This window comes from Echiichthys vipera, assembly GCF_963691815.1.
Source record: "Echiichthys vipera genome assembly, chromosome: 21".
Lineage (NCBI taxonomy): Eukaryota > Metazoa > Chordata > Actinopteri > Perciformes > Trachinidae > Echiichthys > Echiichthys vipera.
Window position 1 is genome coordinate 2,035,278 of NC_139846.1, and position 144,179 is coordinate 2,179,456.

Below are 144,179 nucleotides of genomic sequence, written 5' to 3' on the forward strand. Positions count from 1 at the left end.
AAAATCAACTCGCTTGGCACAAATTTTTCTTCAAACCCAGGAACGTTAGAAACAACTGCACAACCTAATATATTCTTGGACTGCTTTTCTACAGTTGACCATAACAAATTAACCTCTACTATTTCACTATCAAAGCCTTCTACTTGTCTCCTAGACTCTTTTCGTACTAGGTTACTTAAAGAAGTGTTACCTTTAATTAGCACTCCTGTATTAAATATGATTAAAATGTCTTTATCAGCAGGTTATGTACTACAGTCTTTTAAAGTAGCTGTAATTAAACCTCTTCTTAAAAAGCCTAGTCTTGATCCTGAGGTACTAGCCAACTATAGACCTATATCTAACCTTCCTTTTCTCTCTAAGATCCTCAAGAAATTAGTCGCCAATCAGCTGTGTGACTTTTTACATAATAATGAGTTATTTGGGGACTTCCAGTCAGGATTTAGAGCGAATCATAGCACTGAGACAGCACTGGTAAAAATTACTAACGACCTTCTAATAGCTTCAGACAAAGGACTTGTCCCTGTACTTGTTTTACTAGATCTTAGTACAGCCTTCGACACTATTTTTGGACCTATATGAGTAGCTTATACACAGGTAACACAATTAAAAGCACATATTTTTGAAACTATGAATTGCAAGAAAAGTTGGGATTCTATTTAGCCTTATAAAATGCCAAGTCAAATACATTCAACTTGCTCAAAACAATCCATTTAATTAGTTTGTAATTATGGCCGGGGTATATTTCCACAGAACATACAAAAAGATGTTGTTTTGTGTTCGTTATTATCTGATTTTGTGTTGAGAAGAACATGAGTTATTTACACTTTAAAAGAGTTTAAAGACTGTAAGTGACCGATGTTCTCCTCTTCTATCTCCTTCATAAATAATTCAAATCGTAAAATGGTATTTTCCCCTGCTTTGTTTGCGAAAGGCGAATTGCTTCACTTCAGACACACACACTCAGTGGCCTGTGCGCGCGCGCTACCGCGAGGGGTGCATTTCGCGGCAGGGGTGCTGAATACGGCACAACAATCCCTTGTCTAGATTTCGTGCAACATCCCCCTGTAAGATTTTAAATAAATAAATAAATCCAATCAAAGGCAAAGTGGGGGCGGGATCTTCGCGCAAGGCACACTGGGTAAGCGCGTCCAGCCAGTCAGTTTGGTCCATGGATTTGGTGTCTTCCGAGACTCCCACTCCCAGAATGCCATTGTGAAAGTGTAGCAGGGAACCCTTGAGAGAACCGACCAGAAGCCAACCCAGACGGTCGTTGTGTCAGAAACATGGCGACTTTCAGTAAATATCTGACGGCGAAAAACTCGTCCATAGCAGGCGGTATTCTGCTTGTGTTATACCTGCTGAAACGCAGAAGACGGACGCTTAAACGCGACGGGTAAGTGGGCAGTGTAGCCTGTGGAGGTTTGCTCTCAGGTGAGTTTGTAACCGCTGTCAGGAGACTCTTTAGCAGTTGCTAGCTTCAAACTGACAGGTGACGGAGATCTGCCGACCTGCCACTTCCCCCTGGGCACAGAGCAGGCGGCTCCTGCAGTCTGCCCCCCGTTCAATGATCCGACCAGCTCTAATGTATCGTTACAAACACAAACTCCGACGAATCACTTCAATGCACTGCTGCATGCACACCAATGAATGGACCATCCGTATCACTTGTGATTACCTTTGTTGGTGACTTGATTATCACGTCGTTTCCTCTGATGTTTTCAAAGTTCTTCTTATCTCAGAAATAGTTCTTCAAAGTAATAGCCTCGGTTGAAACACGCCAAACCCCATTTAAAAAAAATGCTCGCTGAAGTGCATCTTTCTTATCAACAAAAGTTCAGGTACCGTAAAAACATCACTCATTTGTGCACAATTGTTATCATATTGAACTTAATATGTTTTTAATACATAACATATTACTTAATACATACAATAACATAAAAATACGTCTAAAATATGAACTCAGGAGAGAAAAGATAAGCTAGAAATGACGAAGATAAAGTCAGCTTCCGATCCGCCATTTAAGAGGAAAGTTAAGGGGAAGTTAACGAAGCGACTGCTCACCTGTTTTCTGCTCCTCCTGCCGTTATGAAAGCGTGTTAGACATTTAATTAATTGAAGACATTTCATTTAACATTATGTAAGGCATTGAAGCGATCTGAAACCTGATTTGACATTTGAGAAAGCTTTATTCTATCTAGGGACCACATTGCAATAGATAAGCTAACTTTTGTTTAAAACACAGTGTCAGATATGTGCAAGTTTTATTCTATTTGTGAAAAGAAATGAGATTTCACTGCTCTTTTCACATGTAGCCCACATGGGATCAGGTCCCGAATCAAAGCCACCATACCGAAACTTGTCTTATCTGGACTAGATTATCCCAGAGAGTGTACAGTTCATTTAAAGTAAAGTTTCAGATTTGTGAAAGTTTTGTTCTATTTATAAAATTGCAAAAACTAACAACTATCCATTGCTGAGGTGAGTAGGTGGTGGTGGGCACAGCAACAGTAATGGGTACTAATGACAACTACAGTATGATAACAACAATAATAATAATAATAATTAAACCAATATGACTAATTATAATTATATCAGTAAATTAAAATAGTATTAATTGTGGCAATGAAAAGATTCATAATTGCAGTAATGATAATACAAATATGAATAATAGTAATAGTAGCAGTGGGTGTCAAGCAGGACCATGGCAAGAGGCGTAACCACGCCAGACTTAGCCGTAGCAGTAGCAATAGAATAAAACTTTTGCAAATCTGAATGTTTGAAGAAACGCAAGCCTCTCTGGGACAATCTAGTCCAGATTAGACGATTTCAGGTAGTTTTGATTCTAGACCTGCTCCAATGTCGGTTACATGTGAAAAAAGCAGAATGCAAAATCTCTCCTTTGCATTTTTATGAATAGAATAAAGCTTTTACAAATGTCAAAACGTTTTCAGATCGCTTTACCTGAAATGTCTAACATGCTTACACAACAGTAAGAAAACCCAAGGGTTGCTCAACTATGTAACTTCAGTTTCCCTTAACTTTCCCCTTAACGAGCTATCACAGACTGACTTCAGCGTCGTCTTACAATGACACAGCTGTCCCTGACCCTGAAACCTGTTATCTAAATACTATTTGTAACTACTGACACTAGTCTTTCAAAAGCATGTGTATTATGTCCACAATATAAATACAATAAATGAATTGCAGTCATACATGGCTGAGGAAACTAGACAGAGGCACTGGGAACATTAGTCACATAAACTTTAAGAAATTAACATAGAAAAATGAACAATTTGTAGCCCTAAATATTCCATTTCTTGTAGTTTGTGTGCGCCTCTCCTAAATTGTATAATATACAATTATACTAACAGAAATGTTCTTCTGTTCACTATCTGTATTGTTAGCAAGTGCTGGAATATGTTTTTAACACTGACCATTAAGAGCGCCTTCTGGAGTTTTCTTTAAAACAACTAATATTCTGTTCAAATTTTAAAATAACCTAAATTACTGTTACTTTCACTGATTTGCAACATATGCCACTATACTCCAATACAACCAATGCTATTAAAGAGCTAGCTAGCAGATTCAGATGTTTTAATGTTATCCCTGAATGAATCCATCTATCTATGTTCAATATAATGTCTTCGATTCAGCAGTATAATCTGATTTGGATTGTTCTTTCTTTGTAGTAGAAAAGGAGGCTCAGATCTACTGCAGAACACTGAGGTTTGTTAAACTTATATCTGAGGCTCTGACGTTTTCATACAATTTGTCAAACAGTTAAATGTTGTCGTATCACAGCCCACCTTTTGTTATGTCTCTTCATTCAGAAAGACTGCAGAAAAGACCGTGCCGCAGTGGACAAGGTTTTCTTCCTCCGAATCTTCCAGATTGTGCGGATCATGGTACCTAGAGTTTTCTGCATGGAGGTATGACATTGATCTGCTGTTAGGCTGATAATGTGTTTACCCTGACTTTATTTCCAGCAGTAACTAAGTCGAGACAAAAACAAGCACTGCTCACCAGCCGGACAAACATTCTCATTTTGCAATGGCACACAAGTATGTTTCCTCAAAACACGTTATGGGAGAAAAAAGGCAACATAGGAACAGGAAGGAGGAATCTTGATTCATTTTTGATCAGCGCTGTCTAGTTTCACAGATTGATCAGAGTTCACAAGCAGTCATTAACACTGCATCAGAGACTGCTTGGCTCGCTTGCTTGTTATATGTTGGTTGCGGTGGAATGCCATAAGCAGCACCAGTTGGAAGCAGAGGTACATACAGTGGATAGGGAGAGTATTCAGACCTCCTTTGCAGCCATTAGCTATAATCATTTAAGTTGATTTTTTCCTCATTAATTAAGACACAACACCCCATTTTGACAGAAAAACTCAGAATTGTAGAAATGTTTGCAAATGTGTTAAAAAAACAAAAACTGAAATATCACATGGCTATAAGTATTCTGACCCTTTGCTGTGACACTCCTATCCTCAAGATGCTTCTACACTAGTGTTGTCACAATACCAAAATAATGACTTCAGTACGATACCTGCCTTAAATAGCTTGATTTCGGTACTGAAAAATTACCACAGCAGACAACTAAAACATCATCAAAAGTTATGGAAGGAACGAGGGTAGGAACGAAGATTGACCGGTAAATTGAGAGCTTTGCCTTCCTGCTCAGCTCTCTTTTCGTCACAACGGTGCGGTAGAGCGACTGCAACACCGCCCCCGCTGCTCCGATTCTCCGGCCAAACTCACGCTCCATTGTCCCGTAACTCGTGAACATGTTCCCAGGGTACTTGTACTCCTTCACTTGGGGTAGAGACTTCTTCCCTACCTAGAGTAAGCAATCCACTGGTTTCCTGCTGAGAGTCATGGCCTCAGATTTAGAGGTGTTGATCCTCATCCCGGCCGTTTCACACTCGGCTGCGAACCGATCCAAAATATATTTTTGTAAAAGCTGCTGAGCTTTATAACTACTACTATACCTACATGTTATAAAGTACAACACAAATGACCCAATAGATATTATAAATTATTGACAACAATGTACATGCTATGATTATATTACCAGTACTGATTGACTTAAAATAGATCATTTATAACTGGTGTTGGTGATCATACTTGTAAACACCAGCTCATGTTCTGGTAAAGTTAATGTCTCCAGCTCATGTTCTGGTAAAGTTAATGTCTCCAGTTCATGTTCTGGTAAAGTTAATGTCTCCAGCTCATGTTCTGGTAAAGATAATGTCTCCAGTTCATGTTCTGGTAAAGTTAGTGGCCCTCATTTATCAATCTTGTGTGAAAACGGGCGCAGATCTGAGCGCAGAATTGGTCGTATGACAGGACCCACGTGTGATTTATGAAACATTCGTATCTGACCAATCTCAGCGTACGAATGAGCGGGCCTTGATAAATGCGGTGGCTGAATTCGATCGTCATTAACATGTTACGCCCTTAAATATTCCTGGTTCGGAGGCCACGCCCACTGAGGTCAAACAGGACCGGTTGGCTCTCTTTAGTTTATTTCTATGCTGGCCTACGGCTGATATACTGAATGGCTTTTTTTTTTGGTTCTTTTAGTTATTCATATTGTGTAGATCGGACTACAGGACTATAATCGCCATATAAACAATGTTAATAATAATTACCAATATTCCAAATCGTAGACCATAGCTTTAAGTGGTAGCACTGGTGCTAGCAAGTTAAAAAAATGTAGTAGCACAAAAATAAAATTTGTCACACACATGGTCAAAAACTTGTTAATATATATATATATATATATATCAAAGCAACATTTGACAGCCATTTATCTTTCGAGCAGCACACTAAAAATCTTCTGCATTTATCAGTTAAGACACATTTCCAGGTTAGGCAAATGCTCAATTTTTTCTTCCTAACTCCAACTCAGTCTCTCAATGCAATTATTTCAAAAATCTGCTGCCAGATTATTAACAAAATCCAGAAGGTCACATCACTCCCATTTTAGCAGCACTGTACTGGTTACCCATTCATTTTAGAAATATAATTCCCCTGCGACCGTGACAAAGCGTCTTTGACAACATGCTCATGTTCCGAAAATGTAGTTTTTTTTAGTTGCGTTTGTATATACTTTGAGATACATTTCCCTTGATGCGTTGTTCCTCTATGTCTAGACTAGACACATACTCGTCCATAGCAACCTGTAGACTTATTTACTAATGTATTTATCTTCACAAATAATTATTTATCGCAAATGTGATCAAAACTGTCACACTATACAGCCCTGTAGTCACAATTGCACTATTGTTTAAGGTGTTAGGTTTAGAAAGTGACTAAAGATTTAATATCATAGTAAAAGAAAGATGATTAGTAGTAGAATTTATTAATTCAGAAAATCAGTTGACTCTTTTTTTGTTTGAAGCTTTTAGCAAAAACAGAAAGTAATTTGTAAATCTTGTTCATGCATAATAGCTTTTTGTGTTGACTGTCAGTCTTGTTTGTTACCGGACATTGTGTCGATTGTCTCAAAACGACACTATATACACTGGAATTTTAATTCCTATTTAAGTTTGAGCCAATTTGTTGCAGCATTTAAAATGTTTAAATTTAAAAGGTAATTCCTGTTGATGTTTTTTTACCAAGTTGCTGGTGCATGATTTAGGATTTTAATAATGAATAACAATACAGTAAATGTATGTATTTGTCACGTTTTGTTTCAGAAAGTAAGAGAAGAAATGTCTAAGTCAATCCTGGTGTTTCCATTAAATATAAAAGAATGATCCTAGTCACTTCGACACAGTAAGGCACACAGATGACCAATTGGGATTGGATTAATATCGGTATCAGGACTCAAAAAAAAAAGTTCTATCGGTGCAGTGGCCAGTAGGTCCACTTTGAAAGGCTACTTAAAAAGTCAGATTATAAAACATTTAAAAGTTTTATTAGAAAAACATTATTGTAATTTGGCAACTAGGTTGAACACCATTTCGAATGTCATTATGACTACTTCTACAGACAGCATTGCCCTTTTACACAGATGCATCAGCTCCATAAGCCAAGGTCACAGCCATATGGCTCCTCTGCTTCCATTCAGTCTTATCTGATCAGTTGAGTAGATATGAGCAGAGTCAAGGGCAGGATGATAAAGGACTTAATGATCTGCACTGATTTACAGGCTCTACTAACTATTTTCTGTGGGTGTTGTCTTCACTACAGACTGGCTACCTTGTTCTTATTGCTACCATGTTGGTGGCCAGGACCTACTGTGACGTATGGATGATCCAGAACGGCACCATGATTGAAAGGTCAGACACTGGCTTCATGCTTGGATTATTATTTAAAATTTAAAAAAAAGATTTTACAATTCATGACACTAAAAGTGTATTGGGGGTATTGTATTTTGTTGCACCATGTAGCAGCCATGACAACCTTATCAGTCCTTAAAGTTAAATACAGCCACAACTGACTAACAGGAGAACTGTTTGTCAGTTCTACCAAGAAACACAAACAAAACAAATCATGGCATGAAGCCATGCAAATACTTGATGCCTTTATGGCAAAGTTATTGATTTATTTTCATTCTTGAAAGTTGTGCCTCCACCACAATATAATGGAGGTGATTTAGAGATTGTTCCTGTGCTACACAAAACATAAAAAAAAAAAAAAACTTATAACAACAGTAATTATACCAGTAACTAGTTTTTGTCTGCTGCTGCCTGCATCTGAAAATGTTTGAAAACTTTGAATTTATATTGGAGAATATTCTGGACGGTATTGTTTCGGATTGTTGCATTAATAATAAATATACATTTGCATAAAGCAGCATATTTGTCCATTACCATGTTGATAAGAGTGTTAAAAACTTTAAAAATATCCCCATAAGGTACATTTAGAACAAATAAAAAATGGAGAATGTCAGTAAAAATTACACTGATTTTCACTTTCTGTAAAACGGCCTGGAAAAAATACCTTGTATAAAACTAGTCCCGTCTGAATACGACCCTCTGTAAAAGATACGTTGATATTCCGTCATATCCCGTCAATACGTAGTTTCCACATATTTTTTAGCATCGAGGCTCCAGAAGAAGCACTTTTATAACTTTTTTTAGTAATCGATTCTGTCCCTGAGTTTCGTGTTTAGTTAGTTTTGTGATATCAGGAAGATACGTAGCACCCACATGGCGACAGGGAGGTGATGTTGTGGGTAAATCAAGTTACCCCTCCCGATCCTGGTAGAATACAGGGATTTCTAAATACCTTAACAGTCGTCCTGAGGTAAGACCATTTTACCCCACGTCCCCACATTAAACTAATCCCGTCCAAATAGGGCTTTAGTGATATTAATGGTTGGGTCAAACAGGGGACGGGCAGAAAGTGGTGTCCAGTGCCCCATGGCAATGTTAATGACAACTAAAAATAATATTCATATTACCCCCTGAAAATTCACTCTAAAATGGAATTAATGGATTCTTGATTTGCCCATGCTACACCCTTCAAACAAGTGTCATGAGAATCAGGCCAGGAGTTTTTCTGTAATCCTGCTGACAAACAAACACGAAGCTTAAAACATGAATGGCCAGCACAAAACATTATATATATTTTTCAAAATAATCCAAATTAATAATTTCACATGGTTTATATTTCAGTGAACTCTCATGTAGAATAGGATACATGATCCACATTCAGATGAGGACTGTTGTACATGGGCCACAGTGTGAATATACAGAATGGCTTCATCTTTGTTCAATGAGCAATCAGCTACTTTTTAAAAAATTTTTCATGTAACAAATGTAGAGATGCATAATACTGAAATATATCTACAATCAACAACTCTTTTGCATGTTCAATTGGTAGACTTGGCATTAGATCCAAGTCCTGACTCCGTTTTGAGGTTTTTGCATTTGTAGGTGTAGATATGTTTTTACAGAGGGTCATTTTTGTCACACAAAATGAAAAAGAATAACAATCTAGGTCCGTGTTATCTTTTGGTCATTCAATTTTCAATTCACAGATCAATATTAAAAAACAAAAAATGGGGGCGGCCAGTGGCATAGTGGTTAGAGCAGTCGGCCCATATGAAGAGGCTGAAGATCCTTCAGGCAGTGGCCGCGCTGTTGCCCTTTGCTGCATGTCTCCCACTCTATCACCCCATTTCCTGTCTGGCCTATTTAATAAAAGGCTTGAAAACTGCTAAAAAACTAATTCTTAAAAAAAAAAAGAGTGCTTATATCATTTTCGTTTTAAAATACTAATATCAAAATTGAATTACAATGCATTTTATTTGATTTTCATTTCTAATTATGATTAAAAAAAACTATGCAAAGTCGTTTTTAAAGTAGCTGTAATTAAACCTCTGCTTAAAAAGCCCAGTCTTGATCCAGAGGTTCTAGCCAACTATAGACCTATATCCAACCTTCCTTTTCTCTCTTCCAGTCAGGATTTAGAGCGAATCATAGCACTGAGACAGCACTGGTAAAAATTACTAACGACCTTCTAATAGCTTCAGACAAAGGACTTGTCTCTGTACTTGTTTTACTAGATCTTAGTGCTGCCTTCGACACTATTGACCATTGCATCCTGCTACAGAGACTGGAGCATCTAATTGCCATTAAAGGAACCGCATTAAGCTGGTTTAAGTCTTATTTATCACATAGATCTCCGTTTGTACATGTTAATGACAAATCCTCCATGAGTTCCACAGGGTTCTGTCCTTGGACGGATTCTATTCACCTCATATATGCTTCCATTAGGAAATATTATAAGGGAACACTCTATAAACTTTCATTTTTATGCTGATGATAGCCAATTGTATTTATCGATCAAACCAGAAGAAACCGATCAGTTAGCTAAACTTCAAATGTGCATTAAGGAAATAAAAAGCTGGATGACCTGCAATTTTTTTGATCAGGATATGTCCTTTGATTCTCATATAAAACTAACAACAAGGACTGCATATTTTCACCTGCGTAATATTGCGAAAATTAGGAATATTGTGTCTTGGAAAGATGGAGAAAAACTATTCCATGCATGTGTTACTTCTAGGCTGGACTATTGCAACCTTATTATCAGGCTGCTCCAATAAGTCTGTTAAGAGTCTGCAGTTGGTCCAAAATGCTGCAGCTCGTGTACTAACTAAAACAAATCGAAGAGAACATATTTCTCCTGTATTAGCTTCTTTTCAGTGGCTACCTGTAAAATCTAGAATAGAATTTAAAGAGCTGGGTCTGTGCGACGTTCCTACCTGTTAAAGGGAAGGATTTCTTTGCCACTGTGTACTCAAGGGGGGAATTGTTGGGTGTGGTCTATACCTACTCTGTAGTGTCCTGAGATATCATTTGTTATGATTTGGCACTGTAATTAAAGTTGAATTGAAAATGAAAATCAAAAAAACGCCTTGTAATTCAATTTTGATTTTAGTATTTTAAAATGAAAATCAAATAGCCACTAATTTTTTGTTTTTTAATATCCATTTGTGAATTGAAAATCGAATGACCAAAAGATACACTGACCAATCTATATGACATTTCTGTTCACCCTTAATTGTTTTTTTGTAGTCAATATTAAAATGATTGTATACTTGTCTTTCTGCTTATGCGGGTTTTAAATTCATCCCAGTAACAAGCCTATTAAAAGACTTGTTCTCTTTTTCTTATGTACCATTGTAATGAAAATGGGTGGGGGATTCCATTATGCATTGCTGTTCTTTGCAGGAACTGATGACTTTGTTTTGATTCTCCACAGTGGCATTATAAGCAGAGACATCGGTCTATTCAAGAAGCACTTTTATTCCTACATATCTGTCATACCAGGGGTAACTCACCGAAGTGGAAAACAAAGCTACAACCCTAATACTGTGGTTTTAACATCTGGCTTTGTAATAGTGTTGTGTTGTGCATTTTCACATGGAATTCCATTCAATTTGTGTTTAAAATGTTACTAAAATGTATATTTACATAACCATAACATTTCTGTTAGTGAGCAATTATTGTGTCCAATTAGATGATGCACAGGAAAACATCTTTTATTAATGAAGTTTAGAAATGGGAGAAACCCTTGTCCATTACAAATCCATTCCTAGCAGAATAAAAAATGTTAATAGTAACTTTAATCAGCTTCAAAGCCAAAAAAGGGTGGTAGAGGTGTGTACATGCAAAGAAAACCTCTAGCACCATCACCACGGCTCTCTGCTAAAATCAACTGCACCTGTAAAGAAAATACTGAAAGTTAAAACTAGTGTTAAAATCTCATCTCGTTCTTGTGAACCCATTATTGTGTATTGTCTTGTCTCATGAGCTGAGGGTCTCTGACCCCTATCGAACATGCATGTGAACTTTACATGAAAGGATTTTTGAAGGCACACTCCTGTATGGCTCTATAGCTGTCGGATATTTATTCAAAAAGTCAGTGTGCAACATACAGTAAACACAACACAAATGCATAAATTGAATGATATTCCTGAGTCCATCTGTGTCAGGACTGCACTGTTAATGTTTTTGGCTGTTTATCAACCCTGCAATGGCTCCAAAGGAAAATGAAGTTTATCAAGCTTCAGTCTGTGTTCCCCTGATTCTCTTAGCAATGTTTGCTCATCTTTTTGCATGTTGTGGTTTGCAGTGCTATTATTGGTCGTTCGACAAAAGATTTCAAGACCTTCTTGTTCAGCTTCATCAAATTCATGCCTCTTGTAAGTGTGTTTTTTTTTTTGTTAACTTTGTTTGTTTTTTTGGTCACACTCTTAATGTGAGTGTGTGATCTTCATTGCGATACAGTATATGCCATCTATTGTGCTACATATGTAGTTCAGTGGCAGTTCTTACTTCCGCACATAGCTTGATTTTTCTGAAAAGTGTATAGAGGAGACCAGATATAAAATACACTGACATTTGTCATCTACTGTGTAATTACTAATATCCGGTGATGGTGAATTATGTTTATCGAATCATTTCATGCGCAAAAAAGCTACCATCTAGCATGGCCATCATTTGATCCCACATGAGCATGATATTCTAGCCTCATGAGACCATCCTGACATAGCAAGCTCCATTGTATTTTACTCGCAGATCAGTCTTGTAATTTGCAACGGAGAAGATTTGGAGTCGATTGCCAAGCAAACGGTTTTGAGGCGGGTTTAAGTGTGACACAACAAGAAACGACTGTTCAGTGTAAACAACATAGCGGTTTCAACAGATGAGATGAGCGCAGCTATCAAGCAAGTTTTATCAGATTTAGAGAGTATTCCTTCTTTGAAAGAAGAGAAAAAACAGCACTGACTTCTCGGAGGACAAATGCTTTAATTAGTGGTGGGACACGATTAAAAAAATGAATCTTATCAATTAATTAATTAATCGCGATTAATCACATATCAATATTTGACACAAGAAAAGTGGAAAAATAACATTTCAAAAGTATTAAGAATAATATCCTTGGCATAAAATAAACAGTTAAACATAGAGTGCTTTTTCTCCCATGTTTTCAAAAACACAGAAACAAAAGTTATCCATCAACTAATGACATTCCCTCGAGCGTTGTCTGTGCTAAAGTTAGCTGCAGCGTGTTCAGCATTGTCTGTGCTAACGTTAGCTGCAGCATGTTCGAAGGCTGTAGACACAACACACAACCGTGCTCCTGTCCATGTTTCCACTTGGTTCATTTTTTAGAACTCAAATGTCCGCCCACTGAACACTGCTTCTCATTGGTTTAATTTCTCTCATGTTGTGTCCTGTGCGTCAGTATTACGGGCCGTGCTGGAAATGAGCAACATTCCGCAGTGCAAAAATAAATTGCCATTAATTGTGTTATTTTTTTTATCCTGTTATTTTTTTCTGTAATTAATTAATTGTAATTAACGTGTTAAGGTCCCAGCCCTAGCTCAAATCCTTTACCGACATGTTGTTTACTTCTGAGCTTTGCCTCAACGCTCTGTTAGTACAGCATATGCTTTTTTAATCTGATTGGTTGATTTGGCCTGTCTATCACAAACATAGGTGGTGACAGATTGTTTTATCCAATCAGCAACCATTATTTTCACCCCTTACCAAAAGATCTCCAAATGAGAATTCCCAGATGGATATGCTGAGCAAATACGAATCAATCCATCTGGCGGAGTCAGGTTAATAATATTGTGCTTTTGTATGTTTTCTTTACTCCCTATTCTATGCTTTTAATGATTCTATGCTTTTAATTTAGTGGAGCAGCTAAGTGTTTATTTTCGTCAGAATCTTTCAGTTGTTGATGCAAGCTGAAAAATTGGTATGAACCGTCTGCATGGGTCACTTGACAAGAAAATTGTCTGTGACATTTTAAATTTCAAGATGGCGGCCAATTTTCTACATAGCCGACAACTTAGTGGAGCAGTTAAGTGATATAATGGTTTATTTTGTGATACAAGCATGAAAATTGGCATGAGCAGTCTCTGTGGGTCACTTGACAATAAGCCACCCACAGCTCCTTGAAATTTCAAGATGGCGGCCATTTTTCAAGATGGCCACCACCTCATTGGAGCAGTTTGGCTTAAGAAATCATTTAGTTGATGATACAAGCATGGGAATGGCAAAGAGCCATTTCAAAGGGTCATTTGACAATAAGCCACCCACAACTACTTGAAGATGCCTGCTATTTTTCAAGATTGCCTCCACCTCAATGGAGAAATTAAGCAATATAATTGTTTATTGCTGACACAAGCATGCAAATTGATCAGTCTCCAAGTGTTGCTTAACAAGATAGCACTTCCAGCCACAAATCTATATTTTCAAGATGGCTGGCCCCTGGAAAGTAAAAATATATTGGGGTTTCTTTCATTAAGGACGATTTGATGTCATTCATTTTATATTTTTTAGATTATGCTTAAGAACAACTTTTAATGCATCAAAATACAGTTGTGTTGATTTGTTGATCATAGATGGATTAGATGACAGTGAGTAGATCAGGGACGGATCTAGGATTATGGGAGATCCTAGGCTTAGCCCAGAGGGAGGAGAGACGTATGTGCAAAGTTCTGATCATAAGCATTATATTCAAATAAAAATGATCTTGCAGTGCATGTAATCCTGATTGACATCTAATAAACATACTGAGCTGATAAACAAACAAGAAGTTCATTTTATCCTCTTATATATACTCTTCTAAACTCCTTTTCATCTTGTGTCAAGTCATTTTTACTTCACTGCCCACCCCCCGCATTAGTTTGATATCTTCATTACAAGACTGTGCTCTAAACTCAGTTTCATCTCCTGTGTTATGTTTTCTCAGTTTCTCTTCAAGAGATGAAACTGAGTTCAGAGCAGAGTCTTGTATGCCTACTGAAGATATCAAACTAATGCTTGAAAGGAAAGGAGTGGACAGTGAAGCAAAAATGACTTCTGAACAAAAAAGATGAAACTTAGTTTAGAAGAGAGGAGTGAAGAACAAAGCACTAAAGACAGCAGAGGTGCCAGCCAGCATCAAATGGAAAATAATAAAATGAACTTCTTGTTTGTTTGTTTTTCAGCTTTGAAGTTTATCAGATGTCAATCAGGATTACATACACTGCAAGATCATTTTTATTTGAATATAATGCTTATGATCAGTTTGACACCTTTTTAGTTTCATATTTTCTTTTTTCAGCGGATTCAACACACTTAAAAAGTAAGAGAAAAAAACCCCAAAACTTTATCAGTCCGTAACTTGTCACACACAGAGTGTTAATCTAAAAATCCACAGACCTGTAACATCTGTTCCGGCATTGGCGTTGCTGATGAGTCGTTGTGCCGCTGCCGAGAAAAAAAATGTCTATTATGTGTAGCTATGTCCATCTGACAGATTGGACAGATCTCGATTTGAACTTGCGGAATCAACTCAGGAAACAGAATCAAAGAGGACACACTTCTTCTCGGCAGGGCAGGCCCTGAACACAGGTTATTTTCCGCTGCTGCCGCCTCTCTGTTGGACTCCGGTACTGCAGGAAGGCTACACTTAAGACTCTGGTGCGGTTAGGGGAGGGAGACTGACATAAACAGTGTTGAGCTTTTTTCCAACTACTGTAAACATTCAGGGCTTTGGCAAAAACATCCGGGGCTTGAGCCCAAGTAGCCTTGCCCTAACCCTGCCCCTGGAATAGATAAATAGATATACTTTATTCATCCGAAGCTGGGGAATTGTAGTGTAGCAGCAGCATCATATATGCACTACCAGGGCACACTGGTTATACTGTACATCACTGCTGTTAAACCCAGAGTGAGGTTTAATGTCAGCTCATTGATAGTTAGTATCCCAAATGCTGTCTAATTTACCCCCAAACTTTTGGTAGCCAGACATGAATTGACAGGTTGTGCCAGTGCATGAGAGCAGAGCCATGATTAATGGGGTTTTTGTTAACCGGATATAAGAGAAACAAGCCCACAACATAATGCTGCCACCATCATGCTTTACTGTAGGTATGGTGTGTTTTGGGCGTTGTGCCGTGTTTGGTTTCCAGCAAACATAGCAATTAGAGTTCAGCCCAAAAAACGGTCCGGGCTGGCATGGTGGTGTCCTCGCAGAATCTAATATAATCCGTAATAAAGTCTGTCATCTTATCAATGTCCTCCCCATGTGGCTCACAGAGTACATCCCAGACTGTTGACTCAAAGCAGTCCTGCAGTGCCTCAGCGATCGCCTGTGTCCACCTCCTCACTGTCCTGGTGTGCACAGGCTGCTTTCTCGCAAGGGGGACATACTTTGCGGTCATCATGACAAGGTTGTGGTCTGACCTGCCGAGAGGGGAAAGTGCTGTGGAATCATATCCGTTGAGATACTTTCTCTTTGTCATGGTTCAGTTATTATTTTAGAGCATTGTCCATTCAGTACCACAACTGTGTTAATTTATTAATTTTATTTATTGTTTTTCCAACCCTTAGTATTTATTTGACAAATGTAATGACTCCCCACCTTGAAAAATGGCTGCCATCTTGAAATTTCAAGTAGCTGTGGATGGCTTATTGTCAAGTGACCCACAGAGACTGCTCATGCCAATTTGGCTTGTATCACCAAATAAAATAAAATGGTTGCCATTTTGAAATTTCAAATGTCTCGGACAATTTTCTTGTCTGGTGACCTATGGAGACTGCGCATGCCAATTTTCACGCTTGTATCGCAAATCAAAAGATTGTAGCACTTATCTGCACAAATTAAGTAATACAACACGTGCATAATAAAACCAAAGTATGCATGAATATGGATTGTAAACTCCTGTAACTTGTAGAGCTGCACTGAAACAACAAGCTCATAGTGAGAGATTGACTATGTTTCTTATGTGTGGGTCATTTCAGATAGCCTTGGTGAACAACTTCCTGAAGTTGGGTCTTTACGAACTGAAGCTGAGGTTCCGTGAGAGGCTCACAAAGAACTTGTATGACCAGTACCTGCAGTAAGTACTAAAGCAATACTAAATAATCAATTTCCCATCAGATGGGTTTTTCTGATCTCCATGACCATAAAGTAAAACTTAGCAAATTTTAGTCATATCAGTAACTGTATCTCTCTGAATGCAGCCAAAAACGTAGGTAATGTCTGATGACATGTGTTGAGGAGATGTGTTCCAACTGAGTTTGGGCTGTTTTGGTAGCAGGTTTGTTTGTAAATCCACTCTAAAAGCTCTACACTAGAATGAAGTGTTATATTTCTGCATGAGTTAATGTACGGTCCGCAACATTTGTTTGATCATATTCACTGAACCCTACATCATGCTCCAATAGAACAACTTAAATCATCTGGTTTTAGGGGGAAAAAATTAGCCTCTAAGTGCACCTAGAGCCTGTTGAGTGTTTTGCAAAAATACGCCGTGCCAGTATCAACATGTCCACTCAACGCAAAGGCTGACTGTCAGATGCAGATCCCCCCCCCCCCCTGCGCATGTTACGATATCACAGGCCTAAAGCTAGGCATATATATATATATATATATGCCTAAAAACAAGTGAAATACAAATGAGGATCTTACCAAAAAATAAATCAGCAAACCCAAAAAGGGACCTGGAGATGCCGGCCAAACTCAGCAGAAATGGAGGGGGGACCAGGCCACCCCCTATAGGGACGTCGGAGCTGCCCCCCCTCCCTACCTAATAAAACCAAATTATAAACTAAAAACCAAACAAAGAAAGAAGGCTGCCGGCCATCTCCAGGCCAAAAATAAAACAACTACTGAATCAAAGATTTTAACAAATCATAATGTGGGACCAAAGGTGCTGGTGGGTCTGTGTCTCCCGAGGGAATGGTCTTGCTGGCTTTATATAGCAGGTTGGCAGGGAGTTGATCGGCTGCAGGTGTGTCAGCCTGATTGCCAGGTGTGTCAGCCTGATTGCCAGCCTAAAAAGGGAAAACAGGTTTAGGCACATGGCGGAGATCTTTCATGGCCACACGCAACACCATATATATATAGTAGAGATCACAGGGAGATGGAATCACCTGCTAGGCATTGCTGCTGGCCTCACCTCCTCTGGTGCCCACCGGTCAGCTGCAGGTCATCAGCCAGGAACCACCAATCACCAACGTTTCGCTCCTTTATTCCTGGAAAGTCTCCTGGTGGTGGAGCAGTGACAGGGACGTCTCCCTGCCACCCCCGGCAGCTGATAAGAGTTTTCCCCCCTGTGGCTGTTGTTGGGGTTAGTTGTTCGTTCCCCAGCACTTGTCTTTCCTCCTTAACCAGAACCAAAAGCTTCCTTTCCCAGCCTCCTCTGCCAGCTCTTTGGCTGCCTTCTTCAGGCTCCTCCTGTCACTCCTGCATCCCTCAGAAGGAGTGTGGTTGACTGCCCCACATAGTCTCGGCATCCAACTTCTACTGGATAGATGGTGGTCAGCAGCCAACTCTGAGTACTTGGCTTTTTTTCATTCGTAGGCAGCCTCCCCACCCCTGCTGGTACCATGAGCTCAATGAGGATAAGGGATAAGGAGGTGCCGATTTTGCCTTAGAGGACCAAGCCACTATATCCGGGCGGAGCAATGTAGCAGTGATCTCGACCGGGAAGCAAAGCTGTCTGTCGAGGTCGACTCTCATGTTCCACTCCTGGTTAGGGGAGAACGGCCTAGTTGTTTCTTTTGGCATGGTGTCTCTTCTACCCCCACCTTCTGTGACAAAGCTGATGAAGCTGGGGTTCTCTGCAGGTGGTACCACTCTGCTGCCCTGGCGATTGCCCTCCAACACCTCTGCTAGCTTCCTCTGGACCTGGTTATGGCTCCACCTGGGAGAGCTCGATCTTACAGCCTGACAGGATGTGCTGGAGGTTTGCATTAGGGGTGTTGCAGAGTGTGCAGCATTCCCTGCTCCCAAACCACTGGTGAAAGCTCCAAGGACAGGGAAGCGTGTCATATGTTGCACAAATAAGGAAGCTGAGCCTTGCCTGTGCGATCTTCCCAACATTCCCTGATTTTGCCAATTCACAACAAAAGATTAAAAAATAACAAAATAATGGGGGAATTTTATTGTGAATAATTTAAAGAAAACTAATATGTTTATTTGCGTTTCACCCAATCCTTCATAGTCTTATGAAAAGGGATAGTAGGTGCCATACCTTGGATCAATATAATAATAGGCTAATAACAAAAAGAATAAATATCACGAGAAAAAACTAAGACCAAAAAGCTTAACATTATGTAGTTCAACTTTAAATTTGCCTCAATAAAAAAAGCCTTTCTTTATTGTTGTTGACAGTCGTTTTTTTATTTTTATAGTAACGATATCTGCACTATTTCGGCACCGGCACCGTTTTAAAAATATCGTTTTTGCACCGGTATTGAAAAAAACAAAAAACAATACCCCACCCTACAAGCTGCACATATAGCAGCTCTTCACTCTCATTGAAAACAATTCCAAAAAGCTGCCCGGTGGATTGCTTACTTCAGGTAGAGAATGAGTTCTTACCCCAAGTGAAGGAGTTCAAGTACCTCGGGATCATGTTCTCGAATGAGGAGACGATGGGGCGTGAGTTTGGCTATAGAATCGGAGCAGCGGGGGCGGTATTGCAGTCGCTCTACCGCACTGTTGTGACGAAAAGAGAGCTGAACCGGAAGGCAAAGCTCTCGATCTACCAGTCAATCTTCGTTCCTACCCTCACCTATGGTCATGAAAGCTGGGTCATGACCGAAAGAACGAGGTTGCAGGTACAAGCGGCCGAAATGGGTTTTCTCAGGAGGGGAGCTTGAGTCTCGCTTAGACATAGGGTGAGAAGTTCAGCCATCTGTGAGGAACTCGGAGTAGAACCGCTGCTCCTTTTGCATTGAAAGGAGCCAGTTGAGGTGGTTCAGGCATCTAGTTAGGTTGCCCCCTGGGCGCCTCCATAGGGAGGTGTTCCAGGCACGTCCAGCTGGGAGGGGCCTCGGGGAAGACCCAGGACTAGGTGGAGAGATTATATCTCCACACTGGCCTGGGAACGCCTCGGAATCCCCCGGTTGGAGCTGGTTAATGTGGCCCGGTAAAGGGAAGTTTGGGGTCCCCTGCTAAAGCTGCTGCCCCCGCGACCCGACACCGGATAAGCGGTTGAAGATGAGAAGACAAGCTCTGTCTGATCAGTGCCTTAATTCGTGTGTGATAACATTTTAAACTTGGGAACAAAACCTGACTTTTAAATAGCCAAATTACATGTAAAAGCAATATGAAAAAATTACTTCTGAATGATATTATATGGGTGGGGAAATGAAGGAACAAGTAGTCCTTCTTAGAAACCTTACCCTGATGTTTTTGACTTATTTGGAACATGACACACACCTGGAGACTATGTCCATCTGTTTATACTGTTCCCCATCTGTTTATACTGTTCCCCATCTGTTTATACTGTTCCCCATCTGTTTATACCGTTCACATTATTATATTGTTTATACTATATTGTGTTTTTATTGCTTATATTATACTTTGCTTATTGTTTTATTATATATTCTTCTAAAATGTACCAAGGGGGAATAGCACTCCAATTTCGTTGTATGCAAATGCAATGACAATAAAGGCTATTCTATTCTATTCTATTGTTTTCTAGCTGTTCAGTGTTAAGTAGATAATGTGTTCTTGTTTGTTCTTTGATTCTTCGTTCTGTCAATCCAGAGGTTATACATACTACAAAATGGGAAACCTGGACAACCGGATAGCCAATGCAGACCAGCTGCTGACACAGGATGTGGAGAAATTCTGCAACAGTGTGGTGGACCTTTACTCCAACCTCAGCAAGGTACCAAATTTAGTTGGCTCTCAAATAAATAATAATAAAAAAATACATATATATTCTAGCATTCACAGTGAATAAGACATTTAAGATTAATAGATATGAGTGTTGTGTAAGTCTTAGTAATAGAATGAAATGGGCTTCAGTGGCATCGCTGGTCAGGCTCTATGTGTATTTATGAAATGCTCCTCCTGCATCATGTATGTCAGCCTCATATTTCAGCAGTGTACACTGCAGGCTAAATGTCGAGGGCCATTAGTGGTGTGGTTTATGAACGTCCCTTGTGTTAAACATGTTAGAATCCTCTTTTATACGTGTGTCCAGCAATCACAAACTCTCACAGGGTAGTAGAGGTGTATTATATCTGAAACCAGATTTCCCCAAATTATTTTAAAAAGCTGCCACTGTAGCCCAGTTGTTTTTGCTGGCCCAGGATCAGAACTAGTTTCGATTTATCAATTATATTATTATTATTATTATTATTATTATTTGTAAATCTGTCTGTCCTATGTCTGCCCTTCAGCCTCTGCTGGATATCGGCCTTTATATCTTCAAGCTGACAAGTGCCATCGGCGTTCAGGTAAGCAGGTTATCTCCTGAATGTTCAGTCTATGGAAATACAAAAAAAAGATTGAAGCTATAAGCAGCAATGAACAGTTCCTGGCTTGCTGGCAGACCCAACCATGCTGCAAATTATGGATTTAAATTTCTTTCAATGTCCACTGTGTGGCGCCAGAGAGCACACACTAACCATACACCATGTTGCTGTACTATATCAGATGTAGGCCACACCATCTCAATTTCATGTAAATCAGACGGCGTCTGTCACATAAGCTTTACTTCCTGTTTTGAGTAGGTGCTGTGACTCGGACTCAATATGGGTGTGTAGATGTCTTCAGGTCTGGTCTCTTATCCAAATTTAGGGCAGAATGGACAATGTAAAGTCAAGTTACAACAGTTTACTGTGTCATTGCAAAACATACAATTTGCCGACCTTACCACGGCAACGCTGTTCCAGTAAAACACAAATGCTTTACAATTTGGCATCGTAAAAGTCTTTTGATACCGCTGACCACATTTGAGATGGATCTGTTGAATTCTCTGAGAAGTTACGAAAAACACCATACCTGTAGTGCCTAAATTGTCAGGTTTTCACATGACTTATGACATCATCGTTTACGGTATCGACTATTCCTTCACAATTTTGTGTCACATTAGTGGGAAGATTATACCAACAGTGTCAGGTTTTCACATGACTCATGACATCTTCGTTTAAGGTATTGACTATACCTTCACAATTTTGCGTCAACTTAGTGGGAAGATTATACCAACAAAATATGAAATTAATCTGATAATCTCTCTGTGAGGAGTTTTTAAAAACATTGCATACATCTCATCTCATCTCATCTTCATCCGCTTATCCGGGGTCGGGTCGCGGGGGCAGCAGCTTTAGCAGGGGACCCCAAACTTCTCTTTCCCGGGCCACATTAACCAGCCCTAACTGGGGGATCCTAAGGCGTTCCCAGGTCAGTGTGGAGATATAATCTCTCCACCTAGTCCTGGGTCTTCCCCGAGGCCTCCTCCCAGCTGGACATGCCTGGAACACCTCCCTAGGGAGGCGCCCAGGGGACATCCTTACTAGATGCCCGAACCACCTCAACTGGCTCCTTTCAACGCAAAGGAGCAGCGACTTCTCACCCTATCTCTAAGGGAGACACCAGCCACCCTCCTGAGAAAACCCATTTCGGCCGCTTGTACCCGCGACCTCGTTCTTTCGGTCATGACCCAGCTTTCATGACCATAGGTGAGGGTAGAAACGAAGATTGACTGGTAGATCGAGAGCTTTGCCTTCCGGCTCAGCTCTCTTTTCGTCACAACGGTGCCGTAGAGCGACTGCAACACCGCCCCCGCTGCCGTAACACGTCACACGCATTGATCGCGTGTGTGTGGCTTTGTTTACAAATCTTTCCATAGACCTTTGAGTTTTTGTGCGTCTTGTCGACTGTTTTTGAATATTTTCATCCGACCAAATCTGCAGTAAACACTCCACCTCCGCATCACACCAACGTGAACCTTTCACCGCCATTGTTGTTGTTAAATGTCCGCGCATGGTCCCTCCTTCTATTTTCTATGTCCGAGGCCTCGTGCTCGTGCTTGTACACGTGTGCACGCTCGTGCTCGTACGTGTGCAAACGGGCTCGACAAAACGGCGGCCCGCTGGCCGCAGTTATGCGCGGAGCGGGTGCACTCACACTGCTTAAACGCTCTAGGATTTAGCTGAAAAACCGGTTTTGGCGGGAGGACAGTGTGAGTGCGCCCTAAGACATTTATATGCCACTATCAGCAGCCAACAGAGTTCATTTCCTGAGGCTATTCACATCATTGCTGGAGACTTTAATCATGTGGATTTAAAGACTCCACTCCCCAAACTCCATCAGCATGTTAAATGTGCTACCAGGGGAGACAACACACTAGATACGGTTTATTCTAACATTAAACAAGGCTTCAGGGCTAAACCACTTCCTCACCTCAGTCAGTCAGACCATATGACCCTGCATTTAATGCCAGCATACACCCCTCTTAGGAAACGTGCTTCTACCACAACCAGAACTGTTAAAACATGGCCTGAACAGCTTCAGGACTGTTTTGAGTCAACAGACTGGGACATCTTTAAACACCAAGATATGGAGCAGTACACAACATCTGTCTTGGACTATATAAAATACTGCACAGACAATGTAACTGTGGAAAAGCGCATCTTGGTCTACCCAAACAGGAAGCCGTGGATGACAAAAGAATGTCAGCGGGCTGCTCAGGGAGAGAAACATCGCTTTCAGGGCTGGTGATGCAGCGCTATACAGCACTGTCAGATCCAACCTGAAGAGAGGCATCAGGGAGGCCAAGGCTGACTACAAGAGGAAGATTGAGGACTGCTTTGAGAGCAACAACTCCAGGCAGGTGTAGCAGAGGGTTCAGCACAACACCAACTATAGACCGAACAACACCGCGTCTGATGCCAGTGACATCTCACTGGCAGAGGAGCTGAACCACTTCTTCGCCCGCATTGAGGTAACCTTACAGGAAACAGCCACACCACATCTTTCAGTCCACAGCAGTCACTTTCTCACAGTGGAGGAGCACCCGGTGGGACGCACGCTGAGGGCGGTGAAGCCGAGGAAAGCGACAGGGCTGAATGGCACCTGGTGCTCCAGGACTGTGCAGACCAGCTGGCTGGGGTTTTTACCACCATTCACCAGTCACTGTCCCAGGGGACCGTCCCTCACTGTCTCAAGTCCTCAACCATCATTCCAATCCCAAAAAAGACTTCCATCAGCAGCCTTAATGTATACCAGTAGCACTTACCCCAGTCATCATGAAGTGCTTTGAGAAACTGGTACGTACACACATCATTTCAAATCTTCCACCCAGGTTAGACCCTCACCAGTTTGCCTACAGAACCAACAGGTGCACAGAGGATGCTATCGCCACAGCTCTCCATGTTGCTTTGTCCCACCTGGAGCGGGAGGGTATTTAGCTCAGCATTTAACATCATACTCCCCAACAGACTAATGACCAAACTTTTAGAATTGGGAATATCAAACTCTGTCTGCCTTTGGATCAAGGACTTCCTGTCAGACCGCTCCCAGAGGGTGAAGGTAGGCCCCCACATCTCCACAGCCCTTAGCCTAACCATCGGCTCGCCTCAGGGCTGTGTGCTCAGTCCCCTACTCTACACCCTCTACATGCATGGCTGCACCCCCGCACACTCCAGCAACGCCATCATCAAGTTTGCTGATGATACCACAGTTGAGGGGCTCATCTCTGGGAGAGATGAGTCTGCTTAACGGGACGAAGTGGAGCAGCTGTCAATGTGGTGTTCAGACAATAACCTTGTCCTGAACACCTCCAAGACCAAGGAGCTGGTCATAGGCGTCAGGAGGAAAGCCAAAACAGACACTCAACCCCTATTCATCGGGTGGAAACGGGTGGAAAGGGTAACGGATTTCGGGTTTCTCGGAGTGCACATACAGTAGGACTTAACTTGGAACATTAACCCCACAACCACCATCAAGAAAGCACAACAGAGACTGTACTTCCTGAGAGTTCTCAGGAATAACAATCTGACTCAGAAACTTTTGGTGTCAATCTATCGTTGCTCCATAGAAGGCATCCTGACTTACTGCATGTGTGTGTGGTTTGCCAGCTGCACAGTGGCTGATCGGAAAGCCCTCCAAAGGATTGTTAACACAGCCCAAAAGATCATTGGTTGCTCACTCCTCACCCTGGGAGAAGTGTACAGCTCTCGCTATCTTAGTAGGGCTAAAAACATTCTAAGGAATTTGTGCGTGTGTGTGTGTGTGCGTGCGGTGTTTAAGCCTGTCATTTTAAATGTGTCTTTTAAAGGTCAAGCCTATTATTTTTTCATGCTTTTAATGTTAAATTATTTCTGCACTTTAAGGGATTGTACTGTAAATTTCATTGTACTGGTACTATGACAATATACAATTAAATCCAATATGGCCACAATGATTGAATTTTAAGTCTATATGAAAATCACATCACCTGCTAAACAGGAAGGGACTTTGTTGTGTCCACCTCCCTTTCCCTACCTAGGGCCCAGCCATCATGATGGCCTACCTACTGATCTCAGGACTGTTCCTGACCAGACTGAGAAGGCCCATAGGCAAGATGACTGTCACAGAGCAGCGCTACGAGGGAGAGTACCGCTACGTCAACTCTCGTCTCATCACCAACAGGTTAATACATCATCAACTGCTCAAATCCTATTATTGCTGTTTAAAACAAAACTTCATTGATATTTTTTTCTTTCTCTATAGTGAAGAGATTGCCTTCTACAATGGGAACATGAGGGAAAAACAGACCATTCACTCCACATTCAAGAAACTGGTGAGTAACAGTTAGTGTCTACAAATTAATCATTAATCATTTTCTTCATTCATTATTAACTACAGATGACTGGGATTCACTTTTTACTTGGGTACATCACCATGGTGACTTATGCTGCACACCTAGCCAGCTCCGAAGCAGGTTATCTTCCACATAACAGATTCAATTCATTTAAAAAATAAAAAAATAAAAATAAATAAATTGGGATTATGTTGTGAAAGATTAAAAATAGTGAGCAGGCCTGTGGAGACCTACTGGATACTATCAAACATCTATCTAAATTCACCAAAAACATTCCTTTATAAACATCGAAAACAAACATAGCCCTGGTTTAACACCACGTTATTGCAACTTCTTAAGGAAAGGGATGCAAAAAATCTCTAAAATGAGGACTAGATATTGATCGCTTGATATACAATAGTCTTAGAAACAAAACCACACGGCAATTTAGTAAGGCCAAAGCAAATTATTTCCTTGAAATCATAACACAAGCAAAAGGCAACTCTAGATTCAAGATTCAAGAAGCTTTATTTATCCCAAGGGAAATTATTGTGCAACAGTTTCAATACAAAGGTGGGAAAGGATCAGATTGACAATAAGCTAACATAATCAAATCAAAATAAAGCTAACGTAAAAAAAATCAGTGTGACAGAGTGCAACAGACATTGTGGTTAAGCGTAGGTATATACAACAATACGCACTGTGCAGTTTAGCAGCAGATTGAAATAAAATAAGTACAAACTAAATAAGTGATAAGTGATAACAGTGTTAAAAATGTAGCAGCATTTCCTACAGAACTAATGACAGTAAAGCACAGTGAAGTGTAGCAGCATTTCTTACAGAGATACGTTACAGTAAACCACAGTGAAATGTAGCAGCATTTCCCACAGAACTAAGTTACAGTAAAGCACAGTAAAGTGTAGCAGCAGTAAGTTACAGTAACACTAAATAAAGTGATGTAGTGGTGATATAAAGTGACAGTGTAAAGTGTAGCAGCATTTCTTACTGAAGTAAGTGACAGTACAACTGTATAAAGTGGTGCAGTGATGATATAAAGTGACATTTTCTCAAGATACACTGGGCCTCATTTATCAATCTTGCGTAAAAACGGGCGCAGATCTGAGCGCAGAATTAGTCGTATGACAGGACCCACGTGTGATTTATGAAACATTCGTATCTGACCAATCTCAGCGTACGAATGAGCGGGCCTTGATAAATGCGGCGGCTGAATTCGATCGTCATTAACATGTTACGCCCTTAAATATTCCTGGTTCGGAGGCCTCGCCCACTGAGGTCAAACATGCAGAGGAGAAACGCTGGTACGAAAAGAAACTTTTCCAACACACAAATCGGTATCCTGACATCCGAGATGGAGCAAAATAAAGATGTACTTTTTGGCAGTCTTAAGAGTGGAATAAAAGGGGCCCATAAAAACGCTGTATGGAAAAGAATAACGGAGGCAGTCAACCCGAAGGAGCGCTCCATGTGCATGTGTGCGCACTGGTGGACAACTACTCCTATAGGTGGAAACAACAGTCTTCTGATCCAGAATATCACCTATAATGCGAGGGGGTGCATTTCACGACAGGGGTGCTGAATACGGCACAACACCGGCGCTCTTGCTCTGAAGCGGGGTTTGCCAGCGGGGTTATTAGGTATACCGTTAGAGGATACCCTTTGTCACCGAGCTGTTTTGAAATATAAAAGAATCGTGTGCCCCCGAGTCAGATCAGTCAGATTTTGCTGTGGTGCAAATACACAGGCTCAAATTTGCGTGAACGATCTCAGACCAGACGTGAGATTTGATAGTAGCTCCCGCTCATGTCCAAATGGTCGTACGCACGTTATTCTGCTGTACGTTCGTTTGATAAATGAGGGCCAGTGTCTCCACTGTTCCTTACCTGACCTGTAGATGAATTATAGAGTTTGATGGCCACCGGAAGAAAATTCTTCCTCCGGCGTTCAGTATTACACCGGGGGAGTCATGAGTCTATGACAGCAGCTGGTGGAGAGGGTGAGAGTTGTTGTCCAGGATGCTGTGCAGTTTAGACTGCATCCTCCTCTCAGACACCGCCACCAAAGAGTCCTGTTTGACCCCCAGGACGCAGCCAGCCTACCTGATGATCTTACTGATTCTCTTGGCGTCTGCTGCCCTTAGTCTGCTGCCCCAGCACACAACAGAAAAGAAGAGGAGCTCCAGTGCTGCTGACCACAGTGTCAGACACTCCGTCCTGCAGTCTGACATACAGTGGTCGACCCGTCAAGTAATCCGTAATCCAGGAAACCAGGGGAGGATCCACCTGCATTGCCGTCAGCTTACGTCCCAGCAGAGCAGGCCGGATGGTATTGAACGCACTGGAGTCCATGAACAAGATTCTCACTGTGGTTCCCGGTCTGTCCAGGTAGGCGCAGGCACGGTGGAGCAGGAAGATGATAGCGTCCTCCACACCTAGTCTCGGCTGGTAGGCAAACTGTAGAGGGTCCAGTGATGAGCTGACCAGGGGCCGAAGAACTGAAAGGACCAGCCTCTCCAGAGACTTCATCAGGTGCGACGTCAGCGCCACCGGTCTGTAGTCTTCTTTGGTACTGGTACCAGGCAGGATGTCTTCCACAGCACAGGGACCTTTTCAAGACTCAGGCTGAGGTTGAAGATGTACTGCAGGACTCCACACAGCTGGGTCGCACATGCTTTGAGGACCCGTCAGGACCTGCTGCCTTGCCTGGGCGGAGTCTGCACAGCTCCTTCCTCACCTGGTCTGCAGTGAAGGTCTGTCTGCTGTGTGCGTTAGTCCAAAGAATGAGACAAATGGACAAAAAACATGTAAGAAAGTTAACGAACATAGTTGGCTAAGGTTAGCACCACGACTTACAGGAAAGAGCACTAATAAAAAAGACAGTAAATAAGATAAAATAGCTAAAAGGTGCGGAGAGGAGAGAGCGCAAATGTTGCTCGCTGCCGCTTTACACAGCGCCGGACTCCTAGACCATTATGGAAAGGCATAGATCAACTCTCTGAAAAAGTACAACAAAAGAGTGCACCTCTACAGCTCAGGATGATAACTAAATGATTGCCAATAGTTTTAATGATTATTTTGTTAATTCTGTATTAGAATTGGGCAGCAACTCATTGGATTCACAACTACCTAAGGCTGTAACCTTAACCTTATATAATAAATCCACCTTGCTGAATTTTATTTATATAGATGACTCGAATGTAAATAAAATTTTATCAACAGTATCCAACTCTAAAGCAAAGGATATTTGGGGTCTAGATACTTTTCTATTAAAGAAACTCGAGGATGTCTTACCCCTCCCATAACATACCTTTTAAACAAATCATTGGAGGAAAGTACTTTTGCGCTTAAAACAGATATATTAACTCCCATCTGTCTGGGAATGGACAGGAAGTCAACAATTACAGGCCGATTAGTTTATTGCATGCCATCTCCAAGATGGTTGAAAAAACAGTGGCAGAACAGATGAAAGCACATTTCAATGCAGAAAAACTAAATGCATCCCATGCAGCTTGGCTTTAGAGCTAAGTCTGTGAATGTTCTCATTTGTCCATGTCATCGTTATCCCCAAAGTAATTTCAGTCAAAAGCAACTGGACTTGGTTATTTGTCTATGAAGATGTTTCACCTCTCATCCAAGAGGCTTCATCAGTTCATGTACGCATCTGACCAGGCTGGGACTGGTCCAACTAACTGGTGTGGAGATCCAGGTATTTAACCTTTCACAAGGCCGATGATGTCACCGGAACCCATTGTGCTCCAAGTGCCAACGACCATCGTTGGAGTGACGGTCGTTGGTGGGAAGTAGGCTTTGACCTTGTTAGAGCTCTACTGGGTCTTAACGACAGTCGTTGGAGTCGCAGGAGGCCATTTGTGAACAGTTGTTCTTTGAGGTTAGATTGTTGAATCTCCTGGGAAGGGAAGAAAGGGCAGCATTGTAAATTGGAGATGAGTGGTGTCTCAGACCTCCTCCTCTGTATAGCGATGGTTTCTCTACTTTTGCGTAGATGGCTTATTTTACTCCTCTTTCAAACCATCTGTCCTCTCGGTCCAGGACGTGGACATTGTTGTCCTAAAAGGAGTGGGCTTTCTCCTTGAGATGTAAGTGAACAGTGGAGTCCAGGTCTGAGGAGTTAGCTCTCCTGTGTTGGGACATGCGTTTATGCAGTGGTTGTTTTGTTTCTCCAATGTAGAGATCTTTGCATTCCTTGTTGCATCGGACAGCATCAACCAGATTGCTTTTGTGGGTGTGTGGTCTTCTGTCCTTGGGATGTACTAGTCTCTGTCTGAGTGTGTTACTGGGTTTGAAATACACAGGGATGCAGTGTCTGTTGAAGATCCTCCTGAGTTTCTCTGATTATCTTGTTCCTCTCCTTGTTTTCTTTTTCTTTTTCAACCACTTTGGTTGTCTTTCTGCGAGCAGTGGCCGTTTTCACAAGGGTCCAGCTGGGGTAACCACAAGTTGTGAGGGCGCCTCTCAGATGCCTGCGTTCTTCCCCTTAGGACTGTGAGCTGGTGGTTATGTTATCAGCTCTGTGTTGCAGTGTTCTGATAACTCCAAGCTTGTTTTAATCCCCCATAATGTTATCTTCTGCAGTTATGTAACTTTTAGTGGTCCTTTCTTATTGATTTAAGTTCTTATTTATTTATTTATTTGGTTTATAGTTATTGTTAGGAAATCACATTGACACCATAAGTGGGGATACGTGTGCGGTAAGAGACCTCCCTTCGTTCCTGTGTTTTCTGGGCTGAGTATAATAAAGTGGCATGTCTCCTGGAGTCATGCGGTATATGGGGAACTGGAGCTGCAGATAAAACTAGAAGTAGTCTCTGTTTGAGCTTGCTGTAACATTGAACCCTAGATTACCACAATATATGTCTATATATCACTGGCGATTGCTCTAAGACTGCAAGGGAAGCTCAGCCCCTTTCACTGGAAAGCCTTCATCTTTTGTTCAGAATCAGCTACTTATCACAGGTAACCGGAGCAACTTCCTTCTCATTCATCCCAACACCACCACAGCACTTTACACAGTTGGACGCTCAGCTTCTACTGACTTCAATGGAGAAGGGTAGAGCGGGTTGTTCCACTGCAGCCAAACTAGACGGTCATTGGATAAATACTGGGCTTTGTCCCGTCCATGGGACACTCAGCGTTTCTGGGCGTCTATGGGACAGTAGGCTGGCCCAGACGCTCAGCTTCTGCATGATGATTGGATGAATCCTTTTTTGATTGACAAAAGTGGGTTTTGGGGATCTATCTAACTTTGACAGGGCATACAATAGGCATGAAAAAAGCAATGAACATGTGAGTGCATGTGCAAGGTTAAGTTGCCTGGGCAGAGGCAGGGTTTAACATGCAATAAATTAAGGCGCTCGCTTTCAAATAGCAAAACATAATGAAACAGTCAAACAAAACAGACTTTCCTAAACCGCCTCATCGATGTGACTTCCTTGCTTGGCCATCAGGAGCTCTCATTTAGGGGGCATTGTGAGAGTGGTGAATCATCCAGCAAGGTGAATTACAGGGAGTTTACAGTAACATTAGCACAATATGAGGAAGCTGGAGGCCAAACTCCAGCAGAACAATGTGAGGGATGTGTGGACTGGTATGAAGCAGATCACTGGGTATAAGGTGAGCGGCAGACAGTCATCAGGCAGCCTGGAGAGGGCAAACGAGCTGAAAAGATTCTTCAATAGGTTCAGCTCACAGCCTTCCGACTTCTCCATGACACCTCCAGACCCCCACACACTCTCACTGCCCAAAATGCTTCCTCCCCTCCCCCCTCAATCCCCTGCTGTGAGCTCTCCTGTGCAGCACCTCTCCTCCTCCTCCATCTCTTCCTCCTTCAACTCCTCCTCCTCTTCCTCCTCCACCTTCACCTCCTCCTCCACCTCCTCGTCCTCCACTGAAGACACCAGCAGCCTCCCCCGCATGACTGTGACTGCAGGCCAGGTTAGGAGACAGCTGGAGAGACTCCACCAGCATAAGGCTGCAGGCCCTGACGGTATCAGCCCCAGGATCCAGCTGTCTCCTGTCCTACAACACCTCTACAACCCGAGCCTTGGTCAGGAGAGAATACCAGTGCTTTGGAAGACTTCCTGCCTGATTTCTGTTCCAAAAAGTCAACACCATCAGACCTCAATGACTATCGACCAGTGGCCCTCACATATCACGTCATGAAGGTGCTGGAGAGACTGGTTTTGGTCAACCTGAGGCCGCAGGTGAGAGCCCTGCTAGACCCTCTGCAATTTGCTTACCAGCCCCACTTGCCAGTTGATGACGCTGCCATCTACCTGCTGCAACGACCCAATTTGCACCTGGATGGTGGAGGAGGTACTGTGAGAATCACATTCTTTGATTTCTCTAGTGCTTTTAAAACCATTCAGCCACTGCTACTGGGGGAGAAGCTGCAGGTGTGGGAGTAGATGACACAATGATCTCCTGGATTACTGATTACCTGACAGGCAGGCCACAGTTTGTCCGTATGGGCAGTGTTCTGTCTGATGTGGTTGTTAGTGATACAGGAGCTCCACAGGGGACTGTACTGTCTCCTTTCCTGTTCACCTTATACACCACTGACTTTCAGTACAAAACTGGGTGGTGTCACCTGCAAAAGTTTTCTGACTACTCTGCTGTTGTTGGGTGTATAAGTGAGGGACAGGAGGAGGAGTACAGGGCACTGGTAGACAACTTTGTGAAGTGGACTGGACAGAATCACCTGCAGCCGAACATCAGCAAGACGAGAGAGATGGTGATAGAGTTCAGGAAGAAGAGGATGACGGCTTTCCAACCTCTGTGCATTCTGGGAAAGGATGTGGAGGTGGTGGAGGATTACAAGTACCTGGGTGTTACTATCAACACCAGACTGGACTGGAGATCGAACACTGAAGCTGTTTACAAGAAGGGGATGAGCAGACTTTACTTCCTGAGGAAGCTGAGATCCTTCAATGTGTGCAGCAAGATGTTGGAGATCTTTAATCATTATGTCTGTGTTGGCCAGTGTACTTTTCTTTGCTGGGGTTTGTTGGGGAAACAGCATTGAGGCCAGCGACACCAACAGACTCAACAAAGTGATCAGGAAGGCTGGCTCTGTGATTGGCTGCAAACAGGACTCTCTGGAGGCAGTGGTGGAGAGGAGGACACTGAAAAAACTGTTATCCATCATGGATAATTCTCTCCACCCTCTCCAACTCACACTGGTCAGACAGCGGAGCACCTTCTCTCTTGTAAACATCAGCTCATGTTCTGGTAAAGTTAATGTCTCCAGCTCATGTTCTGGTAAAGTTAATGTCTCCAGTTCATGTTCTGGTAAAGTTAATGTCTCCAGCTCATGTTCTGGTAAAGATAATGTCTCCAGTTCATGTTCTGGTAAAGTTAGTGGCCCTCATTTATCAATCTTGCGTGAAAACGGGCGCAGATCTGAGCGCAGAATTGGTCGTATGACAGGACCCACGTGTGATTTATGAAACATTCGTATCTGACCAATCTCAGCGTACGAATGAGCGGGCCTTGATAAATGCGGCGGCTGAATTCGATCGTCATTAACATGTTACGCCCTTAAATATTCCTGGTTCGGCGGTCTCGCCCACTGAGGTCAAACATGGAGAGGAAGAACGCTGGTACAAAAAGAAACTTTTCCGACACACAGATCGGCATCCTGACATCCGAGATGGAGCAAAATAAAGATGTGCTTTGTGGCAGTCTTAAGAGTGGAATAAAAGGGGCCCATAAAAACGCTGTATGGAAAAGAAAAACGGAGGCAGTCAACTGTGACCCGTGTGCGTGTGTGCGCACTGCTGAACCTGCGCTCTTGCTCTGTAGCGGGGTTTGCCAGCGGGGTTATTAGGTATTCCTAAGGATAACCTTTGGCACCTAGAAGTACCATACCAAGATGTTAATCATCTGATGCCTTGTTTGATTTAATGCAATTTATCGAGGGTAGCCACTTGCCGAGGAGATTACTTTGTCTCTGCAGTGCACATTCCTGCAACCGCGCGCCAACACATTCATTAATGAATTCATCTTCAACCGCTTGTCCCTGTTGGGGTCGCGGGAGGCTGGAGCCGAGCTGTTTTGAAATATAAAAGAATCGTATGTGTCCCCCCCCACCTGGCCGCCACGTTTAAAAGCGATAGCTTGGCATCACAAATCACCTGTAAATTTATCGAGTGGTAGTTTTTGCGATTGATGAATGCGTAATCATTCATGGATGGTGCCTTCAGACGCACATGAGTACAATCAATTGCTCCAACCACAATTTCTTTTTTTATTTGTTTTAAGAATCCGTTTTGATCTGTTCTTAATATGTGACTGCTTATGCTTAATGCCAGCTGAGGTTTGTTAATTATTTTCAGCCAGATTTTGCTGTGCTGCACTGCAAATACACAGGCTGAAATTTGCGTACCTCCTGACACTTATTCTACCTGTACTAACACACTAACATCCTGACACTTACTCTTCTCTTACACTTTATTCTTGTGTTAGGTTAAAATGTTTTTGTATAGTTGCACTGTCGTTATTTGCTGCTCTGTGTGCCCTGAATTGCCCCCCGGGGACAAATAAAGTTTTTTGAATTGAATTGAATTGAATTGAACACGATCTCAGACCAGACGTAAGATTTGATCGTAGCTCCCGCTCACGGCCAAATTGATAAATGCCGAAGTTTGCCAGGAAATGGTCTTACGCACGTTTTTCTGCTGTACGTTTGTTTGATAAATGAGGGCCAGTGTGTTTTCAACCCTTTGTTGAACAGAGCGCTCCATCTAGTGGCCTCATGTGGACATCACTAACGTGTAAACAAGTGTAGGATTACCGAGAAAGTGAATGAAAGAAGGAGAATTGTGAGTGCTTTAGTAGTACTAGTGGGTGTTTAAATTTTAAGCTGAGTTGGCTGCTGTGGTGGATATTATATCAAAACCAGCTGAGTTTACCGGAGAAGCAAACGGTGAACTCAAACGGGGAACTGTAGCACGTCAAGACAGATCAACCTGTATAAATTACAGCCTACAAAAGATATCCTAGGTATCTTGAGCTGGCTTGGTAGTACTCTGCCTTTGAACCATTTACTGAAAGGCAGTCTCACACATGCAACAGTTAAATTTGATGCTTTTCTCAATTGTGAAACAGCTCAAAGCATTATGCTGAGGAGGAAAGAAAAAGCAGTGTGTTGTACAGAGACATCAGATATGTTTTTCCTAAAATTCATTCTACATAGAAGTAACTGTTGCAAGTCCTTATTACTGTGTTCTCCCAACTTCAGAATAAACATATTTATTTTGTTCTCCAGGTGGACCACTTGCACGACTTTATCTTCTTTCGCTTCTCCATGGGATTTGTGGACAGCATAATTGCGAAGTGTAAGTAGATATATCTCTCTTTGATAGATAATGTTTTGGCAATAGCCCTGATATATATTAATTTGTCTTGCTGTACCACATGTAAGTGGTAAGAAAAAACACACATCACTTCCCTTTATTCTGATACTTAATGTATCAGCACAAAATAGGGAGCAAACCAAAGCTCACATAAATATATAAATAAATAAAATACACAATAATAGTTTAATTTTGTTGTTCTGTGTTTTTTGTTTTTACACTATCTGCAAATGAAATAGGTTTAAATAGAGTCAACAGATTAAATACTTTGTGGAGGCCTCTTTTGCTAGACGGGGAAATATTATCCCCGTTCTTCCTGCAGAACTGTTCAAGTTCAGTCGGATTCTGTGGTGAGCGGTGATGGACTGAACTCTTCAAGTTTATCCACAGATGTTCTGTAGGATTCAGGTCCGGGCTCTGACTAGGCCACTCTAGGACATTCACCCTCCTGTCCTTTAGCCACTGTGTTGTTTTTATGGCGGTGTGTTTTGGGTCATTGTCGTGCTGGAAGGTGAACCACCTGCCCATTTTCAAGTGTCTAACAGAGGGCTGCAGGTTTTCCTCAAGAATTTGGGTGAACTTGGCAGCATCCATTTCCCTTCAAAAAAAGTTCAGTTTTGCTCTCATCTGACCATATAACCTTTTGCCACATGGCATCAGAATCTTGAATGAATGAATGAATGCTTTATTTCAAGTTTTCATGTAAAAAAAAATGTATTACACTTGAAGCACAATTCATTGAAACCCTTTGTATGTTTGAAAAGGAGTAGGAAGAAGCATTAGCTTATTAATTCCTACCCCTTCTCCACTTAGTACCTAGTACTAGGTTCTGACTTCATGTGTATCCCGTTTTGTTTTTTTAATTGAATACGCTCAACAAAAACAAACAATAACCAACAAACAACACAATAACCGCTTGTGTGAAAATAAATAAATGACAAGTATGGCAAAATGTGAGAACCATAGTGTTTGTCATACCCCTCTTCTTCCCTGTACCTTGTAAATACCATCTGTTTGTACCGCTGTTTACATTTGCTCCTAGTTGGACATTGTCTGAGCTCCTCTGCTAGTCTGTTCCACAGTTTCACTCCACATATTGAAATGCAAAAGGTTTTTAAAGTTAAGCGTGCATACGGATGTGTTAGATTCAGTTCCCCCCTCAGATTATAACCCCCTTCTCTCGGAAAAAAAATATGCTTGAATATTTACTGGTAATATGTTGTTTTTTGCTCTATACATATCTTTAATATGTTGTTTTTTTGCATACTTTAAACTAGGCCTTGGGAACCATGCTCCTGGAGGGCCACTGCCCTGCAAGTTTAAGGTTTTTCTCTGCTCTAACAAACCTGATTATAATGCTCTGCTTGTTATCATGTAGCTGAAGCTTGTCAGGGGTTTAACAATCGTTAGACTCAGTTGTGTTAGAGCAGGGAGAAACCTAAAACATGCAGAACAGTGATCCTCCAGGAGCATAGCGCCCCCCCCCCCCCCCCCCGCTATAAATGAGACTCAGTGTGACATTTTTTCAGAAGAGGCTTCTTTATCTCCACCCTGCCATACATGTCGAACTTGTGAAATTGTTGTCACATGCACAGATCGACCAACCTCTGCCGTTAAGACTTGTAACTTCTTCAAGGTCACCATGGGCCGCTTGGTAGCTTCCCTGATCAATCTTTTACTTGCTTGGTCATCCAGTTTGGGGGGACGGCCCGATCTAGGAAAGGTCTGGGTGGTGCCATATGCCTTCCACTTCTGGACAAAACACTGAACGGTACTCAGAGGGAGAGTTAAAGCCTTTGAAATTTTTATACCCTTCTCCTAACTTGTGCCTATCCACAGCCATGGTGAATTATTTTTGTTACCATGCACTACTAGGAGTGGAATCCTCAAAAATCAGCTGATTATATTCTGAGGTATTCAAAGCCGCCACAGTTGATGTCAGGTGGAGGTCAATTAACTTGGTATGTAATCTGGAAGGTGATTGGTTATACCTGAGAATGTTTACAATGGTTATTCTAAAGGGACTCTTCACTTTTCCAACCCTGCTATTCTAGTTTTTTATTTTTTATTAATTTTCAGAAATTTTGAAAATGAATGAAACAATTGAATGTTGTAAGGCAAACTGTGTATATCACACTGGGAAAAAAAATTATATATATATATATATATATTTTTTTTTTTTTTTTTTTTAATTTCAGGCTGTAAAACAAAAAAGCGACTATTTCAAAATGGTATGATGACTTTCTATAGGCACTGTAATATGCCAAACTTTTTTTCATGGCTTTTCAGCATCAATATAAAATGTGAGAAAAGGCCATAGTCTCTCTTTTTCCGCCTGCATCGATCAGAAAATGTGTGAGCAAGTCAGATTTGATGCTAGATTTGACATCCTATAGGGTTGTATGCCATACAGTGTCTGGGGAGATCACTGTGGATCTAGCTCAGCCTTCTCCAACTAGGTGACTGTACCTGCTGAATCTGCCTCGCAGGCATTGTGATTTTCTTGCTATCACGGACCTGGTTACACAGAACAAGCAAAAGCATGCTACTTCTTCTGTTTTTTGCTGAAAGAACTAGCAGGAAATCTTCCATGTACTCCCATAATCTGAGGATGTGAAGACCCAGTGGATTAACATAGTCTCTTTTTTCAATTATCATTCATTCATTCATTCATCTTCAACCGCTTATCCCGTGGTCGGGGTCGCGGGGGTGCTGGAGCCGATCCCAGCTGACATCGGGCGTGAGGCGGGGTACACCCTGGACAGGACGCCAGTCTATCACAGGGCACATAGAGACGTACAGAGACAGACAACCATTCACACACCTACGGGCAATTTAGAATCATCAATTAACCTAACACGTGCATGTCTTTGGATTGTGGGAGGAAACCGGAGTACCCGGAGGAAACCCACGCAGTCAGGGGGAGAACATGCAAACTCCGCACAGAAAGGCCCAGGATGCGAACCTGTAACCTTCTTGCTGTGAGGCGACAGTGCTAACCACTACACCACCGTGTAGCCCTTTTTTCAATTATTTCTTTATTATTTTCCTTATTGGAACCTCCTTCAGCAACATGCAATAACTTCACTGCCATTGTCTCCCAATCAGCCTGCAATTTTGACAGACATGACAATGCTCTCTCTGGCGCCAGAAAAGCACACTTACTATACACCATGTTGCTGTATATCAAATTTAGGCAACACCATATAAATGTCAGGTAAATTGGACGATGTCTGTTATATAAGCTTTACTTCCTGTTAGTAGGTGGTGCTGGTACTCAATATGGGTGTGTAGATGTTTTGATAATGAGAATGAGAAATTTGGGGCAGAATGGACAATGTAAAGTCAAGTTACAACAGTTTACTGTGTGATGGCGAAACATACAATTTGCCCACCTCGCCACGGCACCAGTAAACCACAAATGCTTTACAATTTTTTAATGTGAAGGTTTTGGAAATCTGCTGACCACATCTGAGATGGATCTGTTGAATTCTCTGGTAGAAGTTACGAAAAACACCATACCTGTAAAGTGCCAAAAATGGCGGGTTGTCACATTACTTATGACATCATCGTTCGAGGTATTGACTACCTTCACAATTTAGTATCACAGTAATGGGAGGATTATACCAACAAAATGTGTAGTTAAAAATGGCTGACTTCCTGTTGGGTGGAGCTTATGAAAGCTAATGGGAAATATGTCTGAAATGATTAAAGCTATGTGATATTTATGAATATCAGAGCAACTTTGTTTCAACTAAGGCCTTCCAGGCGTTAGGGGGCGCTATGGAGCCAGCTAAACATATATGGTCCAAATCACTGAATATTTTCACAATGTTTTAGGGTTTCATTGTGTCTGCCAAGTTTTGTGCGCTTTCGAGTATACAAGGGCGCTAAAAATGTGTTTAAGTGCTCAAAGTAATGGGGGGCTATAGACCGAACGTGCCACACCCAAAACAAATTATAACGTAAAATCGGTAACAAAACCAATACCTTAACTGTCAGAATTTTAGTCCCTTACACGCCCCAAAAATATGGATAATCAACCCTGTGTATGTTTAACAATGATGACATCTGGGTCATCATGAGTTAGAATACATTTTACTCAAGCGAAGCGGAGGAAGGTACATCCTGTGTATACATTTCCATTATACCTTAGCCCCACCACCCATTGAACGTGACTTCACTCTGAGCCGAACGTGATATCAGTCTGTGCCAACCGCCATCTTACTCCGAGCCGAGCTACTGACCAGAGCACACGCATATAAACAAACTGATGAACCAGGGTAGGTAACGTGATAAAAACCACGTAAATGAATGATTAATCCTTGGGCAGTATCTTGATAAATCTTTTGTTTATTAAGGGAAAGTCGTGTTAGTGTGCCAGAGAGGGAGAGAGAAGCCGGTTTTACCGTGTAAAGCCCATGTGAAAACTCCGACTGACGGTTCTCAGACGGAACGGTGCACAGTCTGGCCAACTGTGGGATCCACTCCAAGGAACTTCAGAAATCATATCACCTATCTCTGGATACAGATAAGAATATAACACAAAACCGTTCCCCATGTGAACAGAAATTAAACTAAACTCTGACCTGCAAAGAAGGAGGGACACTTTCTTTTGAACTTTTTTTATTTTATTTTATTATTTTTTCAACTTTTTGAAAGAGCTCTATTTTTTTATTTTTCTGTCTTTTATTTTCATACACGGCAAAATATTATTTACCTTGCAATAAACTGTCAACATCATGCTATTGTGTTTAAATAACTATTACCAGCTGTCCAAACCTAGAGAGATTGTAGGTGTCAGTGTGTTCTTCCGATCAGGCTAAAGGCGCTACATTTGTATTTCTGTCCAATTATTTTGTTACAGGACGATGAAACAAAAGCATTTTTACACATATCATCCCGTGATCATCATTGAGGTCAACTCCAGATCTTTCTGCCATACATTCATGTTAAGGAAGAACTATGTTGGTCAAGCAAAAGCCTTTTGTAAGCAAGGATTTTCCTCTTGAATATGGAAGGTCTGGGTTAGAGGAGAGGGGAGCCAACACTGAGAGTCTCATAGAATATCTGCAAAACCTCTTTGCATCATGTCATGTCCAAAGGGTGTTATAGACTACCGTAATTTCCGGACTATAAAGCGCACCTGACTATAAGCCTCACCAGCTAAATTTAGGGGAAAATACAGATTGCTCCATATAAAAGCCGCACCCGACTATAAACCGCAGGCGTTTTGATGTGTAATTACCGTAGTATATAGGGGTTCCTGCTACCACGGAGGGGATTGTCGGGACAGAGATGACTGTTTGGGAACGCAAAGCGTCCCATTTATTAACAATAAATCTTTCAATCATTCAATCAAACTTTCACATCTTTGACATGGCGAACAGCATTCGTGCAGAGTACAAATAATACAACGGTGCAAAGTAATACAAAGTGCTCGCCTGTAACACGGCAGTAAAAGTGCAGTCCCGCGGCCGTTTACGTTATCAAAATAACCAGCCATTCATTGATGTCAAGGGTACGTGCAGCAGCTCTATTTCCTTCTTTGACAGCCAGATGGATTGCCTTTAACTTAAAAGCAGCACCATATGCACTTCTCCGTTTGTTTTCCATGTTGAGGGTGTTTGCATGAACACTTCCTTCGCGCAAACTGTTGCTGACACTCTCCTACTCTTTGTTTTGCTCTCGTTACCTGGCGCCAGATGTCTGCCTCGGTCTCGCGCATCCTCTGTAGTGCGCGCCCCTGGTTACCGTAAGCCGTAGAAAAGCCGCACCGTTGTATAAGCCTCAGGGACCAGAACGAGGGAAAAAAGTAGCGGCTTATGTCCTAAGCTCTTTATTCATCCCTGGTTGGCAATTTAAAGGGCGCATTACAGTAGCTTTTTTTAAAAATGGGACACAATCAATAAACATAAGCAGCACACATACTGCACAATCAACCAACATGCCTTTCACAGACACACTGCACAATCACACAACACACACCAACATTGCGCATAGGTTAATAGTTTTCAAAGTGCTTTCTTAGTGATTCATTATAAAAGTGGATATAAATGGTTTCATTGGAGTCAGTGATCAGCATTACAAAGCTGGACAGCCCTGAGGATGTATGTAGCTTTCCTCCTCTGTGTTCAGCAACCCAGACCGCGGAATCTGCGTCCTGAGGGAAACCGCTCAAATTCGTCAAACAGGATGTGAGAGGGGTCCTGAAGAATTCTGCATATTAACTCAACAGTCTGTTGATTGCATAGGGCAGTGAGAGTTCAGAGTTTGCTGCTCAATGATTTTTGAGCAGACCTTGACCACATTCAACAGACGGTTTCTATTTTGCAGGGTGATGGGGTGGAACCTCCTAGTGAAAGAGAAGGTTATAACATTTTCAATGAATACGTTGTAGAATGTGGTGGGAATGTCTTTGTTAATCCCAAACTTCAGCTTCCTGAGTAGGTACTGTCTCTGATTTGCATACCTCCACTATCTCCACTCCCTCCTGCTGGATGATAGTGGACACCATCATGTCCTTGATTTTACTCATATTTAGCTCAAAACAAGACTATTCAAACCATACTATAAAGTCTTGCAGGGCTGAGCTGTGATGTTGTGTATGGCTGGAAAGCAGAGACAGGAGTGACTGTGTCATCAGCAAATTTTTCAAAGTGGCAGTTGGAGCTGCAGTTATCAGTGTAGAGAATGATGGGAAGTGGGAAGAGGACAGCCTTGTGGAGAGCCAATTGAGGTTAAGAGTGTGTCGGACAAGGTTTGGTTCACCAAGACCCTCTGTAATCAGTTGGTCAGGAAGTCTATCCACAGAGTGAGTTGGTGGTTTAGGTGGAAGCGTTTGATGAGCTTCTCAGCCAAGATATGTGGCTGCAGGATGTTAAATTCTGATGAGAAGTCTGCAAACAGAAGTCTGGCTGTGGTCTTGGTGATTTCCAGATGCGTATGGATAGTGTTTAAGATGAATATTTTTGCGTCATCGATACCCCAGCTATCCTGGTAAACAAACTGCAATGGATCCATCATCAAGCCAGTTGCCTTGGTGATATGCTCCTTGATGATGTTCACTATGGCCTTCATGATCAGGACCACCTGTCCAAGGTCGTTCAGGACCTTGGTGGTGCCCTTCTTTGGGATGGGAATCACTGTTGAGTCTGTTGAAAATATTTCTTATATGTTCTGTAGCAGTGGGTGCATTTGCTCTGGGGTGGATACAAACCAGAATGAAAAACAGTTCCCCCGGGAAGTTAGAAGGGATGCAGGGAGCCAGCCAAGAATTCTATGTCAGGGTTTTACAGTTCTTCTCTGACAACTGTTTTGCACCAGCGTGGATTGAGGTACAGGCAACACCTCCACCATGGTGCTTGCCAGTCAGTATCCCGGTTTAACCTTACAGGAAACCTGAAGCCATCTATGTGCATGCTTTTACTGTTGTCACTCCCAGTCAGCCATGTTTCAGTGAAAGCAAGAATCGAAGCAGTCCAGTATTCATACATGTGAAAAAAATTAGCTTGCAGTTTTCATACCCAGTCAATCATTCCCTTTTTCTGAGTGGCCCAGAGTTATAACTGAAGGTCTGGAAGTCCCAGTGCACCTTTTTTCTCTACATTTGGTAAAGTTTCTGAAGGCTATTCTAGGTTTGGAACTCGTGTGAATTTGTTTATTAAACAATTTTAAGAAGTTTGTAATGTCTTATAATTCTTGTGTATTAATGATATTACAGCTGTCTTCATAAAGTAGGGGAGGGAGGATTCCGGTCTCACATAAATCTGTCAGATTATGGCAAAGAAAAAGGGTTAAATTTAGGGCCAGAAGTTCTTATAAAGTTCTACAGAGAACCTGTCTAAGCTTGGTGATTAGCCGGAATGTAACGACATGATTGCTCGCAGCACCTCTTCTGAAGTACTCATCAGTCAGACCAGACTGGGCTTTGTGAGAAGGGGGGACTTAAGAAGAAAGGTGCTACCACTGATTGTTTCAGAGAGCATGTTAATAAAGGTTAATAAAGCACAGCCTGAAAAAATGTGTTTTTTGTACAAATCATGTAAACATGTTTTAGTGGAAACAAAACAATACAAATATGAATCTGACAATGAGTATATGCCCTGTATAATGTAGAATGTTTTTATATTGAACACAGATGGTAACTAACCTGACTCTCGCCAGATGAATTCGTTCCATCTTACCTTTGCCAGTACTACTCATCCATCTTGGATCGCTCCATAGGAGAGGGATTTGGGGAAGACTGAAAAATGGTAGAGCTAATCAGGACTGCGGACGGGATTTTTATTGATGTGATGTCGCTTCTCTGCAACATCACATCGATAAAAATCTATAAAAATTGAATTTAAATTTAATTGAATTGTTTTGATTCAGACAACAATGGCGGCTTGCATCGAGGGAGCAGGCGTTGAGATTGATGCTGCTATTTCATTCTCGCGTCTAGTGCAATTCCTTGTGTCGCTTTCACCAGCGTCAAGGGTTGGATACAATGTGAGTGGTTGAAGTAGCACATGAATAATGATGACAGACAAGTGGTTTATCCAATCATATGCAAGGTTTTCTGATAAACCCCATTCTTCTAAAACAACTCTCCTATGGAGCGATCTAAGATGGATGAGTGGAGCTAGGCGGAATGAAATTCATCTGGTGAGAGTAGGGTTAGACGGTACCAACACTGGAACAAAACTTTAATCAAGGTAGCAATAATGGTGAGAGACAACATCCTTATCTCATGTGATGGGAATTTTGTAGAATTTCTGCAACTAAGTAGTAGAATGTTTGTGAGAATCATTTAGAATTAGGCCCTCTCAAAAACATGATTGTTATCTGTCTTAATTCTCTGTTCCTTGTGTCCACATGCTGTTTCTCTGCAGACGTGGCCACTGTAGTAGGCTACCTGGTGGTTAGCCGGCCATTCCTAAACCTGTCACACCCTCGACACCTGCACAGTACACACTCGGAGCTGCTTGAGGTCAGAGAAAACACACAAACACACACACTTTCAGCCTCTAGTCCACCTAGGTAAGATCATGTAGATTCACATGCTTTGTGACATTGTTAACAGTGGCAAAATAAACCTTAAAAATAGATTCATATTTTGTGTAAAGCATTATAGTATACAACTGCATAAGCACACAGCAGTTAAGTACTTTTTGGCAATTGGTCTTATTCCAATGATGCAATTATAAGATGAAGAAATATCAGTGGTTCTCATGTAGAAACACTAATTAAACAGAACAGCTTGATTTCAAAATGCTTTGCAGTAATGTTTTGGGGCTCTGAGGTTTAACTGATGTCAATTGATCTGTGTGGATTGTAGGACTACTACCAGAGTGGAAGAATGCTCCTGAGGCTGTCCCAGGCCCTGGGCAGGATTGTACTGGCTGGCAGAGAGATGACCCGCCTCTCAGGGTGAGTCTTCCAGAATAGTATAAAATAGAAAATCATACAAAGTAAAGATTTATTTAAACTGGACTTACCGCCTTGTGGTTGTATTTCTCCAGTAAAGTTGCAGTATACAGTACATCCATGTTATATATGTTAGGTAGACTAGGGTTGTCAAGATACTAAATTTTAATGTCCATACCAATATAATTTTCGACCAGGAGAAAATTACAAAAAATTTACGCAGAATTTTTAATAAAGATTAGAACAAAGCCAACGTCAATAACACTTTTAAAAAGTTGTCTGACTTAGTGAAAATACGAAAGAAAACACATAACTGTAGGGTGAATATAAATATGACAAATGTTTGTTTCTTGTGTTGTAGAGCTCAGGGTTTTCTGTGGACATTAACTGATTCCATGAAGGAGGTTAAACCTTGGATACAGTTGGTGAATCAGTTGTGGTTAGTCAGGTTTCTCCACAGTGTAAACGGGGATCTGCTCCATGCTGATGTATTAAGCTACAGCCCTGTTTATCTTCTTGTGTTTCTGCTCACTTGGCTCCATATTATCTCTGCTGATTAAATAGAACGGTATAGCAGCTGCCTCTGTTTTTGACTCGTTGCTGGTTGACTTTCCAACACGTTATTGTGTCATCCTGTTAAATTAATATCTCAAAGTTAGACTGATGATGTTAGCTGCTTAGCTCCACCATTAATGTTACTGTTTATTATTAGACACTAGCTAATAGCAGCTTGTTTACATCCTTAGCCTTTCCTTGGTCATTAGCCTTGTGTGCTAAATGCTAAGGCACTTTTGCTTTGTTCATTTTCTTTTTTTTTGAAGATTATGTTTTTGGCAGTTTTCAAGTCTTTAATTAGTTAGGACAGACAGGAAATGGGGTTTGAGAGAGAGGGAGACATGCAGCAAAGGGTCGCAGGTCGGAATAACCTGTGGCCGCTGCCTCAAGGACCTTCAGGCTCTTTACATGGGGAGAGTGCTCTAACCACTGTTCCACCGGCCGCCCCACTTTGTTCATTTCTACTAAAACTGGTAAGGGAGGTCCTCCAGCAGCAGCAGCTGTGTTCAGTCAGCTCAGAGTTGTTAATGTGATGAACCGGCGTTCATGTGCTCAGAAAGACGAGCTGTAATGGTCTGTCTTGTTTTTGTGATGAAAATGAAACAAGATCCAATTATTAAATAGAATACAGCTATGTAAGACAATATTATAAAAACCTATGTACAACCTTCATTATTAGAATGAAACATGCTGCAAGCTAGTAAGAGAAACATGAAATAATACACTCCCTTCAAAATAAGACAGAGCTAAGATCTGTTCTAATTAATTGAAATGTGCATGGATTTTTTTTTGTCCCTACAGATTTACAGCTCGTATCACTGAACTGAGGAAAGTCCTGAAGGAGCTGAATGCTGGCAAATATGAACGCACCATGGTCTCCCAGGAGGAAAAGGGTACACATGATCCTAATCACAAAGAAATATGTGACAGAGAGGAGTTCTTATCTCAGATAACTGGAGCTATGAAACCAAACCACTTAACTGATTTGTGCTTTATTCCACCTTTATTCACCTTAGAATCAGACATTGCAGAGAAACTCATACTGGTGCCTGGAAGTGGTCAAATTATCAACAGAGATAACATCATAAAGTAGGTCTCTTATTCTGCACTTGAATATACATTGGCATATTTTTTTGTTCTTTTCATGAGCGCAGTTTTAAATATTTTAATTTTGCAGATTTGACCATACCCCGCTAGCGACACCCAATGGAGATATTTTGATCAGAGACCTCACATTTGAGGTAAAGCTCATCATTCATCGCCATATCTCATGCAGACAGGCTAACTGTGATTGACTGAATGAGTGATTAGATGAACGAAGTAATTAATTTGTATGAAATATTAAATTGAATTCTGGTTTAAGAATTTTTGTTTTTATCATACACATGATTTTGTTAAATTAGAAGATTTGAATAAGACCAAAACTGTTTCTTAGTCATATCATTGTTCCTCTGTGTTCTGAAGGTGAGATCAGGCACCAATGTTCTTGTGTGTGGACCAAACGGCTGTGGAAAGAGCTCTCTGTTCAGAGTGCTCGGAGAGGTGAGAAACCTTCCAGTTAACAGTGGCTGCTTGGAAAGCACGGTTAATCAATTTTGTCTGTAAAGTGATGTACATTTGTTGTTGTTTATTTCAAAATGTTCTTTGGTATTAAAATAAGTATATGTGCTTTTTGAAAGCTGTGGCCTCTGTTTGGAGGACACCTGACAAAACCTGAGAGAGGGAAGCTCTTCTATGTTCCACAGGTAAAAAATCTTCTTTAGGCTGTTTCCTGTTCCACCTTAAACATCAAAAACCTCTCAGCACCGGCTATCTTCAAGTTCTAGGCACATGCATTTGTAAACTGGAAGTTATACTGTTTTTATAAATCATAAGATATCATAGATCATATATTTCATTACTTTACTCATCTGTTAGAAAATAAAAAAAATTATAATACAAAATGTGTATTTTAACAATTGAACACTATTGCCAAGAATCAAACATGTTTCATGTTATACTGGTTCTGAATGTTGAAGGGTAGTATCAATCACTGTTGTGCTCAAACATGCTCAATAACTCAGACTTTATAGAAGAAAAAAAACTATATTGTTAAAATTGGAATAATTCATGCATACCTGTTGTTTGTCCAGAGACCCTACATGACTCTAGGTTCTCTGAGGGACCAAGTAATTTACCCTGACACCTATGAAGAACAGAGGAAGAAAGGCGTCTCTGATCAGGTGGGACACAACACACTCCACACACCCACTTCTATTGTCTGTGTTTCTTATTCCATGCATCATTTTGTCTGTGTGCCCAGGTATTGAGGGACTACTTGGACAACGTTCAGCTGGGTCACATCCTGGACCGGGGAGGCAGCTGGGACTCAGTCCAGGACTGGATGGATGTCCTTAGTGGAGGAGAGAAGCAGAGAATGGCTGTAAGAACTCACTATCTAAGGATGTACAGGAAACATGGCACTGATTGATTTACATGAGTAAAAAATCAGACCAAACCATCCATCCATTTTCTGAACTGATTGTCCTGCTCAGGGTGGTCCCAGCTCATACTCACACTTTCTTCTAAAGTGGGATTTCTTTTTCATTTAACCTTAAATTGACCAGCCATCGATACTGGGGAAACCTGCACATGGTGCAAAAAAATAGAATATGGTGAAAATTGCATCTCAGTTGTTTCATTTCAAATCCATTGTGGTGGCATGCAGAGCCCAAATCTTAAAAATTGTGTTACTGTCCAAATATTTGTGAGCCTAACTGTGAGTGCATCTAAAATAATTAGACTATAATGAAATAGTTCAGTATTTTTTGTCAGTCCTTTCATAAAGTGAAAATTGTATTCTGGACTCATAACATGCAAACTAAAATGTTTCAAGCTTTTTTTGTAATTTTGAAAATTACGGCCTACAGCTAAAAAAAAACAAACCAAAAAAAAATTAAATTTGGAGTTTGAATAAATCACTATCGATGCAGTATAAAATACACGGAATCTGGTTCACACAACCACAATCATGGGGGAGACTGCTGACTTGACAGTTCCCCAGAAGACAATCATTGAAAGCCTCCACAAGGAGGGTAAGACACAGAAGATCATTGCTGAAAGGGCTGGCGGTTCACAGAGTGCTGTATCAAAGCATATTCATGGAAAGTTGACTGGAATGGAAAAGTGTGGTAGGTAAAGGTGCACAGGCAACAGGAATGACCGTAGCCTTAAGAAGATTGTCAAGCAAAGCTGATTCAAGAACTTAGAGCTTCACAAGGATTGAGGCTCGAGTCAGTGCATCAAGAGCCACCAAACACACACATGTCCAGCAAATGAGCCACATGTGATACATTCCTAGTGTCCAGCCACTCCTGAACGAGACATAATGTCAGAAGAGTCTTACCTGGAATAAGGAGAAAAGGAACTGGACCGTTGCTCAGTGGTCTAAAGTCCTCTTTTCAGATGGAAGTACATTTTGCATATCATTTGTGAATCAAGGTCCCAGAATCTAGAGGAGAGTGGAAGGCTCAGAATCCAGATTGTTGAAGTCCAGTGTGAAGTTTCCGCAGTCAGTGATGATTTTGGGTCCATGTCATCTGCTGCTGTTGGTCCAAGTCCAAAGTCAAAGCAGCCGTCTACCAGGAAATTTTAGAGCCCTCCATGCTTCTTTCTGCTGACAAGCTTGATAGAGATGCTGATTTCCCTTTCCAGCAGGACTTGGCACCGGTCCACAGTGGCAAAACTACTAGTAACTGGTTTGCTGACCCTAGTATTACTGTCCTCGATTGGAAAAGAACTGACCTAATACCCATAGAGAATCTATGTGGTTTTGTCAAGAGGAAGATTCCGGACACCAGAACAACAATCCAGACGAGCTGAAGGCTGCTGTCAAAACGACCTGGGCTTCCAAAGCCTCCAGGCCGCGGTGCGTTGATGCAGTCATTCATTCCTGTAAAAGGAGCCCCGACCCAAAGTATTGAGTGCCAAATTTTTATTTCTGTATTAAAAATCCTTTTTTTTTGGATTGATCTTATGAAATTTTTCTTATATTTTGAGATATTTGATTTTTCATGAGCTGTACGCCTTAATCATCAAAATGACTATTATTAAAGTAACAAAATGTTTGAAATATTTCACTTTGAATCTATTATGAATCCAGAATATATGTATGAAAGTTTCACTTTTGAATTAAATTACAGGGAAAAAAAATATTTTCCACAATATTTAAACTTTTTGAGATGCAACTGTAAGTTTCAAATGAAAGTTACAAATGTTTTTTTCCCATATCTATGAATCCTGGATGACCACCAGAGGCAGTGCTTCACACTGGATATCTCCTGTCTCGCACATACCTAGGTCGAGTATTAATACCAACAAAGTCACATGTGACCTCGGCTCAGGTATAAGTTCCGGTGTCATCCACAAGATCATTTTGTACAGAATCTTCTTGAGGTTCACAAGATTCTGAGTGACCTTGAATTCTGGCCGTCCAGGATGCATAGAACCGTAGTTACATTCGTAACTTTTGTTCTATAACATCCTTACTGACCACCAGAGGCAGTGCTTCACACTGGATGACTCATACCAACAGAGTCATAAGGAATCCTGAGACCCAAAGACGCCAAATGGATGGGGATTGGCAGCATTCACTCTGTAGTCACTGGAAAATATGTTTGGCAACACCATGAGGCCCGTGGCACATCTTTTTCTCCAGGGGCTCTCCCATCAGGGCTCCCCAAAATGTTGAAGAGACTCCTGGAAGAGTGGAACCCTACCCCTAACGCAATGGCAATTGCTCTAAGACTGCAAGGGAAGCTCAGCTAACCCTAAAATGTCCCTAAAAAGGTGGTGGAGTACGTACTGCTGTGTGTATTTCATACGTGCTAGAAAGCCTTCATCTTTTGTTCAGAATCAGCTACTTGTCACAGGTAACCGGCGCAACTTCCTTCTCATTCATCCCCACTGTGTCACAGCGCGTTACACAGTCGGATGCTCAGCTTCTACTGACTTCAGTGGGGAAGCGTAGAGCAGGTTGTTCCACTGCAGCCAAACTACATGCTCATTGGATAAATGCTGGGCTTTGTCCCGCCCATCGGACGCTCGGTGTCTCTGGGGTCTATTGGACAGTGGGCTGGCCCGGACGCTCGTCTTCTGCATGATGATTGGATGAGCTGTCTGAGGCGGAATCCTTTTTTGATTGACAGCTAAATGAGGGAATTAGCGATCTTGAAGAATAAACATCCAGCTGAGCATTTTCCAAGTTTTTTATTCCATTGTTCTGAACTGATCTGGAGACTTAACCGATCCCCTTTGTCTTTGTTAAAAATGTTGGCGACTCTGTTCTGTCACTCTGCGGTTTCTTTCCCCAACAAGCAGCGGCAGCCCCTTGGTGCAGCATCATAATCCCTTTTTTAGGAGAGCGTCAGTGCCCTAGGATATTAAGACAAGAGACACCTAACGTGTGGCCTCAGCCTCATTAAGGGAACTGAGGACAGCAGAGGTAGGTTCAATTGCTGGCATGTGGCCAAGGTCAGACTTTGCCACATTGATAGGCCAGTGTAGATGGCATGCATGTAAGTCCCCCAGGTATTCGGAGGGAATAACATTAATTATGGCAGTGCACGGAACGCACCTGAAGAAAGCATTAGCAAGCACCAGTTGACAACAGTATATCCAGCTGCAATCATGGACCCGTGAAGTCGTCTTCGGCCTCATCCGAGAACCATGAACAAGGAGCTTGAACCAGGTCAAGAGGCCTGGAAAGTCTCCCCTATAACACTGTAACTTAAGTGTGTGGCCAAAGCTGCCACAGAGGCAATGTTCTGTTCTGAACAAAATCAGCCCTGAGCAGATTGGGTGTCCAACATTGAGCACATGATCATGCTAGCATCCCACCAAGTTAGCATGAGCGAGAGTACTCTGCTAACTGGGCGACCAGGACATAAAACAATGTGTATTGCTACAGTGAGAGGGGAGCGGAAACACTCTCCACTGAAACAGTAGGTTGTCAAGAAATATTTGGTCCTGTATGCTACTTTACTTTTCTCTCTCTGTTCCAGCTCCCTTCAGGAAACAGGGTATACAGTGAAAAGAGGAGCGAGAACACTCATTTCACTAGTATATATTCATGCTGAGCATACGCTCCTGCTAGCGACCTTCCAAGTTAGCCTTATCTAGAGCACCCTGCTAACTGGGAAACAGCAGCGGAAACCATGTCTACAGTGGGGGAAAGTGAAGGCACTTCCTGAGGGACAGTAGCTGTCAATCTTAGGTAGACACATACTCTTGTCAGCGCCACACCAAGTTAGCCTGAGTGAGATTACAGCTAATTGGTAGAACAGTAAACAAAGCCATGTTCACAGTGAGGGAAGAGTGAGGACACTGTGCAACCCGTAGCTCTCAATATTAGTTAGCATCAAACACATATTCGTGTTAGCGTCGGGAGCACTGCTAACTGTGAGAACAGGATGTGGTGCAGTGTATAATGACATAGAGGGGACAATTCCCTTACCGACACAGTATGTTGTCAATAGCAGCTAACACGGAGCGGAGTCGCTCTCTGTAGCTTCTTGTCTGCTGTCAATAGCAGCTAAAATGGAACGTGCTCGCTCCCAGTAGTGTTCCAATCATGGGTTCCAATCTATTAACCATATTGGTTAGCTTAGAGAACAAACTGAGAACTGGAGTTACATCCTTGTAACTAAGTTACCGTTAGCCATAGCGGAAGCCCTCTGCTTAAAACAGTACCTATACTGAGATCATTCGTCATCTTCATCATCGTCATCTTTCAAGTGTGAAAACCAATTATTAATTATAGGCGTCTACGTAGCCTTCAGTGGCTTGAAGTTTTGGCTTGGCCGCTACAATCAGAGAGGAAAGTGAGGCCACTTCTTCTGCTGACACCGTAACGTTTGCGTGTGAATCACTTACCGATTGACGGTCTTCACGCTGGGAATGACCTCAATAGACGTGTCCGCCGGTCACCAACATTTTCTCTCTTACGGCCGACCGGCTGACCCATTGCTTTTCTGAAAGCAGTCAGCTTGTCGCAGCCTTTGAAGGACAAATAACCCGCAACTTCGACCGATGCGGTCCCAAAGCTACCAGCGTCGACCTCCGGTAGAATCACTTAGACGTAGCTACCACAGTTAACTCTAGTTAACCTGCATAGCGAGTAGATGAAAAGGCAATGATCTTGTGGATGAAACCGGAACTTATACCTGAGTCACCAAGATATCCAATGTGAAGCACTGCCTCTGGTGGTCATCCAGGATTCATAGAATTAGAAAAAACATTTGTAACTTTCGTTTGAAACTTCCATAATTAAATTCAAAAGTGAAATTTTCATATATTCTAGATTCGTAAGAGATTTAAATATTTCAAATATTTTGTTGCTTTCATAATAATGATTTTGATGATTAAGGCGTACAACTCATGAAAATCAAAAAATCCAGTATCTCAAAATATTATAAAATTGAAAAGATCAATAAAAAAAAAAGATTTATAATACAGAAATAGAAGGTATGTTCATTTATGCACTCAGTACTTTGCGTCAGGGCTCCTTTTACAGGTATGAATGACTGCGTCGTGGCCTGGAAGCTATGGAAGCCCAGGTCGCTTTGATATCAGTCTTCAGCTCGTCTGGATTGTTGGTCTGGTGTCTGTCATCTTCGACATAGACCGCCGAAATTCCAAGTCACTCAGAATCTCGTGAACCGCAAGAAGATCCTGTAGGAAATGATCTTGTGACACCGGAACTTATACCTGAGCCGGGGGTCATCCGAGGTCACATATGACTTTGTTGGTATTAATACTCAAACTGCGCATTCGCGAGACAGAAGATATCCAGTGTGAAGCACTGCCTCTGGCGGTCAGTAAGGACAAAATAGAAGTGAAATTGACCTCGACATGTGAACCACTCAATAACAGATAATACTAAATAATGTACTACATATAATGCGGTTGTATATTGAAATCAAGCCTTAAACCCGAACAAAGAGCTTTCTGTAGTTTATTTTTATTTTTTTATTTTTTATCCATGAAGCGATTCTATAAGACCAGTGATCTATTGTACCTTTGGACGGAGGTTTGTTTTGCTGTTTATCATGTAAAAGTAACGGTATGTGGGTGGTCATTTATCTCAAAACAAAGACCTGTTTGAGTCTAAGTAGACAGCTTATAAACATTTAAAGAACACTGTGGACCATCATTTTAATATGATGGTTAAAATTTGCAATGCTTATGGCATAGGTTTACAAAGTTTACTATTATCCAATCATTTTAGATATGACAGTTTAAAAAGAGTAAATCCTATTGGCTCTTTGATTTGTCAGCACAGAGGCATACTGGACTTGATTATGGTTAGGCTGCATACATGGCATTTTTCACTCTCTGTTTAGTTATGACTCTGGTGTTAGCAAATAATGAATTTGTTTGTGTTTCTGTATGTAGATGGCCAGACTATTCTACCACAAGCCCCAGTTTGCCATTCTGGACGAGTGCACCAGTGCAGTGAGTGTTGATGTGGAGGATTACATCTACAGCCACTGCAAGACGGTATGACCCAATAACCCACTCTACACAAAAGTACAATACACCACCTGAGAAACAAGGCTTTAAAAGGCTTTAGGGTTGACTACTTCAAACGACTCCACGAGGCGACTGCTCAATGGCAGTTTCCTTCATTGAAAGATCACAGACATATGGGTATCGGCGTATATGTGGTCCGATAAGCACAGATGTGAAAATACGTTAAACATATGATCATGTGATTTAGAAATGGTATCATTAAGTACTTTGTCCTGCAGCGCTGACTGATACTGAACATACAGTACTGATTTTTATTTAGTTATCCATTAAGGGCCTGAGCACTAAAGTGCCAGAGACCGCAATGGTCCTCCTGGTGAAAGATTTTGTAATTGGTGACTCCTTGTCCCCAGTCAATAGTGTTTAAACCACAGCAACTTCAGGACTCCCAACAGCAAGATGTGTTGTTTGATCCGTACAGAAACTGACAACTTTGAAAGTCGTGTAGGGTGAACTTGGCATAAGGACTGATCATTATCCTGTTGAGCTAAGTGGCCAGGTGATAAACCATATTAGGGATCGACAGATAATTGGCCTGGCATTTAGGCTTTCACCTTCGCGTTTTACCGAGTGTCTCCTGCTGCATGCCTGCTAGCAGCAGAGTGCGTCAGTTAGAATTAACAGCGGCTGTACAGAAGTTAGTTTTTTGTCTGATCCATGGATGTTCAAGGGTAAGTAGCAGACCTCTGTGCTTTTTTTGCCATGTAAAACTCACATTCTGTACGAATGCAGTCATAAAGAAAACAACAGTTCAAAAAAACTATATTGACGTGCAAATTAATCTCACGAAAAAACCGCCTCTGGTGTGTAAAGACCTTCATCTCTCTCCCTGCCTCTCCTTGGTGCATGTCTCCCAGATTCTAGAGTGTTGCGAGGGTGTGTCTTCACTTTCGTCTCAAATCAAAAGCCCTCACAGAGTCGTGTAATTGTGACTTAATGTCTGAAGCGTTGCCACCACAAGATGTATATAGAGGAAACCCTAACAAAGATATCAATAAAATCACTAAAAACATTATATACAGCGGAGATCAAAATTAGAAGAGAGAGCAAAGTATTACTTTTTGATTTATTCTGAAATACAGTTGTACTACTAGTGTAGGGCCTTGACTCACGTTCAGATTTTGAGTATTCTCAATAAACTTATCATTAATCAAGTATTACTAGCTATCACCAATAATTATCAAAGATAATAATACCAAAAGGACTCTGACTCTAGTTAAACCAAACTACCTCAGGGCACCACCTTCAGGGACGAAAGTGATAACTAATATAAAAGTCTCATTAAATATACTCAATATTAATTAAGGGTTAAATACCAATTAATGTAATAGTTTAGTCAGTTGAAGGCAAGGAAGAGGCTGGCACATTCATCTTTGTAATATTAAATAAACAGACATATTGTAAACACAAACATTTATTAACAAATGATTAAATGATAAAACTGTGAACTTGGACCCAGTTGCCTGCTTGTTGATTTTGCAGTTCATGAGCAGTTACAGTGAAATTAATACACTCTTCAAATAAACCATCAATACACTTATTTGATGAATGGATTTGCCAAAAAAGACCCTTGGATGTTTTTACACCAGAATTACACTTTAACGAAGGCTAATGTTAAAAAAAAGTTTTAAAAAAAAATCGAAATTGGCATCCGCGCTCAGGATAAATGCAGTGATAACTGATGCATGTTGCAGTGACTTATCCTGTAGATGTGGTTAGTTTTTTAAAAAGTTTCTACCTTGGTGAACCGAGCCTTGTACTAGTTGTGTGTCCTTTGATCCACAGGTGGGCATCACCTTGTTCACAGTGTCCCATAGAAAGTCTTTGTGGAAGCACCACAAGGTAAGGACTGAAGGTCCATGTTCTTATGACTTCAAATCAAATCACATTCCCACTGCCACCTTTACTGTTCTTTCTCTGCACTGTTGTTTTTGTAAATGTGTTTAAACACTCTATAGGGACTGTAATTTCACAGTATGATATATTTATGTATATGGCAAATAAAAATGTCTTTGTTACTTTTGTAAGTAAGACAGATTTGTGTATGTACTTGTTAGAACACTGCTGCCTTTAGATGTCCTCCTTCTTTTTCACTTACTTTGTATTTTTTATGTTTTCATCGCTGTCATGAAGTATTATCTCCACATGGACGGAAGGGGGAACTACGAGTTCAAGCCCATCACGGAGGAGACTGTAGAGTTTGGCTCGTAACTGATTGCTGATGTCAGCCACAAATGCACTGATCTGATAAAACCAGTCCACTAATTCTTTGCACTTGAGACAGAAGTTATAACTAAAACTAATAATTAATATTTTAATAATTTGTTTCCAGTTATTTAAATCATCACTCTAGTCCAATATAATCATTCATTTGTAATAATAAAAAAAAAAAATGTAATCTATATTGCCAACTTCAGGAAAAATACTTTGCTGTTTTAATTATCTCTTCACATGTGTTCATATCTCAGCACTGTAACAGAGGTTAGACTGTGGAGATATACTAAAGATACCACATGTCCCACAGTAATCTTTCCATCCATATCAGGGAAGGGCTGGAGCCGATCACAGCTGACATCGGACGTGAGGCCAGTCTATCACTGGGCACATAGAGACAAACAGAGACAGACAACCATTCACACTCACATTCACACCTACGGGCAATTTAGAGTCATCAATGAACCTAACACCTGCATGTCTTTGGACTGTGGGAGGAAGCCAGAGAACCTGAAGAGAACACACGCACCGATTCGAACCAGGAACCCTCTGGCTGTGAGGCGACAATGCTAACCACCCCACCGCCCACAGTAACCTTTCCTGCACAGAATAATACAGAAGTATTTATGCACAATGTGATGCCTCCTAGACATTGTGCAGTTACACAAGTGACGCTCCTGGCTGTCTAGTAGGTTCTCATTAAAGTTAGACTCTCCACAGCTGACAGAAGCTAGGAAAAGTGGATGCTGGTAAACATTCACCAGTTATCTTGATATCTTAGAATTGTAAAGGGAGTTATTTCCAAGGAAACGGTTAATTGTCTTATCACCTCGAAGTACCAAGCTATTGTCTTACTGTACGGTTAGAGCATAGTAATCTGAGGTTAAATGGTGGTTTGTTGTTTTTGCTTGGTTCATTCCTGGCTCTTTTTCTCAAAGCTAAATGATAGAAGCCTATTGGATATTCAAGTATGTGAGGAAACTGTTAACCTGAGATACTGAGACATAAACATCATTATTTCCAGAAAACAAGTTTGATATGTCCAGAAATCAGTGTCTTGGGAAAACTAACTAAAACTAAAAAAGATTAAATATGAGCACCATTTGCACCATAAAGTTATAATTAAGCTGTGATAACATGGCAGCAAGCCTCCAGGGTAAACGTAGGACAGCTCTTTTCTGTCTGATTGAGAGGGACATTCAGAACAGTTTCATATGAAAAACAACCTCTGACCCTGTCTGCTCATGAACCTCGGTGCTGCTAAGACTTCTGTCACTAGTGTCAGCTCTCAGCTCCAGTGATATTGTATTTTAAACATTCACCTCCTGTAACACATTTTCTTATAGCTTTAATGTTCTTTGTGTGATTTCTATCAAGGTTTCTCATGTATGATCGTCCTGCATCAGACCTAGCTGTCAGAGTGCTTTGACTTGAGGCCTGTGGTGCGTTCAGCCCTGACAAAACGTTTATTTGAACTGAAACGGTGGTGTGTTGAACACCCTTTTGTGTATGCAAGTGCATTGTCTTTTTAATACCACAAGTCAACATGCACATCACTCCCGATTGGGTAACAACTCCGACAAACCCACCAAATTCAAGAAAACATACCTCAAAGCTTGTTGCTTGTTTCGAGGAAACACGTCGTCATCCCGGAAACCGTAGCAAATCGGTGCACACTGTTTTCAGCCTGAACTTGCCACAGGTCTAGCTATGCCGGAAGAGGAGAAATTTGGCATTGAGTTTTACTTTGCAGAACTATCAAACAAGTTTGGAGATGTGTGCTCAGACACGTTAAGTGTATGCTATATAGAGTACGGAAGGAATGAGTCCTAAAACCTGGGAGTGTTAGTGATTTTACATTTACGGTTCCCTTGACTCAAAGTCTCGTTTTGAGAGATAAAAGATGATAGCCTAACATTAGCTTTTCACTTCTGGAAATTGCATCTAAGCAAGTATCATAAACATTTGTTCGACACAGAGCTTATTTTCTGCAATAATCCAAAATCCCATTTGATTTTTGTTGAGAGATCAGGGTGATGCTAACCTTTGGGCTATTTCTACCATTTTACCTTGCCATCAGACATCATTTTCCAACGGAGAATTAAATCTGTTATATCCATCTTAGGTGTTTTAAAGGGTTAGTTGGGATTCAACAGAGTTTCACACAATAACGCGATCAAACTAACTGATCAAGGCAGCGGTAGACAAGTGCTGTCCAAATGAAGCTCCATGGAGGATTGTCTTTATTTCACTAGGTGGACCTTTCTGTTCAACAAAGGGTTGAATACACACTGAATCACCATTCATTGAGCCTTTCTCTTTAAACCAAGAACTCCATCTAGTGGACTCAACAAATAGGTCATGAAGCTTCACTACGGTAGACTAGCAACTCCCATGTTTAGAAGTTAAAATGTTAAATGTTTGTCTGCTGGCTTTGGCTGTAACAGCTTCAGTTCTCCGTCAGGAAATACCGTCGGACGGAAAGGTAAATGGGTAAAATGTAACTGGTATCTTTTAGTTGTCTTAAATCTGTTTAGCTGCTGCCCCCGTCAACAGCACTACATTTCTTAGCTTCCGTGTCAGTACTCCTGTGTGCTTTTCCAAACTGGACACGTGCCAACCCTAATCTTCTGTGGGTTATACACTGACCGTAAGATATGAAAATGTCCCACTCAAATACAACCACACATAAATCTGAACTGTCCCTTTAACCTAATGTTACTTAATCCAATTCTTTTTAATACCTTGCTCCATAAGAGATACAGCATGGTCTGCAGTCAGTCAAGAGGCAGCAGTCGATCCAGAAAGCTCCCCTAAATGCACTTTATGAACACATGAGTTTATTTTGCCATGCCACTCTCTGATCTGACTGGGCTTTAAGCTTCAAAGTCATGGACTGACTAATGATTTGAAAAATATTTTAATAAATAAACATGTCTAGACAGCTTCTAACTTCAGAACATGTCACATTGTTTTTAATTCAGTTGATTAAATGCTTCAGTGGTTCTCCCCTTATAGGTTCTTTAGACAAACGGTATGTTAGTTATTATCCCCAAAGCAATTTCGGTCAAAAGCAACTGGACTTTGTTATTTGTCTAGGTCCTAGATAAATAACCAAGTCCAGTTGCTTTTGACTTAAATTGCTTTGGGGATAACGATGACCTAGACAAATGAGAACATTCACAGGACTATGAAATTATTGTTGTTGGGATATACTCAATTTTGCTCTTTGATAGTAGTTCATGAAACACAAGACTGTTAGTAAGGAGACAGAACGCAATGAAAGCTGACTGATGAGGTCCACTCCAGTCACATGCTTATTGTCCATCTATGTATAATATTCTGTGGTTGCTCAGCTGTGATCCCCTTCTTTTCAACTGGCTTCTTGATTATGTTACCGCAAATTACTTCTTATAATCTCATTATTGACATTTTCCACAGGTGAAATTCAGTTAAAATATGAAATGTTTGTTTGGAGGTGGGATTAAAAGTTATTCTTGAATTATATTGACACCAGCTTTAACTTGAGCTCCGGCTTCAGCTGGGGACTGTGTCTGAAGTGCAATGATGGCTACTCTCAGTTGATCACTAGTACCTGAATATGCAGACATCATCCTTCCTCAACCCCTCTGCCATTACTCAACAGCTCTTTCTACTGTCACTGATCAACTGGAACTTGTGACAATGTAAAGTTTCAGCAGTATAGATGGCTTTATATGGACAATGGTGACAATGATCTGACTCTAATAAAATAATGAGTTGTGGAACTAATGAAAAAGACTTATTTCTTTCTTGGGGGTTAAGTGTGAGTGAGTGAGATAGCAAGTATGTCAGGTGAATAGAAGTGTTGAAATCCAGATGAGGCTTAATGATAAAGCCAGGATATGTTTCTCATGCTGTGCATACAGGATTTTTAAAATTGAACTCGGTGTATATCACACAATAATGTTTATTACATTTTCTGTGGAAGTCAGGGAATGTCACATCTGTGAAGTGATTCATTGGTGTTAAAGTTGTGTGTCATGGTGTAGGGGTATAAGTAGTGGGAGGAGGGTATAGACTGTTTTAAAACGGTATTTACTAGGGGTGGAACGGTTTATTAAAAAAACGGTCCCGTTCGGACAAAGAAACAACTCTATCTCCATCTTCACAGCCACTGCCTTAATAAATAACACGCAAAGGGCATCATGGTTTGATCCATCCTGCCGCAAAAAGTCCCGGAATTCTGTCCAGAATTGTTTCAGTGTGCCATAAAGACTTTTTTGATGTTTAATTATTACCAAATAAATAGATGAAATAAAAGAAGCTATTACAAACTGAACTTAACTTTGCTTCACTAAAATCGAAGTAAAAATAGTGACAAAATAACTTTTATGTATTGTTGCCTAGATGATTATTGATTATTGAATTCTAAAATTGGATCACAGAATGAATATTAAAAGGCTATTAAATTAAACTTTGTTAATCTATACTAATTTGTCTGCTGATCAAACTCCGCACCATCTCACAATTTGTCTGCTTTAACATTTACAGTTTCCATTTTGTGATTTCTTTAACTGACCTTTCAAATTACATATAGTCATTTATTATTAATATAAATGGTTATATTTTTGATATATTTCAATTTTATTAATATTCACAGGGCTGTTGTGCTCGTGGACTGACTTTAAGTACTGATGCCCCACTCCTCCATGAGCTGTACATGCCCCGCTGCAAGGTTTTCTGCTGTATGGGCCTTTGGAAAATGTTGCACCCCAAGCAGAGTAGTGCAGAGCTGGTCTTCATCGTCAATGAAATGGCACGTCACTGCCAGGTAGGCGTCCATATTGATGGACGTCCACATGTCAGACGTGAGACTGACAGCCACAGCCTTCTGGACCTGCTCTCTGGCCTTCTCCTTGGCCTCCTGATATTTTATATCCACCATTGCTTTCAGAGCCTGAGGGTGAAAAGAAGAGCTGTCATGATGACCAACATAAAAATGACCACATTGGCTCTGTTCACACACCTTTCTACTGGGGAGAATATAGTTGGGATCCATTAGGTGCATGAGCTCCCTGAAGCCCACATCCTCCACAACGGAGAACGGCTGGGAGTCCTTGATGATCATGTTGACCACAGCCTCATCCACCATTGCTTTTCTGGAACCTGTAACAGTTATCAATTAACAGTGATGCTGGTGTGTTGTAGGAGCTGAACACGAGATTTTGACAACATGCAAAAAAATATCTGATGGTACTTTGGCTTGTATCCGGCCTGTTGGCAGGCTGGGCATGCTCATGCAGTGCTCTGTAATGGCGAAGCATGGAGGAAGTGTTGTTGCTGTATGTTAGCTGTTTATCACACAGCAAGCACCTCACCTTTAAGGAAGTCATACATATAAGGACTGATAGTTCAGTGTATAGCGAGTATACAATATTCACTATTTTATGTATATCATTACACATACAAACCTTATTATGATCAGTCAACTCAAAATACTCCCATACAGGTGAGGACTTCCTCTTTCTTGCTGGCTACATCTTGGTGAAGAGGAATTTCTGGCAAAACAAACAAAAATGGAACTGGCAGGAATGTTAATGCTCCTACAGTGCTTTGTAGTAAAATCACGCTTAACATATACATGCACCATCACATGAATAAATCATTCCCCAACACCAGTGTTTATTTTTTCAACTCATTTTATTAATGATACACAAAACAGTTGTACATATTTCACTTAAACATGTTATCTTTAAGAATGAGTAACACAACACTGCTGTCAAACTGTGGCTTCCCAGTGACGTCTTTACATACATGAGTCAAAGTAGAGTGTATGTGAATGAAGAAAGTGACAGAAGGTGCACATATATACTCAGGAGTGACATTTACAAACATAATAACTGACATACACACAAACAAACACAAACCAGTGTAAAAGGAAAGAAAAATATATATCTCACATCAAAGCCCTACAGTGGGGGAAATGATCTACACTACTCCTTCTACTTCTCCTACTCTCCTGCTACTGCTACTCTTATTCTGACAAACTCTCTCCAACTCTCTCCAACTCTCACTAACTCTCTCTAACTCTCACTAACTCTCTCCAACTCTTCTCACCATAAACGCCTACAACACCCACAGCGTGCATCGAGGTTTGAAGCGTTTTATTGGGAAGTGATACGGTGAACGAACCAATGACGTGATCTGTCCAAACCGAGGCCTCGTTTGTCATCGGTTACGTCATTTTCCGGAAGCGATACAGGCCTCGAAGCGCGGCTTCATTTGACACGCCCACTTTTACTCGAGACAAGCCTCAAATGCCTCAGTTCATTTGTCCCATCACTACCTGTAGGCGCGCGGCCACAACGCTACGCACGCTCCCGCTAAGCTCTTCTTCGTGGTTTTTTTTAATCCTCTTGGCAACAGCTCGCTAAGCTCCGCTCTGTTGTTTTCAGTCGTTTCTGTCTGGTTAACTCTGTGGTTAAATCACCACTGCAATTTCTCTTTCTGTTGTCAAGTTGTCAAAGAAAACCGCCAGTTCACCAGAGAATGGACAGAATCTTTTGTTTCTGTCACTGTGAAGCCTGTGTTTACTCTGCAGCCATATCTGAGTGTAAAGAGTATAAGTTAATAAGGCATTTTCAGAAAAATCGTGCTAGCTACTCTGCATTTATGGTACGTTAATTTGTGTCAGTCCAGTGTTTGATGAATAAACTAATGTTTCACATGTGCTTGTCAGCCTGGTAAAGTAACTAGTAACTGAAGTAATCAGATAAATGTAGTGGAGTAAAAAGTAGAACATTTGTATTGTAGAGGAGTAGAAGTATAAAGTAGCATGTAAATAAAATAGGCGAGCAAAGGAGAAGAGCCTAAAACTTTACTTTAGTCCAATAATTGAGTGAAAACCTCTGGTTAACAGGTTTGTTCATTCAACAAGGGTTGTTTTTTGACAAGCTTGTTGCACTTTGAGGTCATGACTACTGTTAACATTGATAAAATAAAGACAATATACTGTATGCACTCCTATGTGCTGCATTGTTTTACAATATCCATTTAGTGTAATGCTCAGATTTTTCTCGCTCCTCATTTTGGATCATTTTCGTCAACCGGCCCCAATTCCAAATTAATCTAATAGCCCTAATGTAGCCTATTCAGTCAGTTCAGTGATTGCTGTTTGTGCGTATTTTACTGAAAGAAAACCTGTTTTCTTCAAAAAAAAATGTAAGATTTAATAATGTAAAATTGTTTATATTCTTACCTACAAGGCAAACAATTGTTTACCTTTTTGCCAAATAAATATGTAAACGCGTAAATGCAGCAATGTCTCTCCTAATGTTTCAAAATCTCACTTCACTTATATTTAAGATTGTTACAGTAATCCCTAAGCAAGCTGCCTCATTATTTCAGTTTTTGAATGATTGCATGACATGTCCTTAAGAAGATGTGATTGACTTTTTTATAATCATTAGGCTACAGATCTGATACATGGTATTTTTAGAATCTAAAAGAAATAGAAAAAAAAACGAACCGAACCAAAAAACCGGGACTCGAAAACTGTGATATGAACCGAACAGTGGATTTTGTGAACCGTTCCAACTCTGCTTCCTGTCCATCTGTGGTAAGGGGAGCGCAGAGAGTTGTATTAAATTGTGACTGCATCCTGATCCCAACACTGGGTTGTCAAGAGGTGGTGGTGGTGCAGGACCGGACAGTCAGGTCAATGTTGACAGATACAAGTCTTGACCCGTCCTGGTTAGGGTGCAGGCCGTCGTGTTTAAAAAGCCCGGGTCTGTTTAAAAAAGCCGTAAAGTTGTCCACAAATGGAAAACCAGGCCCACAGGTGCAGCAAGCGAACGTCACTAAAACGCGGCGGGGGAAGTGGGCCGGAGATAATCAGACACTTCCCCGTGTCTAGCAGGCGGTCCACCATGGACCTGAAGTTCTGCTTGAGGATGTCGGACTGGTGGTTCTTTAAATACTTGGTAACGGCTTGCAGGACCAGCGTGGAGGCCGAGCTGTGCTGCGAACACAGCTGGAGGGTGGAAGACTCAACCTCCCTGTAGCGGGCTCCAGGGCGGCAGAAGGTCTGGCCGCCGTGTACCATCACGTGCCTGACCATCGAGGTCCCGAAAACCAGCACGGAGGGAATGCGCTCTTCCACGGGCTGCCTGGAGGTGCGCCGGCCTGCAGCTGCTCCTAACATATGAGACCTTTGTGGAGTAAAGCTCTTGATAATACGTTATATATCATCGACAGAAATTTGTATTGGACTATAGCTTCAAAAAACAGATGGATTGTGTTTGGTAAGGGACAGTGATATAAAGGTTACCTTCGTCTATATTGTAAATTGTTTTCTCCAAATGATGAGAAAGACCATAAGGACCGTGTATTTTGTTTTTATGTCTTGAGTATTAATCTCTGTGTGTTTTTATTATTATTATTATTATTTAAACTGAAACTGACAATGTGTAGTTGAGGCGTTTAGTAGAAAATATTACATTATATCACAGTGTAAGCATATTTGAGTGTTTTAAAGACAAGATTCTGATGTGTATGAAGTATACTGGTGCAAATATGGTTTGGGAATAAAAACCCTTGATCACAAACAACGAGTGTTCGTTCACCAACATCAGTCATGGAGGACGTTATGAGAAAATATATATTATGATCCAGAAAGTACAGGAGGTAGGGGGTAAACAGAAACTTCCAATCGCTCTACACCAACATCTTGGAACTCGCTGTGCAGACTCTGATCTAGAAAACTGGCTATTAAAACAAGATTCGTATACTCTTCATAAAACAGCCCCCATACATTTTAGGAGGAATCGAGTTTTGGAAAATAAAACTGATGGGCAGTTTCAGGCAGATCTATTGGACATGTCAGAATATTCTTCAGAAAACGATGGGGTAAGATATTTATTAACATGTATAGACCTGTTTTCAAAATATGCCTGGGTTAGATGTTTGAAAAGCAAAAGTGGTAGATGTGTTTCGGTAGCTTTTGAAGATATTCTAGAAGAAGGTAGAATGCCTCATAAATTACAAACAGACAAAGGAAAGGAGTTCTTAAATAAAGAGTTTGAGTCACTAATCAAAAATAATGAAATTATACACTTTACCACTTCAAATGAAACTAAGGCCTCTGTTGTTAAACATTTCAATATAACTCTATCTAAAATCTAAAATGTGGCGTTATTTGTTAGACAATAATTCAAAACGCTATGTGGACATTCTGCAAGGCCTAGTCAGCTCTTACAACATGAGTTATCACCGTAGTATTAAAATGAGACCCTCTGAGGTGAAAACGAATACATTGTTTTTAATAACTTGCATTAAACAAAAGATGAAGGAGTGCTTCGTTTTGAGTATTTAGTGGGCGACACAGTCAGAATTTCAAAATTAAGAGGGCCTTTTAAAAAAGGTTATAAACAAAATTATACTGAGGAATATTTTACTATTGTGGAGTGTGGATCGCAGATACCTCCTTCTACAGGTTAAAGGATTATGACAGGGAGATACTGCATGGAACCTTTTACAAACAAGAGCCACAAAAAGTTATTGTGGATAAAAACAAGACGTACGGTATAACATAGAAAAAATCTCCTCTAAAAAGAGACGACAGGGACGATCCATGGTGCTAGTGAAGTGGGTGGGGTGGCCGGATAAGTTTAATACCTGGATTTCAGAAAAACAGGTTATTCAGTTACCTTAGGTGTCCAACATGGACGGTGAGGGGTTTTATCTAACACTGCCTAGCAAATCCTTTGCAGCTTTCTATCCATGACAAAACAATAGCACATTTTAGAAAAAAGCTGCAAAAACATGGACAAACGTTTTAGAAGAAGAAGAAGAATTACTTTATTAATCCCACACGGGGAAATTGGATTTTTTCACTCTTATTATTATACGTGTTACACGTAAGACCCGAAATACACACATGCACAAACAGGGCCTATACATGCAATTAACGGAGAGATGTTAGAGCGAGGGGGCTGCCAGTGACCAGCGCCCCGAGCAGTTGGGGGTTCGGTGCCTTGCTCAACAGCACCTCGGAAGTGCCCAGGAGATGAACTGGCACCTCTCCAGCCACCAGTCCACACTCCATACATGGTCCACACGGGGACTTGAACCAGCGACCCTACGGTTCCCAGCCAAGTCACCTATGGACTGAGCTACTTCCGCCCCTAGCAAGTGATGCAGAATTTATTGTATTAGATAGAAAATCAAACAAGAGGGCCTGTCTTACAGTAACGAGCAGATTCTACAATACTATGCCGCAGCTAATAACTGAGATAAACAACTGCTTGTCCAATAATAATATGCACTATATCAATCTGAGATACAATATGATTACAAATAGAGTGTCTGTTATACCCCTAAGAGATCTGGAATTGACGTTTCGAGGAAAACTTGCACAAATGTTGGGCTTTATACACGGTGAGGTCTTTGAAACCCCAGAAGACAGCGCAATAGACGATGAAGATATTTCACCTCTGGTCAATATCCATATCCAGCAGCTTTAACGTAGGCACAATATTTTTGTATACTTTGACATTGTTGAATATCAGACAGTGGGAGACAGTTATGTGCCGCTTTTACGAATCGTAGATATTGAAGGAACCAACAACCAAATGATCAAAAGAACATATGACAGACCACACTATCATAGGCTCTGTAAAACACATATTGACACTATTATTATTTCTCATAATATCCCTCAAGATCAGAACCAGCCTATTCTGTTTACATACGGAAAAGTTATATTTAAAATACACTTCAGACCTGTGAAATATCACTTCTAGACAAGGTGTGACAATGTATCAGTCACATTTATCAGAATCAGAATCAGAAATACTTTAATAATAATAATTCTTACACAACTCCAGATAAAAAAACAACAAATATTATACAGACAACATATATTAGAAAAAACTCAAATTCAAATTTACAGTAATAAATATTTACAGTAGTGAAATATATACAAGATCAAAGATTGTCTGTGGTTGAGTCTAAATTACAGAGAGGAGGTGACAGACTCTCCAAGGGATGGGTTGTATAGTTTAATGACCACAGGCAGGAAAGATTTCCTCTGGCGCTCTGTGGTTCATCTGGGTGCGAGGAGCCTTCTGCTGAAGGTGCTCCTCTGCTGGGCCAGTGTGTCGTAGAGAGGGTGGGAGACATTGTCAAGGATAGACCGGAGCCTGGACAGCATCCTCCTCTCTGCCACGGTCGTCAGGGTGTCCAGCTCCTCCCCCACCACATCACCGGCCCTCCTGATCAGTTTGTTCAGTCTGTTGGTGTCTGCAACCTTCAGCCCACTGCCCCAGCATGTGACAGCGAAGAAGATCGCACTGGCCACAACAGACTCATAACACATCCTTAGCATCGTTCGGCAGATGTTAAAGGAGCTCAGCCTCCTCAGGAAGAAGAGTCGACTTAAGCCCTTATTTTAGAGCCTTTGCGTTTGTAGTTCAGCTCAACTTATTATTGAAGTACATCCCCATGTACTTATCAAATCAAATCAAATCAACCTTTATTTATATGGCGCTTTTCATACAGAAAAGTATCGCAAAGTGCCTTACAGAGATGTACAGAAGAAGAGAAACATCAAATAAAATCAGGAGAAGAAAGTTAAAAGAACCCAACCCTCCCACAGTCATGCACAGAGACATACACAAATGTATATACGTTCATTCACACATTTACATAAACACCCACAGCCACGCAGACACACAGATACACAGACTCACAACTACACCAACACTGGCTGTCACTACAGAGACATGGCCGGGCAGCGAGACCTGAGGTACAGAGGAGTCTAGAGGAAGCTACCTTTTGGGGGGCCAACCACATCGGGAGAGATCCCAGTCCAAGGTCACAGGGAGCACCGCCACAGAGACCACCCCAACCCGAGCAGACAGGAGCCTCCGCACAGAGGTGCAGAGCCCTCTAGCCGCCCGGGCCGGAACTGTCCACGGGACAGCACCCCCCGCGGCCAGATCAGAGACAACTCCCAAACTGGCTGGCCCCCTGAGGAAACACTGGAGATTAAAAACTGTTGCCTAAAACAGTAAAGGGTTAAAATATGGAGGCTAAAAACGAGGGACTAAAACATAAAAGCATAAAGCATAGTGGCTAAAACATGAAATAGAAAATAAAAGCATAAGAGCATAAGACATGAGGCCATAAAAATAAATAAAAGCATGAAGGCTAAAACACAGAGATTAAAACAGTCAAAAAGGATAAAAAGTGCTCTGATTAGCACTGCCTAAAAGAAATCAATTAACTAAAAGCCTGGTTAAAAAGATGGGTCTTAAGCCTCTTTTTAAAAACCTCAGCAGTCTCCTCGACCCTGAGGGTCTCCGGCAGGCTGTTCCACAGTCGGGCCCATAATAACTGAAAGCCGCCTCCCCGTGCTTTTTTGAACTAACCTGTGGTATGGTTAAAAGGCCGGTGCCGGAGGACCTCAGGGTCCGCGTCGGCCGATAAGGTAAAAGCAAATCAGATAGGTAAGAGGGCCCAAGACCGTTAAGACACTTAAAAACTAGTAGAAGAACTTTAAAATCAATCCTGAAACGCACAGGGAGCCAATGCTGCGACTTTAAAACTGGTGTTATGTGCTCCCGCCCTCTGGTCCTTGTCAGCACTCGTGCAGCTGAGTTTTGTAATAATTGTAGATTCGAAATGCTCTTTTTGGGAAGGCCAGAGAGCAGGGCATTACAGTAGTCTATACGACAAGAGATAAAAGCATGCATCAGCACCTCCGTGCTGGCCTGAGAGAGAAACGGGCGGACTCTGGCTATGTTCTTAAGATGGTAAAAACCTATTTTTGTTATATTTTTGATGTGTGGAATAAAACTGAGCTCAGAGTCAAAAATCACACCCAGATTTTTTACAGATTGTGATAGTTTAAATTTCTGTAACTTTGGTAAAAGTTTCTCTTTCTGGCCCTCAGGACCAATGAGTAAAATCTCTGTTTTGTCCTGGTTAAGCTGTAGGAAATTTCCTGCAATCCATGTCTTGATATCTAAAATGCAGTTAAAAAGTACATCAATAGGTCCTGTGTCATCGGGAGACACGGCGATATACAGTTGCGTATCGTCGGCATAACTATGAAAGCCGATGCCGTGCCTCCTGATGACGTCCCCAAGGGGAAGCATGTAAAGATTAAAAAGAGGTGGACCTAAAATTTACCCCTGGGGAACACCACACTTTATTTTGTGGGTTTCTGAGGAACATGTATCCATACTTACAAAGAAGTGTCGATCTGTGAGGTAAGAAATGAACCAGTTAAGAACAGTACGAGAGAGGCCAACCAGTTTCTTCAGTCTATCTAATAAAATGTGATGGTCTACTGTATCGAAGGCGGCGGTTAGATCCAGTAGTACCAAGACTGTGAGTTCATTGTTATCCAAGTTGCACCTGATGTTGTTTAAAATCTTTAAAAGGGCTGTCTCTGTACTGTGGTTCGCCCTGAAACCAGACTGACACTTCTCAAAAATGTTGTTCATTCATTCATTCATCTTCAACCGCTTATCCCGGGGTCGGGGTCGCGGGGGTGCTGGAGCCGATCCCAGCTGACATCGGGCGTGAGGCAGGGTACACCCTGGACAGGACGCCAGTCTATCACAGGGCACATAGAGACGAACAGAGACAGACAACCATTCACACCTACGGGCATGTCTTTGGATTGTGGGAGGAAACCGGAGAACCCGGAGGAAACCCACGCAGACACGGGGAGAACATGCAGACTCCGCACAGAAAGGCCCAAGATGTTAGGATCTAAATTGCTCTTCTTCAGAAGGGGCTTCACCACCGCCGTTTTAAAGGAGGCGGGGAAGACCCCCGTCTGAAGAGAGCAATTCACCATGTATAAAAGCTGATCCTCAAAGAATCCACAAAGTGTTTTAAAAAACGGTGTGGGAATCGGATCTAATAGGCAGGTTGTGGACTTTACTTGGGAGAGGACTCGACCAAGTGTCCCCGCATCAACCAGGGCAAAACTCTCCAGTGTTTCCTCAGGTAAAATCAATGATCCAGGAGTGTCAACATTGGAAATCTGTTGGGGTAAAAGACTTGATCTGATGTCATTGATTTTATTTCTGAAGTGGTCTGCAAAGTTCTCACCAAGGGCGTCAGTTGGTGTTTTGGAGGATCTATTAAAATTTTTGTTTGTTAAAAGGTCAATTGTGAAGCGAGGAATTTGTGGTTGTTTTTATGTTCGTTGATTAGTTTATGGAAATGGGAGATTCTTGACTGTTTGATTGCGTTATTGTATGTTTTGAGATGTAGTGAACTGTCAGTTTGTTTTTCTCCATCTCCTCTCAGCACTCCTGCAGTCTCTCTTTAAATGTTTTAGTCTCTGCATTTCTCCACGGGGGTGTCGGTCTTGTCATATTTCTTTTTATTGAGAGTGGAGCCACCAAGTCCAGCGTTGATTTTATTTTATGGTTAAAATTGTCAACAATAAAATCACATGGTGCTGGTAAGATTTCTGCAGGAGTGCTCTGTAAAATCTGGATAAAATTTGCAGCCACTTCAGAAGTTAGGTAGCGTTTCACTGTTCTCACTGGGGCCTCCTGCTGGTTAAAACTGGTGATTGTAAAAAACACAAAAATGGTCAGACACAGCCAGGTCCACAACAGAGGGCGGACCAATGGACAGGCCATAGGTTATGACCAGGTCCAAGGTGCGCCCCTTGCTGTGGGTCGGCTGCGTGACATGTTGATTAAAATCAAGGCAATGGAGAAGGTTTAAAAATTCTCTCGACATAGGAACTGAGGAATTATCTATGTGTAAATTAAAATCACCGGTTATTAGTATTCTGTTATACATGCTATGTGTTATTGACAGTAGCTCTGAGAATTCACTGTTAAAAGAGGTGGAATAGCGGGGTGGTCTGTAGACTGTCATACATGACAGAGGATGGGGTGGGGGGGGCTGCTAAAAACAAAGGCATGATACTCAAATGATAAATATTTGTTAAAAAAGATTTCATTTGACAACATGGTGTCTTTGGTGATTGACGCAGTTCCGCCTCCTTTTTGTCCCCCTCTAGTAGAATATAAAAAGTTAAAATTTGGTGGGGAAGCCTCAGTGAGAACAACAGGTGCATCAGTGCCAAGCCATGTCTCTGTAAAGAGAAAGCTGTCTAGGTTGTAATCTAAAATTACATCGTTAATAATAAAGGATTTGTTTAAAAGAGAGCGCACGTTCAGCACAGCTATTTTAATGTCTGTGTTGAACGTGCGCTCATCATGTCTTTCTAAAGGAATGTTTAAAACACAGTGTGGTCTAAAAACAGTCCTGCGTGTAATTTGTCTGTGTGAGATTCTGGTTTTGATGGTGTGGATGTTGTTCTGTGCTTCAGGTGAAACTGAACAGGGGGCGTGTGTAGTGTAGGAGGGGGAGGGTGAAGGTGAGTGAGGGGCAGAGGGGGCGTGTGTAGTGTAGGAGGGGGAGGGTGAAGGTGAGTGTGGAGCAGAGGGTCCGTGTGCACGTGTATCAGTAGTGAGTCAGTGGGTCGTTTGAGCAGATTGTACAGCGTACTGTAAATTAGCCGAAAGGATGCGGCTACCCAGCGTGCTGGGGTGGAGGCCATCGATCCTGAAGAACTCTGAACGGCCCCAAAACAGGTTAAAATTGTCGATAAAACCAATGTTGAGGGCTGTGCATGCTGATTGGAGCCAGCTGTGGAGACTGAGCAATCTGCTAAAACGCCCTGCTCCACGGACTACTGTGGGGATTGGGCCAGAAATAAAAACAGACTTACCACAGGCACTTAAAAAGGATAAAAGACCATTAAAATCCTTTTTGGTCAGCTCTGACTGCTCCTGGGCTAAGTCGTTGGTCCCAACGTGAACTATCACCCGACTGATAGTGTTAGGGAGTGAGAGCAGCAGCCCCGGGAGCTTGTCCAGGATATCTGGCACGGTGGCTCCAGGAAAACAGCGAGTGACAGCATTGAAGAAGCGAATATTCCTGACGATGGAGTCCCCGGTTATCAGTGTGGTCGGGGAGAAGAGGGGGCGAGTACGGGTAGGTGACAGCGGAGGACTCCTGTGGTCTCGAGGTGCGCGACCCGCCTGCACGCCGGTTGTCACCGGCTGGAGGTGGTCAGTCTCGGCAGGTGTGTGATGTGACGGGGGTCCGGGGGCCTTGAACCCAGATGGAGGATCCTCTGTTGGCTCAGTGCGAGGAAGACGTCCAGACCGTCTGAGTACGGCGTCCCTTAACATCTTACAGCGAGAAGAAGCCACTGTTGGTTTGGTCAGCCAGGTCACCTGGGTGGGCCCTGGCGTCATCGGACAGTACCGTGTAGCGGTTGGAGAGGTCCAGGTGCGGTGGCGATGCAGACCGGACCGCCCGACTGGTACCACCACGGACCACCACCTCAGCCCATGACTCCTGATGGTTAGGAGTTGAGCAGGAAGAATGTTGAAGGTTGGCGACGGGGATAGTTGCGTTGAGGGAAGTGATGTGTTTGGACTGCTGAGATGCTACTTCCATGAAACTGATTTGTTTGAACTGCTGTGAAGCTACTTCCATGAAACCGGACAGGAGTGGGTCCTTCTTTTTCAGTTCATTGGAGAGGCGACGGATGTCTTCTTTCAGGTCAGCAATCTTTTTATTTGCCTTTTGAAGGACTGTGTAGCCCTCACATGGCGTGGTAGGTATACTAGTTAGTGTGTGTGTCTGCTTGTCCGTGTCAAATCACGCTAGTAGCTACTAGCTACACACAAATCACGCTAGTAGCTACTAGCTACACACAATTCACGCTAGTAGCTACTAGCTACAAACAAATCACGCTAGTAGCTACTAGCTACACACAATTCACGCTAGTAGCTACTAGCTACACACAAATCACGCTAGTAGCTACTAGCTTCACACAAAACCCTCCAGGCTGTGTAAGATCACTGATGCAGATGATTCAAAAATCAACTTATACTCCTCTACAGTTTCCACAGGGACCCCCTGGATGGAGACAGGGGTCACAGGTGTTTTTACCCTCCTCAGATCCACTGTAGTGTAGTGTAGTGTAGTGTAGTGGTACGACATCCTTTGTTTTAGTCACGTTGAGCTGCAGATGACTCAGCTCACTCCAAGTGACAAGATTGTACAGGTTTAACAGTCCTGTATTCACTTTCATCCCCCTTTCCAATGCAGCCAACTATTGCTGAGTCTTCAGAAAACTTCTGAAGGTGGCAGAATTCAGTGCAATAGTTTAAGTCTGAGGTGAAGAGGGTGAAGAGAAAGGGAGAGAGGGCAGTCCCCTGTGGGGCCCCAGTGTTGCTGACCACCCTGTCAGACACACAGTTCTGTAAGCGTACATTCTGTGGTCTGTCCATCAGGTAATCCACAATCAAGGACACAATGGGGACCCCCACCTGCATCGCAGACATCTTCTCACCCAGACGGATGGTGTTGAATGCACTGGAGAAGTCAAAGAACATGACTCTCACAGTGCTTGCAGGCTTGTCCATATGACTGTAGACTCTGTTCATTGTGTAGGTGATGCAGTTCTCAACTCCCAGGCGGATAATAAGCGAACTGTAGTGGATCAGTGAAGGGCCTGACCATAGGCCTTAGCTGCTCCAGGACGAGTCTCACCATGGTCTTCATGATGTGGGACGTCAGGGCCACCGGTCTGTGGTCCTGAGGGCCACTGGGACGCGGCGTCTTCCACAGCACAGGGACTCTCTGGAGGTGCAGGCTCAGGCTGAAGACTTGACTCAGTACTCCACACAGCTGGGGGACACAGGCTTTAAGCACCCTGGGAAATACACCATCGGGGCCTGCAGCTTTGCCAGAGTGGAGTCTCGTCAGCTGTCTTCCCACCAGGTCAGGTGTGAAGGACACTGTAGAGGTGTCCGTTGGGGGAGGGCTGAGGTCATCAGGTTGTGGAGGACATGATGTAGAGCAGGGGTGGAGGCGTGGAATAGGTAGTTTAGTTTAGACAATTTATTTCGAATATGTGTAAAAAACAAAATTATCATACATTAATGGGCAGTCATAAAGAAAAGGAGAAAAATAAATGTACAATAACAAAGTATAACAAAGTAAACTAAAAAAATAAAAAAATATTCTGTTTACATATCCGAAAAGGAGTGGGAAGAAGTATAAACTTATTTTATTCCACCCCTTTTTAATAAATATTACTGAAATAACACTTAATAAAATATTTTGCCTTCTATCTATATAGTAATAATAACAATAATAATAACTTCCATTTGTCATTCTTCAATTATCCTTGTTCTATATCTAACAAAGCATAATTCTGTTACAAAGATATTTATCTTAATAAAATATTATATTATTCTTTATATTATTATAATATATAACATACACACACATACTGAAGATGACATGATATAAACATTAACATACATACACACGGACGTACACACACACACATATATATACACATATACATACATACATACATACATACATACATACATTTGACATACACACACATACTGAAGATAACACAAAGATACATAAATGACAAAGTAAATAAACAATATACACACAGTAATAATCATACACCCTCCTCATTTCTGTACCTTGTAAAAATCATCTCCTTATATATATTTTTAAACTGGTTTATGTTTGGACATTCCCTAAGCGTCCCCTCCAGACTGTTCCATAATTTAACCCCACATATTGAAATACAAAAAGGTTTTCGTACGTTCCTTCAGTGTTTTGAATTTAAATTTTCCCCTAAGATTATAACCCCCTTCCCTTCCAGTGAATAGTGTCTGAATGTTTTCTGGTAGTAGATTATTTTTTGCTTTAAATAGTATTTGTGCTGTGTAAAAATCCACCATATCTTTGAATTTTACTAGTTTTGACTGTAAGAATAGTGAGTTTGTGTGATACTTGTATTCAACCCCATGATTGATCCGTATTGCTTTCTTTTGTAAAATTAAAAGTGGATGTATTGTAGTCATATAGTTGTTGCCCCAAACTTCTACACAGTAAATAAGGTATGGCAGAACTAATGTACAATATAGTGTACGCAGTGATTTATGATCCAGTGCATGTTTTGTTTTATTTAATACTGCGATGCATCTTGACATTTTGGTTTGTACTTGTATGTTTAATTTGTGATTTCTAACTAATCTTCTCATCTATGATCAACCTAAAAATTTGATTTTACTTACTCTTTCAATACTAACCCCATCTAATTGTATCTCTAGTTGTACATTAGTTCTCATCTCATCTCATCTTCAACCGCTTATCTGGGGTCGTCCAAAAAGTATTAGTCTTGTTTTGCTAAGGTTTAATGAGAGATGCAGAGGTTTGGGTCAACATGTGGGTGCACACGGCTGATGACTGCAAGCCTGCTCCACAATCCTAATAATATCTCAAAAATAGGTCGGCATCCACCACTTTCAGTGTAATTTACCAATATCTGAAGATATAAGGAGTTTGGATGTACAACCATTTTGGAAAATTACTGCTTTATTGTGACCTTTTGAGCCTGGGGCCTAAACTTCCAGGAAGCAGCCTAAGGAATCACAAAGCCAAGCAAAATCAATCTGACAATGGCTAACAAGAAATTGGCTGAAGATGTCGAGGACATAAAGAAGTCCTTGCAGTTTTTGTCACAGGAAATAACTAAAGTTTCAGAAAAGCAAGCATGTTTGATGGAACTTACAGATGAGATCAGACAACTGAAAACACTGATTCAAGAAAAGGACAAGCGAATTGAGCATTTGGAAACGCGGATTGATGACCTGGAACAATTTTCTAGAATGGAAGACCTTCTGATCTCAGGGCTTGAAATTCAACGCACTTTTGCACAAGCCGTATAGCTGGGGACAGAGGAGAAGGAAATTTGGCAATTCCCACCACAAGTCCTGGTTTGTCTTCACTGGAGCACCAGGTAATCAAGTTTTTTGAGAGCAAAAACATCTCTATTGACTGTAAAGATGTTGCAGCATGTCACGCATTATCACAGAGAAATGGGAAAAGGCCAAATATTATCATTCGTTTTGCCAATAGAAAGCACAAAATGGAGGTCCTAAGGAATGGCAGGAAATTGAAGGGTACAGGTGTTTATGTGAATGAGCACCTTACCAGGAAAAATGCTGAAATTGCAAGACAGGCAAGAATTCTGAGAAGAGAGAAGAAGATACAAGACACTTGGACACGGAACTGTAGAATCCTGATCAAGCTTAATGGATCTCCAGAACAGGCCAGAGTGATGGTTATCAAAGATATCAAAGAGCTTGAACAATACAAATAAATAAGTCTTGGAGGACCCAAAGAAAAACGGACAAGTGACAATGAACTGGATTTATGATGCATCCTGACAGACTTAAATCAACCATAAACACAGTAAGGACAGAATCAGATCACTCTAGTCATGTAAATCTTCAACTCAAAAGGTTTGATTACACAGAGTTTAAACCGCATGATATACAGAATGATTTGGATCCAGAGAACAATGTGCTTGCAAAAATACAGAACAATTGTGAATATTATACACATGAGCAACTTGAGAAGCACATAACCACAAAGGATTCACTTTCTATTATTCATTTCAATTGTAGAAGTCTTAACTCAAATTTATCTAAAATTCTAGACTTTTTGAAACAATCAAAACACACCTTTTCTGTAATAGCAATTTCAGAGACATGGATGGACAAGGATATAACATGTTCTTCAGAAGTAGGAACCGTCAAAAAGGTGGGGGTGTAGCTTTATATATTGACCGAAACTTGAAAAGTAAAATAGTAAAAAACAAGTGCTTAATCATTGATAAAGTTATGGAATGTGTTACTGTAGAAATTGAGCTTGAAAAGTCAAGGAATGTCTATGTAAGCTGCATATACAGAAAACCTGGTTCATGCATTGATATATTTAGGGAAACGATGATGGATCTGTATGAGGGTTTATGCGAAAGAAAAATGGTTTTTGTATGTGGTGACTTTAATCTTGACTTACTGAATCCTTTAGAACTGCCGTCATTACCGAGTTTATAAATACAATGTATAGTTTAAGTTTATATCCCGCCATAACGAGACCATCTCGAATAACAAGAAACAGTGCAACATTGATTGATAACATATTTTCTAACATTATTGAACATGAAATAACAAGTGGACTTTTAATATCTGATATATCGGATCACCTTCCAGTCTTTACAAAGATAGAAATGGTTACTAAATCCAATAAAGCAAAGAAAATGGTTATAATGACCAGACAAAAAAACACTGAGGCAATTAATAGACTTAAGAATGCTCTACTGGAACAAAACTGGGACAATGTATATTCAGATAATGTAAATACTGCTTATGAAGCCTTTTTGAACTCATTTTTTACTCTATATAACACACATTGTCCCCTAATTTGTAAAGTAATCACTGACAAATTTTCTGGAAAACCATGGTTAACAAAGGGTATTCAAAAGGCATGTAAGAAAAAGAACAAACTGTATAAAGAATTCCTTAAAAAAAGGACTGAAGAAGCAGAGAGAAGCTACAAAACATATAAGACAACATATATATAACATATATATATATATATATATATACAACATATAACAAACATCATGAGAGCATGTAAAACAGATTATTATAGTGATATTTTGGAAAGAAGCAAAAACGACATAAAAAATACATGGAGCATTTTGAACAAATTAATTAAAAGAAGAAATAAGGAGTCCCACTTCCCTTCTCACTTTGAAATAAATTATGGACATCTGATCACCCAGCCAAACGAAATTGCTAATGAATTTAATAACTACTTTAGTAAAATAGGTTCTAACTTAGAAAAAGAAATACCAAACTACCATAATAAGGAGGATATCCTCAGCAAACTTCCAAAGCAGGAAAACAGTATATTCCTACATCTTACAGATGAAAATGAAATTCTTTCAATTGTGAAAAAGTTAAAAAGTAAAAAGTCATCAGACTCTGATGGATTGGACATGTCAATATTAAAAGAAATAATTGATTTTGTAATAACTCCTATCACCTTTTTATTTAACCTGTCCCTGCAAACAGGAATATTCCCAGAAAGAATGAAGATGGCAAAAGTAATTCCGATTTACAAGTCGGGTGATAAACACACATTCACAAATTATAGACCTATCTCCATACTATCCCAATTTTCTAAAATATTGGAGAAGCTTTTCCATTTAAGATTATATAATTATTTAGAACAATATGACATACTCTGTGAGCAGCAATATGGCTTTAGACCTGATCGAACCACAACCTTAGCTTTGGTGGACCTAGTTGAAAATATAACAAATGCAATAGAACATAAGCAATATGTTGTTGGTTTATTCTTGGATCTTACCAAAGCTTTCGACACCGTGAACCATGATCTCTTGCTGAAAAAACTTAATAGATCTGGGATCAGGGGTGTGGCCCTTTCCTGGATCCAAAGTTATTTGAGCAACAGATCCCAATACGTCCACTTTGATGGCACCGACTCAGAGACCATGTCAGTGACCTGTGGACTCCCCCAGGGGTCAGTGTTGAGTCCTTTGTTGTTCATAATTTACATTAATGATTTATGTTCGGTTTCAAAAACAATGCACTTTATATTATTTGCAGATGATACAAACATACTTTGTTGTGGTAGAGATTTAAAGGCATTATTTGAAGCTGTAGAAAATGAACTGAAAATATTGAAGCATTGGTTCGACTCAAATAAATTAACTCTGAACTTAAAGAAAACTAAATTTATAATATTTGCAAATCGTCCAATCAATGTGGAAACAAACTTAATTATAAACGATACAGAGATTGAACAAGTAAATGAAATTAAGTTTTTAGGAATAATATTGCAAAATAAGCTAAGTTGGAGAAATCACATAAATTATATACCGGTAAAGGCAAAAGTTTGCAAATCATTAGCAGTCATTAGTAAGGTTAAAGAATATTTAAATGATCAAACGCTATATGTATTGTATTGTTCCTTGGTGCTTCCCTACATGACCTATGGTCTGGAGGTGTGGGGAAACACATACCAAACTAACACAAAACCAATCAGTTTGATCCAAAAAAGGGCAATGCGACTTATAAATAAAGCTGGATATAGGGAACACACAAATACACTTTTCATCCGAAAAAAAAGCCTTGAAATTCAAGGACTTGGTTTACTTTCGAACGGCACAATTAATGTTTAAAATAAAGAATAATCAATTCCCCATTCGGATTCAGAACCTGTTTCAGGAAAGGGAAAGTACCTATCTGCTGAGAGGGCGAGACGTGCTGAAAAAGCCCGCTGTTAGAACTAATGCAAAAATGCATTGTATTTCTGTTGTTGGAGTGAATGTTTGGAATGATTTGGCCATAGATTTAAAAGACTGCAGAACATTAATTTACTTTAAAACTGTTCTCAAGAGGAACATTATTCAAACATATGTTGATTGTGTTTCGCTGACAGCAGCAATAAGTTAATTATTAGATATTTTCTTTTTGACCTGTGTGTAGCTGCTACCTAAGTTTATGTATTTTAAAGGGTAGGCGTTATAAGCTTTAGCTTCTGCCTATTCCCTTTTTTCAGACCTTATACATTTATTTTTTGTGTTTGTTACGAAATGTCTTTGTCTGAAATGTCTGAAAATAAACTGAACTGAACTGAACTGAACTGAATGATAATTTATCTTTGTCCAACCATTCTTTTATTTGATTCTATTCAATATTTGTATCATCTGCAAACAAGACCAACTTCAACACTTTTGATACCTTACATATAGAATATAAAGAGTTTGGGGCCCAACACTGACCCCTGGGGACGCCGCAGGTAATGTCCAACTTTTTTTTAATTTAGTTTATTTAACAGGGACAATGCACGGCTCTCAGCCGTACCAGAATTAGCTCCTCGCTAAATTTCATCTGTAGTCCCTGGGCAAGAACAAATAACATAAATCTAACACAGACAAGCACATACATTTTTTTTTTTTTTAAACTCATCACACAAACAGCCCTCCAAACAACAACAAAAACATGGTTTCACATTCTTAAAACACAATACAACACAACAGAAATAAAATAACAATGTTAAAACACAACAAAACAATGTTAAGATACAGCATTAAAAAGATAAAAAAATAGTGAGCTAATGTTTGAATTTATGGTTGGTGGGTGCATAATTGAGTAGATTTAAGCCATGATTTTATCTTAGATTTAAAACCAGTAAATGTACTAATATCTCTGATCTCATTTGGTACAGAGTTCCAATAATTAGTGGCTCTGACAGAAGAGGCTGATCTGCCAAATTCAGTACGTCTGTGCTGTACTGCACAGTCACCTCTGCGAGTCGTCCTTGTTGTTCTCTTGTTGTCTGGGCACAGTGATATGAACTCCTTTAACGGAGGAGCGGCCAGATTCTGGATTACCCTGTACACTAAACTAACATCGGCAAGACACACTAAATTTTCAAAAGTCAAGAGTTTGTGCTTTTGAATGATGTTGCAGTGATGATGACTTGATGGCTTTTTGTCTAATACCTTGAGAGTTTGTTTATAGAGCGTTTGTAGAGGGGCAAGTGTTGTTTTTCCAGTTTGTGACCAACTTGTGATGCAGTATGCAATATGTGAAAAAATCATCGTGTGCATATATAATTTGGCGGGTAGCTGATTTCGAATGTATCTGAAATTTCTTAGGTTGAATTTGACAGTGTTACACACCTGCTTTATGTGTTTCTTTAAAGACAACTGTGAATCCCAAGTATGTATAATGTGACACAGTCTGGATCTTTTCCCCATTTAAAAAAATATCTGGCTGATTTCCATTTTTTCTTATATAAAAGTACATGCATGCAGTTTTACTGACGTTTAGTGTCAGGCAGGACTCTGAAAGCCAGGTGGCAATTTTGGCCATCGCTGCTGTTAATTTGGCTGCTACTTCACATCTGTCTCTTCCATGTGCCAGGATAACCGTGTCATCCGCGTACATTTGAGTTTCAGCTTCAGGACATGCAAGTGGTAGATCGTTAACATATAAGCTAAATAATAAAGGGCCTCAGACTGAGCCCTGTGGAACACCAACAGAGCAGTTATTAAATGATGACATTTTATTCCCAACTCTGGTGCATTGTCTTCTCATAGTAAGATAGGATTCTATCCATTTCATTACATCATCAGAAAAATTTAAATTTGACAATTTTGAAAGAAGAACATTATGATTTACTGTATCAAAAGCTTTTTTCAGATCCAGAAAAACAGCTCTTACAGCACTCCCATCGTCTAGTTTTGATTTGATTTTTTCAAGAAAATAGCAGCTAGCCATTTCGGTCGAATGGTTTTTTCTGAAGCCGAATTGCATAGGATAAAGGAGGGCTTGTCCAGAATTTAGAAAGTCAGTTAGTTGTTCAGTTACCACTTTTTCTGCAATCTTTGATGCCACAGGCAAAATACTGATGGGCCTATAGTTGGCTACATCAGTTGGTTCACCTGCCTTAAAAATGGGGACAACGACTGCAACCTTCCATGCAGCTGGAAAAATTGACTGTTTTATGGACAAATTAACTAGATGTGTAATGGGGGTGCTGAGGGAGTGAATATTGTTCTTTAGAAATGTTGAATCCCACTTAAATGTGTCTTTTGCCTTTGAGGACTTTAAAGTGCTTAGGATTTTACAAACTTTATTTTCAGGGACTTCGGTTGTCTTAAAAATCGGCTTATTAAAATCTGGTGGCGCTATGGTTTTAATTCTTGCACCAAATGTGAGAGATAAATTCTGCACTGATGCAGTAAAATAAGTATTGAATGCAGAGGCAATTTCAGTGAGATCATTAGTTAAATTTCCCAGAATTTTCAGCTTATGTCCCTTTCTCTGATTTTGCTTGTCTTTCTTTGTTAGTTTATTTATGTTACTCCATATCAATTTACTATTTCCTTTTCCGTCTTTAATAATATCCATAAAGAATTTTGCCTTTGCTTTCCTTAATTCATTCATTACTTTATTACGAAGACTTGTAAAAATGTGTCTGTCAGTAATTGATTTAGACTTCAGTACTACTTTGAGAGCAAAGTCCCACAGGTGGTCATTAAACCAGGGGAGGTTACGCTTACGCCGTCCATTTTTAAATGTTTTTATGTATTTTTCTTTAATTCTGTTTATTGTATCTACAAAAGACTCGCAGGAGGCATCTATATCATCTGTGAGTAAAACATCTCTCCAATCAATTTGACTTAGTTCTTCCTTGAATGCATTCATGTCTTGTTTCCTTATTCCATAGGAGTGTTTAATTATCTCTTGTTGGTAAATAAACCTGTTTTTTGTTAATTTCCTTGCAATAAGAGTCATATTATGATCCGACAAACCAGTGAGAAGATTATAAGATTTAGTAATTCTTTCAGGCTTGTTACTAAAGATGAGATCAATTTGTGTTTTTGAGACATTTGTTATTCTTGTGGGTCCGTCTATTAATTGAGTCAGTTCAAATTGATTTGTAAGTGCTTTTAGCTTCTATCTAGTTGCTTTTTCAGTCCAATTTAAATTAAAATCTCCAAGAACTATACATTCTTTCTTTGTGTCCAATTTTTTAAGCAGTTTCTTGAAATGCTCATAAAACGTGACGTCAGATGACGGTGGTCTATACACACCAATCACATTAAATGACATTTGCTGAGACAGGGCAATAGCGATGGCAATACATTCAATTTCATTTACACATGTTAGATCAATTTGTTCACATCTAATGTCATCTCTCACGTACATAAGTAGCCCGCCACCTCTTCCTTTATTTACTTTACTTTGAACAAGCATCACCCAATTTCACAAACTGCTTCCTTTTTGTCAAGTAGCTCTTGATCATCTCTAATGCCATACCGGTCTACTTTCTTGAATAATCTATCATTGTTTATTGTGTCAAAAGCTGTATACTCTTTTTGATCTATTGAATTTGTATTTTCCTTAACTGAATCGATTAATGTCAGTGATGTTGCTCTGTTGGATCTAAATCCATACTGACTTTCAGTGAGTAATTGGTGTTTATTTATGAAATTGTCCAGTCAGTTATTGAAAAGCTTTTCTAGAATTTTAGAGAATTGAGATAGTAAAGACACAGGTCTGTAGTTTGTGAATTGGTGTTTGTTCCCAGTTTTGTACAGAGGTAAGAACTTTGCTATTTTCATTTTGTCTGGAAATGTACCGGTTTGGAATGATAGCTTACAGTTGTATGTTAATGGTTTTGAAATCCCCTCAATCACCCTTTTCACAACAGTCATATCAATATCATCACAATCATTAGATGTCTTATTTGCACATTTGGTAACAGTATTTATAATTTCTTTCTCATCCACTGCTGTGAGGAACATTGAGCTCAGATTCCGGTCTATTAAACTGTCGCTCTGCTCCAAAGATGTTACTGGATCTGGGATTTGTTCTGCTAGGTCAGGTCCAACACTAACAAAGAATTTATTAAAGCTTTCAGCTACTTCATTCATGTCATGCTTTTCAGTTTTATTGATAATAAAATACTTAACTTATAACTTAATTGTTTAGAGCTATTTTTTTACAGTGTTCAGTATGTTCCATATACCTTTAATGTTGTTCTTGTTATTATCTAATAGTTTGTTGTAGTATTCTTTCCTAGCTATTCTTATAATGTTAGTTAACCTGTTCTTATATTTCTTATATTTATTTTCTGCCTCCTTGGTTCTCTGTCTTATACATTCTCTGTATAGTGTATTTTTCGTTTTGCAGGCATTCTGCAAAGCCTTTGTGATCCAAGGATGATCAGCATATTTTAGTTTCCTATTAATTTTTTCTACAGGACAGTTTTTATCATACAGTATTTTAAATATTTTTAAGAAGTCACTATTTGTATACAATACAATATCCCAGTTTTGCGCCATTAGGTCATTGCGCCATTAGGTCATTGCGCCATTAGGTCATTTTTTAATGCTGTTATTGATCGTTCTGTTCTCACTCTCCTATGTACAGTTTTATTGTCAGGTCGATTAGTCTTGTAGTGATTGTCATACACTGTAAGAACTGGCAGATGGTCACTGATGTCACTGATGAACAGCCCGCATATTGTGTTGTGAACAATGTAATTTGTGAATATATTGTCATATTGTATAATAATATATTATTGTAAGAGTTGCACAGTGGGAATATTATCCTGCTGGATCTGGTGATTTTTGGGCACAGGCTCATACTACTGTGTTAATAAAATCATCAGTCATTTTATGATTATTGGATAAGGAGATCAATTTGAAGTCTCCACAGATAAAAATTGTTTTATTACTTTTTTTTGTGAACATTTCCTCCATCCATTGCTTGAACAGTTCAATATTTGAGCCCGGTGTTCTATATATACAACTAATGATTACTGGTCTATTTTTTTCTTTGCACAGTTCAAATGATATGCATTCAAGCATGTTGTCAACAACCATTGACATATTTTCCATCGCCTTAAAGTTTGCATACAGACTCCTTGATAGTTTTCCATCCTTACTGATTTGGTTATATTGTTCATCAGTGTAATAGCAACAGCTATTATTGATGGTGTTGAAGAGGTAGTTGTCCAGGTGTATGTCATGTTTCATATCCAATAAGTTGTGTTCCGTGTATTGAAATGTTTTGTTGTTCAGGGTTATCATGATCATTGATCCTCTGGGTTGTATTGCTGTTGTCTCCAGGACTAAATAAGTGCGTTCTTTCAAAGTGCATCATGTTTCTGTGTTTGTGACTTTACAGTCCAGTCCAGCCCATGTTGATCATTGGTATTTGTCCAGGTCCGTTAATACTTTTAACCATCAGTACTTTTGCCTCTTCTGGCGATCCGTTTAGTTTGATGAATATTTTGCAGTTAGAAGTCCAGGTATGTTGAATTTTTTTCTGTTTCTTCAGGTAGCATGCTTGTTTGGCAAGGTCTGCGTTGTGTTTGGTGAGGTGCTCATTGATATATACGTTTGTTCCTTTCAGTTTCCTCTCCTGTTTCAGCAGTGCAATCTTGTGCTTTCTGTTCACAAACCTCATGATGACAGCTGGTTTTTCTTTGGTGTTTTGTCTGGGCTGAATGTGGCAAGCCTCGATGTTCTCAGTCCAGCTCAAAGCCTCTGGTCTGCAAAAATGCGGCCACCTGTTGTTCCTTGGAGCTTACATCCATGTCTCCAGACTCTTCCCCATTGGTGATGGCCACCGCATGAGTGTATGACCGCGGTTTTATATCGAGTCCAGAGATGACGATGTAATTTATCCTGGTGTATTGCTCCAGGTCGGCAACTCTGCTTTCAAGGAAGGCGATTTTCCTATCCTTCTCCTCATTCTGGATGCGAAGGGCTTTCACCTCCTCCACCAGCGTCAAGATCCCCTTCTGCTGCAGTCTGACAGCGGAAACTTCTTTGGCTAAGAAGTTGAGCGACTTTTTTATGTCGTCGACCTCTGGTAGCTTCTTTGGGCCCATTTATTGTCCGTTTGCCCTAGTTGCTAGCTGTAAACAGCAGCTGCTGTTAGCTAGACAGCTCACAGATTTGAAGTGAGGTGGTGAAGAATTAATAATCATGTGTTAGTGTGTGTATTAGTAATAATTAATGAGAGTGTGATAATCAATGATTGAAGAATTAATAATCATGTGTTAGCGTGTGTATTAGTAATGATTAATAAGAATGTGATAAGTGTGATTATTAGGTATGATCATTTAAAAGTGTGATAGTGATTATTAGTCCAAGCTCAAACTTTTCTGCTTCCAGCAAAGCACACAAGCTTTTCTGCTCTTTCTGCACACAAACTTTTGGCAGTCAGTCAAGGTCACAAAGACAATGAACTAGCCAGCTTGCACACATGCACCTGGCAAACTAGTTGAGATTAGGGAAATTGCTGTCTGTGCTGTGCTTCCTTCACAGATAAAGAAGAAGATTCCTGTGGACACAGAGGGTACCCCGACGCGCGGGGTTGAAGATGGGGGAGTCGGGACGGCTGCTTCTGTAATACACACATAACCACGCCTTTGTAACAGGCATAAATGCTGGAGATTTTAGGATAGATATCAGAACTTCTTGCCTCTGATCACGGGTACTGTGTTGCACACAGTTACTCTAGATAGAGAATAGAACATTTCTCCAGACATCTGTATCATTCCGATGTCCTCCTGCTAATAAATACCTGCTGGCGCACTAAACTGCCAATTACTCTGCTGACTCCAGAAAGCCTCCCGTAGAATTTGAATTACGCAATATATACTCTGTGAGGTCCTTCTGATTTGCCTAAAGTATTGTGTGTAAAATTCCTACAGTGATGAGGGGCAGACAAGGGGTCTGTAAGGTGGAGGAGTAGGGGGAGGTAAAGTGGCATTAGTTGAGGGACCGGCAATCAAACCTATTGAAAAATAGGTTCAGTTCATTGGTCTGGTCCACACGGTCCTCCAACCCCGTGCTACCAGTCTTCTGGAATCTGGTGATGGTTCTCATGCCCCTCCACAAATCCTTCATGTTGTTTCACTGGAGTTTGTTTTCCAGCTTTCTCCTATAATTGTCTTTATAGGACGATTTTTAAGTCTGAGTACCTCTTGCACTCTCCTCCCCTCATCACGGTTGCCATCTCTGAATGCTCTCTTCTTTTCATTCAGGATGGCCTTAATGCCCTTGGTGATCCAGGGTTTGTTGTTGACAAAGCAGGTTACAATTCGAGCTGGGACTTTGCAATCCATGCAAAAATGTATGTAGTCTGTGATGCACTCAGTGAACCCATCGATGTCCTCCCTGTGCCGCTGACAAAGTGCAGGCCAGTCACTTCAAAGCAGCCCTGCAGTGTCTCATAAGCCTCCTCAGACCACCTCCTCACAGTCCTTGTGGTCGTAGGCTTCCTCTTCACCAGAGGCTCATAGCAGGGTTTGAGGTGAACCAGATTGTGAGGAGATGTATGCATCCTTAATGTTAGCATGCATCAGGTCCAGAGTCCTCTCCTCTCACGTAGGACAGCTCACTCCAAAGTGACGTGGTTAAAGTCTCCCGACATGATGATGAGGGCACTGGGGTGTTGAGTCGTGAGTCTGGAGCTGGTGATGTGTATAATGCTGCAGGCAGATGTCGGGTTCGCAGAGGGAGGGATGTACAGAACAACAGAGATGACATACGGGATCTCTCTAGGCAGATGGTATGGATGGAGTCCAACAACCAGCAGGTCAACATCTGGGCTACAGAGCTGTTCTTTAATGGTGATATGACCAGGATTACACCATCTGCTGTTTACTAGAACGGCAAGCCCCCCTCCTTTCCGCTTACCGCTCTCAGTGCAGTCCCAGTCAGCCCGAATGGTGTGGAAGCCATCCAGGGAGACATTCTGGTGAAACACATCAGACTGCACTGGTTTATGTAATGGTGTGAACTAAAGTCTAACTTCTTATCTTTGTAACATATATATGGTTTTAACGGCCTAATGTATCTTTGTGTTACCAAGAGTGGTCAAAACGATGCTAACACAGGTTAACTTAGCTGTGCTTCTCTTTGCCTTAGTTGGACACCCCGGTCTCCTCGCTGTAAAGGTGTCTCAAACTGATGCAGTAAAGGGCCACTGTGGATGAGGTTTTCATTCCAACCAAGCAAGAACAAACACAATCACTGTATTGTTCACTGTATGGCTCTGTGTGTTTGGCATTTGTACCTGCTGCAAGTGATAGTCCTTCCATTAAGGGAGGTATGAAAACATGGAAACATGTTCATCAGCGGATAGAAGAGCATGAGATTCGTAATATCCACAGAGATAGTGCTGATGCTTATTTACTTAGCCTTCTGGCTTGCTAACAAATGGCTTTATATCATGAGCAGGTGAAGAAGAAGCATCAGGTGATGGAACGCATAGTAGATTTGATTAAAGTTATAGGCAAATGTGGACTTAGTTACAGAGGGGATAAAGCAGGTGTTCCGGCGCTGTGTAAGCGGCAGCCAGCAACAGTTGCTCTCTCTCCTTTCCGCACTTTTTAGCTATTTTATCTTATTTACTGTCTTTTTATTAGCGCTTTTTTCCTGTAAGTCGTTGTGCTAACCTTAGCCAACTATGTTCGTGAACTTTCTTACATGTTTTATGTCCGTTTGTCTCATTCTTGGGGCTATTTTTGCCGACCGCGTCTCCGTCTGGACGCAACAATGCGGCGGCTCCATTGTTTACACCCGCAAACAGCTGTTGTCGCTAACACCAACGGCGCTTATGCGGGAGAGGCCTGAAATCCCCACAGAACTGAGGAGAAAGTACAGGGGATGTAAGGCTGGACGTAAACACCGGGAAAAGAAGAGGAGATATAAACCATCTCTCCCTTCCATCACCATGGGGAACGTGAGGTCGCTGGCTAATAAGATGGACGAGCTGGCGGGCCTGGTGAAGATTCAGTGGATGTATTGTGTGAGCAGTGTGCTGTGTTTCACAGAGACGTGGCTCCACGAGGACATCCTGGACTCTAACGTAACTTTGGACGGCTTTCAGACTGTTCGGGTGGACAGGAGTCACCGTGAGAGTGGCAAGAGGAAAGGTGGGGGACTTGCTATTCTTATTAACAACAAGTGGTGTCATCCTGGACACGTTACTGTAAAGGAGCGTGTGTCCCGGACATTGAGCTGCTTGCCGTGAGTCTGCGGCCATACTATCTGCCGAGGGAGTTTTCACACGTGATCGTCCTGGTTGTTTGCGAGTGACATCATCCACACCGTCGTTGCGGGCCTTCAGACACGGCACCCAGATGCATTCATTGCAATATCTGTGGACTTCAACCACCTCACTCTGGCTGCAACACTGCCCACTTTCAAGCAGTTTGTGGACTGTCCCACCAGGGAAAACAAGACAATGGACCTGCTGTATGCTAATGTTAAAGAGGCTTACAGCTCCACTGCCCTTCCTCCTCTTGGAAGATCAGACCACAACCTCATCCACCTGCAGCCCCTGTATAAGCCCTAAGTCCAGCGGCTTCCTGTGACCACCAGGACTGTGAGGAGATGGTCACAGGAGACTGATGAAGCTTTACAGGGCTGCTTTGAACTTACAGACTGGGATTTGCTCTGTGATTCACATGGAGAGGACCTTGATGATCTCACGGACTGCATAACAGGGTACATCAATTTCTGTGTAGACAGCGTGGTTCCCACAGTGACTGTACGCTGTTTCCCCAACAACAAGCCGTGGGTCACCAGAGACATCAATGTCCTGCTGAATGACAAGAAGAGGGCCTTCAGAGATGGGGACAGAGTGCGGATGAGGCAGGTCCAGAGGGAGCTTAAGGAGAGGATTCAACAGGGCAAAGACACCAGGGCAAAGACAACTCCAACAGAACAATTTAAAAGACGTGTGGAGCGGAATGAAGAGCATCACTGGCTATAAACCATCTGGTAGCCAGACAGTAGGAGGGGGTACTGAACGTGCCAATGAGCTGAATCTGTTCTTCAACAGATTTGATGAAAGGGCTCTGGACCATCCCCCCACGGCTCCTTCACAACCATCCACCTCCAAACCTCCAGCCCTGCTGACACCCCCCCCCTCAATTCCTTCCTGATTTTGCCCGACCTGTCCCCTCCCCCCGCCATCACCTCTCTCCACCCCCGACAACGCACACAGCATACAGACCTTCACTGCAGAGCAAGTGAGGAAGGAGCTGTGCAGACTCCGCCCAGGCAAGGCAGCAGGTCCTGACGCTGTCAGCCCGAGGGTCCTCAAAGCATGTGCGACCCAGCTGTGTGGAGTCCTGAAGCACATCTTCAACCTCAGCCTGAGTCTTGAGAAGGTCCCTGTGCTGTGGAAGACATCCTGTCTGGTACCGGTACCAAAGAAGGTGCGTCCCAGCACCTCCGAAGACTACAGACCGGTGGCGCTGACGTCGCACCTGATGAAGTCCCTGGAGAAGCTGGTCCTTTCACTTCTTCGTCCCCTGGTCAGCTCATCACTGGACCCTCTACAGTTTGCCTACCAGCCGAAACTAGGTGTGGAGGACACTATCATCTTCCTGCTCCACCGTGCCTGCGCTCACCTGGACAGACCGGGAACCACAGTGAGAATCTTGTTCATGGACTTCTCCAGTGCGTTCAATACCATCCGGCCTGCTCTGCTGGGACGTAAGCTGACGATGCAGGTGGACCCTCCCCTGGTTTCCTGGATTATGGATTACTTGACGGGTCAGCAGCACTGGAGCTCCACAGGGAACTGTTCTTTCCCCCTTTCTGTTCACCCTTTACACATCAGACTTTCAGCTCCTCTCTGAGTCCTGCCACCTGCAGAGGTTTGCTGACGATTCTGCAATCGTTGGCTGTGTCAGTGAGGGGAAGGAGGAAGAGTACAGGGGTGTTGTGGACTCATTCGTCAACTGGTGTGCAGCTAATCACCTGATTCTAAACTCCACCAAGACTAAGGAGCTAGTGGTGGATTTCCGCAGGAGTAAATCTGCCCCCACACCCATCTCCATCAACAGCGTGACTGTGTCCAGGATTACAAATACCTTGGAGTATACCTGGATAACAAACTGGACTGGTCCAAGAACACTGAGGCTGTTTACAAGAAGGGTCAGGGTTGTCTCTATTTCCTGAGGAGGCTCCGGTCATTCAATGTATGTAATACCATGCTGAGGATGTTCTATCAGTCGGTGGTAGCCAGTGCCATCTTCTTTGCTGTTGTGTGCTGGGGCAGCAGGCTGAGGGCAGCAGACGCCAAGAGAATCAGTGAGATCATCAGGAAGGCTGGCTCCGTCCTGGGGGTCGAACTGGACTCTTTGGTGGCAGTGTCAGAGAGGAGGATGCTGTCTAAACTGCACAGCATCCTGGACAACAACTCTCACCCTCTCCACCAGCTGCTGACCTCTAGCAGAAGCACCTTCAGCCACAGACTCATTCTCCCCCGGTGTAACACTGAACGCCCGAGGCCATCAAACTCTATAATTCATCTCCCCCCGGTCAGGTAAGGAACAGTGGAGACACTGTATCCTGAGAAAATGTCACTTTGTCACTTTATATCATCACTGCATCACTTTATTCAGTTGTACTTATTTCAGTAAGAAATGCTGCTTCACTTTACTGTACTTAACTGTAACTTACTTCAGTAAGAAAGGCTGCTACACTCCACTGTCACTTTATATCACCACTACATCACTTTATTTAGTGGTACTGTAACTTACTGCTGATACACTTTACTGTGCTTAACTGTAACTTAGTTCTGTAGGAAATGCTGCTACATTTTTAACACTGTTATCACTTATCACTCCTTATCACTTATTTAGTTTGTACTTATTTTATTTCAGTATGCTGCTAAACTGCACGGTGCGTATTGTTGTATATTGTATAAACCTACGCTTAACCACAATGGGCTTCATTTATCAAACGAACGTACGGCAGAAAAACGTGCGTACGACCATTTCTTGGCGAACGTCGGCATTTATCAATTTGGACGTGAGCAGGAGCTACGACCAAATCTCACGTCAGGTCTGAGATCGTGTACGCAAATTTCAGCCTGTGGATTTGCGGTGCAGCAAAACCTGCCTGAAAATAATGAACAAACCTCAGCTGTCATTAAGCATAAGCAGTCACATATTAAGAAAAGTTAAAAACGGATTCTTAAAACGAATAAAAAAAATAAAAATTGTGGTTGGAGCAATTGATTGTACTCATGTGCTTCTGAAGGCACCATCCATGAATGATTACGCATTCATCAATCGCAAAGACTACCACTCGATAAATGTACAGGTGATGTGTGATGCCAGGCTGTCGCTTTTAAACGTGGTGGCCAGCGGGGAACACACAATTCTTTTAAATATCAGAACAGCCCGGCTCCAGCCCCCCGCGACCCCGACATTGAATTAATGAATGAATGTCTTGGCGCGCGGCTGCAGCAAGACGCACTGCAGAGCCAAAGTCATCTCCTCGGTTCGTGGCTACCCTCGATAAATTGCATTAAATTAAACAAGGTATCAGATGATTAACATCTTGGTTTGGTTCTAGGTGACAAAGGTATCCTCTTACGGAATACCTAATAACCCGCCGGTAGCGCCGGTGTTGTGCGGTAGAGTAGTAAATAAACTACTCCAATAGGTGGAAACAAATGCCTTCTGATCCAGAATATCAGCTATAATGCGAGGGGGTGCATTTCACGGCAGGGGTGCTGAATATGGCACACCTGTCCAACAGTGCGCACAGGCGCACACGGGTCCCAGTGGAGCGCTGCCTCGGTTTGACTTCCTCCGTTATTCTTATACAGCGTTTTTATGGGCCCCTTTTATTCCACTCTTAAGACTGCCAAAAAGCTCAGCTTTATTTTGCTCCATCTCGGATGTCAGGATGCCGATCTGTGTGTCGGAAAAGTTTCTTTTCTAACCTGCGTTCTTCCTCTCCGTGTTTGACCTCAGTGGGCGAGGCCTCCGAAACAGGAATATTTAGGGGCGTAACATGTTAAAGACGATCGAATTCAGCCGCCGCATTTATCAAGGCCCGCTCATTCATACGCTGAGATTGGCCAGATACGAATGTTTCATAAATCACACGTGGGTCCTTTCCTACGACCATTTATGCGCTCAGATCTGCACCCGTTTCCACGCAAGTTTGATAAATGAGGCCCAATGTCTTTTGCTGTCACACTTAGTTATTGTTTGATTTATTTTACGTTAGCTTTATTTTGATTTGATTTGTGTTTTTATGCTTATTGTCACTATGATCCTTTCCCATCTTTGTATTGAAACTGTTTCACAATAATTTCCCTCGGGCTAAATAAAGCTTCTTGAATCTTGAATCTTGAATCTTGAAGAGGCTGCATATACACTCGAAAATACCGCAATCAATCATGGCAAATTTCTAGAGTTGATAACACTTTTGAGCCGGTATGATCTGAACCTTCCACAGCACATGATCAGTTGCATTGAGCAAAGCAAGAAGCATCATGACACTGGTGCAAAAAGAAGAGGTTATCTTGTGACACTTCTCTCAATTGTTGGGGAAGTTGTGGATGTTCTCAGCTGGGTGATAAAGGGCACGATTTCAGATGAGGTTAGAGAAGCGGGAATGTCTCTCATCTCTCATCTTCATCCGCTTATCCGGGGTCGAGTCGCGGGGGCAGCAGCTTAAGCAGGGGACCCCAAACTTCCCTTTCCCGGGCAACATTAACCAGCTCTAACTGGGGGATCCCGAGGCGTTCCCAGGCCAGTGTCGAGATATAATCTCTCCACCTAGTCCTGGGTCTTCCCCGAGGCCTCCTCCCAGCTGGACGTGCCTGGAACACCTCCTTAGGGAGTACCCGCAACCTCGTTCTTTCGGTCATGACCCAGCTTTCATGACCATAGCTGAGGGTAGGAACGAAGATTGACCGGTAGATCGAGAGCTTTGCCTTCCGGCTCAGCTCTCTTTTCGTCACAACGGTGCGTTAGAGCGACTGCAACACCGCCCCCGCTGCTCCTATTCTCCGGCCAAACTCACGCTCCATCCTCCCCTCACTTGTGAACATGATGCCGAGGTACTTGAACTCCTTCACTTGGATTAAGGACTCATTCCCTACCCGGAGTAAGCAATCCACCGGTTTCCTGCTGAGAGCCATGGCCTCAGATTTAGAGTTGCTGATCCGAAGCGGGAATGTTTTAGTTCAAATTGATACAACCCAAGATGTCCAACCCAAGATAACCAGTGCTATCATCATTGTCAGTTATCATGTCACAAATGCCATTCATGAGCGGCTGGTTGCTGTAGTGGACTGTGAAAAATCCGCTGGCAAGTATTTGACACAGCTACTGAAACACACATTAGAAAATCTCAACACTGACATTGGCACGTGTGGGCAACTCCACTGATTTCATTGCTTAATGAAGTGGCAGTTTTCCTCAGAGAGTCATATAAGCGTATGCAGAGGAGGGAAGAGACAAGTGAGGACAAACGTCACAGGAGACTGTGCCCAGTAAGAGAAACAAGGTGGTGGGCTAAGGATCAGACTCTCACTTAAGTCTTTGGGTATTTTGGTAATCCCCAGGATGCATTGTATGTTGACCTGCTGCTTTTGACCCTAGCCTCTGTTGAGGGAGATGGGAGTATGAAGCCAACAGTGAGGGTCAGAGCATTGGATACATTGAAAATCTTCAGAAATATGATATTATCCTCACTGCTCAAAGCTTACTCCGCATTTTCCAACATGCATCCACCTTCTCCAAGTTCCTACAGACACATGAAATGGAATCTGTGACAGCTCAGCATCTGGTTGAGGGGACAGAGAATAACCTCAAAAAATATGTCAGGGACTTTGAGGTAGTGAAAGGAGCAGCTGATGAGTGTGTGAATTGGGCCAATGAAAGCTGCAAGAGATGGATAACTGTGAGCTAGTGTGTGCAAGACTCTCTTTAAAACTGGTAAAAACAGAAATAGTGCTGAAAGACGGTGAAAATTGTCTCTCTTAGTCCACATAATGGGCATTTGTCCTCCACAAAATCATTAATCATGGCTACAAAGGAGTTAACCGTCATGATGCCATGGAGCAGCCTCAGTGGAGGTCTCTCTACAAGCCTCCACTGTGCAAGATACATGGGGACTTACAGTGGAGGCTTGTAGAGAGACCTCCACTGAGGCCTGGATCCCATGTCCAGCCCTAAAAAAATCCTCCAAGGAGTGTCTGTCTGTCCATCCAGTTTTTTTCTGTTAGTGTCTTTACCAATAGTTTGTATAAAGTTTTCCCTGAGGCTCCCTCCAGGGAGACCGGATGTGTTGCCTCTAACAGAGGCCCAGAGCAGTCTTTAAAATCTACAGCCAGAAAAGTGGCAGGAAAAGGGTCCTCCATGCTGGGGGGGGGGGGAGATCTGTCTGTGATAGTTTTTAAAAGCAGGGTGTCTTGACCAGTCAGTTTGTTTTTCCAGTGGTCAAGCACTTTTTTGATTACCCTGGTGGATCTCAGGCCCAGCTTATCCGCCAGCCCAGTAGGGTCCTCCAGCTGGGGCACGGCCAGCTCCACCACCGGACCCAGTGACCCAGGAGATGCCTGCAGCAGCCTGGTCAGGGAGGGTCCTGCCCAGCTTGAGTGGTCCAGGACCGACCCATACAGGGCGGGCTCCTGCAGCAGCCAGTGAAGGGAGTCCCCCCTGCTGCTACCTCATTTTTATAAAAACCAGGAAGAGATGGTGAAAGGACCTTTCCACCATTCATTAAAAACAAATTAAAATCAAGACCCAGGCTGTTAAATGTCTCAGGATGCACCGGGATAAAGGTCTCCACAGGACACTGTCCTGTGGCCCAGTCTTTGAATAAACTGCAGTCTGAAGGCAGCGCCTCTGCTGGCCAGATGGACCAGGCCCTGGCCACCCTCCTCCTTAGGAAGGAAGAGGACACTCTCTGGGACCCAGTGCATTCTGTCCCAAAAAAAAATCAACTAAAACCTGTTGTACCTCTGCCAGGAGAGAAACTGGGCGATCGACACAGGACAGCCGGTGCCACAGGGCGGACGAGACCAAGTTGTTCAGGATCAGGGTGCGACCTCTGTATGACATTTTTGGTAAAAGCCATTTCCACTTTTTGAGGCGCCCCTTCACCTTCACGACAACATTCTCCCAGTTTTTCTTTTTATGGGTCTCGTCCTCCAGAAAGACCACAAGATATTTGAGTCATCCTCTTTTCTAGTGTAGGCCCCGGGCAGCCTGAGCCGACCCCCCAGCTCCTCCCCAACCATCAGAGCCTCGCTCTTCCCCCAGTTCACCTTTGCAGAAGAAATAAAACCAAAGTTCTTCAGAGTATCAGTTAAATCATCAATGTCTCTTTGTGTATTGACCAACACAATAAAGTCATCAGCATAAACAGACCGTTTAAAAGACACATCACACTGGGGGAAACACACACCGTTTAAATTATTCCTAAGTTTATGGAGCAGAGGCTCGATGGCCAGAGAGTACAACATCGCAGAGAGAGAGCAGCCCTGCCTCACCCCGCCCCAAACGGAGCACTCAACCCATCATTTATCTTCAGGACACTCACAATGTCACTATAGAGAACCCGGATCATGGCTATAAAGCCTTGGTTGAACCCAAAGGCAGCCAGAGTCTGCCATAAATACTGGTGTTCAACCCAGTCAAAAGCCTTTTCCTAGTCTATGGAAATAAGACCAGTTTCTACAGCCAATGAACTGGAGAGGTCCAAAACATCCCGAATTAAAGTGACATTATCACTTATGAGCCTGCTGGGCACACAGTAAGTCTGGTCAGGGTGGATGACGGATGGCATCACCTCCCTCAGTCTTAGGGCCAGAGCTTTGGACAGTTTTTTAGGTCCTGCAGGTCTCCCTTCTTCTGCAGCAGGGTGATGACGGCCCTCCTGCAGCTCAGAGGGAGTCTTCCAGTCATGAGACTTTTGTTTATCACCTCCAGCAGGTCCTGTCCTATAATAGACCAAAAAGACTTATAAAAGTCAACAGGAAGGCCGTCCATCCCCGGAGCTCTGCCATTTTGCATGCTGGTCAGTGCAGTGAGAAGCTCCTGTAGAGTCATCTGTGCTGCCAGCCGGGAGTTTAGATCACCACTGACCTGAGGGAGACCACTGAGGAAGCTGCTGTGCACATCTGGATTTTTTGTCCACTTACTCTTAAAGGGGTCTCTGTAGAAACCGGCAGCAAACTTCCTGATCTCAGTAGAGTCTGAGACTTCAGAGCTGCCACCCGTGCGTAAAGAATGAATGGTCTTCCTTTGTCCGTTTTTCTGCTCCAGCCCAAAGAAAAACTCGGAGGGCGCGTCCATCTGCGAGATGTAAATGAAACGAGACCTGACCAGAGCTCCCTGTGCTGAGACGCCCAGCAGGTTGGCTATGGCCGATTTTTTTTAACTTGAGGGAGTCTAAATGCTCTTGATCTCCTGCAGAAGCTGCTAAAGACTGCAGTTCTCCTACCTGTCTCTCCAGATCCTTCATTGACCCTCAGGTTAAGTCTCTTGTGACATTGCGAGTGAACTGTTGGCAAAGTTGTTTGATTTGGGTTTCCCCAAAAACCCACCACTGCTGAATGCTGGGGAAGGCAGGCCTGCTCTCTCTGTGGGAAAACCAGAACAACTTAAAAGCAGTTCTAAAAGCCTGGTCTTTTAAAAGGGTCATGGTAAAATGCCAATAGGCGCTCTTTTAACGAACATTTTTAATAAAAACAGAGCAGGAGACAAGACAGTGATCAGTAAAACCCACAGGCTGAATAAAACACCTTTTAAAAATATTAAAATGGTGTTTAAAACAATAGAGGCGGTCCAGTCTGGCCAGAGATAAAAGGTTTCCCCTTGTGTGACTCCAGGTGTACTGTCTGTGATTCCTGTTAAAAACCCTCCACAGGTCAGACAGCTCGTGCTCTTCTATGAGCTGTCTGAACCTGTGGGATGAAGCAGGGTGTGGTTCTGGATGATTCCTGTCCAAGGTTGGATCAACTATGCAGTGAAAATCCCCCCCTAAAACATAAAATCATAACTACCAGTATCGCTTAAAATGTTTAAAAATGCCACCCTATCCACCCCACTGGTGGGTGCGTAGACATTTAAAAACAAGCTTCACATTCTCAAAAACAGCAGTGACCTTGAATAAAACACCTGGGATGATTTCCTCAGTGACACACGAAACAGGTAAAAAACTTCTGGCAAATAAAATCCCCACCCCTCCACTGAGACTGGACTTAAAATCACCTCCCCATTAAAAGCCATCCTCCAGTCACTCTCATTATCTGCTGTGCTGTGGGTTTCCTGTACAAGCATCACGTCTATTCTCCTCATCTCCATCAGTTTAAAAAGAGCAGCTCTTTTAAAAATCAGCCCTGGCTCCGTTCAGGTTTAAAATGCTGATGTTAAAATCACACATGGGTGGAGAAAAGCTTAAAAATAAAACAACAGTGATAAAACATTTCAAATAAAAGCACCTATGTTTAAAAATCATCTTCATCGTCAATGATTTGTGCTTTCACTATAACTAATAACTTTCTTAATCAATAAATTTCCTTGTCTGTGAGCACTTCTTCAGCCTTTCCAGACTTCCTGTTGAGAGGCCGAGCTGACTGAATAAACAGTCTCAGGTCATCAAAGTGATCATCCACTGCAGTAAGTCTGGCACCTTTTGTGATCTCTAAAAACTTTTAAATATCTTCAGGAGAGTACAGGTGAGTGTGCTGCTTCTCCTGAGTGAGGCAGAAGTCACTCTCTGCCTCTGCTGCAGCCTTCACCTCCTTCACTTATCTCCTGTTCTTAGATGATGACTTTTTCTTTTTTGTGAGATTTTTAAAATCTTCTCATCAGACATTTCCTAATTATTTCAATCAATATTCATTGTTTCATTATCACTGTTCTCCATTCAACTATCAGTTTGTTTATTTTCTTCACTCGTTATATCTTTTTCAGTTTCGGACTTTTCATTTGAAGCAATATCAGCGCTTAAAGCACTCATGGAGTCCACCCCGACCCCCGAATGCTCTGCAACCTCCGCGGGCGTCGGGGCGGCCTCCACTGCTCGGCGCTGCAGCCCCGGGTGCCGGCCGGCGCCCCGCCTCCGCAGCGGCAGCGGCAGCTGCAGCTGCAGGCCACCGCCCTGCCCCTCCAGCCGGGCAGGAGCGGTCTAAATGCCCCTCCACTCCGCAACCAAACACTTCATGGTCTCCGACGAAGCGAAGACCATGTAGTTAAAGCCCTCCACTTAAACAGAAAAGTTCAGGTTGAGATCACTTGTCATGTCTTTGAGGATCATGTACACCTGTCTCCGGTGACACACGACATGCTTCAGCTGCGATGACTTGCAGCACAAAGACACCATTTTTATTGACCAGCTGGCTATAGCGAGACAACTCTTTAGCCAGCACTTCATTCTTAATGAGCGGCGGAGCATTGGATATTGTTATCTTCGTGGCAGGAGTAACGAGGGGGGGGTAACACTGCACCGTTCTCCACCATTTCGCTAACTTTAGCGGTAGGCTACTGTCCAAGATGTTGCTGTACCCCACCACTTCTCCCACTGCTAGCCCTGCTTCCTCCACAGAGCATTGCACTGCCGGGATGAGTTTGACGGCATGAAGGCGTGTCAGCCGTTCAAACTCCGAGGCAGCCGCCGCTGCCACCGGCATTGTGCCAAACAAAGTTAAATACACCCTCCACCAAAACACCAAACACAACAAAAAACACCTCTAACTAAAGACAAACTGTGAACACATAAACACAACGAACAGAAAGAAGGAATAAAGTTTGAAAAACTCACTCACACCGCTGAAAAGTTAAGTTCAGCACTCACCACGATCTCAGCACTCCGTCCTCCATTCACACAGAGAGAGAGAGAGAATGCTGGTGTTCATATAAAAACAATACACCTTTTAATCAGTCTAATGAACCCTTATATGGGGGAAGTACTTCAGATTAAGCAGTGTGCAGATTCTGACTGTATCCAGTCTCCTTTATTTGAATGTTTTTTTCTGTCGTATGCATTTGCATGTCCCTGTACCACAATAACACTTTCTTAAGGTCATGGACAGGTGTGAGGAGCTTCCAGAGCCTCAAAGTTGCATGCCACTTCACCCAGGCCTGTGCCTTAACCCCTATGCCCTATAAAATGCCCTTAATACGTATACATATTTGTGTATGTCTCTGTGCATGACTGTGGGGGTGGGAGGGTTGGGTTCTTTTAACTTTCTTCTCCTGATTTTATTTGATGTTTCTCTTTTTCTGTACATCTCTGTAAGGCACTTTGCCATACTTTTCTGTATGAAAAGCGCCATATAAATAAAGGTTGATTTGATTTGATTTGAATATATATATGTAACATAGTTAAAAAGGTTCATGGTAAATAAATCCCACTAAATGGGACAACACTGCCATTTACAGTTCTAAAACCTGCCGTAGTAGCAAAGGATTATGGGTAATCCTCAAAGTAACGGAGGATTACATTGAGGTAACGTGTCTGAGAATGCCTGTGGACAAAAACAATGTTAACTTATTTCTTAAGTACTTAAACGCTAAGCTGACTGTATTTGGTAGGATATAAGTTATTTTGCATTGAGTTTGTCACGTTTTTATTTAGTCATCTGGTCTTATTTATGTGTTTTGTTGTTAGTGATTTCCCTCCAGTGTCGCTAGCTAAAAATAACATGCACTGTCTTTCCAAACAGAGCATGCGCTGTTTGTCCACGACAGATGATTGAACGCCACCATTATCTTTTGTTATGTACGCAGGTACGTTTGTGTTAAAGAGAGTGCAGTAATGTTCTGGTGTAATTACGATGTTATGTAAGTAAGTTACATCATTGTTAGAAATATAAAATATAAAACGGGTAACAGCACAGTTTAAAAAAAAAGTATGATATATTTTAAACATGAAATATTTCTGTTATTATATTTTATTTTCATTCATAATTTCACAGGCAGACCGTTTTTATTGTGTTTATTATATCTACATAAGTTTAAATCTATACGATTACTGTATACTGTGTACTTTAATTAATTTTGTAAGCATGAAAAATGTAAAACAAATTGTAATGAATGGGTAATCCAAAAAGCAACGGAGGATTACATTGAGAGCATGCGCTGTTTGTCCACGACAGATGATTGAATGCCACCATTATCTTTTGTTATATACGCAGAACGAATAAACGGCTGTTACCAAAACCTGATCAGCTCTAAGATTCATTTGGCCAGAAGACACCCCCCCAGAGAGGTCACATATATACACAGTGGCACGGAAAGTATTCAGACCCCCTTAAATGTTTCACTCTTTGTTAATTTGTAGCCATTTGCTATAATCATTTAAGTTGATTTTTTCCCCTCATTAATTAAGACACAACACCCCATTGTGACAGAAAAACACAGAATTGTAGGAATGTTTTCAAATGTATTTGTTGCACACTTCAATAAAGAAGCAGCGTGGCTTCGTTCACATGCTTTACTGGACAGTCTGAGAAAACACATTGCAATACAGTCATGCTTCTGTCCAGTCGGATTCAGAATATACACTGAGCACATTAACATTCAACCGTTTTTACTCTAACATATATACAGACAAATATCACTGTCTACTTTACATTAACACCATATCTATGGTTTGGTATAAACATATAAACACCTTACACCCCGTTAGTTTTCTATATATCCCAGTAACTTGACCTAGCAACTAACATGGCTCTTCGTGTGCAGTTAGCTTAGCTTTAGCTTTAACTTCGGCTTCCGAGTGACATGGATAATCGACAGAAAACAACATAACAGTGCAGGAATATTCGGCCAACCTTCTCGCCACCTCTATAACTCTGTGTTGTTACTCGTTTATATGTCTCTATTAATTTTCTTTCTGCTTACCTGAGAAAACACATTGCAATACAGTCATGCTTCTGTCCAGTCGGATTCAGAATATACATATATAGGTCCTTCTCAAAAAATTAGCATATTGTGATAAAGTTCATTCTTTTCCATAATGTAATGATAAAAATGAAACTTTCATATATTTTAGATTCATTGCACACCAACTGAAATATTTCAGGTCTTTTATTGTTTTAATACTGATGATTTTGGCATACAGCTCATGAAACCCCAAATTCCTGTCTCAAAAAATTTGCATATTTCATCCGACCAATAAAAGAAAAGTGTTTTTAATATATAAAAAAAAAGTCAACCTTCAAATAATTATGTTCAGTTATGCACTCAATACTTGGTCGGGAATCCTTTTGCAGAAATGACGTGGCATGGAGGCAATCAGCCTCTGGCACTGCTGAGGTGTTATGGAGGCCCAGGATGCTCCGATAGCGGCCTTAAGCTCATCCAGAGTGTTGGGTCTTGCGTCTCTCAACTTTCTCTTCACAATATCCCACAGATTCTCTATGGGGTTCAGGTCCGGAGAGATGGCAGGCCAATTGAGCACAGTAAGACCATGGTCAGTAAACCATTTACCAGTGGTTTTGGCACTGTGAGCAGGTGCCAGGTCGTGCTGAAAAATGAAATCTTCATCTCCACAAAGCTTTTCAGCAGATGGAAGCATGAAGTGCTCCAAAATCTCCTGATAGCTAGCTGCATTGACCCTGCCCTTGATAAAACACAGTGGACCAACACCAGCAGCTGACATGGCACCCCATACCATCACTGACTGTGGGTACTTGACACTGGATTTCAGGCATTTTGGCATTTCCTTCTCCCCAGTCTTCCTCCAGACTCTGGCACCTTGATTTCCGAATGACATGCAAAATTTGCTTTCATCCGAAAAAAGTACTTTGGACCACTGAGCAACAGTCCAGTGCTGCTTCTCTGTAGCCCAGGTCAGGCGCTTCTGCCGCTGTTTCTGGTTCAAAAGTGGCTTGACCTGGGGAATGTGCCACCTATAGCCCATTTCCTGCACACGCCTGTGCACGGTGGCTCTGGATGTTTCTACTCCAGACTCAGTCCACTGCTTCCGCAGGTCCCCCAAGGTCTGGAATCGGTCCTTCTCCACAATCTTCCTCAGGGTCCGGTCACCTTTTCTCGTTGTGCAGCATTTTCTGCCACACGTTTTCCTTCCCACAGACTTCCCACTGAGGTGCCTTGATACAGCACTCTGGGAACAGCCTATTCGTTCAGAAATTTCTTTCTGTGTCTCACTCTCTTGCTTGAGGGTGTCAATGATGGCCTTCTGGACAGCAGTCAGGTCGGCAGTCTTACCTATGATTGCAGTTTTGAGTAATGAACCAGGCTGGGAGTTTTTAAAAGCCTCAAGAATATTTTATAGGTTTTTAGAGTTAATTAGTTGATTCAGATGATTGGGTTAATAGTTCATTTAGAGAACCTTTCCATGATATGCTAATTTTTTGAGACAGGAATTTGGGGTTTTCATGAGTTGTATGCCAAAATCATCAGTATTAAAACAATAAAAGACCTGAAATATTTCAGTTGGTGTGCAATGAATCTAAAATATATGAAAGTTTCATTTTTATCATTACATTATGGAAAAGAATGAACTTTATCACAATATGCTAATTTTTTGACTGAGTTGCTCATTTAGGGAGATACTCCCTCTTGTGGCAGAAAGATGCTACTACACCCCTGTATGGCCTGATGGAAGAACTAGAGCACAGTGATTCTTTTAGATAAAATAACATAACATATGTAATAACAAAAAATATGGGTGTCCCTTTTATAACCACCATCTGAACTTATTGTCCTCATATATTAAAAAACAAAAACTGAAATATCACATGTCCATAAGTATTCAGAGCCTTTGCTGTGACACTCTTCTTTTTAACTCAGGTGCTGTCCATTTCTTCTGATCATCCTTGAGATGGTTTACACCTTTATTAAACTGATTTGACTTGATTAGGAAAGGCACACACCTGTCTATATAAGACCTTACAGCTCACAGTGTTTGTCAGAGCAAATGAGAATCATGAGGTTGAAGGAACTGTCCGAAGAGCTCAGAGACAGAGTTGTGGCAAAGCATAGATCAGGCCAAGGTTACAAAAGAATTTGTGCTGCACTTCAGGTTCCTAAGAGCACAGTGGTGCCATAAACCTTAAATGGAAGAAGTTTGGGATAACACACTCCTTCCTAGAGCAAACTGAGCAAACAGGGAGAAGAACCTTGGTGAGAGAGGTAAAGAAGAACCCAAAGATCACTGTGGATGAGCTCCAGAGATGCATTGGGGAGACAGGAGAAAGTTTGAGAAAGTCAACCATCATTGCAGCCCTCCACCAATCAGGGTTTTATGGCAGAGTGGCCCGACTGAAGCCTCTCCTCAGTGCACGACACATGAAAGCCAAAAACACATGAAGGGACTCCAAAACTATGAAAAATAAGATTCTCTGGTCTGATGAGACCAAGAGGCTTCTGTCGGGCCACTCTGCCATAAAGCCCTGATTGGTGGAGGACTGCAGGGAAATTTAGGAGGGACTGAGTACTTTCTGTACCCACTGTTTATACTGGATATCAACATTAGTATTAATACTACTTTCATTTCATTCTGAAATGCTGTAATTTTTTATTGTTCACAATTTGTACTAGCATGTTCTTTTAAATAACCAAGGCACTTCAACAAAAAACTTAGTTTTGTGAAGAAAAAAAAAACAGTGATCAAAGTTAGAGAACCCTTTCAGATCCCTCCCAGTTCTTGGTGTTAATCTGCACCTGGTGACAGTTTACTTCATTGTTGGACACACCCTATTTATCTGCAGCTCTCCTGGTGACTTTGTAAGATACCAAGCTGCTCTAAGGAGACTGAAACCCTGAGACAGCAGGTTGTCCAGATGAAGGCCAAAGGGCTGACCCTCTCAGCCACCAGAGAGAGGTTGGGCGTTCACAGTCTGTGATTTCAAGAAGATTGAAACTTTACAAGGACACAGATTAATTTAAGTCCCTCAAAAAGGCCGGTCGTCCACGTAAAACAAGTGCACAAGAGGACAGGATTATGAGAAGATTGACAAAGTGTGTAAAGAAGTCAGTTACATTTGGAGGAGGAAGTGTCATGGTTTGGGGATGTTTTATGCAGCAGAAGTTGGGCCTCTTGTACAGCTACATGGCAAAGTGAATGCAAATGTTTATGTGAACCTCCTTCAGCAACATGCAACACTTTTGCTGCAATTAGCTCCCAATCAGCTGTCACGCTGCAAAACAGGTTCAGCAGTTCCTTGAAGCTGAGAATATTGAAACAATGAAATGGCCAGCCATTAAATGGCCAGATCTAAACCCCATAGAGAATCTCTGGAAAAACCTCAGCAATAAAGTAATGTGTAAGAAACCCACTCCAGTTAGTGAACTGTGGAAGAGACTGAGTCAGAATGGACCAAGATCAAATCAGAGCAGCGTGAGAAACTAGTGATGTTGGGCTGAAGTCTTTCAAAGCTGTGGCCTCTACACTTCCTGTTTTTGTTTGATTTGGCATTTGATCTTATCATTTTAGACTATTTTGATAATTTAATGAATATCTGATTCAGATCTTTAGTGGCTGAATTTATACTATCTTTGTTTAGCAGGTATTGATTATACATAAAACTATCAAGCATAGTTTGTATATTTTATATTCTATTCTATATTGCTAAATTAATTTCTGTAGTCAGTGAGACTTTTCTCTGTCCATTTGTAATGTTTTGGGAGAGGTAACAGATTGTCATTGTCGGGGCATGTTTCTTGGTATGGGTCTCTGCTTTTTGCAATCAGTGTGATCTGATTGTGGTCTGATAACGAACGTGGACTGTGAATTTCTGGACAGATATCTGTGATTGCATAATCAATGACACTATTTCCCAATATAGAGCAGTAAGTAACCCTGTCCAGGGAGTCTCCTCATGTTCTACCATTAACAATGTATAATCCCAGGGTTTTGCATACTTGTAAAACTTCTTTTCCACTCGTGTTCACTAAACTATCCTAGCTATGCTTATGTGTTGTAAAGAGGGGATGAATCAAAATGATTATTGCTTTTTTGCCCGTTTATATATAATTGTGATGTTCCTGTCTATACCATAATTATTCCTGCCTATTCCTGTGTCTTCAATTTTTTTATGTGGGGATATTTTAACCCTCCTGTTGTCCTCACTTTCTGTATACACCCCGTCTTCACTAAACCCCTAATATAAGCAGCTTAATTGAATTTAAACACCAAATTTCATCTTGCTTGAAGAAACAACTTGTCATTCACCACAAAATGTGTGAATAACTGAGTTTTCCCTCTTCACTTCATTTCTATAGCTTAAGAAAAGAAAAAAAATGTGCAAAACGGAGTTCTGAATGCATTTTTATTCATCCCAATGACTCAGTTTCTTTCTTTTCTTTCTCCAGTGATAAACAATTATATTTGTCGATCAAACCAGAAGAAACCCATCAGTTAGATAAACTTCAAATGTGCATTAAGGAAATAAAAAGCTGGATGACCTGCAATTTCCTGATGTTAAACTCAGACAAAACTGAAATTATTGTACTTGGCCCAAAAGGCCTCCGAAACTCAATAGCTAAAGACATTGTTACTCTGGATGATGTTGTGTTGTCCTCCAGCACCACAGTAAGGAATCTGGGTGTTATTTTTGATCAGGATATGTCCTTCAATTCTCACATAAAACTAACGACAAGGACTGCATATTTTCACCTGCGTAATATTGCAAAAATTAGGAACATTGTGTCTCAGAAAGATGCAGAGAAACTTGTTCATGCATTTGTTACTTCTAGGCTGGACTATTGCAATTCCTTATTATCAGGCTGCTCCAATAAGTCTGTTAAGAGTCTCCAGTTGGTCCAAAATGCTGCAGCTCGTGTACTAACTAAAACAAATAGAAGAGAACATATTTCTCCTGTATTAGCTTCTCTGCACTGGCTACCTGTAAAATCTAGAATAGAATTTAAAATCCTTCTCCTTACGTACAAAGCTCTTATTGGTCAGGCTCCGTCGTATCTTAAAGAGCTCATAGTACCGTATTACCCGACTAGATCACTGCGCTCTGAGAATGCAGGGCTACTCGTCGTTCCTAGAGTCTCCAAAAGTAGAATGGGAGGCAGAGCCTTCAGCTACCAAGCTCCTCTCCTGTGGAACCAACTCCCAAATGTTATTCGGGAGGCAGACACTGTCCCCTTATTTAAGAGTAAACTTAAAACTTTCCTTTTTGATAAAGCTTACAGCTAGGGCTTACGATGAGACTTTATTCTGCTTAATTATGCTGCTATAGGCCTAGTCTGCCGGGGGATAATACTTTTCCTGATACTCTGAGCTTCTCTCCTCTCTGTCTGAATCATTCATGTCCCATCAATGCATGTTACTGATTCAGCTTCTTCCCCGGAGCTGTTTGTGCTTTGTCGTCTCGCAGGTCTCTGCTGATCGTGGTGGTGCTTGCTGCCGTGGTCCTACATGACGCTTCCTGCTGCTATTGTCACTGTTACTCATATATACTATCACTAGTTTAATAAACTATAAAATTTGTAGCTGTATTGTAGCTGCTATTGCCACTACTCATCATTGATCATGTTTGCCACCATAATTATTATCATTTTCATATTCTGTCACTCTAGCTGTGCTTGTTTCTACTATTCTGTTGTATTAACTGCCTTAACATATACGTCATATTCACATTACTATAAATATTATAGTTACTGTTAGGCTTTGCTTGCATCTCTGGAAGTGTGTCTGTCTGTCTCTCCCTGTCCATCTGTGTGTCTTTTCTCTCTTTCTCTCTCCTTTTCTTCCTCCCCAACCGGTCAAGACAGATGGCCGTCCTCTACAGAGCTGGGTCTGTCTGACGTTCCTGCCTGTTATAGGGAAGGTTTTCGTTGCCACTGTACTCTACAGAGGAATTGTTGGGTCTATGTAAATCATAAATAAGTCATTGAGTGTGGTCTTTACCTACTCTGTAAAGTGTCCTGAGATAACTTTTGTTATGATTTGACACTATAAATAAAATTGAATTGAATTGAATTGAACAATTGGAGACAATGTACAATACAAGATATGAAAAATAACATAACCCATTCAACTGATTGGCACATGTAGGGCAGTATGCAAGTGTGCAGCCTTTGCAGATATATTTCTTACACCTGCAGCACACAGTATGTGTTTTACAGTCCTTCTTTTGAGGGCAGAACTGACATCTCTTCCTCTTACTTGCCCTAGCTGGGAAAGTGGCTGTGGTAGCTGGATCCTCAGGTTGATCAGGAGCTCCTGCACTCTGACTCGCTTTGACAACTGCTGCTGAGGCTTCTGTGCGGGGGACATGCTTCCTTCTTTCAATGAGTGGAATTACAAGTACCTTTCCCAGCCGCTCCAGGAACACCCTTGTGTTCACTCTTGTTCTGCTTACGAGACATTCAGGTCGGGGTTGATCTGTCTCCAAATCACAAAGGCATTGTAGGAGGAAACATCAATGATATTGTGGAAGATGACCAGGGGCCAGCGGGCAGTCATCCTTCTGCAGCTGTATGTTCCAATCACCTTATCTAGGTTGGCCACACCTCCCTTGTTGCGGTTGTAGTCTAGGATGATGACTGGCTTCCTGTCCTCGCGATGGCTAACGTCACCGTCTGTGTGCAGTGTGCTCAGAAGAACAACATTCTTGTTTTTCTTTGGGAGGTAAGAAACTAGAGTGGTGGTGGGCGTGAAGGCAAACTTTGATGAGAAAATCTCTCTCTCCTTTGACGCAAGCAGTGCAGGTGGGAGCTCAAGCTTGTTCTTTCGAACTGTACCAACCATGGTGATCTTCCTCTTCAGGAGCTTCTGTCCGAGTTCATAAGACGTGAAGAAATTGTCACATGTCAGATTCTGACCCCTCAGTCCCTCTGTCACATCAAGCACAACTAGCATCCCCTGGTTCTTCTCTGGGCATCCACTGGTCGGCTTCACGGTATAGACTTGCATTTTCCAAGCATAGCTTGATTTGGCATCGCAAGCCACCCATGACATGATCCCATATTTTGCTGGCTTGCTTTTTTTCTATTGCTGGTGTGATAAACAGGTAGAATGTAGAGACAATGGGCCTCATTTATCAAACGAACGTATGCATACGACCATTTCCTGGCAAACGTCGGTATTTATCAATTTGGACGTGAGCGGGAGCTACGATCAAATCTCACGTCTGGTCTGAGATCGTGTACGGAAATTTGAGCCTGTGCATTTGCGGTGCAGCACAGCAAAATCTGGCTGAAAATAATGAACAAACCTCAGCTGTCATTAAGCATAAGCAGTCACATATTAGGAACAGATCAAAACGGATTCTTAAAACGAATAAAAAAAAATATAAAAATTGTGGTTGGAGCGATTTATTGTACTCATGTGCGTCTGAAGGGACCATCCATGAATGATTACGCATTCATCAATCGCCAAAACTACCACTCGATAAATGTACAGGTGATGTGTAATGCCAAGCTGTCGCTTTTAAACGTGGTGGCCAGGGAGCCGGGGGGGGGGGCACACGATTCTTTTAAATATCAAAACAGCTCGGCTCCAGCCCCCCGCGACCCCGACATTGAATGAATGAATGAATGTGTTGGCGCGTGGCTGCAGCAAGACGCACTGCAGAGCCAAATTCATCTCCTTGGTTCGTGGCTACACTCGATAAATTGCATTAAATCAAACAAGGTATCAGATGATTAACATCTTGGTATGGTTCTTCTAGGTGACAAAGCTATCCTCTTACGGAATACCTAATGACGCCAGTGTTGTGCCGTATTCAGCAACCCTGCCGTGAAATGCACCCCTCGCATTATAGATGATATTCTGGATCAGAAGGCTGTTGTTTCCACCTATAGGAGTAGTTTATATACAGCTAACCCACAACGGTCAGATCATTGATTACTTACAGTCTTTAAACCATTTTAAAGAGTTTAAAATAACAAACTTGGATAATAGCGAACACAAAACAACACCTTTTTTATATTCTGTGGAAATAAACTACAGCTATAATTATAAAATGAATTAAATGGATCTTTTGAATATCAGCTATAATGCGAGGGGGTGCAATTCACGGCAGGGGTGCTGAATACGGCACACCTGTCCAACAGTGCGCACACGCGCACTCGGGTCTCAGTGAAGCGCTGCTTCGGTTTGACTCCCTCCATTATTTTTTTTCCATACAGCGTTTTTATGGACCCCTTTTATTCCACTCTTAAGACTGCCAAAAAGCACATCTTTATTTTGCTCCATCTCGGATGTCAGGATGCCGATCTGTGTGTCGGAAAAGTTTCATTTCTAATCTGCCTTCTTCCTCTCCGTGTTTGACCTCAGTGGGCGAGGCCTCCGAACCAGGAATATTTAAGGGCGTAACATGTTAATAACGATCGAATTCAGCCGCCGCATTTATCAAGGCCCGCTCATTCGTACGCTGAGATTGGTCAGATACGAATGTTTCATAAATCACACGTGGGTCCTGACCAATTCTGCGCTCAGATCTGCACCCGTTTTCACGCAAGATTGATAAATGAGGCCCAATGTCACAGGCATGAGAAACGTCATACCTTGTGGGTCCTGGGGTCATCTTTACGACGTTTTGTTCTGCATGCCTGCCGTGTTGGTCATATGCTGCTGAGGACCATGTTATCTTGCCATTTTTTGAAAGGAAAGTATCTCTTTCAGCTTCAGGGTTTTCTTCTTCTTCTTCTGAAGATGATTTATCATGCTCTGGGTTGTATTCCTCCCCATCTTCTTCTTCTGATACATCCTACACACTCATGGCTTCAGCACAGACAGAATTCGGGGCACCTTTATAAGCTCTGCAGTCTGCGATAACGCCTTTGTGTTGTTTACTTCCGCTACTGTCTTGTTCACGTCTACTACTAATTGATCTGAGACTGATCAAAGGCACAGCAGTACGCAAGAAGACCACATGATTTGTCTTATTACCGTCTGCTACTGATTGGCTAAAACGTTGTAACATTCTGTGGTTTTTAAATAACTCTGTGACCTCTTTTTGCCTCACGGGTCATTTCGACCCGAAGACCACCTTTGTACCTTTTTTTGTACAGCTTACATGGAAATGTGAATAAAAGCAACATTTCACTTTTTCTACTGTTGGTGCCAATCTAGGCAAAGTCATAAAATTTCAAGTTAAAAAAATATCGTTTAGGGGATTTTTTTTTGGTTTTTAACACAGTGGCGGGTCACTTTGACCCGAAGACAACAGGAGGGTTAAGGAGGGCAGATTCAGTTTGTTGGGCAGTTTGAAGGATAATCATGTCTCCATGTTTCATGTAAGATAATCAAACGGTCTAAAATTCATGTCATAATAAAATTAATGTTATTTATACAATCTAAAATTCGGGACTATCTAAAAATTAATTCCAAAGGTAGAAGAGATCAAACCCTAGATGGCATTGATTTTGCTCTAAAGGAGCCTTTGATCTGGAAGCAACAGCCGCGTAGGAGTTTCCCTCTTTGAGTGAATGCAACTGTGCTCGGGAGCTGGGTCTGGTGCAGCTGCTGAAGGTGGTGACATTGGTGCTGCTGATAGTGGGGATGCTGTTGTTTTTGTTGGAAGATATTGCTAGTGCTGCTGGAGGGACTGCTGGTCACTGTGGTTCTCCTTGGTTGGGGGGGTCTTTCATGCACCAGAGAGAGGTGAGGGTACCTCTGGTGCTTAAGAGGAGGCTGCAGGTCGTTCAGTGAACATCACCTCCCCCGACTTCAGTTTTCCGTTAGTTGCAGTATACTCCTACATAAGTATGCTATTTGTTTTACTAAAGAAAAAAGTAGTTAAATAGACTTATATGGAAAGCCTGTTATTACACTAAATATTGCTGACTGCAATAAATATATAACTGTGTTGTCACCTGAACCTTTGTCTTTTCCCTTTCTTCTCAGATTTATTATATTTTAGATCCAACTGCATTCAACAATTCTTTTACTAAAAAAGAATATTGTTTCTTGGGATCTATAGTTGCTGTGATGAATCTTGATTCCCACTTACACAAATCAAAACTACACCATGAAAATATATTTTCAGTCAGATATTTGGTAATATGTTGACTAAATCATTTTGTCATCCCAGTCCTAATGCGCCAATTTTATGGGTTGCCAAAATTCTAAATAAAAAAAGTTCTTTACTATTAAATTAATATGATTTCTTAACATTCTAAGACATTCTATGACAGTGAAATAGAAAACTTTGGTACTGTTAAAATATTTATTACTACTTTAACATTTCACAGCATAATAAAATGATCTGCAACAAGTATAAAATAGCTTAAAAATATATCATATACAAATATGTTAATTTGAATTAAACACAATAAATAAAGCATTAGGTGCAAAATAATATATACTAAGTCATGATTTCCCATAGTGTTGCTTTCACCAGTCTACCTAAAGTCCTCAAAAAGTCATTTCAAGTTAGAAAATACACAATAAAATGAAATAAATAAAATCAGTTGTTTATCTACAGTCATCAGAAGTACCACTTACCAAATATAAAAAAACAAGAAATGAACCATTACAGCATCAGCAATAGGACTAGTGTGTACTACTGCTGTCCAAACGAAGCTTCCTGAAGCATTTTCATTATTTTCTGAGTCCACTAGATGGAGCTCACTGTTCAACAAAGGGTTGGAAACACACTGAACCACCAAGAGCTCCTTCTAGTGGACTCCTAAAATCTTTTTTTTTGCAGCATTAAATGATAAAGAAAAAATAATCTGTTAACATTCAGAGGTAGTTTCACAGAAACCAAAGAAATTATTAACTCCAGTGTTTAACAGCGGAATGGGACTAAATCTGTCATCCTGCTCTCCTTACAGGGGTCCAGTTCAGCTATACCCTGGTGTGTGTGTGTGTGTGTGTGTGTGTGCATGCGTGCGTGCGTGCATGCGTGTGTGTGTGAGCTATACATCCTCGAGTGGCACTCTTTCTTTTCCACTTTTCAGAGTTTTCTCCCTGCGCTTGCAGCAGACCACTGTGACTGTGATGATGAGGCCCATCAGCAGCAGGATGAGGAAGATGGCAGCAGCAATCACACCTACTGAATACACTGTGGAAGAGAAAGCAAGCACATTACATAAAGAGCTTTACTTTAAATTAAGATACTAAAGAAACACACACTGAAACAAAAGTCAAAAGTCACTAAAGTCATGTACCATATCAGTCTTACACAGAATGCACACCACTATGAAGATGAGTTTGACAACAGTGGGGCTAAATATGTCATATTGTCAAAGGCTGGCGTTATTCTGTATTTTTCATTGCTCAATATTTCTGCCCTATCTTCCTTGTAATGTCAGAAGCTCTCAATCCCTATTGTTTTTTTACTGAAGGTGTAAATCTAAAGATCAAATAACAACAACTCATGAATATATAGTTAAATTTTTAAGAAAAGTTTGTTCGTTAGAACAGCACTATTGGAACATTTCTTAAACATGGGGAAATTGTTCACTTGTTGGGGACTATTTTCAGCGCTGGATTAATACACATTTGGGATAGTGAGTATTCGTGGCAGCAGGTAATCCATATCCGTTGGGAAATCAAAACACGAAATAACTAAAAAACAAGTTTGATTTCATGTTAAAATGTTTATTTTATTTTTAAATAGAAAAACAGATTATTTTATTCAAAATATGCTGATAAAATATGAATTGATTTTCATTTCTTATTTTTATTCTCCATGTCTCCCTTTGCATAAGGAAATAGGAAATGAGATAAAAAGAAAAAGGAAAATATGGGCATTTTGTCAAATTCCCAAAAATACCCTAACCAAGTAGTCATGGTGACCATACATAAGCATGCTGAGAAAATTTTTGTTTTGATTTCCTAACGGATCTGGATTGAATGGAAGATACACAGATTTACTTATTAGATACATTCATTGTTAGTTTGGGACTGCACGTGAGATCTTTGGCTATCAGGAAACAGAATATCAAAATGAATAAGACTTCCTGAAATGGTGAAATGTTGCTAGGAACTACATATTGCACATCTAAATGTCCTGATTCAAAGTATGCGCAAAGCTGAGGTTTACTGAGTGGGAATGTTGGGGTGATGTGGAGTATACCATGATTGTGTCTGTGTGGAGACCCAGGAGTCCCTTTCATGAATATGCCACCTACAAAGATATAATTGCATATTTCTTCCACAAGAGGGTACTGTTGATATAATTGATTTCTAAAAAATAATCCCAGTGATTTAGAAATCACAACTGCAGCAAACGAACAGACTGACAGGATTCCTAATTGACATATCTGTCTCAGGCAAAAGGTGGGAATCTAATATTCTGCTTTATTAGTGTTTTCCATCCATCACATGATGTCAGTCAGGCTGACAGCTGCATCAAAGTGTACCTTCAGACAAGTGGAATCATTACAACACCATGCTGCCATTTAAAGTTAGATAATGACCACTGTTACTGAGTCATGAAGAGAGGACTGACACTAAAAGTATTCATTTGTTTCCAGAATATATGTAGTATTGTATGATAGCCTAAAATTGTTGTGCTAAAACTGCTAAAAAGGACATCTAGTACCAGCTCAAGACCGGATGGTTTAGCAGGGTGGAGCAGAATTTATCAATCTAAGATCAGATTTTGTGTCCAAAAGCCGCAGCACAAGGATGTAGTTAAATAACATGTTAGTTTATATCCATGCTATTCAATATGTATGTCCAATCCATAGCATCCACAATAGTTATATCTAGAAATGGAACTGAATCTCTTAAGCATATAGATTTAATATTTAAGAGACACGTCTTTCAGTTGCAGAGGACAACTGTGTAAGAACTTGTGCATAACTCAATTAGTTGAAACAGCAAATAAGCAAAGTTCTGTACTAGTGATGAAATCCCTCTGCCAGAGGCTGGCTAAATTAATATTAAGCTTAGTGTTAAGACCTGACACACCAGTGCAGTTACAAAGAATTAGCCCTGGCAAAGACTGACGGCTGTGACAACATCTTCTGTTAAAAGTAGCTCTTAAAACACTGAGTTAAGAGCTAGCTGAGCACCAATATGATCCTGTGTTCTGCCCCTGCCTAAAGGGAAATTACTGGTAGGAGATAGAAAACAATCTTTCTTTTTCTCTGTCGTTCTCAAAATGTTTTCCGTAAACACAGCCTCGGCTCAAGCAATGGAAACATGAGGATTTGACATGATTTCATGCACATACCCCATATTTAAATTTTGCATCAGTGCGGTAGTTCCTTTAGTCTACCAATAAATCAGCAAACACTACTAAAACTATGGAATTTGTGCACATGTGAGTGTGTGCAGCCATTGAAGTACCTGGCATGCAGCTGGTGTGTCAGTATAGTCTTCATTACCTGCATGTGTTAAGTCAAGATAGCTTGTTTACTCAGTGGGGTTGTAACTAAATGTTTTGCCTGTCCACAGTTTTCCTGTTTGCAGCCTCTATAAGATTCAGAACACCTCACCTTCAAAGATGGACTGGTTGTCGTTGTTGGAGCACTGGGTCTGGCTCAGCTCTCCTAGCTGCTTGTCGATACTACGGCTGGGAATGTAGGCCTGGACACTGAAGCAGTAGCTCTCCCCTCGGTCCAGATCAGTCAGCTCTATCACATTGGTCTTAGAGTTGTACACTTTCTGCAGACAACACAGAAGGATACAGAATACAGTTTGTATTGTCTTATTCATGCGTGTTTAAGGCTGATATTGTAATGTTTGCTGTCGCTCACCTTGCCGGTGCTCTTATTTTTCCGATAGGTGACTTTGTACTGCAGCTGATGTGAAAAAATATCCCTGATGTTCAGCTGGTGACCATCTTTAAACAGGGCAGTGGGTGGATCAGTCACATACAGGGTGGTCTTCTTTTTGTCTTCACTTACCTCCATCTTGAAGTCAGGTCTGCCTATATCAGCTGTGGAGTAGAGAAAAGGGGATCAGAGGTTCTTTACTGACAGAGTGTCTCTGAATATGAGAACATGACCAGTCAGGTGACATTTGAGGCCAAAAAGCTAAACAAGCCTCTCTACTTTGACTTATGAAAACAATATTTGAGTTTATTATAACTTTGTTTAATAAATCTTGTACACTGTTTTGTCTGTCATTCCTAATATTAGGCTGTGTGAACATAATTCACCAAAATCACCAAAACAAAGTCAGGCAGAAAACCATGAGCAGTAAAATGATCAGACAAGGTGCAAAAACACACAGAAAAAAATCTAAAGCTGCTTTAATTAGTCGATGGATTTGTTGATTAGTTGATAAACTGTTTTTATTCAAATTATCTAGTTTAAGCTTCTCAAATGAGGGTTTTGTTGCCTTTCCTTATCTGAAACTGTAGTCCATTGAATTGCTTTATTGGACTGTGGGTGGAACATTAGATGACATCATTTTGGGCTCTATAATGAGCATTTGTCTTATTTGATGGGTAACAGTTTTCTGATGATATGTTTCCATGTCTCATTGCTGAATAGGAGACTCTTGTTAAGCAGGTTTCCACTGGAGATGTCTTTGTTCGATGTGAAAAGTAGCAGATTAGATTACTGAGTCTTTCTTCAACTTGCATCAGAATCGTGTAGTGGGTGGGAGTGTCACTTTAATGGCCCGTTTCTGTGACGTCTTTTTTTTTTTTACTGTACCACAAGTACACTTTATATTTCACAATTATTGGTTTTCCATCAGATCATTTCAGGGAGAAAGAGAAAAAGAAGTGCGATGGAGGGACCGAGCGACTGTACTGGAGCTTGTAACAGAAAACCGGATATCAGCTGTTACACAAACACTCTGCAGTTAAGAGAACTTCAACTTGCATCAGAATCATGGTTTTCATGGGTTTTCAGCCCACTGTAGCTGGTTGCCTGAAGGTTCTTTTCTTGGCATGCCAGCCGGTGTTTAATCAGACAATTTAATGATTAGGTTATCCACATGGATAAATGAATCAGCGTTAACAACAAATTCATGAACCAACTTATTAAAAATCAGAACGATCACAATTATACAAGAAATAATCAGAGTCACAACGCAAACTCATTTAATTCTGTTTCAGTGGTTTTTTGAAAGAGTGAATCCTTTTTTCAAACTAAATAATAAAGGGTCTCTGATAACACAACTCATTGCAGTAGAAGATCTTACTGTCTTTATATGGGCAGAATCGTGGTGAGCTGGTGTGTGGGAACTCAATGAGGTCCGAGGTGGCCCCCAGTGGGGGTTCAGACAGGACATCAGCTGTGTAGTAGGCATTTGGGTCAGTTAGAGAGCCGGACAGATCACATACTGTCATTGAGGACCGGATACAGTGAGGATTCCTCTGTTTGTCCCCACCAATCCTGCAATTGTTTGACAAGTCACAGACATGAATGACAGGTGCAAACAGTCGGAAAGATCACATGAGCAATAGTTGAGCATTTAAATTAGCACAGACACAAGAAAATGAATTCCAGGACATTAAGAATAGATTTAAAACTTTCCTCTTTGATAAAGCTTATGGTTAGGGCTGGCTCAGCCCTTAGTTATGCTGCTATAGGACAAGTCTGCAGAGGACAATCCTTCCTTTTTTCCTGTGACACTCTGAGCTGAACTCTCCTCCTCATGTCTCATAAATGTTGCGCAAGTTTCAGTGGGGGCTACACGGTGGTGTAGTGGTTAGCACTGTCGCCTCACAGCAAGAAGGTTACAGGTTCGCATTCCTGGGCCTTTCTGTGCGGAGTTTGCACGTTCTCCCCGTGTCTGTGTGGGTTTCCTCTGGGTACTCCGGTTTCCTCCCATAGTCCAAAGACATGCACGTGTTCGGTTAATTGATGACTCTAAAATTGCCCGTAGGTGTGAATGGTTGTCTGTCTCTGTACGTCTCTATGTGCCCTGTGATAGACTGGCGTCCTGTCCAGGGTGTAACCCGCCTCACGCCAGATGTCAGCTGGGATCGGCTCCAGCACCCCCGTGACCCCGACCCCGGGATAAGCGGTTGAAGATGAATGAATGAATGAATGAAGTTTCAGGTTTTTATTTGTTGAGTCCACTAGATGGAGCTCTTGGTTTAAAGAGAAAGGCTCAATGAATGGTGATTCAGTGTCTTTTCAACCCTTTGTTGAACAGAGAGCTCCATCTAGTGGACTCAGAAAATAAAGAAAATGCTTCATGAAGCTTTATTTGGACAGCACTATCGCGGTGGCACCTGCTTCTTTGGTGCTGCTGGATGCCCATCACCATTATTATAAATCGCATACAGTGTTTTCAGAAACATAATTTCATGTACTGTTTAGCTGTTAAATGACAAAGTTTGTCCGACTGGTCTGCCGGTAGACCGTACAGTAACTGAGTATTGATTCATTTTTGATAAGTGCTGCCTGGTTTGACAGTTTGCTCAGAGCAGTTCAGAGACTGCTTGGTTATCAGTTGGGTACAGTGGAATATAGCAGATGCCATTAGGAGCAGACAGATAACAGAAGATTGAGGTAGAGATACATGCCTTTTTCACAGACCATTTATCTCATTGTCAGGATTTAGTGACAATTTCAGCAACTATATATATATATATATATATATTTTTTTTTTTTTTCATAGAAAGTTAGAGACATCAGCTTTAGGTTTACACAGGGGGAACTGAAGCTTTAATCTATCCTCTCATCAAATCAGAGTCCTTTGAAAACCACAGCAATTTCATTGTTGCTGTTCTACCGATTTTTCTGTTGGTCAGTTTTGTTAGTTCCTCACGCTTTTAACACACCAAAGTTCCACAAAAAATAACAAACTAACCAATCGAGGGAGCTTTAGACCAGCAGTTTTTTTCGTCTGCGGGGTCTGGGGGCTTTGAGGAGAGCATAGAACAGCTTCAGGTCCCCATTGTACACTTCAGGGCTATCTGATTGTAAGGTAAACCAAAACTGATTTTTTTAAGGTGTGCCTTTACCTAGGTGTCTAAAATCTGTTTCTCTTCTGTCACCTTCCACAGTGGTACATTGCTTACAGTAGCTTTCATGTCACTACTCCTGTCTGCTCCTGTCTGCTTCTCCAATCTCATACTCACACAAAAAATCCAAACTATCCTTTTTTGTCATCTCTGTTAGATCTCTGGCCTCATATCAACATTCCAGTAAGATCTTTTCCTGGGTCCGTTCTGGATTCTTATCATGCCCTTGTGCAAGTAGTCTTTTGTTCAAGGTTAATGAGCTAGCGTGTCAGAGGGGAGTGTACTTCAGTCAACACACTGACAATCTGACCGTGTGTTTGAGAGGAATAAATGAACTGCATGAATAAGCTGGAAATAAAATGTCGTTTCTTCAAAGGGAAGGGGAGGGTTTGAATGCAGGTACTTACGCAGAGAACTCCACTGTGTAGGAGTAATCAGCTGATGGTTTGGGGTCCCAGGTCAAAATTGTTTTAAAGTTGGTGGACTTCCATGTGACATCCTGCGCTCGGGGATAGGAGCCTTAAATTAAAGAGGTTCAGTAAATATTATTCCCAATAGGAGAAGTTGAAGCCAAGGTCAAATAATGAGAATCAGATAAAGTTAAGAAAACATTGCACCAAAAGTATTTTGTCTGTGCAGATATATTGACTTATGAAAGTATTCTAATATTTTGAGAAACTGGATTTCATGAGCTGTAAGCCTTAATCATCAAAATTAAAACAAAATAAACTTTAAATATTTCACTTTATGTGAAATGAATTGAGAATATATGAAAGTTTCACTTTTTGAATTCAATTATATGTATTCAAATTTTCGAGATGCGCCTGTAGTTTTGTGGACTTATGATTCATTTAACAATCTGGCCAAAACTTAACACACGGTTTGGCCATATATTAGATTTAGACCTAGTCTTGTTCTGACTACAAGTAGGTGTGCCACACAAAGAACACACAAAAGAAAGGCTGTTCTGATAACAACCGTGTGAAGTGAAGCCTAGTTTCAAAGTGACCTTTGCACAGAGGATTTAAAGGCTGCCAGGCTCAAATTTGCCTCATAAATCTGGTGCAAGTTTAAGGTCTAAAGCCCTTGTTTGTGACAAATTAGAAATGGGACATTAAAAGTAGGGCAATTGAAAGTCATAATATAAACAATCTGGTGTCCTAGATAGTCCCACAGGGAGCGGATATAGAGACTATCCCCAAAGCAATTTCAGTCAAAGGCAACTGGACTGGTTTTAAATAGTTACTTTAACCCTTCAATAGGCAGCCAAATATATAATAGTGTTCACCACAAAGAGTGCTATGCTTGGGGAGAGCTGTGAGAGGACAACACTATTAATGATTAAAACCAACAACTAACTTTCTTTGACATCAAATCACCATGGCAACAATGTGGGACACAAACAATAAGTGAGTCAGTAAGCCAATATTAGAAACAAATCAAGTATTTTTACAGTGTGAATGGACTCTTAAAGATAGAGACTTACAAACATGTCCATATATGTTCAAATTCACTGTGCTACTGATTGTAGCCTACCACTTGAAAAGTCATTGCAAATAGTAATCGCTACATAACACTACACAATACAAAAAGAAAAAAATAATTAATAATGTATAAACATATGCATATACTGTAGGCCTTCATATAATAAATAAGAGCACAAGCATTTGTGGCAAAGAAAAAATGAATCTAAATATGACAAAAAAAAAGCGATTGTAAAGAAGACTGAGTGTGATTTGCTGGTTTTACCGATGGCCTTTATAGACCTCTTCACATGAATGGAACCTTAAATTATTATAAATCAACATGTTTTCTTTTCTTTTTTTTCCAATTTCTTTATTGAATTTTTGGAGACAGGCAAATAAAAGTACAACTGCGTTAGAGCGTCTGCTTTAATATAGACAAAATAGGGTAAAAATGTAAGTAGTAGTAAAAGTGAATAAAGTAATTAAAGAAAGAAAAAAAGGGTGTGGGTCTCTCCATCCAATTATTAGGAAGTGTCCTCAGCATCATCAGGAGTAACAGTAAGACTATTACTAATAAAAGCCAGCAGTGGGTCCTAGGTTTGGTGGAATGCTGTCAAAGATCCTTAAACTTCTCTAACCTTAGACATTGTAAAATTTCACGTTTACAACTGTTGTGAGTCAGTGGAGAAACATGTTTCCATTTAAGAAGAATGGTACACAGCAAATTTGGAAGTGTTAATTCAACTCCCTGGGAGTTCAAGTCAACACTTTCAAAGTGTCTGTATCGGTCTACTCTAGATGGAGTTAAAACAACAGTTTTGCAAGTGTTAAACAGTTGTAACACTGTGACAGAGCTGGAACAACACTCTCAATAGCTGAAATTTAACACACATCAGTATTGAATTTACCGAACATTAGTGTGTAGTGTCAAAACGTTAACACCATCAGTGTTTTTTTTTAATACTGAATAAGGCTCAAATCATGTTAACACCGTGGAGAGGGTTGCATAGAACTCAACATAGAAATCTTTTATAGTTGATTTCATTTAAAAAAATAAAGTGTTGATTTTAAAAGCATCACTGAACAGAGTTGCTTAGATTTATCTCACTGGATTAACACCAGCTCTTTTGAGGAACTGACTCTCACATAGTTGAATTAGACTGATCAAGTGTTGAATTGACACTGTATTTTTAACACACAACACCAACACTGGAAATCTGACAACTTTGATTTTGCTGTGTACGTCTGGCGAGCAGGGTGGTAAAGGCCACGACACGTTGAGTAGTAATGGGCAGATTTTTAGACGGAGGGAGCCCAAAAAGAGCAGTCAGCGGATTGGTCTCCAAATTTGTGTTAAGAGCCTGTTTGAGGGTTTGAAATATTTCAAACCAAAATTCAAAGAGCTTCGGGTACATCCAAAATATGTGTGCGTGATCAGCTGGGGACTATTTACAACGGTTACAAGCATCACTGTGACTGGGGTATGAAGCTCCTTCCACTGGCACAAATCGAGGATGAGTGGACCAGTATCAGAATGTCCCTCCACTGGTCATCAGTAATGTCTACCCCCAAATCCTTTTCCCATGCATTTTTAGGTGAGGCAGTGAGGACTGGGCTCAGAGGAGCAATCTTGTTATAAATGACAAATGCCATTTGTTTGTGTTGTACACTGAGAGACAGGAATTGGTCCAAGCAAAAAACCCTTCGTCATACAGGTCATTAAGCGTTTTGAGGCCTTTATCCGATCATATGCGAAATGCAGGGTCGGTGCGTGTTTTCTTATTCTTATTCTAGTCACGTTGTGTTGTAATATATACTATATCTTTTTTCTTTATTGAACATGTTAACAAATTATAATAATACAAACTAAATAAAGCGAATGAACAGTAGAAATGAAAGCTAAAAACAAACAAACAAGCAAAACCGTAACAAAGACAGGAACAAAAGTTAGAGAAGAAAAAAACAACGCAAAACAACAACAAAAAACAAACAAAAAAAAACATAAATTCATTGCTCCAGCTCATAAAAATTCAACGATCTGTGTTTGAAGAGTTGTTGTAGTTTTGATATATTGGTATATTGGTATTCATTCTTTCATCTCATCATCACAGTTGTTCCACAGACTAGCAGCCTTTGCCGTAATACAGTGTAGTTGTGTTTTGGTTCTTATTGGTGTTTTTTTGGAACTTACAGGTTCCTCTTAACTTGTATTTCTCTTCTGCGCTGATTTCATGTGTAGGCCTCCACGTTCTACACTTGTAATTTTGCCATCTAACACTGTAGAATCAACAGATTGGATTTTATATGTCGCCTCCGCCACCGCGACATAACAGTAGCACAAATGAAACATTGCCATTGATTCCGAAATTTAAATAGATGAAAAAATAATACAAATATATAACTACAAAAATGATTTTACATTCTTTGCTAAGGTTGCATGGACAATAAATGAATGCATGGACTCACCTGAGGCACAGTGTGCGCAGAGAAAGAAGACAATAGACAGAGCTGCTGCTGGCCCCATTGTCCCCATGTCGGCTTCGATCCTTTCAGCCAATGTGTTTCAGACACACAGACTCAGCTCTCTGTCTCCGGACAAGAGTAATGTCAGCGGATCGCCCTCTGTGTGCACAACCCCACTGTCTCGCTTAAGTCTGAATGCGATCCACTGGTTACAGCGATCTAAAAGCGCGAGGCTTGGCCAAATAAGGAGCGTCCGGCTGTGGCGTCACCAGACGGGGACAGCTATTCTACATGCAGCCCAAGTGCGTGCCTATCCCGCTGAGGTCATGCAGCGGTATTCTCCTGGATTACAGCAATTTCCAGTAGCACACTCAAAAGTGAACCGAATACGTGACTTCAGACAACCAGAGCATCCGCTTTCTGATATATGGATCAATGGGCTCACAAAGATTACTAAGAATGGAAAATTTGAATACTGTCAATTTGCAAGTTCTTAATACCAGCCTTATCATACAAATAAATCATCTCAATATAATTTATGTAGAATTCTCAAAGGACTCCAGCCAGAGCTGTGAAGTAGTCACAGAGTGTGGTCTTTACTTACTCTATATGTCCTGAGATAACCTTTGTTATTATTTGGCACTGTAAGTAAAACTGAATTGAAATGAAAGTTCTACATATAAATGTCAGTTAAAGCTGCATTCAGCATTTTCTTCCATTTTAAAAATCTTTATTTCAATTAATATTTAATTCAGACAATCAGCATAAATTGATATTCATACAAATAAGACCAGTGAGCAAATAATACAAATGCCATACAAATCAAAACAATGTATATACAATAGTAAATTATGATTATATACTTTATTATATACTTTATAAACTACTTCAAAAAAAAAAAAAAAAAAAAAAAAATATATATATATATATATATATATATATATATATATATATATATATATATATATATATATATATATCCCCAAAACACAGAAGAAACAGGGGCTGCCTCTGGCTTAGTTGCATAAAGAAAAGCAATTAACATTAATGTCAAAAAATTTGAAATTCATAACAAAAGTTATCTCAAGACACTTTACATATAGAGTAGGTAAAAACCACACTCAACTTATTTATGATTTACAGAGACCCAACAATTCCCCATGAGTAGCAACAGCAATCTTGTGCACACAGTGGCAACGAAAACCTTCCCTTTAGCAGGCAGGAACGTGGAACAGACCCAGCTCTATGGAGGACGGACATCTGTCTGCACCGGTTGGGGAGGAAGAAAAGGAGAGATTAAGAGAGAAAAGACGGACAGATGGACAGAGAGACAAAGGCAGACACAAAGACAGACAGAGTGACAGTCCCAGAGATGCAAGCAACCAAAGAGTGACAGTAACTATAATAATAGTAATGTGAATATGACTTATATGTTAAGACAGTTAATACAACAGAATAGTAGAAACAAGCACAGCTAAGGTGACAGAATATGACAATGATAATAATTATGGTGGTAAATATGATCAATGATGAGTAGTGGTAATAACGACTGCGATACAGTGAGACATACCACTGATGGTGTTTTTATGGCTACAAATTGTATAATTTATTAAACTAATGATAGTATATATGAGTAATAGTAGCAGCAGGAAGGGTTATGCAGGACCACGGCAGCAGGCACCACCACGATCAGCAGAGACCTGCGAGACGACAAAGCACAAACAACTCCGGGGAAGAAGTTGAATTAGTAACATGCATTGATGAGACATGAATGATACAGACAGAGAGGAGAGAAGCTCAGAGTATCAGGAAAATTATTATCCCCCGGCAGACTAGGCCTATAGCAGCATAATTAAGCAGAACAAAATCATATAAAAAATAACAACATTGCTTAGGGCTCATAAACCCTAGTAGTAAGCTTTATCAAAAAGGAAAGTTTTAAGTTTACTCTTTAATATGGGGACAGTGTCTGCCTCCCGAATAACATTTGGGAGTCTGTTCTACAGGAGAGGAGCTTGGTAGCTGAAGGCTCTGCCTCACATCGCACAGTACCTCACACATTCAAAATTCTTACATCCACGCATTTCCTGCACCTACCGTTAGTGAATCTTGGGTTATAGGCCAAGCTCATATCCGCCTAGACTTTTTTTCCGGAGTATCGCGATATATGTAAAACCTAATTATTCAAACTCCTCCTAGGCCGAGTGTTCAATCAAGATGAAACTTGGCACACGGAATGTTTGGATGGTCCTGTTCAAAAGTTATCAAAATAATTTTGATACTCATAAAAATCCGGAAGTTATAAAGGAACAACTTCCTGTTTTCACGGTAATCTACAGGCTGCGTATCTTCTCTAAAATGTGTCTTTTTTTAATCTTGTGCTACAGACAATGCCCATTTCCATCCTGTATTTTTCAACAAAATCACAAAAAATAAAAAAAATTCCAACTCTAGGCTGAGAGTCCGATCATCACTTTGCAGGAATTATCCTTCGATCATCTTGATGAGCAGGTATCAAAAGAATTGTAAAAGTAAAAGACATGTGTATTTTATAAAGAAACAACCTTCTGTATATTGTAGTCAAAACAGAAAGTGTTATATATCTTTGTAATAATTTGTCCGATTAATATTTAACTCAGAATGGTAGTTCTCCATGGTAACAATGCAAAATTGATAAATAAACAAATATATATATAGATATTCAAAACATGCAGCGGTATTCTCTGTAACAAACCTACTTTTGCGACCTCCTCCTAGGCTGAGAGTCCCATCAGCACTAAGTTTTGCACACATAATCTACCCCTACGATCAAAAGTTATTAAAAGAATTTTCATAATCCAAATAATGTGGAAGTTATAGAGGAAAGACTTCCTCTACATTGTCATCAAAACAGGAAGTGTTACGTTACTTTGCAATAGTTTCTCAGATTAACACGCAACTTGGGAGTCTGTGCAAAATCTGAGGTCAATCAGCCACAAGCTGGGGTTGTTATGCAAAATTGAGTAATGTGTGCATTGTGTGAACAAATGCAATGTCTACTCATTCAAATACCAACACTTTCTTTTTCAAACTACTATGTGTGCTGCGTTCAAGCTGCGACTTGCAGGTCCAAATTACATCACCTCTTGGTTGCCGGGCCGAGTTCCACGGGGAGTTTGGAGCCTGTGATACAAGCTTGCAGGTCTAGTTCTCTCTGTAATCTCTTTCCCTCTCTTTCACCTTACCCACTGCAGTAACTGATGCCCTTGTCTAAACACCTTTCACAGTAAAGAAATTACTCATATTACAATTCATGCTTTAAACTATTTTATTAGCTCAACACAATAGGCCTGAGATAAAGTTTCCTCATGCTGTGAAGGCAAGGGTTTATGAACCAAGAGCAAACGGCTAACCTGAGCCTCAGTGATTCACTTCATTTCCCAGCTACTGTGTACCAACCAACACATCCTCATACCCAATGCCTAGTTCACACAACATGACTTAAGCTCTGATTTGGAGCTCCCTGACAAAAGCCCCAGATCAGAGGAAAATCGACATTAGCTTAGCACTCACATATTGGCCATTGAGTTCTATGCCTGGTGTGTCTTGTGCCTCACAGGCACATTCCACATATCTAGCAGGCTAAATTTCTTGACCTGTTAGGAAGTCTGTTCAGGAGCTTCAGCCAATGAGATTGTAAGAGGAGAGTAAACAGTTTATAATAGTAAAGATGTGTGGAAACCGGCTAATTTGTGAACATTTAAACAAACAAAAACACCCGATAACCCTTCTTTTTAATTTCTTCTTTGTTTTAGTTAGTGCACTAACAATGTTCCCTGTATTACTGTATTACTATTACTCACATGGTTTTCATGGCAAAATGTACAGCTGAATCTTGGGAAACAAATTAAAGATTGGAAAAGTTCAATTTTTCCTCCAATTGTAAGGGAGAAGAGTAAAAGTATTATGTGTGTGTATGGATTTAAGAAGGGAACATATAGGGGATGGACTGGAAGTAGAGAGGCGAATGTGTTTCAATAAAGTTTACAAAGAGCAAAAAAAAAAATTCAATTGTCAACGAACATTGTGACCAAGATAAAGGCTCTGAAAAAAACAGGCTCACCTGCAGTTACTGCTACAGAGGCCGCTAGAAACAAAATATCTAAAATTTTATGGAGTACAACTTAAATTCAATTCAAAAAGTTAAAATTCAAAATTTTCTAGATTCATAACACAAAGTGAAATATGATGATAATACATGAATAAATGAAAAACTCGAATACCAAGGTTGGAAAAGTGATGAGTCCCCAGATGTAATACTTTGTGGGGGCACCATTTATTTTACAGCCATCAGTCTATTTGGATATATACAATATATATCAGTGGTGATCTAGTGGTGATCTAAGACGGCAAGGGAAGGGAAATATGAACTGCTGTGTGTACATTTCATTGACTAAATACGCACTAGAAAGCCTTCGTCTTTTGTTCAGAACCCGCTCCTTATCACAGGTAACCGGAGCAACTTCCTTCTCATGCATCCCCACAGCGCTTTACACAGTCGGACACTCAGCTTCTACTGACTTCAGTGGGGAAGCGTAGAGCGGGTTGTTCCACTGCACCCAAACTAGACACTCGTTGGATAAATGCTGGGCTTTGTCCCGCCCATCAGACGCTCTGCGTCTCTGGGGGTCTATGGGACAGTGGACTGGTCCGGACGCTCGGCTTCTGCATGATGGTTGGCTTAGCTGTCTGAGGCGAAATCCTTTTTTGATTGGCAGCTAATTGAGCGAATCAGCGATCTTGAGAAACAAACATCCAGCGGAGCATTTTCCAAGTTTTTCATTCCGTTGTTCTGAGCTGATGCGGAGACTTTACCGATCCCCAGAGACTTTGTCTTTGTTAAAAACGACCAGCATTGTGTTTGGCGACTCTGTTCTTTCAACCTCTGCGGTTTCTTTCCCCAACAAGCAGTGGCAGCTGCAGAGCCTCTCCCCCGTCACTCACACTCACACTCACAGGCGCTTACATTTCACAGAAGCCTGGTGCAGCAGCTCCAGCTAGGCCAAGGCCGTTTAAGCAGCCTAGCTCTGCTGCCATTGAGAGGACACTGGTCAAGTCCCTGGAAAAGACGCCTAGTTGGTACGACAAGGTCACAGATCCTTTTCTTGAAAAGGAACAAAGGGTAGAATTTACATATAAATAAACAAACAAAAAAATGTGCTTCCTTAAAATAATTAATCTAATTAGTTAGAGGCTTTGTAATTCATTATTAGCGATAAATCACATATCAATATTTGATTAAAGAAGCAACATTTTTCAATTTAAATTTATTTTTATATATGACTTAATGAATACACACAACAATGAGTTTAAACAACAAAATGTGTTTATTTTTATCAGTAAGCACTAACTTTTTGTAAATTTTTACATCTAAAACACATTTGTTTCGGTTTATAAAAAATAGAACAGTACTAAGTATGGTATATTCAAGAAAAGTAGAAACCTAAAATTGCAAAAATATTTAGAAAAATATCATTGGCATAAAATAAACAGTTTAACATAGAGTGTTTTTTCTTCATGTTTTCAAAAACACAGAAACAAAAATGATTCATCAGCTAATGACAGGACTAATGCTAATGTTAGCTGCAGTATGTTCAGCGTTGTCTGTGCTAACGTTAGCTGCAGCATGTTCAGCATTGTCTGTGCTAACGTTAGCTGCGGCATGTTCAGCATTGTCTGTGCTAAAGTTAGCTGCAGCATACAGTTCATCGTTGTCTGTGCTAATGTTAGCTGCAGCATGTTCAGCCTTGTCTGTGCTAACGTTAGCTGCAGCATGTTCAGCCTTGTCTGTGTTAACTTTAGCTGCAGCATGTTCAGCGTTGTCTGTGCTAACGTTAGCTGCAGAATATTCAGCGTTGTCTGTGCTAACGTTAGCTACAGGATGTTCAGCATTGTCTGCGCTAACGTTAGCTGCAGCATGTTCAGCGTTGTCTGTGCTAACGTTAGTTGCAGGATGTTCACCCTCTTTTGTGCTAACGTTAGCTGCAGCATGTTCAGCGTTGTCTGTGCTAACGTTAGCTGCAGCATGTTCAGCAATGGGGTAGAGCGGAGACTGAAGAGCTCAGGTGGGAGGGGAATTTTTACACAGCCGTGCTTTTGTCCGTGTTTCCACTTGGTCGTTTCTTAGAACTCAAATGTCGCCCACTGAACCCAGCAACATCTCATCATCTGCTTCTCATCGGTTTCATTTCTCTCATGTTGCGTCCTGTGCAATGAGCAACGATCCACACTCAAATAAATTGCTATTAATTGCATATATATATATTCTTCAATATATTATATGAAATATACAATTAGGTTGTTGTTAAATTGTTGCATGTAATGAGTCTACAATAGAAATAATATTCACAGAAAGTTGTGCAATTTGAACAGTACAGCGATCTGACCTCTTAGCCTAGCGTATACAACACATAAGGTAATTTGCCAATGACTCCCAAAACAATACATATAACCATTCTATATGAATGAAAATCTTATGTTATGATACAGTTGCAGTTTTAAACAGGTGGTTTATAGTGTGAAACATACCTGGCTGGTTAAGTTTAGGCAACATAAGTACTCGGATAGAGTTAGGAAAAGATAATGGTTTGACGTAAAATGAGTACATCTGTGTATGTATTTATGTCCATACCAAAGTTGGTGGACACACGTTTTAATACAGGACACAAAAAAATATCTATCTATCTATCTATCTATCTATCTATCTATCTATCTATCTATCTATCTATCTATCTATCTATCTATCTATCTTTATTTTCTGTCTGTCTGTCTGTCTGTCTGTCTTGGTATATGGTAAACTTTTGGACACATTTTCTCATTCTTCACTCAAAGCTGTATAGTCAGCGGTGTAGTCATAGTTTAAAGAATAGATGACATGCTTTCCAGGGGCATGCTGATCAGTCATCACACAACCACATACACTCTAGCATCATTATGGATCTGAGAGACACCCAGTGACACAGAGGACTCCCACTCATCGTAGGGCCTACAGCTCCAGTGGGTGAAGTGGACGTCTATTTATAAACTCAGATGTTTTTAGAGGCATGCTAAATCTCCAGAGATAGACATTGAACTTCCAATGAGTTTGCACTGTGATATAGCGTATTTACAGAAACGTTTTCACCATAATAACCACAGTTGTGATTCCAACATGACTGAAAACATTTTTATCATTGTTATTTTAGTATGGCAATGCAAAGCATCGTTTGGAAATCAGCTCATAGCTGCATTGCTATAGAGCCTAACTTGTACTACAACAAAGTAACAACAATTAAATTCTCTCCAACTTTCCCATGGAGATTAAATCAATTCAATCCAGTGGCACAAGCAAAACACTGGTTGTGTGATTTGATGTATTCTTTGTAAATTCTACTTTGGAGCTAGCTGGGAATATCTTTTCTGGCACTGTGCCAGACCTTGTTATGCCCCCCTCCCCCTCACTCCCCCTCCCTTCCGGGCAGTGAGGCCCTCTATGTTCGCACTAATACCAAGGAACCATCTGACGGGCAGGACAGAATGCAAATGCAAATGCATTTCTATCCACTCACAATCATAGAAGCAAAGTGAGAGCCTCCACACCTTACACACACACACAGACACACACACACACACACACACACACACACACACACACACACAGTAAGAGAGAGGAGAGAGAGAGAGAGAGAGAGAGAGAGAGAGAGAGAGAGAGAGAGAGAGAGAGAGAGAGAGAGAGAGAGAGAGAGAGAACAGGGTGAGGCAACAATAAGACAGAAGACAAAAATCTAACACATCTTTAGGTCTAGCTCTTTAACATTTTGATACAAGTAAATTGACATGAGAAGCTATTCAACAATAGTGACAATTACTATAGATGCATGGAAAATAATATAAGGTACAGACAACAAACTCACTAACAAAAAAGTCAATTTAAAAAACAATTTTTATTCCATCTGCCATCATCGACTTGAACAAATTGGCGAGAACGTAGCTAAGCTGTTGTATTTTCGTCTCTCTGGTTCTCTGTTTTGTGTAAATGTAAATTTGTCATGTGTTTCTGTGTGTTACTTGTTAAATGTGGACACCTGAGGCTGACTGTGAAACCAAATTTCACCCTGTGACCATACGGTATGATTTTGATTCTGCTTCTGAGAATTGAACAAAACCTCAATTCCACTACTCTGTATATATACTCCTCTCCACCATGCACTCATTGCCAGATTGTTCTATGTCCTCTGCAATGGGAGCCTACCTATGTTCTCCGGGTCCTATGTACTGGCGAACAGCAGACCTTTTTTTTAAAAAAAGGGTCCGATGTTCCCCGCTTTTCACAGACAGGGTCGATGTTCCCAGGTCTGTTATTTTTTCCACAATCAGTGCTGAATTCCACGGCAAATATGTAGACCTAACACTACCCCCTAACCCTGACCCTAACCGTAACCAACAAAATGCTAAATGAAGAGGTTTATGTGACCGGGGAACATTGGACCCTTTTCCCCAAAAACTACAACAGGCAGGGGTGTGTGGCAACCACACACCCCTGCCTGTTGTACTTTCTGCTGTCAGCTCCCACGGCGTGTCCATATACTTAGAAAGTGTTAACATGACTGTCCGCCTGCCTACGTGTGCTGCATTTGGGTCTTCTCCCACCCTGTTACAAATGCAGCAGCCGGTCAGAGTCTAGAGTGCAGAGCTAGTCTTGTCATGCTTGATGGATGTTGAGATTAAACCAAACTACCGGAAAAATAGCTTCATGTTCCCAGGACACTGGTGATTGCAAGTTTTATTTACCTCTCACAATCAATTCCCTATGTCATCATATCTGGATGTACTGTATATAATAATTATAGTAACTATTATTCTTTCTATTAAAGATAGTTTGAGGGAATTGTTGTGTCTGTGTCTGTGTTGGGTCTTTACCTACTCTATATGTAAAGTGTTTTGAGATAACTTTTGTAATGATTTGACGCTGTCAATATAATTGATTTGAATTGAATCATTTTAGCATGTTAATTTGCATTGACTGGTTCATTGCATAAGGTAGAAACAATGGCAGGAGATCATTCTGCCACAGTCAGGGTTAATCTGCTCTGCTTCAGCATTTCTGGCTTAATTCCTTTCCCAGGCCTATTCCTGGAAGGAACACTTTATATGGATAGACCACACATTGGTCTGAGTTTTATCTTTCACTATAAAGCAAAGAATAGATGTCTGTTTGTCAAGGGAAAGGAAAACAGGGAAAAACACATCATGGTGAAGACTTTTGTCATTTGAGTTCTCTTTTGCAGGAATACTGAAGGAACTGAGGCCAGAGTTTGTACGTGTCTCTTAGGGCGCACTCACACTGTCTATCCGTACCGTGCCCCGGGCTTTAGGGTACTTGCCCCCCCCTCCCTCCGCTGGCCAGCCCATTTGTACTCACACTGCCTGGGCCTCGCGCAAATGCTTCTTGCCTGTCCATACGCCATCACGCCATAACACGTCACACGCATTGGTTGACGTCAACGCGATGCGTCGCTTTGTTTACAAATCTTTCCATAGACCTCGGAGTTTTTGTGCGTCTTGTCCGACTGTTTTTGAAGATTTTCATCCGACCAAATCTGCAGTAAACACTCCACCTCCGCATCACACCAACGTGGACTGCCGTCCTTCTGTTTTCTATGTCCGAACAGGCGCACATAAAATGACGTCATCGCGATGCATCGCTTTGTTTACAAATCTTTCCAGAGTTTTTGTGCGTCTTGTCTAACTGTTTTTAAATATTTTCATCCGACAAAATCTGCAGTAAACACTCCACCTCCGCATCACACCAACATGAACCTTTTGCCACCATTGTTGTTGTTGTTAAATGGTCCGTATTTTTATTTTTTTTCTATGTCCGAACAGGCGCACATAAAATGACGTCAGAGGCAGGCCTCGTGCTCGTGCTCGTGCTCATGCTCGTGCTCGTGCTCGTACATGTGCAAACACGCTTTACAAAAGTCCGGTTGCCGGCGGTTGCACTCACACTGGTCAAACGAACTAGGCTTTACTCGTAAAACCTGTTTGGGCACGGTACGGAAGGACAGTGTTAGTGCGCCCTTAAAGACAGACGTCTTTACACCAAGTGTAGTGTGGAACAGAGAGGCAGAGCTCCCATTCCCAAATGACCAATTTGTTTATTTACAACAATTAACAACTCTGAAGCCTGATTTTGTCTCTAAACTCAATTCATAACTAATCTTAACTCCAGATTATTTGCCAGTTATGATGTGAGTAAGCCAAGCCTTCAGCCAACACATTTCTATTTCATACATGCATCCTTGTTCTGTCAATTTGTGTTTAATGAAGGCTACATCATCACCAGATTGTAGCTTTTGTTAATGCGATTAAAATGAGTCATGTGGTCTGGTCTGCCCATGAATAAAGCAAGGTATCAAGGTATCTTCATTTTGGGTGAACATATTCCATGTGCAGTCTGTTTTTATTAAGTCTGCCAATCACTGAAAAAAATGGGGAAACAAGTTTATTGTCTGATTACAGTGTCCCAGTGTCATCTCCATACAATTGAGGCAATTACTTATTTTGACTTCCTTTAAGTTGTACTCCATAAGATTTGAGAGTCATTGTTGCTAGCGGCCTCTTTGGCAGTAAGATGTAACTGCAGGTGAGCCTGTTCTTTTAGAGCCTCCATTTCGTCACATTCACGGTCACTATGTGTGTTGACTTTTTTATTTTTTGAGCTTTTTTAAACTTTATTGAAACACATTCACCTCTCTTTTTCCAGTCAGACCTCTATATGTTCCCCTCTTAAATCCATACACACACATGTTCCTATTACACTTTTACCCTTACTTACCTAAAGCATATTTGTCAGCAAACAAAAGGTCATTATTCACTGATAAATATTATTACTCATAGATAAAATGAACTATGACTGACTTACTGTAGGTCTCTCTCTCTCTCTCTCTCTCTCTCTCTCTCTCTCTCTCTCTCTCTCTCTCTCTCTCTCTCTCTCTCTCACTCTCTCTCTCTCTCTCTCTCTCTCTCTCCCTCTCTCTCTCTCTCTCTCTCTCTCTCTCTCTCACACACACACACACACTCACAGACCGCTGGGAGTACCATCTTCATTTCCTTTCTTCTGTTTGAGCGTCCAAGGAAAAGGAAAGTCTTCCTTGATTCCTGGTAGGGAGAGGGGAGTGTTTTAAAGACAAAGGCCTATGAGACTGGGCGTCATCCAACACTTCCTGTTTGTTTGCTTGTTTAATAGTTACAGCATGCAGCTGGATATACAGTAAGTCAGTGTACTGGCTTTGACTTTTAGAGCTACTGTATTGGATGAGTTTGATACAAAGGTGCATGTAGGAAATTATGAGGAAATAAGTATGTCTCTTCCCTTAGGGAAAATTCTTGTTTCATATTAGAATTATGGTTAATTTCTGATTAACCAACATTATGGTTCTCTGATTGGCCTTTTCCTCCAACAGTAAAGTGCAGGTTTCCACTGCAACACAAAAATGCATAGTTTAGACTAATAAGAGAAGAATTTAAAGCAAAGTCAGGTCTAAGCCATTTTTTTACTGGTCTCCTTGTGTAATAATGCTTGTATAACCACAACCAATGGACAATTCAGTTACATACATCATTCTTTTTCAGGACAACCTGAGCTAACATAATATGTAAGCTTTAATGATGTCACGTTTTGAATGATTACACCTTTATTTAAAACAGGGACAACCTGATTGCAGTACATTACAAAACATCCAAATCACACAAAATATATATAAAAGCACACACAAGTTACATAAAAAGCACATGATTACAGTAAAAGAAAACTAAAGTTATTCAAAGCACACAACATTGACATGTACACATTGACATATCATAATTTGTTTAAATCTTATAACAAGCAAAGGACATCACTCTAAGGGACTAGAATCAGGGAGAAAAAAAACAAAATTAACTTTTTTACAATTTACTTTTTTCCTAGAAAGATCCATGCACATGTATCCAAAAAGTTAGAAGTGTTATGCCTCAATGCATTCTCTGTCTGCAATGAAACAAAAGGGACACAGCCACAGTCTACAACACTCCAGACACTTCCCAGGAGGCAGACATTTCCCTTGTCCCATTTCCGAGTTTGTACATCCCTGATTCCTCTCCGTGTTTTAATCCTGCCCACGAGAGCTGGGAGCACGGGAGATGAGGCAGAAGAGTCAAGGAAACAGGCATTTATTCAATCAGTCAATCAATCGATCAAACTTTATTTATATAGCTATTTATATACTGTATATATATTTACATTTTACATTGAAGCCATTTTGTGCCACCCGCCATAAACAGGAAGTCGCTCTAACTTGAGCATGAAATGCTCAAATTGCACCACATTTCCCAGAGATGGTTAGAGTCAAGGCCTGAGGACAACTACATGCCAATATCGACTAACAGACACAGCGCCATCTACTGGCAACAGGAAAAATGACAAATATCAACGATTTACATGAAACTTATATTGTGGGTTCTACACTTGATTTAGGGAAACACAATGGATGTTTTGTGTATGTTGGGTAATGGCATGGCAGCCATTTTGTGACACCTGCCATAAACAGGAAGTTGCTTTAACTTCAGCATATATTGTCCAAACTGCACCACATTAAGAGTCGAGGCCTGTGGACAACTACATGCCAATATGGACTATAAGACACAGTGCCACCTACTGGCAACAGGAAATCAGACTTATATGACAAAATGAATCAGATTTACATGAAATTCTCAATATCTAAAGCACACTGCCAGGAGTGCCGGCGACCAGCCACCTCCCCGACATGCACCGGGTGCGAGGGCCCGTTCAATGCTGCTTGCAGCTTTAATTTTCTATTTTGTATTCTTGCACTGAACTATGCACTGAACTGATTTACTAACTTAGGTATAGCTTTTAGGCTTTACATTGGCCTAGTATTCAAGTCAAATTACCAAAGTGGTAAACACACTTCATATGTTATTAACCAAGAGTTGTAAAAAACATGGATGTTAAAACATTGAGTTAAATGGAAGTGAGACTGTGTCTGAAGTGTTAAGTTAACTGTGTAAGAGAATCTTTGTTAAATATTACACAAGTTAAATAGAACAAATAAATTGAATACTACTTTCTCATTTAAATAGTCAGAAATAAAGATCCCTGAATAAAGTTTTGTGTCTGGTGTCATTCAAATTTCACCTGCCTACAAATATGTTGTGATTAAAATCTGAATCTGCAACAAGACAGAAACAGATAAATGTAGGAGTACAATGTTTTCAAAGTAAGACATATAGAGATGAGTGGCATATTTGTAAATGCTTCGGGGGGCTTTTGTAAGTTATTTCAGGGTACATAGTATTATTCAATATTTCTAAAGCTCTTGATACATTGATAGCTTCGACCAAGGCCAATAGCTGCGCAATAAGAAGACTGAACTTGTCTTAGCATGTTGGCAGAGCTCTGACCAGTAAGCACCTTCCTGGCACCCTTATCATCCATTCACTTCCAAAGGGAGGTCTGGTGTTGCAACAGGGAGCAGAACTCTGCAGCCTTTAACCCACAGGGTGTGGCTACAGACAGCAATGCTAAACTCATTCCGTCCTGTTCCTGAAGTTGTAATTGCTGAGTCGTTAAATTCCCTGCACAATGACTGAATGTAGAGCAGCAATTGGCTGCAGTTTAAGAGCAAAGAAGTTACCAAGAGGAACTGTATGGGAGGTTCCCGTTCAATTCTCCCAAGTTATTAAGATTTGAGGCAGTTCCTTCCTGTTTTCAGCCAGCGTTGCTACATATATTTTATTCTGATATTTTGGCTCTGTGCTCTGAGAGCAGTGTGAGTTCATTCAGATGCTCTGTCACTGTATTGACCTTTCTTCACTTAATTCTAACTCATTTTCCCCAGGTTTACTACATTATTCAGGCTGTTCGCATTCGCATTCCTGGTTCATATCATATTGGACTGGTGGACTTTTTTCTAATCCTGTCCAAGTCGTTTTGATGCGTAAGCCCATGGATGCAGATCCAGGGGGGACGTATTTCTGAAAAACATGAAATGCCCCCCCTCCAAACACACAAACACAATATAAATACCCTAAACTATTTCAAATTGAACAAATGTATTTTCACATTCTTCAAAATTGAAAAAGAAATTATGGAAAAATGTTTGACATTTCATTAATCTCTGCTCTGCTCCACTACAACACAAATGAACAGGGAGTTTCTTACACAGACGCTGATGATCAGCAGGCTTTAAAAAAAGGGCTTCATATTTTCATATTCATCCATATTAGTTAGTTAATCATGCATAAAGTAGTCCCATATACTGGGAGAAAAGAACTGGGGGTGAGGAGACAATAGATGACCCTTAAAGACCCTTAAAATTATTATTCACTAATATATCAGTTCAGTAAAATAATGATTTACTAATATACCAGTTCAGTAAAATAATAATTTACTAATATAACAGTTCAGTAAATGATGATTTACTAATATAACAGTTCAGTAAAATGAGGATTTACTCATTTAACAGTCCAGTAAATGTCAGGGTTCCGGGACCAAGGACTCAGATGCAGACAAGGATTAGTGGAAATGAGAATTTATTGAGCGGAACACAGATATGGCTTGAGGCTATGCAGCGTGGGTGTCTGTGAGGGTTGGCGAGTCTCAGGGTCCAGGCTAGAGGTTTGAGACATTTGGCGAGACAGGCTGGGTTCAGGCTCTGGGCTGGTGTCTGTAGCTTACACAGGAAAAACAGAATTAGCTACGCGCTAAAAAATAGGTTACACGAGTTGTCTGATGGCTGCCGTCTTCTCACTAGAGTAGTTACAACGATCCGGCGGGGACTGGAAGGCTGCTCCGAGAATAAGTAGCCGGGGTGATTGCCGGTGATGGGCAGCAGGTGTGTCAGCAATCTCCTCGATGGGCTGCAGGTGTGACAGCTGTATCCACGCCCTCCCCTCAGCAGCTACCAGAGGAGAGGGAGAGAAAAGAACACAGAGACAGACAAAAAGCCATCCCACCAAGCACACCAAAAGGACAAAAAGAAACACAAAAACCACAATCATACGCAAACAGAGGCCAGGGCCCGTAAAATTATGTTTTACTAATATAACAGTTCATTAAATGATGATTTACGAAACCGGCGGATTGCTTACTCCAGGTAGGGAATGAGTCCTTACCCCAAGTGAAGGAGTTCAAGTACCTCGGGATCATGTTCACAAGTGGGGGGACGATGGAGTGTGAGTTTGGCTGTAGAATCGGAGCAGCGGGGGCGGAGCTGCAGTCGCTCTACCACACCGTTGTGACGAAAAGAGAGCTGAGCCGGAAGGCAAAGCTCTCGATCTACCTGTCAATCTTCGTTCCTACCCTCACTGGGTCATGACCGAAAGAACGAGGTCGCGGGTACAAGCGGCCGAAATTAGTTTTCTTAGGAGGGTGGCTGGAGTCTCCCTTAGAGATAGGGTGAGACGTTCAGCCATCCGTGAGGAACTCGGAGTAGACCCGCTGCTCCTTTGTGTTGAAAGGAGCCAGTTGAGGTGGTTCGGGCATCTAGTAAGGATGCCCCCTGAGCGCCTCCCTATGGAGGTGTTTCAGGCACGTCCAGCTGGGAGGAGGCCTCGGGGAAGACCCAGGACTAGGTGGAGAGATTATATCTCCACGCTGGCCTGGGAATGCCTCGGGATCCCTCAGTTAGAGCTAGTTAATGTTGCCCGGGAAAGGGAAGTTTGGGGTCCCCTGCTAAAGCTGCTGCCCCCGTGACCCGACCCCGGATAAGCGGATGAAGATGAGATGAGATGAGATGAACAGTTCAGTAAACAGTGATGCTCTGTTGGCTGTTTAGGACAAATAAACAAGAAAGGTAAACACAGTAAATGATTCCATGTGCAGTACTTTTTGATATGGTGAACCTATGGTGATATATGCTGAGTTGCAAATGGGCAAACACACGTGCGCACACACACACACACACACACACACACACACACACACACACACACACACACACACACACACACACACACAGAACACACAATAGCCTTTATAGGCCTATATATTATTGTGGGAAGCACTGGAAATGTTAGTATGAAAAGTAGGCCTACTACTAAAGGGAAAATAAATTGCCTATAGCCTATGATTGAATGATATACAGTGGCGATCAAAATTAGAGAACTAAGTATTAATTCTTGATTTATTCTGAAATACTGTTATTTTTTATTGTTCATAATTTGATAAAATATCAGCTGTGTCTATACCACTGCTGTACTAGCATTTATTTAAATAACCAAGGCACTTCAACAAAAAACAAAAACAAAATTAGAGAACACTTTCAGATTGCTGCCAGTTATTGGTGTTAATCTGCACCTGGTGACAGTTGACTTCATTGTTGGACACACCCTATTTTTCTGCTGCTCTCCTGGGTACTTGGATACCAAGCTGCTCTAAGGTGACTGAAACCCTGAGACAGCAGGTTGTCCAGATGAAGGCGAAAAAGATGACCCTCTCAGCCATCAGAGAGAGTTTGGGCGGACACCGATTCATTTAAGTCCCTCAAAAAGGAAGGTCGTCCATGGAAAACAAGTGCATGAGAGGACAGGATTATAAGAAAACTCTCAATGTCATAAGTTCTGCAGCAGGAGTTGGCCCTCTTGTACAGCTCCATGGCAGGGTGAATGCAAATGTTTATGTGAACCTCCTTCAGAAACATGCAATACCTTCACTGCCATTGTCTCCCAATCAGTTGCAATTTTCATACAAGACAATGTCCCCTGTCACACAAACAGGTGTAGCAGTTCACTGAAGCTAAGAATATTGAAACAATGAAATGTCCAGAGTCCAGATCTAAACCCCATAGAGAATCTCTGGAAAATCCTTGTCATCAAAGTAAAGTCTAAGAAACCCACTCCAGTTAGTGAACTGTGGAAGAGACTGAGTCAGAATGGACGCAGATCAAACCAGAGCAGTGTGAGAAACTAGTGATGTCCTATGGGCGCAGATGTGCTGAAGTCATACAAAGCTGTGGTCTCTACACTTCCTATTCATTTATGAATCCTAGAGAAGAAAACATTTTTGGAATCTTCTCTTCTTACACAAAGGTTACTGTTTTTAAAAAAAATATTTTTATTTTAAATAATCATTTTAATTTTGCTCACTTTTCTTTTTTTCACGACATAAAGGTTTTTGTTGAAGTGTCTTGGTTATTTAAAAAAAACATGCTTGTACAGCAGTGGTATATACACAGCTGATATTCTATCAAATTCTGAACAATAAAAAATAAGAATATTGCAGAATGAGTCAAGGATTAATATTTTGTTTTCTAATTTTGATCTCCACTGTACATTATATACAAACAACATTTACACACAAAGTATATATATATGGCACAGGGTTAGAGTTGGTGTGGATGTGTTTATTTGTGCAGAACATGCTGAGACAATCAGAAGAATAACACAGATTTCTTTGACTGACCCTCTGTTTTTTCATTCACTCTCCAGCTCACTCAACCACAGCTGCTCTACCTCTCCCTCTCTCCCTCTCTCTTTCTCTCTCTCTCTCTCTCTCTCTCTCTCTCTCTCTCTCTCTCTCTCTCTCTCTCTCTCTCTCTCTCTCTCTCACACACACAAAAATAATTCAAGGTCGACCTTCTTCCGGAGCTATACTTAATAAAGTTTAAAAGTCAAAAGTCAACTGGGAAAAGTTAGCAAATTAACCTTTTAGCTAGAATTTTCTTTGTCAAACTCCTGCTTCCATCCAGATATAAAAGCAACAAACAAAAGCAAGTACTTCTTATGGTCTACTCATAGTTGGCCCAGATCTGTGCTGTGCTTCCGCATGATTGTCCCAAACTACACTTTAGCTGTGTATCATGCTTGGGCACGGTATGAACGGTAAGTGTGAGTAGACCCATAATCTCAATGGGACTTAACCTGGTTAAATAAAGGTTAAATGAAAAATAAAAACAATGAAACCATGTATAGCCGAGAATGAATCATAGGCATTCCCATCCCACCACTGACTAGTGAGAAGTAGAAATTGTACCAGCAGTGGCTTGGGACATTTCCTGTTAGGTGCAAAACCGAGATAGGGATGTTTGTCCGACACATTAGTTCAATAACATCCTGAGTTGGCGTCTTCACTACTGTTTTGATGACTTTAATAACTCACACACGCAAACATACTGTATAGACATTTGATGTGGGAATGAAAAAAATAATTCTCACTTTGAAAGTCATTTGAAAAAACAAAGAGCATCTGAGGCCCTTTCTAGTTGGGTCATCTAATAAAGTTCCTTGACCGTGGAGAGTGAAGTTTCGTTTCTCACTGTCATCTATTAAGATTAAAGAAAAAAATGAACCGGGGTGCCGCTCACAAAAATGTGGGGAAATGTTGTGAGAGCCCAATATCCAAAATGGCTGCTGGAGATGAACTTTTTATGGTTTTGCACAAAGTGCTGCATAATACATAGTTTCTGAGACTATTTGGGTCAAGAAATTCATAAATGATGTAGATTTATTTATCAGACCTATTTTTGACCGTTATGTTTTTGGCTCTTTAAATGTCATTTTTTCAAAATCATCATAGAGCCTTAATATAAGATTCAAATGAGAGCTCTGCTCATACTGAGTTCAGTCAGGTTCCCCATATGTGCTGTGGTGTATTTCTTTCTCTTTTGGCGGTGTAGTACATGCTGTCTGACGGCTAAAACTAGTGTGGCCGGAGTCCTCTCTGCCTCCCTTCTCCTGTGCGAGTGTGTGTGTGTGTGTGTGTGTGTCCAGTTGGTCATAAACAGGTATGTGTGTATTAGCGTAGCCAGAAACCACAGCATTTCTCAGTAATGCCACGCTGCTTTGCCACGCTGCTTTGCCACGCTGCTTTGCCACGCTGCTTTGCCATGCTGCTATGCCACGCTGCTTTGCCACGCTACTGCTACTGGTGGCTCCAGGTGCTCTCCTCCGCTGTGAATGGTTTTCTATTTAAGTGTATTTTGGTTATTTCAGTAATGTTTTTCTAATTGTTTTGGTTTAACTATTTATTTTGTTTTATTTAGCCTATGTAATTATTCAGGTCGAATTTTGTTTATTTCTTTTGTTTCAGTTGGTGGGGACCTGTGGTGGCGGGCTGGTGTCCTGGTGGACGTGCCCCCCCTTGTCCCGTCTGCTGTGTCCTGGGAGCGGGATTACTTCAGAGTGTGTGGGCCATGTATGTTGAGGGATTTTGGTTGATTTCATTATTTTGGTGGAACCCCCCCTTGCACTAGACACTGTCCACTCACTCGGCTCTGGCCCTTTTTATTTGATTCGTTTTTTTTGAATTTGTGTGAATCAGAAAAAGTCTTTTAAAAAAGAATATTTGATAAAATTTGTCTCACTGCTTTGCTTTGCCTCACAATATTGTGATTTATTTTATAACATTTAAACCACGTCTAATGCCTGTCACTGAGTGAACTTACCTGTTTATCTTGCACTTAAAACTAATATTCTGGATGAAACTCCCAGAGTGGGGTTGTCGGTTCATTTTTCTTTTTATTGGTCAGATTATTTAGTTTAGTTTCTTCCCTCTCTCCCTCCCTTGCCACACTTCCTTTTAATCAGCAGATCACCTCCAGCAAAACAGGTCCAGTGTACTTACTGGCTCTCACCTTTGCATGATGAAAGATCAATGATAAAATTATCTTTGGACTCGTGAATAATGTTGACTATAAAAGAACTCTCTATGCAGCAAGGAATTTTCCAGTGACATGAAACCGTGAAAGCATAAACATTAGAGAGAAAGCATGTTCGCACATTACTTGGATGTGTGGCTGACTGATTGACCTGGGGCCCGTTTCACAAAGCAGGTTTAGTGAAAACTCTGAGTCTGTTAACCCTGTAATGAGGGAAACTCTGAGTTTTCCGTTTCACAAAGGGAGGTAACTCAAACCAGAGACAGAGGGGTAACTCTAGCCTCTCGATCAGTTACCATGGTAACATGCTCTCTGAAACTAACCTGGTCGGGACCAGGTTTTTCTCAGAAAACCTTGAGTTTCTCTCTGTCTCCGCCCTCTTTCAGCCACACACGGTGTTTGATTTCCTCATTCATTCAGTCAGCGGGCGAGTTTTGGCGTAGTATATTTCTGTCGTCTGTTTTTCAGAAAATCATTGCAAAAATCAGTCAGTAGGCCTACATTAGAAATTATATTAGGTGGCAACTATTTCACTACCATGGCGTGTCCTTTTGATAACGATCCAGTGGATGAAGGTGCAGCATTACTGCACAGAGAATTAACTATTTGTCGGGAGATGATTATCAAACTATTGATTATAGATGTTCTTGCATTTCCAGGCAATTCTCTTTTTGAACGGTACCGTTTCATATCACAGCAGATATTGTGTGTTGCGCTGCGGTTTTTTGTAAATGGGAGTTTTTTATACAACATATAAAACAGCCACAGCCACTACGTTTAAACTTACGCACTGACCCGAGCAGCAATGTTCTCCCGCGCCGTCTCCCTCTCTTTTGCTGCAGCAGCGGTGTAACACTTTCGGCGAAAACATGCTCAAACTCTCCGTATGAGCGCATTAATATTTACAGTTCCAGTTGTAGCGTAGCGCTCCGCTTCCCCGTTGCCATGGTGACTCGTCGAATCAGGGCTCCATTGATGCTGTCTTTTTTTACTTGGGGTGCACGCGCTTAACTCCAGGTCAAACTACTCTGAGTTGATCAACCTAATGCAAATCTGCTGTTCTGGAACTGAAAACTCAGAGTTCAGGGTTAGACTCAGAGTTTTTTGAACCTGCTTTGTGAAACTGACCCCTGGAGTGAGGTATGCTTTGTTGAATTACTGCAGAAGACAACTTTAGAGATATTAAATGCCATTGAGAGTGTTAAATTACTTTCCAGTTTGTAATGAAATGAAGGGACCAATTGATAAACACAGCTCAGGTAACTAATAACATCAGCAAAGTTCTAAACAATCACAAACCTTGATTTTTTTTTTTACCTTCAAGATTATTTCTGCGTAGCCTACTTACAATTTTACTGTCCATGCCTGAACTCAGTATGAACAGAGCTCTCATTTGAGGCTTATATTAAGGCTCTATGACGATTTTGAAAAAATTACATTTAAAGAGCCAAAAACAAAACGGTCAAAAATAGGTCTGATAAATAAATCCACATCATTTATGAATTTCTTGACCCAAATAGTCTCAGAAACTATGTATTATGCAGCACTTTGTGCAAAACCATGAAAAGTTCATCTCCAGCAGCCATTTTGGATATTGGGCTCTCACAACATTTCCCCACATTTTTGTGAGCTGCACCCCGGTTCATTTTTTTCTTTAATCTTTATAGATGAAAAATCCAGTTAGAAACGAAACTTCATTCTCCACGGTCAAGGAACTTTATTAGATGACCCAACTAGAAAGGGCCTCCGATGCTCTTTGTTTTTTCAAATGACTTTCAAAGTGAGAATTATTTTTTTCATTCCCACATCAAATGTCTATACAGTATGTTTGTGTGTGTGAGTTATTAAAGTCATCAAAACAGTAGTGAAGACGTCAACTCAGGATGTTATTGAACTAATGTGTCAGACAAACATCCCTATCTCGGTTTTGCACCTAACAGGAAATGTCCCAAGCCACTGCTGGTACAATTTCTACTTCTCACTAGTCAGTGGTGGGATGGGAATGTGCCTATATTTACTCTTGTTCCATTTTACTACTTTATAATTCTACTACTTGCTATTTGCATGGCAATTATTGTGTACTGTAATATTCTGATTATTACATGTAATACAAAATATAAACAACTAATACATTATATAAAGTAGTTCAAATGGTCTTTTATCACCTGCAACATTAGTGATGTTACACAACCACCGACACTAGCATTAGTAAGTAAAGTGGCATTAATCCAGTGCCAGTAAAGAGTTTCATGCAGATAGCCCTTCACATAATACCACCCTGTACTAACCAGTGGTGTAGTCCGGGGGATACGCGGGTATACCCACTTATTTTTAAGTCAGCATTGCGTATACCCACTTCTAAAATCCCCCAGACGTCCATAAGTATCTGTGAGCCAAATTGCCCATTTTTTCCTAGGATGGTGAAGCCAGGACCCTCACTACTCTGCCTCTGATTGGCTAGTACGCGCTGATTTTACTGATTAGATTGGTTAACTTTAGGCATGACGATGAATGAGCCAATCAGAGGCAGAAAAGGGCAGGTAATGCCGAGGTAAATATTGCTAAAAACAAATGTTAGCAATGGTACACTGGTACAGGTACCAATGTCGACGCCCGTTCTTAAATAAATGTTAAAAAAATAACTGAAACTGCATGTTTGCCACATTTATATTTTACATTCATGCAAGCTGCCTGTGTGACCAGTGATACCTACAAACTGCTCCTGATCAAGTCATGTTATTTTATTTCACTATTATACACTATTTTATAACAGTGGCCCACTCTGGCCCACGCTATCTGTTGCAAATCAATTGTTCAAAGACACAGTTTACAAAAGAAACTACTGATTTTCCAAGTGAGAACAGGTGTCATTACAGGAAGAAGGAATTGTTCACTCAAAATGCAGAGTTGCCGCTCACTAGTCTCTGGGCCAGTATTGGCCCTGAGATCAAACAGCAGAAATGATGTGACAATGAGCAAATACTACTGACGTTTATTTTGGGTAAACTAAATAGAGTAATCTTACATGTCACTGTTTCTAAAACAGGGATTTTTCCTGGGCTGCGTTTAAAATTGGCAAATATTCTCCAGGGACCACTACACCACCACTGGTACTAACAATATGCTTGGGAAACTATAGATAGTATTATAGTTACTGTTTTTTGGGTTGCTTGCAAATCTGGAAGTGTGTCTGTCTGCCTGTCTTTGTGTCTGTCTTTGTCTCTCTCTGTCCATCTGTCCATCTTTTCTCTCTTTCTCTCTCCTTTTCTTCCTCCCCAACCGGTCAAGACAGATGGCCATCCTC

The 144,179-nt window shown here is 41.1% G+C and overlaps 2 protein-coding genes across 4 annotated transcripts; one reads left to right on the forward strand and one right to left on the reverse strand.

Annotated features, from left to right (window-relative positions):
• Positions 1-1,265: 1,265 nt before the first annotated feature.
• Positions 1,266-58,973, forward strand: abcd3a (ATP-binding cassette, sub-family D (ALD), member 3a; the record flags this gene model as incomplete). 3 transcript variants are annotated; one of them, XM_083936272.1, is made up of 23 exons in its annotated part: positions 1,266-1,393; positions 3,690-3,726; positions 3,831-3,929; positions 7,203-7,291; positions 10,728-10,797; positions 16,271-16,368; positions 20,031-20,154; positions 20,672-20,728; positions 24,763-24,905; positions 24,987-25,056; positions 34,360-34,429; positions 43,324-43,421; positions 43,770-43,861; positions 45,215-45,306; positions 45,430-45,502; positions 45,591-45,654; positions 45,878-45,955; positions 46,093-46,158; positions 46,546-46,635; positions 46,716-46,835; positions 52,847-52,951; positions 54,767-54,823; positions 55,115-58,973. In XM_083936272.1, 23 exons carry the CDS (start codon positions 1,284-1,286, stop codon positions 55,190-55,192), a joined length of 1,980 nt encoding a protein of 659 aa, XP_083792398.1. In that variant the 3' UTR covers positions 55,193-58,973. The 3 variants fall into 3 exon arrangements, with proteins under 3 accessions (XP_083792398.1, XP_083792397.1, XP_083792399.1); XM_083936271.1 differs by lacking the exon at positions 10,728-10,797 and adding an exon at positions 11,601-11,670; XM_083936273.1 differs by lacking the exon at positions 10,728-10,797 and adding an exon at positions 11,601-11,670 and having other exon boundaries at positions 1,284-1,393; positions 3,693-3,726.
• A 51,639-nt stretch (positions 58,974-110,612) lies between these two features.
• Positions 110,613-121,381, reverse strand: f3a (coagulation factor III, tissue factor a). Its single transcript, XM_083935716.1, has 6 exons — positions 121,206-121,381; positions 117,681-117,792; positions 115,500-115,693; positions 114,101-114,282; positions 113,840-114,008; positions 110,613-111,453 (listed from the first exon to the last, which is right to left on the reverse strand). The coding sequence occupies exons 1-6, from the start codon at positions 121,270-121,272 to the stop codon at positions 111,308-111,310; spliced, it is 870 nt and encodes a 289-aa protein (XP_083791842.1). The 5' UTR covers positions 121,273-121,381; the 3' UTR covers positions 110,613-111,307.
• Between the last annotated feature and the right edge of the window lie 22,798 nt (positions 121,382-144,179).

Bases quoted from the DNA above. Each gene is read 5' to 3' on its own strand.
- f3a (XM_083935716.1), bottom strand. From the start codon at position 121,272: ATGGGGACAATGGGGCCAGCAGCAGCTCTGTCTATTGTCTTCTTTCTC. The intron at 115,694-117,680 runs GTAAGTACCTGC...AAACAATTGCAG, and splicing joins TACACAGTGGAGTTCTCTGC to GATTGGTGGGGACAAACAGA. The intron at 111,454-113,839 runs GTGAGGTGTTCT...TCTCTTCCACAG, and splicing joins CAACCAGTCCATCTTTGAAG to TGTATTCAGTAGGTGTGATT.